Here is a 142,566-nt window from a genome sequence, read left to right on the forward strand (position 1 = left end):
ATCTCTGAGTGTACAATGATGAAGTTACAGAGGTTGAAAATCAGAGGAGCATTTGCTAGGCTTCCCAAGCACTAGTACAGAAGACACTGGAAAGTGGCGAGAGCATTGCATAAACACAGATAACTTACAGGGGGTGGTTAATAGAGGTCTCCTTTACAAAGTCTAGGATGGAGTAAGACCTGGCCTTCTTTTGAACTGGCAAGAATTCCTTTTGGGTCAGAGTATTCAATCTCCTACAGTTAACACAGAATCACCTTGAGCAATCTTTTATCCACTTATCCACAACAACTGCTGGTGACATTCACAAGTTGTTAGACTGTACAAAAACAAAACAATTTGAAAACAAATTGTGACCTTCAATACTAGATGTCTACAAATATAGTATTTTGTAGATTTATTATGTCTAATTTTTAACACCATTTATCTTCCCTTTCCCAGTCCTCACAGACTTTATCTTCTACATATTCCATAACAACACAATCCGACCTCAGTGCTGTTAAACGGGGATCCGTCTCACTCATTTGTCCGTTGTCAAGCCCACCAGGGGCTCTCAGTTCTTTTCTGTACAGGTTGTCCTGTCATAAACACAAAGGTGTTAACCTCTGTTACTGATGTTAGAAAGAACAAAGTATCATCAAATTAGTAAGAACTACACAACTACAAACAGTTGTCTGAGGTGTACACTCATCCTTTTCTCTACAGGTGACAAGCACAATGTGCATAGTCATCAGAAACAGATAAATAATCTTGTGCTGCATTTCACTTCCCAAATTTTTTTGCCTCATTTCTTTTTGTTTTGAGCATACAAAAACATCACAGCTATCTCTCTCTCTCCCTGTCCTGAGCTTTTAAAGGAAAGACTTCATGTCATTCTTTAAAGTCGATGAGCCACATAGCTCATTGGCTGTCAGCCATTTCCAGTATGTGGCCTGGAGAAGAGGTATCCATGCTGGACCGGTCATAAATCAACCCTGGCCAGAGTCACAATCAGCTTGGAAAACCAGTACAGTGCTGGCTGTAGTTAAGCTTAACCAATTGGTTTTTAGTGTGTCCTCACTCAGCCTGCCACACAAAGTGCACTTATCCAGTTTTCATTTAATTCATGTTTGCAGAACCATCAATAGGGTTTCGAGCTGTGTTTCCAGGGAGGCATTGCTATTATTTTTATGGACCAGTGCCAGAGAACCTCGTTCTAATTCCACGAAAGGATGACCAATTTACAGAAGTGTGCATTTTAAAAGGTGCTTTGCCTGTCAAACTGTGTACATTTTAGCATGGGTATTGATTTTCTAACAGTTTCATTGACTGGTGTTCCTAGGACAATTCTGAAGGACTTCTAGAAGCTTCAGTTCCACAACTGCTTTCAACTGTGACCAGTATGCCCTTGGTATTATGAAACTGTCATGCTGTCCTCATGCTTTGCTCTTATTATATTTATGGAAATTGCCCCTGACCACATGTGTTTTGTAAAGGTTTTGATTTTCAGAGATTTTCTAGAGGGACAAAATTTAGGATGATGTCACTATGATGATATCACCTGTTTTCCTCTGCTACACAAATGAGATGAACAAAGACCATATGAATGTGTGAGCATGAGACAGGGTATGTTTGTATGTATTTGTATGTGGATATGACTGTCAGATCCACTTTTTGTGTTTATATCCATATGGCAGAGTTCATGTAAAAATGAAAAATGTGTGTTGTTTTTGTGTGTGTCAATGTTTGCGTGTAAACCTCTGCCCCCATTTAAAAACATATGCAAACATTTGAGACTGTCAAAGTTTGTTTACAAAACAGCTCAAAACTCTGTTGGCTGAATGCTTAACTTCATTCTAACCTAAGGAATCATTTAAATTAGGTAAACTGGTCACAGTTCAACACAAAAATAATCTCTCATTGTGTCTTGAACATATCGTTAATTTTAAACTGTTTTGTTGCTTGATCTTTGCACCCAGACTTCATGAAATTTTCATCAGAAACTGACGCATGTCACCTTTCATGCTTCAGACCAGTTAATCGTGTGTTATATCTCACTTTTAAGTCTGGTGACTCATAATGGGGTTTTTTTCTAAATTACCCTTATAGGAGTTAGTTTTGGGTTATTCATCCCTGTGTAACAATTTGAAATGGCTGGTGTATATTCAATGTTGGGAGATATTGTTTGTGTGTAGAAATAAGTCTCCCTTTACTCATGATAATAAGTGACATAAGTTGCTTCAGGTAGGTCTAAACCTATCTTATATTCTGTCAGTTGAGTACCATTGAAATAAATCATTTTGTTTCAGAATTAATTCGTGATCTGTCTCTGTGCAGTCCTGGGGCTTTGCTGAATATAGGTGTGAATCCTTCTCGGTAACATAATGTCTTTGAAGCCCGAGGTTCTAAAACTACTGAGATAAATAGCTGGATTAAACCAGGATTTCAGGATGGTTTTCATGGCCCAGTCCTTGTCAGGGCCAGTGGCAGTGACAAGTCATCTACTTAGTTGAAAAGCTAATGGCACCTTAATCAGAGTACATCCTACAAGCTCAGACAATGATTCAGCTGTCTGACACTAAAATCTAGACAGAAAAAAAATCCCAAAACACAAGCTTGTATGCACGCAGGGCAATCTCACTGTATTTCGTACATATCTGTCCAGAAATGCAGCTGTAAAATATGCAATATTCACTACACTAAAACACTAAATGAGACAAGCACCTTTCTCTGTAGCGCTCTCTCTCTCTCTCTCTCTCTCTCTCGACCTGTGTTAAGTTGTAATTTTCTTATATATTTCTGTGCCTTCTCTTTTGCACATAAATTACAGAAATTATGGTTGGCTTCTCCTTGTTTCAAATTCCCTTTCATCTCCAGGGTACTCATAGCTCATTAGTTCTTTGGTTCCTGGTTGCTTCCTGATTTTGGGATTCTAAAGGCATAGTTTCATATTCTCAAGATACATTTTGAGAACCTGATGAAAATTTGACAACACTCTGAAAGTTGTAGATGTAGATAAGCGTGTAGATAAGGACACCACCCCCCCCCCTTTTTTAATTTTATTTATTTATTTTTAGAAAAGATGTGCCTATCTCTATCTTTAATTGGCTCAGTTTTTTTGGCCTCCAATCTTTCAGTTGTTCCATTTCACATATTACTGGTCTCAGTGCGACTCAAGGAAAATTGGAATGCATTTATTCTATTCTTCGCTGCTTTCAAAACTGAAATTATCCCGTACTTGTTTAGCCAGGCATTATCAGCATTCTCGGAGCTATTCATACATTGTGTGTGTGTGTGTGTGCGTGCGTGCGTGTGTGTGCGCGTGCGTGTGCGTGTGTGTCCGTGTGTGTGTGTGTGTGTGCAAAAAACAACTGATATTGATACAGTATATAGTGTACACAGCTTATTAACATACATCAATCTTATGATACACATTGACTGCTAGTGCTGACTAACCTGAACTAACTCGAAAGCAAGGAGTAGATTGAGACCATGTGACACAGCATCAATATTTTATATAGCTTAACAGTATGTAAGTTCGTTTGACCTTTGATAACATGGAAGGAAAGAAGAAGCCACTGGGAGGGACAGAACCTCTCTTTTTCTTTGACAAGTGGCAGTGCACAGATGCTGGACCGTGTTACACTGAACAGAAGAGGAGCCGTAAAGGCAATTTGATTTTGTCATTAGCACACGAATGAGCTGAGTGTTGAAGTGTGCCGTCTCAGGAGGGGAAGACACAGAGAGAAAGGAGAGTTAGGGGCCATAAAATTCATTTTCTCATTCTCCTAAGTAACACTGGAAGTGTGCCACGGTGAAAAACAGTTTCCATTACACTTGCGTTTATGACCTCAGAGGCAGAAAATAATTCGCCAAATGTATCCTTGGACCACACACACTGTGCAAACATGATTGTAGTGCCCTTATACATCCTTATTCATTGCACTGAAGTGCGGCAAGTACTTCTTTCAGGTTCTGTTTACTATGTTCTTTGTAAGCCTACTCAGTAGGCTATGATGAGTTACAATGCATAGAAATGTACAGACAGGGGCTCAGGGACTGATTGGGAAATGTCAGAAACAACCGTTGTTTTTCCCTCTCCGTTTGGTTCTTCTTCATCCCAGGAATGTCCAAATCCACACCAGCGTTCAGTTCACACTTCACAAAACCCATAACTCACAGTTATGCAACATACAGCGGAGTGCAGGAGAAAATAGCGTAAACAGTGTAAAAAATTTTTTATATATATATATATATATATATATATATATAGATGTTCAAGTGCTTATTTCCAAGTAACCCTGTTTGCATAATTGCTCTTTGAAAATAATTTACAGATTGGCCAGATTGTAAATTAATAAAAACATGTTTATCCCTCATGAGACCAATGTTTTTTTTAATCGTAGTAACGTGGAATTTCCTAGTTCACTTACTTGGAAAATGTAATGACAACTTCAAAACGTTAAAAAAAAAAAAAAGCCCTCACAGAACGACACCGTCCATCATCTGCACAGTGAGCCGTAGAGGGCGTTTCTACATGTTCTTCTTTGACGGACGCTTAGGATTCTTCAGCCATTGGTCTTTTGCTTAAATATGGGCGTGGTCTGATGTGGTAAGTATCCAACAAAACCGACAGCCCGTACTAGTAGGTGTTTTGCTCTTCTCGGACGGTGATGCGGTAATTGAAACGCATCGTTTTACTATTCTCCAAAACATTTATCCAGCCGCGAGTTTTCATTCCACTCGTTAACACTCGTTTTTGTTAGGGTATAGAAACATTAAGGATCAGGTTCCACGACTTGAGGACGCGGATACTGAAACTTTTTAAGTGAAACGCGCTGTCGGTAGCTGGCCGCAATGAATTTGTTGTGGCCCCTGTACATCGTTGCAAGTGTGTGCGCTTGGCTGTCTTCTGCCGACAGGCACAGCGTCTTCTGGAATAGCACCAACCCCAAGTAAGTGGGACATCGCCATTCTTTGTTGTTTGTTGCCATTCAGTGTATTACAGTGTATTACCTATACCCTGATGTATCCTCGAGACTTTTACCTGTAACTGAAGATCTCGATCTCGAGTTTTTGGGGTTGTAAACTTTTTGAAGGAGCACGTAGTGGAGCTTGAACTCGGAAAAACGACACAATTATAATAAGAACACAAAAGTTCTCAGTGGCACATTGATACCTGTGTCAAGTACAATGAATGAATTAATTGAGCAGCTGAAGTCAGCCTGAACGGAGTTGTAATGTGCACCCCGACTTCTTTCGTTGTAAACAAATAAGCGTTTTAGTACCTATGCAGTGTTTGCGCTTTGTTGCCACAATCATTAGAGGTGACATGACTGACATGGACATGAGCAAGAAATCGGAGTAAAAACTTTTCTTTGCTCGCAACATAACAGACGACGCAGTCAAAACTATCTTATCATATGTGTTTTCTGTTTACGCTGTGTTTAGTTGATGGGACAATACGAGTGGCTATGCTGGTCCGTATTTTAGGGGTCGAGCAGAGCACAGACTAAAATGCCTAAACACATATTTATCAAATAAAAACTCACACATTCTGGAAGATCAAGTCAAATTAAAATTTGTCTGTTTGTTGGGGGAGGGGTAACGAACAGAAAATAAACTGTAGCCAGCTTAAAGGCGGAGTTGTTTAGGATTAATCAATCATGCAAGCGAACGTGAACACACGCGCTCGTACAAAACGCAAACGCAACCATCTTCACCTTCAGTGCTGTGAAAGCCGTTTGCGCGGAATGGTGGACGAAGAGATCATTTACACTGGCTGATGGAAGAGTTATGTAAACATAAGAACGATAATCATTTCTGAAAATAAGTATTGGCATGCGCTATTTTTACTGAACACCAGAGACACCGCCACCCCTAACTCGTTCCAAGTCTCAGCCTTATATCTGCAGAAAATTAAGCCCGAGGAAATATTTTCTTCTCAGTTTAGTTTAATCTGTCCTTGAGATGACATCAACCAGTGGGCTATATGTCCCCAAACTGTTCCTCTCACTTGGCAGGATGGAAGTTAATTGCTTCATCTGGTGACATACACTGTCATTTTGTGGTTTTGGTATATGTGTGTGTGTGTGTGTGTGTTTTGATAAAATTTCCTCCTGCTTGTCTGTCACTCTCAGCCCGTGTGTATCATTGGGTCAGTCTTGGGGCAAGTTGAGTCAGGGGTCAGCTGTGCCCGCGAGCGTAAGTGTGTCCTGTTTCAGCCTGAACATGTAGTCTCTGGCAGCGCTCTCAGTGGTCTTTTACCGCTCACCGCTCACTCGCTCTCTTCTTGTCTTAGCTTGTGAGAGCGTATGTGTTATTACATGCATTGTTTCAATGCAAACCTGAACACTACCAGACATTAGTTGCGTTTGGTGCGCACGCGTGTGTGTGTGTGATAGAATGCCAGGTTAAATGAGTCATATAAGCATACTCACACACACACACACACACACACACACACACAATTCTGAACTTTCTACCTCAATCTTGGTTACACACTATGAGACTATTGAGTGGGTCAAGAGTGTCTTTCTCTCTCTCTTTCTTTTTCTGTCTTCCTATCTCTCTTGATTATCATCCGTTCTCACATTCACTCCACAGCCCCCCATTCCTCAGCCATCTCACTGCTGTCTCAGAGTTTTATTTTATGAGTAAAACATGACGAACCCCCCCCCCCCCCCTCTCTCTCTCTCTGTACCTGGCACTCCCCTCTCACCAACACTACCTGTCTCTGGCAGAGTGTCTTGGCACAAAACTGAATTTTTTTTTTGTTGTTCATTCTTCTTGAACCCTCTTTCCCAATTCTGTCTCTCATATGTTTCAGTCGAACTGTCAAAGCTTCTCCCTGTGCTATTCACCTCTTTTAACCTTTATCTCTCTGCCTGTTTTGTCATCGTTTAGCTCCCAAAGACCTATTTCTATGGCCGCTTTCAGTAATTCAGTCCAGAAAACGCAGGTTTTCTCTGGTTTACTCATATTTTGTTGCTAAATCAGCTCAGTAAGTGGTTTTTGTTCGGCATTCCACCCAAATTAGGAAACCCCTTTCACGCGTTGCCATTAAACAGAGCGCTGCACTGCTGTGACCAATCAGAGGTCAGAGTTCATGGGGAAATGAAGAGCTGTTCACACGGTCTGTCATTCAGTATGTGTGTAAGTTTGAGTGACAGTCTTGTTTCATTTTCAGACTTTTCAGACTTTTTCATTCAAGAGTTTCATCTGCTTTTTCATGTTTGTTGCTGTCTTTACAGCCTCTGTGTGTGTGTGTGAGGATGGAGGCAAAAAGAGGGAGAGAGAGAGAGAGAGAGAGTTGAGATGAAGTGCCATTCACTCTCTCTGTCGCTGTGGTGGTCTGATGTGGTGAATGGGGTGTGGGAGGGTGCCACTCAATCCACCTTTCTTTACACCACCTCGGGTCTACCCTCATTCTTTCTCCCTCTTTTTCCTCCACCCTGTCTCTCTACCTTTTATTCCATCCTTACATGCTACCCCCTCTTCACTCCTTTATTCACTGCTCCTCATTGTAAAAGAAGAAAGAAAAGATTTTTTTTTTTCTCTCTGCGCGATCTTTCATCAGTATTGGCAACTGTAACCATTTGCACTCTCTGTAAGCGCGGTCTGCTCCCTCCGAGCCTTTCAGTCGTTCTGTCTGGTGTTATCGCGGCTGTGGCCATTAAAACATTAGCACATTGTTCCTCCCCCACACTCTCTTTGTGACCCCGTCAGAGCAAGAGACTGTGAAACCCACTTTGGAAGAACTGATTAAAATGTGTGTGTGTGTGTGTGTGTGTGTGTGTGTGTGGATTGGATGCATTAGCAAAAAGATAACATCGCCTACTTTTTGTGTCAATTAACTACCAGCACACTATATGAAATGATTCAGTTATTTTGATGTTTGTGGTTAGGTCATGGCAAACAGAACACTCTAGGCGACTTAATATCGGTACTAATGTATGTTTGATGTTACAGGCCAGTATATTGAACAGACTGGCAACACAATATTAAGAGTCTGTGAGTGGGGCTTAATGTGCAGATGGCCATGGAAAAGTGCAAAAAAAAAAAAAAGAACAAGAAGAAGAAATCAAGTCGCTCCAGCACTCTCACGTCCTAGCAGCAGGTCTGTCACAGTGACTGGAAACCACTGATTGCCTAATGTTATATGCAGTGAGTTTGTTGCTAGGATACAGCCTGCAGCAGCCTCACACTGGCCACATTGTGTTAATGTAATTTTGTTTTTTCCTTGGTTTTTTTTTTTTTTTCTTTTCTTTTTTTGTTCCCCAGTTACTTTCACAGTGAACGAGAATGAGAGAGAGATAGATTAAGATTTCTTCTGGATTGTTCCCTACCCTTACTGCCCCCTAGTGACACAGTGACCCTCCCGCCTCCCCCCCCTGAGCTGTGGGTGGGGTTGGGTGGGGTGGGGTGGCATGGGAGGCTTAGTGCGCTTCTCTCTTCCTCCTTTACTCCATAATCCAAGTGCCTGCTCTCTGCTTGGTGAATTTTGGAAAATTCAACCAATGACAGACTGGTAATATTTAGGTCCAGTGAGCCTAGTGATCTCTGCATGTAAGTATGCATTGCCACGTACATTTACAGTCACTCCTTGGCTAGTGTCTGAACTTTTTTTTTTTTTTGAGAATTCTTCCTGCATGAAACCAGATGGAGGACCTGATTGAGTATGCAGGACACAGACGGACAATGATTTTTTTTTTTTTTTTCACAGTGGCAGTGCTAAGTGTGTGTGTGTGTGTGTGTTCGTGTGTGTGTGTGTGAGAGAGAGAGAGTAAGAGAGAGAGAGACTGAGACTGCCTGTTCCCTACAGAGTGTGAATTTCCTGGTTGAGTCTTTTCCAGGAAACTCACTTCTTCCTGTAGACACAGTGAACAAAACCTTTCTCACACTCATGCACGCTAATGGGCAGGTTTTCTGGCTGCGTACCGACCCACTGCTAATGATGGTTGTTTATTCGGACACAATAGTGTTATTGGTTTTCTCATGAAGTGTTTGTGTTTGTATTTGTGTTCCGAGTAATTTCTGATTCTTTGCTGGAGAATGGGATGGTGGCATACTGATTGTGTCCACAGCAGTGAATCTGTTGGCATTGTTTTTGTTGTCAGAAGCTGACTCCAGTGTAGTTTTGTTTTGTTATCCCTGTTTTTGTTTGTCCTTATGGAGATTAAACCTGCCTTTAAACAGTTCTTAGCACAGACACGTGCATGTTGTTGTAGAGGTCATGACTAATAATGTGTTTGGCTGACTTCCTGTTGAGGCCATGGTCAGAGAACGCTTTGCTTTCTTACTGTCTGTCTCTATCATCCACACACACACACACACGCATGCACACACACACACACACGCATGCACACACACACACACACACATACACACACGCATGCACACACACACACACACAGAGAGAGAGAAAATTCTCAATTAAACTCTGAGTAGTGTTTGGGAAAAAAAACATGAAAAAACAATAGTTAGTCCCGTAAGAAGACCAGCTTACTGACTTGTGCTGAACCCAAATCAAACATTCATTGGTCACAGATTACTGTTGGAGAAGTGCAGTTTCCTGATTTTGGATTTGGATCAGACAAACTGAACATTCTCTCATCTCGGAGAGGAGGTGGGAGAGTTTTCTGAGGAGTTATTTCTGTGGCCCGCAGTCTTAATTTGGACCAAATCAGTTCAGAGAGGGAAAAAAATGTAGAGAGTAATGTCATTTTAGCCTGTTAATGAAAAAGAGATCAGAAGTACCAATTTGTCATCTCAGTACCTCTCAGAAAAGAAAGGGTTAAAATGTTTTGAAAGGGAATCTGACAGAATGAGCAATGAGACAGACACACAAAGGGCACATGAAAAGACAGAGGGGAAAAAAAAGAAGAGATTGATGAGGAAAGTGTACACACAAACACACACACACATACGCACACATACACACGCGCACAGAAGTGAAAGCAAAGATTGCTGTGGAAGATTATGTATGAAGGGAGGCTCACCAAGAGTTGGACCATATTAGTATCCATGGAAACAGCATGGGCAAACGCAGTCTGCAAACACAGGTCACTAACCACATACCTCACATTCCAGTGAGCAGAGGTCTGATTGGCTTAGAGCGGTTTAGGGGCAGTTAAGAGGGGGCAAGATGAATGCAGAATCTCAATCTTTATTGAGTGATTTGGAGAAGAGAATTGACAGAAGTGAAGGATGGATGGGTGGATGGAAGGAAGGATTGAAGAAAAAGATGAAAGTGTTGACCTACAGAGACTAGAGGTGGCTAAAATGTGTGGGGCAGTTATTGTGCTGCATCAAACCTCTCTCTCTCTCTCTCTCTCTCTCTGTCTCTGTCTCTCACTCTTGTTCTTGTTTCCAAATGTATTTCTAAACTGATGGAAGGCAAAGTGTAAAGCATTTTTGATTTGAAGTTCAGGGAGAGCTATGTGTGTGTGTGTTCTCTTACTTTCTTTGTGTTTTCTTTCAAACTCAAACACCTCTGGCTTCTGTTCCTCGATCAGTGTTTGTGAACAATGAGCCCCTGGCCCTGGAGGCCCCCTAGCATCTCTCTCTCTCTCTCTCTCTCTCTCTCTCTCTCTCTCTCTCTCTCTCTCTGGACTGCTGTAAGTCTCAGCATTAGCTAGGGTCTGATGCCGCTGAATGGAGCATGTGCTAATCCCGGACCTGTACCGAGCCCCAATCGGACAGCCCCTCTGCATTCCGGCTCATTCAACTGGAACAGCAGCTCATGTGCTCTCAGAAGAATTAAAACCACACAGAGAAAAAGAGAGAGAGAGAGAGAGAGAGAACTGGAGCAGTGGGGTTAGGACTGATGAAAGTGTTAACACTGAGAGGAATGAATGCGTTTCTGTGTGCACCATGCATTTAATAGCAATTACCTTAACCACAAACATGGGCTTTGAGGACAAAAGTGTGTGTGTGTGTGTGTGTGTGTGTTGGGTTCTTTGGTGCTGACTTGTAAAATTTCCTCATCTAATTGAGCTCCCCCACTCCCTCGACCCCCGGTTCCAGCATTCCAGTGGCTGACAGACTAGAGAGATGAAAGAATGAATGGATGGAATAAGGGATGGCCAGAGGGCAGGGGAAAAAAATCAAAGCCCAAATGTGGAAAAAGTGTGAGATAAGAACTTTTGAAAAGGTGAACACGACCTCATAAGTATTTTAAACAACGCATATAAAACAAAACCGAGGAATTCGTGCATGTGCTTCGTAAAACTAAAACACGCGCGCGCTCTCACACTGACCTCCATCTTTACCTTACGTAACAGCCGTCACAGTTCAACCAGTCACTCGAAAAGCTCAGAACACATTCAGCCTTCAGCTCATAAAGAGAGAGAGAGAGAGAGAGAACCTCCGTAACAAATTAGGAGCAGCAGCCATGTGTCAATCTGTCAGTGTTAAGGAGAGACCTAGTCATGACTGTGTGAGTGTGTGAGTGAGTGAGTGAGAGAGAGAGAGAGAGAGAGAGAGAGAGGCAGGCACACGTAAAGAATAAAAAACAGTGTCTGTATAGTCTGAATCACTGATGTGTCACAGTAACGTCTCCACAATAAGGCCCCTCAGGACCCACTGTGATCCTCAGTGAGGCTCTTCCCCTCCTCCCTCTCACAAGCTCCTGAACCAAGGGGGTCAGGGCGGGGCAGCATAATTACCCCCCTATGGGTTTACTTCCCTCAAATGCCCCTTTTGTGTTTTAACTGAATTCCCACTGACACGCCTTTTGGTGAACATATTGGGTCCATACAACAAACAGCTTTTAATAAGGCTTTAACATGTGGTTTTCCTCCACACTGTAATGACATAAAAAATACAAAAAAATAACTTTTTAAACTGAGTACAACAGTTAAACAAGAATTATATGAGATATTACAGACGGACTTGCTATTGGATATGTATATGAAACTCTCCCTTCAGAGAAAGAGAGAGAGAATGAGAGAGAGAGAGAGAATGAGAGAGAGAGAGAATGAGAGAGAGAGAGAATGAGAGAGAGAGAGACTGAGTGAGAGAGAGACTGAGAGAGAGAGACAGAGAGAGAGAGAGAGACAGAGTGAGAGAGAGAGAGACTGAGAGAGAGACTGAGAGAGAGACTGAGAGAGAGAGAGAGACTGAGAGAGAGAGAGAGAGAGAGAGAGAGGTAGAAGAAAAGATGACATGGGCAGAGGGTTAATCTTATCAAACAATGGCAAAGGATCGTCTGAAAAAATAAATAAGAAAGTAAATGGGGCAGGAGAGATGTGACTGTGTACATTTTAAAAGGACAAAACCAATGGAGGATATGTGGAGAGACACATGGAAGAAAACACAAGACCTGACCGTTTAAAGACCTGACCGTTTAAAGACCTGACCGTTTAAAGACATGACCGTTTGAGGACCTGACCATTCAAAGACTTGACCGTTTGAAGACCTGACCATAAAAATTCTCTTCATTGACCAGTGAATCATCCAGTCACCATCCATCACATACTGGCGTGTTTCTTCATAAAATAAAATTAAAGAAAGAGAAAATGCATGTGAGGGAGGAATAATATGGTTTCAGTAAAAATTCATTAAATATGTTTTATTTAGCAGCACGCACACACACACACACACACACACACATGTTTGTATTCATGTCCTAGTGGGGACTTCCCATTGACTCCCATTATCCTGTAACTGAGGAATACTAATCTATCCCTATCCCTAACCTTAACCAAAGAAATGCTTTGACACTTTTTGTTTTATCAATAACAACAATATAGTCTAGAAGAATGTTGTTCTCCTAGTGGGGACCAGCATTTTGGTCCCCACCAGACGCTTTTGTCACATTAAGCTATCTTACTCGGGACTTTCGGTCCCCAGAAAGATACCAATACATGACACGTGCACACACACACAAACACACACACACACACACACATGTTTACATGTTGGTGTGAGCACTGCCAATGAGGTTGAGGAGGCTGAAAACCAAGGGGAGGAGTGGAGAGAGGGAGGAGAAGCAGACAGTCTGTCTCCATTCCCTACACATACGTGTGTGTGTGTGTGTGTGTGTGTGTATTGAAAAGGGCAATGTAGCCCCGACCAGTGACAGACAGGATGTGTGTGTATCTATAATAAGAAGGAGACTGTGTCAGTAGATGCAAACACAATAGTGATTTGTCTTTTTGTTTGGCATCTATCTGTTTTTTCAGCAGTTATTCTTCAGCATGCCTGTTTATGTGTTTTGTTCTGTGTGTGTGTGTGTGTGTGTGTGTGTGTGTGTGTGTGTGTGTGTGTGTGTGTGTGTGAATGATGGTGCTCGAATGTCATCCGTGTTAATGAGACATTAGCAATGAGATCAATGAAAACACACACACACACACACACACACACACATCCTCCGCATCATATCCTCCACTTTTACTATTTCTCTTTCTCTCCCTCTCTTCTCTCTCTCTGAATCGATGCCATTGTTCATCCATATTCATACTCACGCCTCCACCACTTTTCCTGGGCCCCGGCTTCACATTATCATGATCCCCGAAGAGTCGAACTTTCTCATCAGTCTGGCCATCTCTCTCTCTTTCACTCGTTTTTCTTCATCATTTTCTCTCTTTCTCTGATTTCCCAGCTGATTTTGAGCTCATTCTGTGTGATCAATCCAAAAAGCTGGTGAAAAATGAGATAAGATTGAGACTGCAGACAGGACTCTGCGATTCATGCTAAACAGAAAGAGAGAGAGAGAGAGAGAGAGAAAGAAAGAAAGAAAGAAAAACCTACACATTCTCAATAGCTTCAGAATGACAATGGCCCAATCCTCACAGCCTTGTCATCTCTCACTCACATTTTCTTTCACAATTCACTTTGCTTTATGTCATTGTCAAAATTTTCTATTTGCCTTGTACTCACGCACGTAGCATTTCACTTCGACAAGTGGAATTTAAAACCATTAGACTTGCCTCAACTATCTAGGCCGCGTTTGTGATGAATAAATGTTAATGACTTGTGCTCTCTCTCTCTCTCTCTCTCTCTCTCTCAGGTTTCTGAGGGACAGCTACAGGGTGGAGGTGCGACTGAATGACTACCTGGACATAGTGTGCCCACACTACCCGCTGGGCGAGGTCCAGTCCCAGGATGCCGAGCGTTATGTTCTGTACATGGTGGAAAAGGAGGATTACGAGGCCTGTCGGCCGCAGTCCTACGACCAGATGCGCTGGGAGTGCGGCCACCCCTTTGCACCGCACGCGCCAGAGAAGTTCTCCGAGAAATTTCAGCGTTTCACACCCTTCACACTGGGCAAGGAGTTTCGCCAGGGAGAAAGCTACTATTACATATGTGAGTACAGAGTAAAAAAAAAAAACAGATCATACTCTTTGGTCATCAGTTCTAGATATAATAAGGAACGGTAGGGGTGGTGATACATATAAAATCACAGTTTTATTTCTAAGTTTAGAAAAAAAAATAAAACAACATTTCACTGATGCATGTTCAGTTCGTCCTCCGGAAACCACCATCCCACCCCGTTCCAAAATACAGAGAGAAGTCTTCGCCTTATCGGAGAGAATTTATAGCGCGCAGGAATACACGCACTGAGTATTAACATCCATCAAGCACTAAACAACTCGATTAAACTTAAGTTCTCTCTTTGGCTTATGATGTTAGTTAATTAGTTGAATCGAATAACAGAGTACATGTCGGGTTCACATTGCTGCAGGGCTGCAGTAATTCAATATTTCGATGAAACGCATCAATCCAGTGAAATACATCAGGAACACAGAGCTGTGCTGAGAGCCTGGCCATAACAGGAAAAAGTTCATGTTAATGCGTTTATGTCTGAGATTCGTTGCTCAGGAACATTAAGGCTGAGTGTCGGGTTCATTGCAGTACTAGCTGGAATGAGGCAAACAGGAGTCTTTTGGCTGAATCTGTAATGAACAGGTCCTCTTATGTTTATGCCGATCTGTGCTCTTGGCTCGTAAGTGAAGAGTGACCCGTGTTGACCTGTGGGGGCAGACATTTAGGAAACAACATAAACAGACCAAACAGACCAAATTTTAGTCCATCGGGGAAAACAGAGTTGTCTAGGGACGCAGTGGAAAAAGAGAACCAGGAGAAAATAATACATTTAGTCGCATAATTAAAAGTATCCGCACAGCAGCAATCATAACAAAGGGCCTGAGAAAAATATGAATTGCTACAGAAGCAGAAGCAGAAATATACGTGTGTGTGTGTGTGTGTGTGTGTGTAAAAATTCCCTGTTCAGTTTTGACTGTAGTCCAGCACTGTCACACATCATTAAACAGACTGAGTGTTGCTCACTGGGTCCCTATAGCGCCCACATGTTTAAATTTGTTCCTATAAGCATAGTTTGATTTTTGGTTTTCAGCTCCTCGTAGCGGCGAGCTGAGTAAGTAGAAAAATTGATTGACGTGAAAATCATCATGTTCGGTATCTATGGCCTTAAACCCTGCAGACAGAGTGTCTCTCCAAACAAATAAGACTTACTGCCTGCCGTTTTACTGTAGGAAAAAAAAAACACCCGTAGACGTGAGATCGAAAGGGGGGGGGGGGGGGGGGGGGGGGTCGCAATCAGGACAGTAAGGCGCTTTGACTCGCCGCTGATTGTCCGTACTCGTCTGTTTCATCCCTCTATCCTCCTCCCCCCCACTCCTGTGTGTTGCTATCTGTCCATTCATTCACCCTCTCTGCCCCACAGCCAAACCGCTGCACCATCACGGGCGGGAGTGCCTGCGGCTCAGGGTGGATGTGGTCGCTGCTGACGGTAAGCGCTGCTCTTGTGGTTTTGGGGATGGAGATCTGGTCTCACGGTCGGCAAAAAAAAAACGAAGGTTTTCATGTCGTCTTTTCTGTGTCTCGCTCCCAGGCTCCCAGGAAGCCAGAGTGGCGACCGGAGGAGGTGCACACAACCCCTCCAACAGACTACCTTCAGGTACACACGCTACAGTTCATCACTAAAGTTCACTAAAGTAGCTCTGCCTCACGTAAGTTAGGGCAGGTGATTGCAGCATAGGTCCAGTTAACGTACTGTGGCTTTAGCATCAGAGATGGTTAGTCAGTTCATTAGAGCCGGAAGCAGAGATCACGCTGGTACCCGTAACATGCTTGCAGCAGCGATTCAGGATGACACCTTTGTGTATTACTGACATTATGGAGAACACAGACAGGAAGTGATGTTATCAAAGAATCCATGTTGTCGTGTATGACAGTCTATGTGCAGGCTAGGCTATAGATGAAGATCAGACAAGTCCAGGTCAAACCATTACTGAAGATAAAAAGAGTTGAGCATTATGCGGCATGGACCATAGATTGCAGTTAAGAGGAGGGAGAAACGCCATAGAGTTTGATTATGATTGGTCAGTGTGTTCAAGGTGATGCAGCTCACTTCCACATCTCTACGACTCATAATCATTGGCTACGGCAGCCACATTGGTTCTTTTAGAGACTGTCTGTAACCGGACAAATAGACAGCAGTATTTTATGGATCCGGCAATCGTTTTTGCCAAATAAGATGCACGTGTCGTTAAGAGACGCGGGAGAGATGAAATTTAAATGTATTCGCATTCATAAAATATGACCCTGGGTTTAGTTTCTGTTTTGCCTTCTCCTCCACAGATGACCCAGAGGTCGTCCTGCCCGATATCCAGAAGAGTGTGAGAAAAAACTCAGCAGGGGCTGTAGCAGCTCTGTCAGTCCTCTCCATGCTGCTTCCCCTCTGTACCCTCTTGATCTTATAATGGGAACTCCAGTGGAACTTTCTACACCGGGAACCTCTCCCCAGACATTTTATATGGACAGAGGCCTTTGCTGACTTAATTTTTTTAGAGGGGAACGTGTGTGCCCCCTGAGGAAGGGAGTTAAAGCAGCACTCCAGCACTATGTGAACAAAACAAGATGGTGGACCAGACCTAAGAAGACTTGTCCCCTTGTAAAAAAAAAAAAAAAAACAAAAAACAAAAAAAAAAAACATCAGTATTCTTCCTGAAGGATTACTTTTCGAGAAAGATAAAAAAGATGAGATTCCCCCCTTTTTGCTTCTCAAGCATAACTTGTTTGACAAACCTTTGGAAACTGGAAAAAAAAAATAGAACTGAAATGTTGTCCAAACTCCTCAGAAAGGTGTTATATATAAAAAGAAGGGAGACACGGACAACATCATGAGCCAAAGAATCAACAGTGTCTGTACAAATGTGTACATTTCTGAAACCTGTAGTATTATCTTGTATTATAGAGTCTTAGTCCGACTGTTAAAGACAGTGTTGATCCTTAAATGTAGCATCAGTCAGACAAGGTTCGCCCAGGCCTTTGTCCTGAAAAAACGGACAACGTGCTTAACACAGCACTTGTACAGGGAATTTACACACACACACACACACACACACACACACACACACAATACAAAATACACCAACACAGCCCAGGGGTGGGTGGTATCATGGCGATGAGAGTGAATGCTGGGCATGCTTCATGCCATCTCGCTGATATGATACGATGTGGTTTTCATATGATGAAAACTCTGCTATAACACATTTAGATCTGGTGTCTGGCTGCATATATTTTCATTTTCAACCAAAACATCAAAACCTAGATTAAGCTTAGGTCTAAATATAGTTTTGTTGTTGAGAAATTCAAGATCAAATCCCAGATATGTGTACATGTGTGTGTGTCTGCACGTGTGTGTGTCTGCGCTCCTGTGTGTGTCTGCGTGTGTGTGTGTGTGTGTGTGTGTGTACAGCGCAAGTATTTCAAACAGACGAATACGTATTTTCAAACAGGTACTTCACGAGGTAATCTGCCAGCGTCGATTCCTAATTTATCAGTTCACTTACAGCTGAAGACCCAGATAAGCCTGACGAGTGAAAAATATTTCACATTCATTAAGTGAGGCAACAGTCGAGGCTGGTGAGCAGTGTTGAGTAAACACTCTGGCCAAGGGAGTTTTATTTTACCCCTGTTTTCTCACCTCAATGCCGTAACCTTGATTTCACTGATTTATAGAAAGAAGTGTCCAGTAACAATTTTGCAACAGTGTGCTTTTAGAAGTGAACCCTACCCTGTATGTTTTTTACATCATATGCAATATCAGTATCGTGCAGAATGTGAGAAATAACCATGATATGAATTCTGGGCAGTGTCATCCACCCCTAACACACACACACATACTTGTACTTCTATCTTTGTGAGGACACTCATTGACATAATGCCTTCCCTAGCCCCTTATCCTAACCTCAGCCATCACAACTAAATGCCTAACCCAAACCCTTACACCAAACCCTGACCTAAACATGATTCTAACCTGAACCCTAAAACCAAGTCTTAACCCTCAAATAGCCCTTTGAAGAAGTGAGGACCAGCCAAAATGTCTCACCCCCAAGGTCTAAAACTCAAACCGGTCCTCACAAGGATAGCTGTTCATGTACACATACGCGCACACACTATAATACGTACACTCAATACAACAAATACACACATACACATAAATAGAGATATGTTGCATTGCCTAATGCACATTTAAAAAATAATTTATGATGTTTTTTGCAGTTGACAAAATTACTGTATTAATGTTTACTTTTTGACAAAAACATGAGTTAGGACCACTTTGTGTGTTTCTGCGTGAATGAGAACAACAGTGTGTGTGTGTGTGTGTGTGTTTGTATGAGAGAGACAGAGAAGGTGAAATGAGGAGAATCTAAGCTTTTCTGCCAAATCCACCCTAAGATGGAGGAGTGTGTTATGTGATGTGTGTGTATGTATGTATGTGTGTATATATATATATATATATATATATATATATATAAATATATATATATGTAGTGTGTTAAATGTTGAACAGCAGGTGGGATGGTCATACACAGTGTTTCAAATGATGGATATTTTATACTGCTGGCACAATCAGTCTTACAGAGTCCTTCATGTGTACGTTCATATCTGCTGATTAAGGATCCAGACACTCAACCAAATACAGATGGGTGCTTTGAAAAACCTGCATTTGTTAGTGCACACACACACACACACACACACACTCACACTCACTCACTCCTCTTTGCACTGCAAAAAAAGAAAGAAAGAAAGAAAAACAGCTGAACGAGACAACACAGTGTCTTAATGTATCAGTTGAAGGTCAACTCGAGTTGTCCGTACAACTGACATGACCGTGAGTCTATTACTGAGTTGCACCAAAATATTTTTTCCATGAGTATCGTATTTTTGTATATATATAAATATATATATATATATATATATGTGTGTGTGTGTGTGTGTGTGTTTGAGAAGTTATTTATGTATATATAGAGGGTTATATGACAACAAGAGAGACATGTTTGATAAATGTAATTAATGTATGATTCTAATGTGAAATAAATATTTTTGGAAACGAGATCTTGGCTCTCCATTTTTCGTTTCTTTTTCAACAGAAAATAGAAAATCTGTTTCTTGGATTTTGCTGACAATTTTGCTTCACACATCCAGGGGTGAACTTTCCTGTTAACAAAGTAGACTTCAACACTGTTGTCAAGAGAGCAGTTGTCAAAATGAGCCCATATGTCAAAAAAAGGGGTGAACTTCCTTTGTACTGTAGCAGGAAAGGACAACAATAGTAAGATGTCAGAGGTGTGTCAGAGTGGTGGGTCACCTCCCCTTTATCCTTAACTCTCTGTTTCTTTTCTTCCGTTCGAGCTCTTTGTCCGCCTCTTCCTCGCAAACATATCTTGTGTCCCATCTTCAACTCTTCTGCCTTTTCATTGTGTCTCCCATCTCTCTCTCTTTCTCTCTCTCTCTCTCTCCCTTTCCCTCTCACTGTCCACTGGTTCCCCTCACTAGCCATATCAGAAAGAGCAGCACACTCTCTCTGTCTCTCTCTCTCTATTGCTCTCTGTCACTCTGTTGTCTCACTAACACTTTTCCATATGATAATCCAAAGTAAATAAATAAAATCCCTCATGTCAACACCCCCCCCCCTTCTCCCTTTCTCTCTCACTGTCCATTGTAACTCTCTCATGGCCGATTAGCCGTAATAGAAAGACCAGCTGTCACACTAGACCTGTGCCTCTTCCCCAGTGTGTTTTCAAAGTGCAGTGCGTAAATCAGGCCGACACAGACAGACCCAACTGAACTCACTTGGAGGGTTCACCATAGAGATTAACAGTAGGTCGTCAGCAGAACCTCCAAATGTTCAGTGCAAATGATACTTGAATAAATGATGCTGATCATTTTGATTGGCCCATCTACTCATCTGTCATTTCTGCAGACATGGGTTAAATATACATTTTGACTTAGAGAATGCTGGGCCTAGTTGTAAGAGTCTGAGTAATTCATCCTTTCCTTGTGTCTTGGCTTTCTGGGATTCAGTAAGTGAGAATAACATGGAAGACTGCATTTAATACTCAGGTGAGGTTGCCCAGGTACTCAGGTGCTTTGTCTGTCTGTCATATCTAACATAGTGACAAAGCAAAATCAGGCTGTAACGATATCAGTTAAGTATATCATATCAGAGCCAATAATTCAATTAGGTGAATGATATTTTTTGACCAACAACAACAATTACAGTGTTCTGGTCAAAGTTTAGCAACTCTAGAGACTTTGTCAATTCGGCGGTAATCATGTAACTGGCATTTGCATTTGCCAAAATCGGATTTCAGGACAAGACGATGCCAAACCAGGAGAGGCTGAACTGCACGCCAACAATATTAAAAATAAAGATTCTCTCAGATCCAGAGAGTCACACTGAACCCACCACGAAACATAGCCTCTAGACCCATGGCACAGTCGCGGTCATTGCAGTTTAGCTTGCATTACTGAAGAGAGGAGGAAAGCTGGTTCCCTTATAATGGAACATTACTGTGTTTCATTGTTTTTGCAATCCAACATAAATAAATAAGATCGCTATCGCACACATGAATTTACTGCGTCATCCCACTAGACATTTAGCTCCGAAAATAGAAAAAAAGACAGTAGATGGTATTTTCTTCCCATTTTGTGTTAATAATGTTGTTTATTATCATTGTTTACTAAGCCACGCTAAAAACATATCTGTTGGATAAGATATCTCATACTTTTATGATTTCAAGACTATCAATTTTACGACTAAGCAGTTAACAAACTAGCTAGACCTTGTATGTTCAAAACTTTCCGCAGGCACTGTTTACAATGAAAGACATGTCTAATTACTGAGAACTAAAGTTAAAGACAACACAAATAGCACAGGCACATGAACCCAGACAGAGGAAAGTTGTTGTATAGCTGTATTTTGTTTCACTGAAAAGCCCTCTCATAGCCTAGAGCCAGTCCTGGTCCTGGTGTGTTACGACATCTTTAGATGCATGTCAGTTATCACAACATTTAATGAATCTGATCACTGCCCCGGGAGCAGCTCTGATGTGCCTATGATGAGTAAAACTGTAAGGATGAGTGAAGCCTAATTGTATTTGGAGTGTTCTCAGAAAACACACACACACACACAAAAATACCTCTCTGAAGAATCATCACATACATTACCAAGCCTGGGAAATACAAAGTACTAAATACAAAGAGAGAGAGAGAGAGAGAGAGAGAGAAGTATGGGTATTTTAAATGCATGTTTCATATTGCCTCATGAATCAGAAATAGTACCTACCCTTGTAACAGCCACGTCTCCTGTCTTCATTGGGATGTGATTCTTCATCACTAGATTTTTAACAGATGTGGCTTATTTCAGGTTCCTTTTTCTGAGGTGAGCTGTTCTTCATTTGAGTGTTCGTTCATTTCTCCCTCTTACTGAGACAGTTCTGTTGTTGTCTCTGACAAGGGCTTTTAGTGAAGCCCTGTAAAAATCCCTCGAACGACTAATTTTGTTGACACCAAGTAACCATTGGCTGTCAAGGCTGTCGTTTCAGGAAAACACAATGTTCAGTACCTGTTACTATTTTTAAAAAGAAAAAATTGTAGGTTGGCGTGGCTGTACATCAAGAGGCCACAAAGTATTAGACGAACTTCAGCAGCTTAATTAGAAGAGACAAAAAAAAGGAATCAAAGTTGTCTTGTTCTTTAAAACAAAAACATCCGAAACAGGCTGAATTTTAAGCGAGCTGTTCTATTCATATTAATTAAGTCATAGTGGGTGCGTGTAAATCCTTGAGCAGAAACCTAAACCTGGACTCAACATATTCCTTTGGCTGTCACTGGATGTTCAGATCAGAGGCTTCGATTCATCGCCGTCATATGGATCTGTTACCGAAAGCTGTGCACGCACAGGGGACGAGGTGGCAGAGAAACGCGTGGGACGGACGTGAACCTTGCAGTTACTTCAAAAGGTGAACCCATGGGTACTTATCACTTACCATTCATAGGTGCCCCTCAAACTCTACTCATTAACAGTCACAGTAAAAGATGACCAGGGACAAAGATGGTGGAGAACCCGACTGCTTAAAATCAGACAGAGTGCCACGTACTTGCCAAACATGCCTGCGTGAGCACAGAGCATGAGGTGTTTGGAGAGGATGTTCTGGTCGGGTGGGGCAGGCACACAAGACTGAAGGTGGTAGACACTAATTAAGTACGCTGTACGGGTCTGGTCAGGTACTGAATTCTCAGATGTGCCCGAACCTCCGAATACTCCGCCTTTAAGAATATGGCTTGGGAGGATATGGATGAACCCTGTGCTGTGAACACGCTCCCTTTTTACGAGGGGTGGGCACGTTGAGAGGTTTGGAAAAACAAACGAAGGAGGCTGTGTCAGAGAGGACTAACATTACAATTCCTGTGACACCAAGAGAATGCCAGAGCATTTTATGAAAAAAAAAGACAGTCAGTGAAGCCGCTCTGGGCCCACAAGTCGAACGCTCTGCACGTACCATCAATTTTGCATCACAAAAAGCAATGACAGTCAGCCAGATGTCCCTCCTCATTGTAAAAATCCAAAAGGTGGTTTCTTTGTTCCACTAGAATATAGCAACAGCTGATGTCTTGGAGGTCAAGCAGGAGATGCTACAGATACGAAAGCACACACTCTCATTCTTCATGCCCACAATGTCTGAAACTCAAGAGATGAAATTGTGGAACAATACCCCGAGCTGCATGCCACTATTGAACCAGCACTGATCAAAAAGACTTGCTCCAACTCAGCCTTGAGCTACTGACCTTGGAGTACAGAATCAGGTGCCCTTACAAATGAGCGTGAGCTGACTACACAGCTACCAGGACGTCTCTTAGGCAATGCCGGTGGTTTACTAAGGGCACTGAACTTGACTGGCATACAGACAGAAAAAGCTCAAAGAACATTAAAAGACATTTGTCACTTTGTCTGGCAGAGGAAGTAATTCAGATTCACAAACCCCTGAAAATAGTCACAATGCTACTGAGCACCAAAAAAAAAAAAAAACCCATTAGTTTAAGATGATCCACAAGACTGAGCCACAACCCTGGTCTTTATACTTAATTCAAAATGTGATAACGCAGCTACAATGTTATATACGTACAGTTTTCCAGTTTAAACATTTTTGCTGTTTAATTATGATCGGTGAAAGCACATGGACCTCAGGAGTCAGACAGAGAGAGAGAGAGAGAGAGAGAGAGAGAGAGAGCAAGCAAAGTCACAGACAACTGCATGTTCTCCTCTACAAAAGAAATAGACTATTTGGTGCACTTTTAAATATTCAGGAGAAGAGAGAGTCCTTGTCCCAGGTTATACAACATGACGTAATCTCACTCAGGACTGCACTTTCCTGAATTTCCACCTACTCAATATTCTAGAAAATCAGTAAGTGCAAGTATCATCATGTCGACGTGCAGGCCAAATGCTGCCTTCGTGTACCTGCAGCTCTTCTGGCAACCTCTACTCCAGTGACACATTGTTTTCCACAGCAAGCGTCGTTGTTACTACTAGCATATCTTATCCTCTCTGACAAGAAGGTTAAAAAAACAAACTTATTCTCTGCAAGAAGAACATGGAAAAAAAAAAAAGCGATGCTGTATTTCAAGTTTAAACTGATGTTTCTAACGGTCTGTTTCAAATGGTCCACTAAAGTGAATGTTAAATACGCACGGTGTTGTTTTATGTACGTGTCAGGGTACTTATTTGTCAGGGTATTTATCTTTTGTATTGTAAAAGAACTGGCAGATTCACTTTTTCAGTGTTTAAAGTAAAGCTATAGGAGAACACATGCCAGAGCTTGTAAACTTGTTCAGTTTACATTTCAGTAAATACATAAATGTTTAATTAATGTTGCATTCATGGAGAGAAAGTCTCGAAAAAATATTTTGTTAGCTAAGGTGTTTTAACCTGGAACTGAGAAACAAAAACAAAACCTTGGCAAGAAGGGGTGTCGACCAAAGACTTGGTGCTTGTTGGTGCATTCGGAGTCTTGTCTTTGAGCTGAAAGAAGTGGTCTCAGGCACAGTGCCGAGCAGGTTTATCTATGTATCTGTCTCTTGCAGTCTCGAAATAAACAACAACAATAGTTTGTAATTCTCCTTGTTCTCTGCGAATGTGAGGTGATTTGCTGAAATGCTGGCTCGACGTGCCCACTGCAGTAGGGTTTTGCACGGGGTGGGGTGCGGTGTGTGTGTGTGTGTGTGTGTGTGTGGGGGGGGGGGGGGGGGGGGGGGGGAGGGAGGGGGGGGGGCTTCTGAAGGCCTGGATGAGTTGGAACGGCCTCTCCGGTGTAGGAAGGACATGCTTCATGGCTATGTTGTGCAGGACACAGCAGGTCACATTTATTTTTATCTGTCCTGCAGGGTGCTGCCTGTGTCCCCTTCAGAACCCTGTCTGTGACAGACCGAGTGGCTGCGTGACTGGCATCGTAGTTCGGCCTCCAGGGGAGTCTGCAGGTTTCCAAGAGTCCTCAGCCGGAATGCTCTATTGCCAACTCGAGTGCTTACAATGGTAAGAACAGCGAAGTAACCTGTAACACGAAGCAGGTGTGTTGTAAAGAAGCAAAAGATCATTCCGCTGTTGGGGAGCTAGACTATTCAGAACTTTGTGAGTGTGCCGCAGTAATTTACAGTATAATCATATTGAATTTAAAAGTAGAGTAGCAATGTAGAGAAGAGAGATCAGGACATCCAACGCATCCAATTTTTTTCTTTTGTTCCAGTGAGAACCTCAGTACAGTAGAACGCATTGCATCAGTCCAGTCAGAACTGGACTAATGTAATGCATTCATTAGACATAATTAGGCAAGGCACACACCTGTCTATATAAGGTCTCGCAGTCGATGGTGTATGTCAGAATGAAAACTGAGCCATGAGGTCAAGAGAACTGTCCGCGAGACATCATTGTGTCAAGACACAGCTCTGGGGAAGGATAAAAGAACATTTCTGCAACATTTAAAGTGCCCAAGAGCACAGTAGCCTCCGTCATTCTTAAACGGAAGAGATTTGGAACCACCAACAGTCTTCCTAGACCTGGCCATCCAGACAAACTGAGCAATCAGGGACAAGGGTCCTTGGACAGATAGGTAACCAAGAACCAAATGGTCACTATAGGCGCTTTCGGACCGAACAGTTCCAGGGTCTAATTTGATAGGAACTACCCCCTGGGGAGCTTCCCCTAGAACTACATACATTCTAGGGCTTTTTTCTGTTTGTATTCGCACCGCCATTAGGAACGCTGAAGTGACGTAAGGCAGCCGACGGTACAGCAGCTAAGAGATGTTGTTTACGGCTAACCAGGACAGATGCACATTTTTAAGTACAAATGTAATCACTTTTAAGACCTTTTAAATACCTCCAAAGTGAAACAAATACCATTACTGTGGCAAAAGAAATCGACAAACTAGACTACAGTATACACAATTAATGAGTTTTATTGAATTTGAATAACAGAAATATTGAGTGCACATTAGATAACATATAATTGCCTTCTCATTGACGAAAATAAAACTGTATGGTGACAGACCCAGTCCAATGGGGAAAAAAATGTCCCCCTGCATTTATGCATTTACCAACGCAGTAGCAGTGAATGACTCGATGGGCATTACTTTTCGGGTGCTAGCATAGCGCTTATGCCTGACGCTTGCTCGCAGCATCGTGGGTTTTTTTCTTTTTCCTGGCCGTAGCCCACAAATCATAAGCTGGATAAACACGTTCTTATTCTAGGTTAAAATGCGGAGTACAGCCACACAAGCGGACACACAAGCACCTACCGAAGCGGAGTGTACGCTACCTCTTCAATGTACAAATATACATTGGACGTTGCAAAAATGGTCATTGTTGGGGGATATAAAATACCGGTAAAATAAAACGTAAAACCATGTTTCCCCTCCTACAATTCCAGACAGTTTAAGACATTTTAGACATGAATATCAAAAACTAAACGTAATACGTTCTAAGACTTTATATTTTGCATGGATCTTTAAAAATGGCGGTTGCAATCATCTATGACTGCGTCTGGACCAATGGCTGTACATCTACGTCACAAGGTTCCTATTGCGCTGCGAAAGTACCTACCCTGAAGTAGGAGCTAAAAAAGCCCCTCAAAACGGCGTTCTAAGAACTATAATGAATGAGATCCAGAGTTCCTTTATAGGAGAACCTTACAGAAGGACAACCATCAATGCAGCACTCCACCAATCAGGCCTTTATGGCAAGGTGGCCAGACAGATGCCATTCCTCACTAAAAGGCACATGGTAGCCAGCAAACTCCAGCGGGCTATCATGAGTCTGAAACATAATAAAATGTGGAAAACTTGAAAAGGTCTGAAAACTTTCCGAATGGACTGCATAACTGAGAATCCCAATTACAAATCAGCAGTTATCACTTATTGTACCAGATTTACTTTAAAGCCTTTGAACTACAGGCATTTAAAACAATGCCAGTTGAATCTTGGTACTTATCCTCATATAGATGTTTGTCATGAAAACACTGAATTATTGTATTAAACCAGGCAATTTTCTACTAATTAGTCTGCAGACTGAAAAAAAGATGAGGTTACTAAAAAACGCACATTAGAAAAATAAGATTTTAATCTTCTGTCATGCCAGTGGCATAGGGTAATTCTGGTTAATAGTTCACTGTGAATATTAGAGTTAATAGTAATATCACTTTGCTGTAACCATAGTTTTATTTGAGAAACTGAACCCAGTGAAATTACAGTTACTCTGAAAAACTATATTTATAGCTCAGCACTCTAAACACTGAACCTAGACATTATTCAAAATAAATCTTCATTAACCTTAACATATATTAAATAATAGCATTAAAGTACCAAGTACAATAATACTCTTTGAATTCAATACTACCGGCTTATTCATACTACACAACACACATTAAGTAAACATGATTTTAACTTTCAGACAAAGTTGAGAAAATGTCCGTTACTGCGTTATTTACTCTCATATCTCAAGGTAAAATACAGGTCAGACCTGTCTCTTTTTTATTGTGGCTAACACAAAACAACAATGAAATATGTGCAGAAATGAAGACATGCTGTATGCGGTAAAGTCAGAGAATGAAAATGCCTTTACTGACAAAAGGGCTCGTCATGATAGCCCAGATGCAAAAAAAATAACAGTGTGGAAAAAGTTAAAATAAATAAATATATCTGTTTGTTTTCACAATGCCTTGACCATACCAGACTTTCTGTGGTGCAAAAAAATAGGCAGAGGGAGGTTCTGGCTCATTTCATATCAGCATTCAAAAAAAACTTGTAAAAACCTGCAACAACTGACAATACCAAGCTTTGGGGAAAAGGGTTCCAAACAAAAAAAAAGGCATCTAATATATATATATATATATATATTTTCTTTTGTCCAGAAACCTAAGGAGTAGTTGCTTTGAACCCATAATTAGAACAGCAGTGAGAGTGAGTCTTTGTTTACGCTCTGCAGGAGGTCCAAAAAATGAGCGTCTGTTGGGTCATTTCGAGCCTGGACAGAGAGAGAGAACTGGTTCACAGCACCCAGCCAAAAACATCAGATTAATTCTTAGCTCCATAAATACAGTGCATCGCTGTGCATTTATAAACCGTCGGGTTAGCGTGTTCAGAGCCAGCGCACGGATGTGGCTCAGAATATCAGAATTTCTGTCCTATTCTCATTTAGGTTTTTTTTTTAAGGTTGTAAAGACAATGTTGGTTTCTATGTGTAACTACTGCCTACATGTACCAGATTCAGAGAAATATGTAAGGGGTCATTTATCATATTCTTGGTTTTGAGGGAAAGTATTTTATCCAATCTGAACAGTCTATAACTACAGTAGTATGACAAGTTTATCCATAAGTGAAATCTGTTAGGCTGACACAAGAACAGCCCAAAAGTAGAAATAACAGAAACCATGACAGTTTCTAGTGCGAGACACTAGCTTGTTTAATATTTTAAATGTGTGTAGTCTAACGTTGAAGTTACAATCATCAATGACCAAAAAAAATGACACACAAAGATTTCAAAATAAACACACATTAACATAAAATGAATACAGAATCTGCTCCAAATCATTCTATTAATGGCACCTAGAATTGTCTGATGCCTTTCGATTTTATTTCTGTCTGATATGGTTCTAAACTACGGGCCATAGTCTACGGCTGTAACAAGGATCTATCTCTATTCTAGTGACATTCCTGTGTGTGTGTGTGTGTGTGTGTGTGTGTGTGATAGTAATGTCATAACTCCACAAAACCAAGATCTACTGCATTAGATCCATCACATTAACTTCATACCCACTGAAATGTCAGCACTGATCTGAAAAGACCTGACACAAAACGTCCTTCGGTTAATGAGTCCTCCCTGCATGTGGGTGTATGGAGGCACTGAAACCTTACACCGCAATCCATTTTTTTCTTTCCTTGTTTTTTATTATACAGAAGTTGAAACCTTTCATCCACGCACTATGCACTTTACTGTTCAAAAGGACTGCACCTAATTCAGTCTTAATGTTACTTTCCATTTTCTTTTTTCGTTCATTCTAAAAGCTGCTTTTACACAGATTTTACATGGCTCTCAAAACATGTACTTTATGAGGACCTGCAATGACATACTGAATCCAACAGGTCACAGCTGCAGACCACAGTCCTTAGATCACAGCTTAGACTATCATCTTCTCTATACGGCGGCGGGCCAGACGGAATGGGCGGCTTAATGGTTTCTGTGACAAAAGATGCGAAGGGAAACAGTTTTGTGAGAGGACGGAGCATGTGGTGAGACAAAGGAGGGACGCGCAGGTGTGAGTGTACGTGTGAGTGTTTCTGTCCCTCCCACAGTCTCTGAGAGCTCTTCCGTTACATCTTCAGTCCCTTTCTCTTTAAGTCGTCTTTTGCCTCTTGTATCTGAGCCTGAAGTTCCTTGGCCGCCTCCTCACAGTCATTAAATGTCGCCACTCTGTATCCTACTGTAGCCAGAGAATAACAGCCGAATACCACCAGCAGATACACAGGCATGGGCCAAGCCACTTCCTTATATACATGTGGCAACCGCAGGTCTAGGATGTCAAAGGTCACGATTCCCCAGGCCACGCCAAGTATTGACACACCAAGTAGCCACTGCAGAAGTTTGGTCATGATTGGAAGATTTGGAGGAATAAATACACCTGCAACAGGAATAATGCCAAAAAGTGATTTAAAATTCAAAATAAAAACTAGTCTGTAATCCATTCATTTGTTTAAAAATGGAAATTCCATAAAGTAGCTAACTGTAGAGAAAAAGTGCACTGAGAATGCACGTAAATTATTCCGAATACAAATTATATACATTCCGTAGTTTATACGATTGCCATGATTGCCCCGTGACTCCAAATTCTCGATTCTGATTGGTCAGAGAATGATCATTATTTCTATAAAGATAACAATACCAGGGGTGGACAGTAACGAAGTACATTTACTTGTGTACTGTACTTAAGTACATTTTTCGAGTATCTGTACTTCACTTAAGTGTTATTTTTTTTGGAAACTTATGACTTTTACTCCACTACATTTGAAATACAAATATTGTACTTTTCACTCCACTACATTTCTATGAAGGTTCTCCTTACTCGTTACTTTAACGCATAGCTTTGAAGTCAGCAGACGAATTTTCTTTTCTAAAATGCGACAGGCCATATCGTGTTCATCACAGGGGAAAAACCAATCACAGTAAACTACTCCAATGCTGTCAGTCAAGTGCGTACTGCATTTTTTTTAACAACTGAACTTGACGGTTTTACTGATGGCTACTACAATGGAAGATAAAGATGATAAAGATAAAGGTTCCTCACCAGAGCAGCCATGGCCATATCTTAAGTCCATGTCTGAGATTTTTTAAATCAACTGGTTTCCAAGCTAATTGCTTCCCATATGCGTTCGCGTGATGTGTTCGCCTAACACTTACAATCATTTGCCACAGTAGATATGAGATGTGACTTGAAAATTGCGATTTATATGTTTGTGAATGTGTGACGAATCTGGTGACAGAGGCAGACCACAACTTCTACTGTTGTGAACACGTACGGAAACCAGTTGGCTTGAGAACCATTTGGGGCATGACACCAGGTCCTGTGTGAATCCACTGCTGACGCATACTAATAGTTAGCCAGCGAAAATGCCGAGTTAACGTTACTGACAAAAATCCTTTCAGAAATATATGTTTTAATCTTGTCAGGTAAACACCATAATATTTGTAAGGTCAGCGGATTCACGTCGGACCCGGTCCCAATAAGACAAGGGGGGCGGGAATCAAGCGGTGACGATGGTCATCCAGCTGTTTCACATTTCAGACAATACTATGTAGTAGAAGTAAAATTAACCTTGCCTACAACATTATGACGTGTTTATCCTTTTAAGGCCAATCTAAGGTAACCTAGTGCCAGTTCAACTGAAGCTATACACTGTCTTTTATAGAGGAAGCATTTGGTTCAACTGTGTTTCTATAGGCTTTGTAGCATATTCCACAAGCTTTGTTTATTCTACAGGTTCTACAAGCAAGTCAGTACATTCAGTAGGTTGTTTCAGAGTCATTAGACTCTGTAAATGCATTGTTGTAACAATACAACAATGCGATGACATTTAAAAGAAAATGTACTTTTGAATACTTAAGTATATTTAAAAGCAAGTACTCCAGTACTTTAACTCAAGTAAAAATTGAACTGAACAACTTGTACTGGAGTAATATTTGACCAGGAGTATCTATACTTTGACACAAGTAAAAACTGAACTGAACAACTTGTAGTGGAGTAATGTTTGACCAGGAGTATCTATACTTTGACTCAAGTAAAAACTGAACTGAACAACTTGTACTGGAGTAATGTTTGACCAGGAGTATCTATACTTTGACTCAAGTAAAAACTGAACTGAACAACTTGTACTGGAGTAATGTTTGACCAGGAGTATCTATACTTTGACTCAAGTAAAAACTGAACTGAACAACTTGTACTGGAGTAATGGTTTACCAGGAGTATCTATACTTTGACTCAAGTAATGAAGCTGTTTACTTTGTCCACCCCTGAACAATACACGGTGAAAGTACGTCCGCATCACATTACTACTCACGACATCCAGCCAAGTGATTCATATCAAACTATGTCTGATGATTCAGTCCATGCCACTGAAAATGAAAATATTTATCGAAATAAAGCTTTCTTCAATAACACCAAATTCGCGATCTGTTCGTGTTTGCTACTTGAATAGTGGTGGAAAGACAATCAGTCTAAAAAAAAAAAAAATAAGCATAGAGATTAGCAGTGATGTTACAAAGGTTCCCTAGTACTTCTGTGAGCGAGGCTTCGCAACAACCATAACGGAGCTAACAGTCCGAGACATTTGTAAAAGAACTGTCTGTAGCAAAAGCTAGACATATGTAAGACACATTTATAATATAATATAAAAGACGACTTTCCTAGGCCATTGGCTGATGAGTGGTAATAATTCTGTACACGAGTCACGTGTGAACATAAACCCCGCTATACATTATCCCTTGAATTAGCACTTTGCTACTGATTGACACTTAGGTTAAGAAGCTAGCGTCAGCGCTGCTTGTCAACAGGTGAGCCAGAAAAGGGCTAACGATTTCGGACAGCTCGACTTCCCCTTCAGTGACATCATTAATAAAATATGTAATAACAAGCCATAAAGGATACAAATATGGATCTTTGATTATGTTCACATTAGCCTTGCTACGGGAAGAGTTAAACTTCCTCGAAATCTGCATGCATGTGTTTTGTCGTATTTCGACAAATAAAAATGATCATTTACAAACAGGGCAATAGCTTTATCTGACCCGTTCGAATTTTACTGAATTATTTCTCTCCAACAACTTTTAATGTTTTAGGATGAATAATGCGTAAGTTCCTCACCTGTAGTTTGAGCCAGATCATCAATTCCATAAAGGGCGCTGGTTGATTACGTCATGTTTTAGAATGAACTCTGGGACTTGTAGTATGCATTAGATCATATAAAATATACGGTGTATCACTTTTGTTCAACGTAATCTTATATTTATTTGTAAATACCGTTATTGGAAATTGTAATGCCGTTCAACAGTGTCCGTAGACTACATACACAATACAAGTACTGCATATTTGCGATGATCCAAAATTAACTGAGCTATCACATGCATAGTAGATGTAAACTCTCACTGATATTGGTTAATTATTACTATTGATTAATTAAAGGTGCTTGTGTTTGAATAGAGGGAGAGAGAGAGAGAGGGGTAGTAAGAAAAAGATGACAAGAAGGAGGTTGCTGGAAAGACGGAGAGTTAGGAAGAATGACAAGAGATAAAAATGTGTTCATGTGCAAGTGTACTGAGAGTGTGAGGATCTCAGTGGGAAAAATAGTGTAGGCTGTTCTCAGAGTATCTGCTTGCCATCTCGTTCTTTAACTCAGGAAATCTGAGCCTCAGTGCAGAGTGGTTAACAGACACAACAGCTTGGGACACAGGGGGCCGGGGGAGAGAGAGCCCGGAGCTATGCTGTCTGAGGGCTTTATAGTATGGATTCTCTTTTTGTTTGTTTAGTAAAATTACAAACAAATTAGAAGAGAAAAGCTAAAAACACACAAAGTGTAGAAGAAGAGAAGAGAAGAGAAGAGAAGAGAAGAGAAGAGAAGAGAAGAGAAGAGAAGAGAAGAGAAAAGAGAAGAGGAGGCATTGCTCAAGGTGTAGGCTGAAACAATGTTGACCTTTCTGGTGCATTAAACACAGATGCTCAAACTGCCTGGATCTTGTCAGGAACAAACATCTCTCACTGAGAAACTGTTTCTTATCCTCTACTTTCCCTTCAGTGCTCAGCCCTCCTCTGTCACTCTCTTCTCTTCATATTGTTTTTTTCATAACAGCAGGGAATAAATGCTGAATGATGCTAAATACATTGGTTTCATGGAAAAATAAAAGCTTTTAACATTCAAAATAAGAGACAGTTTCCACCAGACTAAGGTGTGCCCGACATCTGGGATTCATTCTTTGATTCTCAGCAGTGCTACACGTGCATGGCAGCAGGGAGAGTAGAGGGGGAGTCCAGGTAATCTGGCCGCGCTCCCTTGAGTGGTTACGCTGGTCAGATTCGGTGCTCTTCTTGGCACTCAGTGATGCCCATTGACTCTACTATGGTTATTATTTTGCTTGGTTATTCTGTGCAAATGGTAGTGTCAAAAATGGTTTGAGGAAATGTGGCAATATCACCACCAGCCTTAATGAATATGAATAACTGAATAAATAATGAATAATTTCATTTTACAAATTGATGAGGAAAAGCAGTAAAGATTGAAAAAATCTGTGCTGTCCACAACTACCTCCCTTGTTCCCCCGCTGTGTCCTTGTCTCTCTGTGTGAGTGTGTGTGTGTGTTCAGTTACGATACAATAGCACTTGGCACATAAACAGGAACCCTCTGTTTCCTGAACCTCTGGACCACAATACCATGTCTCTTTCCCACGGTGTACGTGTGTGTGTGTGTGTGTGTGTGTGAGAGAGAGAGAGAGAGAGAGAGAGAGAGAGGGGGGGGGAGGCATTAAACATACATGGAATTTGAGCAACATGCATTTACCTACTGAAAACCAGAAGAGGGCAATCAAATTCTAGAAACAAACTAGTGGCCTACTGTTCTAATTCCCCCAGAGCTGGGCAATTCACCAACTAGTTCTCACAGCTGCAGAGCCAGCATTCAGTCAGCATCTGACCCTCACTTCAATACAGCATATGACCATGGTGCACCTGACATCTCCATTATAATCTCTAATAATCTCTAGTACTTCAGGTCTGAAATAATCTCTATTATTTCAGGATTCATCATAAGCGCATTAATCGGTTTGGGTTGAGGGTTTTTGGAGAATGAGAATAGTTATGCTGTAGTTCAGTTTGCTTGTGTTTTTATGATGAGTTACTAATGTTATTACATCTGAATTCAGTTGTGTAGGTTTCGTATTTTAATGTAGTCTAACTCATACATTAGCTGTTGTATTGTTCTGTGATTACAGACTACAGCTACAGTTGTATTGTCGTGGAGCTTCCCCTCAGTGGTTAAGAGTTCCAATTGATCTCAAACAAGACCTGGTGACAGTCTGCATAAAACAATTTTTGTTGTTATTTGTTTGTTCTTTTGTTTGTTTATTTTCCAGTTAACTCTTCCATGAGTGATACCACTTGAATTGTACGTGTTTGATAACATTCTTCATATCAATCCATGGAAAAACTGGCTAGGGGTCCAAAACTACCTTCAATATTTCTTTTTTCATTCTGTCCATGTACTACAGCTGTGCTACCAATAAATTATAAGGTGATAGATGTCTGATTCATAGTCTGGTGTCATACCATTGTAATAATTATGTTTATGATACACAGAGCATGTATGACTCACATCCCCACGTTCAGACTATGTCACCTTTCCACAAAGACAATATCAATGTTATTATCAAACCCAACAGGTGCCGTTACTGTCTCTCTTAGAGACAGTAACTAAAACAGGGCTGTAGCACCACACCATCCCTATCCCTTTTTTTTTTTTTTTCAATTTCTCACTTCTCTGCTCTTTAAATAACCAATTGCCTGTGGTCAGAATCTTACCTGCCAAGCTCCGAACCTGGTGTCTAACGCCCCCTGCCTCAGCTCAGCCTGTTTCATTTGCACTGTTAGTACAACTGTGTATAATGCTGAATCACAGCAATGAGAGGAGAGGAAAGAGACAACATCGCATTTGGCCAAACGATAAAGTGCGAAGACTGAAGAATGGTGAGCAAACACTACAAGTAAAGTGTGTATTAAAGTGTGTGTGTGTGCGTGTGTGTGTGTGTGTGTGTGTGTCTGTGTGTGTGTGTATACATATCTAACCTGTTGTGTGTTAACCTTGCTGCATGAACAAACCAGGATGGATCTGTCTCTTTAAGTAGCACATGAAAAAAAAAAGTCTATTAGCGTCCTAAATCTTCCAACAGGCTCTGCTTCTCAGCCACCTGCTGTCTCATCTTCCCCTGCCACAAATTCTCCAAAACCTTGGCCAGTAAACCACAGAACTGATAGCTCAGCTCTCAAGTCCACACACTGAAAGTACTGTTCACATGCTGCTAAACTGTTCTCACACACACACACACACACACACACACACACATATATACGCTCTATTAAAATAAAAAACCCCGCAAGGTGTTCTAGTGAACACAGAACATTGCAATGCAGATGACAAAGCAAAGATCCTACTGAACAAGATGTCACTAGTGCATCATATGTGAAGCGGGGGGGGGGGGGGGGGGGGGGGGGGGGTGAAACCCACCCTCGACGCCACACCCCTCAGAAGTCTTCTTTTTAATGCACAGACCCTTGATATTAAAACCCATTGTAGTGGCTGAGATGAGTATGACACTTACACTGGTAATTTTTATAGGGAACATTGATGCGAACTCCTTTCTGGTTCAGTTTTCCTGAGTTTTCACTCTCCCAGACACATGAAGCATTTTCCCCCCATGAGAAAACTGAGGAAAGATTGTGCCTTCTGGAGGTCTGCTAGTGTATGAGGACCTTAAATATTCTCAATGCTCAAAAAAAAAAGCTCACTATTTTCACTGTCATTTTGTTGTATGTGACCACTTTTTTGGAAATAAAAGGTATTTTTCTTAGATGTAGCCACATTGGAACTGAGAGGTAGATTTCTTGCAGCAAACACTTTTTTAAATAAAGAACCAATTTTTCAGTGTGTCATTGTCACAGTACACAGTTTTCCACATTTTCTTGGCAAGACAACTTTTGGATTTTAAGTATATAGATTTTTTTGGAATCCCCCATTTTAAGGTAGAAATCTTTGAATGTGCTTAGGCAAAAGGCTGCCTCGATATTGTTTGGGTTAGGATCAAGGGAAAGGTTAGGTTCAGGGCAAGAACTGCAGTTTCATGATTAAGGATACCATATAATGGTGTATGCTGGGTGATATATGATTGTGATGATATTGAATCTCCTTTGTACACAATGTCATTATCTGTGTTATGTAATTCTGCTCTGTGTAGTTCTCATAGGTCTTTGACAGATAGAGGACATGATCAAAGCACAGAGACTTTATTACTATACTGACTTTTTACAATGTTAATGAGAAAGGAATAGAACAAAATGTGTCTGAGAGATACAGAATCTATGTCCTTCTGTACACCCTTCTCCAGTTTGCTTGTGAACTGCATGCTGGGTTAAACTTTAAGCTAGAGCAGTCAACTGAGTTCATACAGGATGTTCTGGTGTTTGTTTGTGTGTTTGTGTTTGTGTGAGTGTGTGTGTGGGGTGGGGGGAGGGGGGGGAGGTTAGGTTTAGGGCGAGAACTGCAGTTTCATGATTAAGGACATCATATAATGGTGTGGCTACAGCTGGGGGATATATGGTTGTGATGACATTGAATTTCCTTTGTACACAGGGTCATTATCGAGTTTATGTAATGTTGCTCTGAGTAGGTCTCATAGGTCTTTTACAGATAGAGGAAAAATTGTAGAAAAGTTTGAATCAGTCATGTTCATGTTTCTTCCAATTATTTGTTTTCCTGTGTTACAATTACATGAGTAAACACTCATTTAACTTAAAGTAGCAAAAGTAGCCTAGTTTAAATATTAACTAAATAAATAGTGTCGTCTACATTCAATGATGGCAAAAAGCTGTTAGTTTCCCCTTTTATTGCAGAGACCTTATTTTGGGGATAATATAAAGCATTGAGATTACTCAATTTCAGTCCAATCGCACTGCTATTAGATATCTATAAGAAGTGCATTCCCTCTCTTAAGTTAGCATGTAACACATATTTTCAATGAAGCATAAATAATTGATGCATGTCAGTTCAGCCATTTGGCTCATGAGTCTTATGTCTCACATATTTTCATAAATCCAGAATAAAAAAAAAAAACATGGATGTAGCTATGAGCTTTAAAATCATAAATCATCTTGCCACAGACATTACTCAAAGAAAATGTGCAGATATTGTCATATATGCTGTTATTGTCACAATGACTGACAATTTTGCACCATTATTTTTGGTCATATCAGCCACCTCTAAGGGTGGCTCTAGAAATATACATGGTCAAGCCTGTGGTTAGGATCAGGAGTCTTGCCATTAGAATCAGGGGTCTTTTGTTTGAATCATGAGTCGGTATTTAAAATTATAGACCTTAGCGGATATTTGATGTTTCAGGGTCATATTTTGGGATATGTCTAAAATCAAGGTTTAGAGTTGTACAGTACACTCAGAAAACTCAACAAAACTCTACTTTGGTTTTATTACCAAAATAGAAATATGTTTGTTTATTATGAATGTATTGTATTTATGTTTGTTACATGATTCGTTCTCGTTTATTTAATGTCAAGCCACAAAAATTCTGATGAACTAGATCAACATATATTGATTTAAGGAGGATGTGTTACTTTAGATCCAATTTTGGTGATCTGATCACAAGTGGACAGCTCTAAAGTACATGTGTAAACGCATCGAATAGGCATGGAGGTCGCATAGAGATCCGATCACTCAGGCCCTATTTATACCTTGCATTAAGATCCAATTTGTGATCCGATCACAAGTGGACAGCTCAAAAGTACAGATGTAAACGCATACAATGCGCATTGAGGTCGCATCGAAATCCGATCACTCAGACCACATTTGGAGGTGGTCTGGACCGCATATGACCACATTCTTATAGCAGTGTACACGCGAATGCGAACTCGACCACATTGAACGACCACCTACTCAACTGACGTCTCTGCTTACGCGGGAGTATGAACTCATTCGCATATGTACACATTCGCTCGGCAACGGCGTCATATTAAATTACGACAACAGGCAACAACAACAGGCAAAATGGACATTGTTTCGATTTCTTCTTCTTCTTCTTTAAATTTCCGATAGACTAGGCACGGGAGGTGCATTGATGCCTCCCGCCGATTAAAAACAACAACTTAACGTGAAAAAGCTTAACGCGGCTTAATGTTCCAAAACAGCGAACAATGATCACCAAATTTCTCTCGGACATCTCTTGTCAGAAACGCCCCCTCCTGTCAAAAAATCAAAATCGAAATCCTAGGAGTATGGTCGTTATCTCATGTTACGCGTTTTCATCTCCATTGACGCCCATTATAAAACAGCTCAACGTGCCTTGATGTCCCAAAACAGCCATCAGTGATCACCAGACAAGTCTGACATCTTACATGTCATGAGTACTATCTCCTATCAAAAATCCGATCGCAGGTGGTCACTGGAGACATATGTGGAGACGGATCCTAAAACCAGGTGTAAACGGACGTAATGACACAAGTATTGCTAGCTTCTGCGCATGCTCCATACTCCCGGTAGATGGGCAGAGCTTCCCAGCATGCCTTGGGGCGATGGACTGTTGTTTCGACCCAGTTTGTTAAATATTGTTTTCCTTTTGTGTCTAGTAGAAGTGTATGTCTATTGTTCATCATTTAGTCTTTGTGTTGTATTAATTAATACTTGTGATAGTAAGTTAAGTGTGTTGCTTTCTGGTTTTCCTTGATGCTAAGTAAAAGACTTGTTGTCAAGGAAAGTGAAGATAACATGATCGTGATAAAAAATAACTCCACTCACTACACTGGAATATATAAAAGAATGGATAAATAAACCAGAAACACAAATGGAACAATAATGAGGTTATGTTATTGTGTTTTTATTATTAATCAATCTTTGGTAATCTATTGGTAAGTTAATTATATATTTACTTGTGCTACCAACAACAATAAATCTAATTGTCACAAGATTTACATTAGCAAAACTTACAAATGTCATATTAATTCATCCAACAACCCTGATACTAGTAAGACAGACAAACAATGTACTAGTCCATTTGACTAGACTTAGGCCTACTAAAGACAAACATTTGGATTCAATGGCAAGGCAAGTAAACTGAACGTAAGTGATAGGATTACATTTCATCAACAAATGTATGTTGTGCTCATAGAACATAATAAAGACAGACTAGTTTCACTTGGTTCGTTTAGATGAAAACATGTGGCATGGTTAAATTGCATTCATTCAACAAATTCTTTTTTTGAGTGTCCAATAAGCGGTCAGATTAAAGTTGAGATCAACAAGTGTCTGATGTGGTCTTGTGATAGGGTGAAATTGTGAACTGTAAGATAGGCTATTTGGTTGAGGAGTCAAGGTGAGGTTTGTACCTTGAGGGCCCGAGGGACAGACTGATGGCTGCGGGTTCAGCATTGCTTCCAAGTCAACTTAATAAAATCAGTGAAAAAAACTCATTTCAGGCTTGGCTTCAATTTACTTTCACTGAATCTTAGCACATATATACATATACCATGCAGTACTTGCATGCATGCATGAGGAATATTTACATACATGATCAAGGCACAGAGACTTTATTACTATACTGGATTTTTACAGTGTTAATGAGAAAGGAATAGAACAAAATGTGTCTGAGAGATACAGAATCTATGTCCTTCTATACACCCTTCTCCAGTTGGCTTGTGAACTTCATGCTGGGTTAAACTTTAAACTAGAGCAGTCAACTGAGTTCATACAGGATGTTCTGGTGTTTGTTTGTGTGTGTGTGTGTGTGTGTGTGTGTGTGTGTGTGTGTGTGTGTGTGTGTGTGTGTTCGGTGGCGTGCCGTCAGAGACGGACTTCTGCTTGCCTAAGTGAAAAATCAACCGTGTGCCACTGGTGTGTGTTTGTGTGTGTGTGTGTGTGTGTGCTTGTTTGTCTGTTTGTGTGTGTGTGTGTGTATGTGTGTGTGTGTGTGTGTGCTTGTTTGTCTGTTTGTGTGTGTGTGTGTGTATATGTGTGTGTGTGTGTGCTTGTTTGTCTGTGTGTGTGTGTGTGTGTGTGTGTGTGTGTGTGTGTGCTTGTTTGTCTGTTTGTGTGTGTGTGTGTGTGTGTGTGTGTATGTGTGTGTGTGTGTGTGTGTGTATATGTGTGTGTGTGTGTGTGCTTGTTTGTCTGTTTGTGTGTGTGTGTGTGTGTGTGTATATGTGTGTGTGTGTGTGTGTGTGTGTGCTTGTTTGTCTGTGTGTGTGTGTGTGTGTGCTCAGCACTCTGGTTATAATTGTATGTGAAACATTCCTCTTCTTCTTCGTTCCACGGGGCAACAGATTCGGGCAAAAGACATCTTGCCATGCAGGTATTTACAGCGATATCAACAGTTCTGGGAAAGAAAATAGACTGTCTCATAATCTAAACAATGGTATTCCCTTTTGCACACATAGCTTGACTTTGGCAGGTGAAAGTTAAACCTGGATGAGTGATGCAAACTGTGTAATGAAGTGATAATGTGTTAAGCTCAGGGTATACTGACTCTGGCCAGGCAGCTTACCAAAAATTGATTCACAATGACATGACAAAAACATTCGTTGAAGTGGGTCGAAAAAATTCTTTGATCTAACAATTCAGTGATGAAAGAAAGAACAACATTTATGGACAGTTAAACATTTTGTCACAATGGGTAACTTTTTTTCATGTTTTCTTGTAATATGAATGAGAAAGGGATAGTAGATATGTGTGTGTGAGAGACAGAGGACCTATGTCTCTCTTAACACCCTTCTCTACTTGGCTTACGAACTAAACATCGGGTGAAGGTTTAAACTGGAGAGGTCAGAGGAGTTCAGACAGGATGTTCTGGTATGTGTGTGTGTGTGCACGTGTGTGTGTACACTAGTAATGGCTTTACATGGAGGCTTCCTATTCTCTATCAGTTTAGATCTGATGAAGCAAATGCATCCTTTTGTGACCCTGCACTTTTAAATTCTGTATGACAATCTGGTACAGACCTCTCTCTCTCTCTCTCTCTCTCTCTCTCTCAGGAACTATTCCTTGCCTATACACCACACAGCTATACACTTAAGATCTATGTAGTTTAAACATTACCATCACAGGAGATTCAGAAATCAATCTGCTGTGAAAAAAGTTTTTTTTTTTCTTACATTCTCTATTTTCGAGTGATGGTTAGCCTATATCAGTATTCAACATCTTAATTGTTTTCCATCAGACCTAAGTCCAGTCCATAATCAATCATTAAACTAAGCAGGTCAACAATATGCAAATGGGGTGTTTCCTTGTCTGTGTGTGTTTGTATATGTGTACATATATAAACACACAGCGGGCTGTCTTCCCCCACTTCTCACACACAATGCTAGGTACACTGGTTCTGCTGTGGCTTGGGATCTTTCTCCTCCTCCTTCTCATCATGATGAGAAGACCCAAAGACTTCCCTCCCGGACCAACACCTCTCCCTCTCTTCGGCAACCTGCTGCAGTTTAACCCGAATGATCCACTAAAGGAGCTGGACAAGGTAAAGCCATCTAGCCATCTTTGTTGTTAGTCTTTAGCTCTCCAATATAGTATCACAGACTACTTGATGCATGGTGTCCCTGAAAAATCATGTGACCTTCACTGGTGTAAAATGATCAGTCAATCATTGACATCACTCACTTCCAAAAATCTGAGAAGAGTCATTAGCCTTCAAAAATCCAACCTGACTATCAAAATGAGGAAAGTGCCCTGCCAGTTGCAAATTTAATGTGTGAATTTGGTAATATGTACTCAGTAGGCGATTTGTTATATTTTTTTTAACAGCAGGATGGCCCAATGGCCAATAGGGGATGGCCCAATGGTCACTGATACTACTCCATAGAGTATATAGGGTGATGGCACGTTGACAAGGGGGATGCATTTTGGTCATCCCCCCTCATCCCCCCTACAAATTGCCTGCTGTATGTACTGAAATATTGCAGCTATGAAGCAAATTCTGAAGAAAATACTGAATGCACAGAATGTTTAAAAGCTATTTTCTAATTTCTTTTTTGTTCTGTTGACAGAAAAGAAAATAAAAATTTTAAGGTGTCATATCTGAATCGTCACTTTGGAAATCTCAAAGTGGAAATTGCTCAGAAAAATTCAGAAATCTGAATAGCTTAATAAACAGCCAAATAGTCAAAATATCACTATATTAGCATTCTCTGTGTCTCCATAAAAATGAATTCCAAAATGAATATACCATTTAAACAGAACTTGAAATCTGTTATCTCACAAGAGAATAACTACCTTTTCTCAGAGTATATACAGGACAAAATATGCAAAGTGATTCATTTGCTGAGATTGTTGTCTAATTTTTCCATTGTTTATGTTATTTAGTTTTATTTGACATTGTTTTTGTTTTATATAATAAATTAGACAGAGAAAGTCATTAGAGTTTTTACAAAATTCCTGTTACCAATATAGAAATGGTAACACATTGGCCTATAAGATAAAGAAAGAAACATTTTAGAAATGCAACACAGAATGTTGCAACAGAGGGCACCAAAATACAATATCACCAATTTCAGGACTGAACAGTATTGCCAACAATGGCTGTAAAGCAAAACAAAACAGTAAACAAAATATTCAAATATACATATACATCACTGTGCAACAGAATACAGACTGTAACTCAGCTTTGTCTAAGATCGCAGTCATCGGTTAATGAGTATAATGAGTATTGCCCCCCCCCCCCCAACTCTGTTGGCATAGCTGTCCCAGCGTTATGGCTCCGTGTTCAGTATTTTTGTCGGTGGACGGCCCTGGGTGATTTTGTCTGGACAGGAGGTGATCAGAGAGGCCCTGGTCACAAGAGCAGCAGAATTCACAGGGCGACCAGATCACCTGATGATCAGTCACATGTTGGAAAACAATGGTAATGCAATATGTACAATACCCAATGAACAAAATGTACAGCACACCACAGAAAGGCCATCACACATCCTTAATCAACAATTGATGGAAAAGAGAAAAAAAACTGCAAAAAAAGAGGAAAATCTGCTGCTCTCTCTGTTTGGTGCAGGCTGCTGAGTCTTTGTTCGGACTGTTTTATTTAGGTGTGATTATGTCAGCTGGTAGTAAGTGGCGTGAACACCGGCGTTTTGCTCTGACCACACTGAGGAACTTTGGCCTTGGGAAACATAGTATGGAGGAGAGAATCCTGGAGGAGGTCAAACACATCTCTGCACATTTAGAGAGATATGCAGGTATTCACATCGCTGTGACTACAGCTCTGGGAAAGAACGGAATGGAACAGAAATTACATGATCAATCCTTTTGCACTCATTGCTTGATTTCAGTCGGTGGATGTGGAATCTTGGTTGTTATGTACGTTGTGTAATGAATAGGTAGTAATTTGACCTTAGATGAGGCTGATTCCAGTAAGGTTGCTTACCAAAAGTGCTGTTTGTCAGTGGCTGTTTATTCCTCTCTGTTTTTCTGTCAGGGACATCAGTGGACCCCCAGAATCTCTTTCACAATGCCGCCTCCAACATCATCTGTTCCATCATTTTTGGCTCTCGCTTCAACTATGAGGACGAATATTTCCAGACACTCATCGACAGATTGAAGGAATTGACTAAGATCTCACTTAGTCCCTGGGCCATGGTACAAACCTATGCACACTGAATCTTTTTTTGGTAGACTCTACACTGATCTTGACTGTAAATCAGTAAAAGATAACTTCAAATTGGAATGTCTTCAAAGTGGCAAATGTCCAAGCTACGGCTTTTGAATTCATTTCAGATGGGGAAGGGGTAACAAATAAGCAGAAAATTTTGTGACTATGTTGCTCGCACAGGCTAGAGATATTTTGAAAGTGAGAAGTGAAAGTTTAACCTAAAATGAACACTCCCCTAAGTCCTTTGCTGGTCAGTGAGCAGTGCCAAAACCATCCAGACAAAATACAAGTGCAGAATGTTCAGTTTTTCACAGGTGTAAAATAGACACAAAGTTAAAACCGTTTTTGACAATGTGTACAGCACTGGTAAACTTCTTTTCGCACGATAAAATCAAAAAGTGCTTTTCTAGAGTTCGGCGTCATGCTGTTGCTCACACCTCAGCCTGCATCTCTCACTCAAACTCCCTGGATATCTGTTAATAGGCCTTTTTATCATGGAAAAGAAAAACTACTCATATGAACAGATCCCCATTCTCCAGTATCTTTGCACCATAATCAGCACAATAAATTGTGCTGATTACTATCAGTTGACTGACTACTGGATGCACATGTTCACCCACAATGCAAACAGGAGGCTAGTGAGCAATAAAAAGTGATCAAAATAAAAAACACAGAGTTGCCTGTAACTGTGGCCAAGCAGTCCATTGTGCTGCACCCAAGCTGGGGGACACTAGGGGCAATTTAGTATCTCCAATTCGCCTGCCTTTGGACTGTGGGAGGTAACCGGAGCCAGATATGGGGAGAACATGCAAACTCCACACAGAAAGGACCCTGGTTGTTCAGCTGGGAATTGAGCCCAGGGCTTTCTTGCCGTGAGGCGACAGCACTTCCCACTACACCATAGTGCCACCCCTGTTTTACAACAATGCTTGTGTATTCCACCTCATTTGCTTCTTGTTTCAGCCTTGTTAGCTCAGTAGTGCGTCTGTCTCGTAAGCTGAAGATTGTGATCCTTACAGGGGGCAGAGTCTTTCATCGTGAACCTTTGGTGGCTGCCCAGTGGCTGGGAAAGCACAATCAAGGTCTCAGTGTTGGTGGTATAGTAGTAAGCGGAGCTGCCTTCCATGGAGTTGACCCTGGAGTGATTCCTGGCCAATACAGTTGTGCTTCATTCCTAGGAAAATTTGAGACTTTGTTTGGCAACCAACACCAGCTTTGACAGCTCAGGCCAAAACTCCTTGATTACGGTTGGATTGGATGCTGTGGCACGTAGCTCTTGTGTGCCAAGCTTGCAATACATACCTTGCAAGCCTTTCGAGATGACATGAAGTGCCATGATGGCGTTTCTTTCTTTTCTTCTGGTTGTTGCTCAAGACTGAAGTTGATCCATTAACGCATTGTGCTCTGTGTTATGTTAAGTTGGATCAGGCGGGAAGGGTGCAAAGACTCTATCAGGAATCGTTCCAACAAAAGACCGCTCTTCCTGGAGGAAGGTGTTGCTGGGCCATACAGGAGTCTCCAAGTCTGCATCCACAGCCTCCCTTGGGGAATCTTCCACCAGGGAAGAACACTCTTCCCTGGGTCTGTGTGTCTGATGTTTGGGGGCCTGGAGATCAGGATGCAGGACCTCCACTGTGCAGCCTCCCCCCAGGGATTAGCACTTTTCCCCAGGTCAGTGTAGACGACTGCCAGGGGTGTGAAAAAGATGTGTGAGATGATATGCACTAACTTTGCTGACCAAACATGTTGGAGGTGCACAGGACTGCCATAACAAGCCACCAAGGGCCTTCTTCCAAAAAGTGCTCAAAGTGTGTCAGAGTTGAAAAGGCTGCCATGGCAGATCCCTAGGGGCCCTAAGAATCAAATCATGACCCAAAAGTTGTCCAGGATGTGTCAGAGGTAGACAGGAGAGCAATTCCACCTGGGGCCCCAGTGGTTCCTACTGGCCAAAAGTGTCCTATGATCCAGTTGACAGCAGGAGATAATGTGGCTGAGCAGTTGATAACACTCCAATCTTTTTAGAGGCATGGATTTGAATTCCACCACTGCCATTTCCTTTCATCATTATTGTCAGAATGGAAAAATGTCAACCATCTTGATCTCACTGTTTGTTCCAAAGTAATGGTTGTGAATGGTCCTCGGCACAACCTCTGTGAAGTCGCATGCCCAAGCAGTCTAAGGTGCTGGATTAAGGCTCCAGTCTCTTCAGATGCATAGGTTCAAATCCTAGCACTGCCAAACATCTCCCATTCTCACTGTCGCTGGACATCAATCTTGCAAACAAACAAGTGGAACAGCCTCTGGAGAAGGCCCATTTCTCAATGCCAACTCTGGTCTAACCAGCGAGAAACTTGGCAAGAAGAAGAGTAGGGTAAGAAGAAATGCATTCTGAAGACATTTTGATCTTACCCTGATTTGTAAGGAAGAAATAATGCTGTTGATTTCCCAAAGTGTTTTTCTGACCTTGTGTAGTATGTAACACAATGCAACCACATACAGCAGTGTAGCTATTCTCAGCTGGCTGCCTGACTGGCAGAAATGTGGTGTGTGAGAGAAAAGGTATGAGATTAAAAGTGAAAATAAATTCAGACAGGAGAAAGGCAAAGCCGATAAAGAAATCGTTGGGCCTTTACGCACATAAAATGAGAGTTGTGACGCTTCTTGCAGCAACATGTCATCCAGCTTGGCAGCATTTTTCATGATAACCTGGGCTTACGAGAAGCTTGGACTCTGCCCCAACACTTCTCAAGGCATTTAGCGAGTCAGGGATATCATGTGGTTGAACTGGGACCATCAGAAATTTTGGTGTATATACCACTCCACTTGTTTCCAGCTTAGTTGGCACAGTAGGTCTCGTGTCAATCTCATAACCTGAAGGTTGTGAGGTCAGTCCTCACATGTGGCAGAGCTTTTTAACATTCAGCCATTTTTGTGGTTACCCAGCACCTTGTTGGCATAAAAATGTTACTCTGACGCCTACCAATTAGCTTCCTGAGGTTCTGGAACCAACGATACTAGCTGTGGAGAGCAACAGTTTCAGCATTGCTGGTATAGTGGTTAGCATGTCTTCCAAGGAGTTGACTTTGGTTTGGTTCCCAGCCATGGCAACCGAGCTTTACTGTCAGTCTCCCTTAAGAATGGTTTGTGGCAGCTCTGGGGTGTTAATCATAATGGGGCTGGGGCTTGCTATGTATGCTCTCGAAATTGCCTCTGCTGTTTCTCTTTTTTCTGGTCGTTGATTGAGACTGAATTTAACCCCTTAATGGACTTGAAAGAAGGGGAAGATATCTTGTGAGTTACAGAGATATACAAAGTTCAGTTTAAGGTAATCTACACAGAATCGCCAACCACTGTCTTTTTAGGAACAGTCACAGTTGGGGCTGCCAAAGGGCGAGTGCTCTCATGAATTATGTCTCTTAAGTATATCAGCCAAAAATGCCTTCATCATTTTAGATATTGTAAGAGGTAGAGGCTGAAACTTCCCTGTTCATCATAAGGTCAATGCATGTTGGATCTTCTGACTCAATCCCAGCCACTTCACTAACTACTCAGCCCTCAGCAACTACCCCTGAGTCTAGTACCATGGCTAAATCATGGCCTCCATGCAGTTGGGCCTAATTTCTGGTGGCAGCCTATAGACACATCAAAGGAGTCTACATTACAAGGACGAATTGACACGTCCATGTCTCACTGTTGCCACTGTTTATGACACTGTGATGCCCCAGTGGTAGGAAGGCCACACATTCTCCAGGAATCTGTCATTTTCCATGGTGGCAACAATTTGCTGACAGACGGCAAAAGCTTGGTACCATGTTCTCTGGGTCTGGAGGTTTTGGTGAGGTAAAGACACTGGCCAACCAGGCCCTGGAAAAACAGTGTAGGTGACATTAGAGAGCTGGCAGTAGTAGAAGCACTACTGCTTAGAGTTATGGGACGCCAGTTCTTAAGGACAACACAATCAAGTATTTGCAGAAGATCATAATTCTTAGAGTCATGGGTCCCAAGGAATCACAAAGACGAGGCAGCTGAGAACCCTCCTTCTGGAAGTTGTGATGGACTACATCAGACTGTCTGAGATCGATGCAGGTTCAGACATTCAATCAACGGAGACAGTGGGACTCGCTTCAGGCGCAAGCTTACACTTGGATGGTGTAGAGATGACGGTGGTGGCAACAACGGTAACAACAACAGTGACAAGCAGCAGTGATCATTTATTTAAGTGTGATGGGGGGTGTTTAATGACCTTCAAAGCTGTCAGTACCTCTGGGTAGTACCCCTTTGGTTAGTTAACTGCTATCTGATGGCCCATCGGGTCATTGTGTTTTGACCATGGGAAGTTATTTTTGAAAGCCTTTGAAGGTTGGTCCAACCTTTGTCTTGGGCCAATGTTTGAAACATCAGTTGAGTCAGGGCGCTGACCTTTTATTCACTGATAAGTTGTTGGGGTCTCGCAAAGTTTCTTGCGCATGGCAAGTGCTGGTATTCTAGATGGGGTAATGCCTTTGTTTGTATGCTACAAGAGCATCCCAAAAAGCAGAGGTTACATTTGTGCCAACAACAAGTGGGGCAGGTAAATTCTTGCTTTTTACCATAACTGCTCCCTGACCTGGTATCTTAATGCCTTCGATCTCAAATGTTGAATGACTCACATGGGTGATGTCTAGACCATTAGCTGTCCTAAGGATCAAAACCACCTTCCCTTAAGCTCAGTAACGGTTGGTTTCCTTGCTGGGGGGGGTGGCGCCTCTGAGACGTGCCCCAGTAGCCTATGATGCAGTTCCTTCAACCTTAGAATAAAAACCCTAACAAATTGATTAGGTTGTTGATTACAGCTAAAAGACTGAGAATGTAACACAGAAAGGGGCTCCTGTTTTAAACCTGAAATATTTTGGTACCCTCATCCAGTTCCCTTGCCTCTAAAACAGTAATTCTCTCTCTGGCCTCTCCTCGTAATGCCCCCATAATAATACTCACTACTTGGGCATCGCTAAAATCCAACATCTAATAAGCCTTCAGTCTTTTTTTTTCCTGTTCTGAATATTCAAGCCTTCTCTCACCCACATCAAACCTGGGGATCAAGGATACACCCTCAGAAATAGGCATTATCATCTCTCTTATGTGCGATAAAATTTCTCTTATATGCCGTAGAATTTTACCACCCAGTCACTGCTTGTCTGAAATTGGCAGGACCACAAGCCCAACTGATTGCAGTGCCAAAAAATTCTGATGGGGAGAGGGTCACAAATAAACAGAATTTTTTTGCGATTTTGTTCCTCGCACCACTTGAATCTTGAAAGAAAGATATCTTGATATCTTGAAAGAAAGAAGTGAGACTTTAGAATAAATTTCACAAAAAGAAATCAAAAGTGAAAACACCATCATGAAAATTAAAATAAATAAATAAATATTTCTCTAGTTTCACAGTGTAGCAGATTCATATAAGTGTTTATTTATGATCCGCATAATTGTGACATCCTGTTAAAATTATGTTCTCCATCTTAGTTATGTGTTTTATAATGTTTGACGTATTAATATCAATTTCTTACAGATCTATGACATCATGCCACTTCTCAGATGCCTCCCTCTGCCGTTTAGAAAAGCTTTTGAACACTATGAAAAACTCAAAGCTCATATTCTGAAAGTTGTTGCAGAGCACAAGAATTCCTGGGTTGCTGGGAAGCCCAGAGACATGATCGACTGTTACCTGGAGGAGATGCAGAAGGTGAGAGAGAAAAAAATAGTTGTCCAGTGTAAGATAAGTAATTTTCCTAAGGGTCAGATAAGATGGAATCGCTTGGGTACAGGTGAAGAGAGTTGATCTTTAAACCAAGTGAGTCATCAGTGAGTTAAATTGAGGCTTCAAGACTAAAATGTTACCTACTGTTGTTAAAATATGCTTTTATCTGTGTAAAAGGGGCCTGATTAGTAGCATGTGGGTTCTTTTTGAATGTTTCACTTGTTCAGGTAACAGTGTCCAACTATGTCTGTTTTTGTTGTGTATGTATTCACGTATAGAGGGCAGGCCAAGGTCTGTCATTTGATGACACTCAGATGGTGGTCCTGCTCTTTGATCTCTTCCTGGCTGGAACTGACACAACATCTAACACACTTCGTACACTCTCTCTCTACCTAATGACCCACGAACAAATACAGGGTGAGAAAGTCAAGAAGCTTTGTACACAACCAGGAACAGCATCACAAAGCTTGTTTGACTTATCTAAACTTGTAATTAATTTGCCTTGTCTGCTTGGAATCATTTCAACATAGCAACATGGAACACATAGATACCCTTTGCTAATATATATGTGTGTGTCTGTGTGTGTGTGTGTGTGTGTGCGCGCGCGCAAAATTGGTGCAAGAGTCAAGATAGTTTTGGCTATGTAGTAATGTAGTATGTATGTGCACATTTGTATCTGCACATATCTGTCATTTAAATATTGTCAGCATATTATTTGGAGATTAAATGGGTTCTAACGCTCAACATCTGAATGTGTATTCCTCCCTGTGTATAATGTACATGTATTTCCCTTACCAGAGTGCTGTCAGCAAGAGATTGACATGGTGCTGGGCTCCCGTGAACATGTTTCATACGAGGACAGACACGCTATGCCGTATGTTCAGGCTGTGATCCATGAAGCTCAACGTGTCAGTGACGTTGTACCTCTAAGTGTATTCCACACAACCACAGCCAACACTCAGATCCGGGGCTACAGCATCCCAAAGGTCAGAATTCCTGTAGCACTTACATTAACATTAAATCCCAAAGCAGTGTTCCTGTAGTATCCCCGGGGATTCACAGTTGTCCGGACTGGAATTAGTACATGCTCACAGGCCTCAAAGAGGAGCTGTTTTACGACAATTGCGCGGTGGTGTATGGTAACAGAGTAGAAATACCTCATTGCTATACATAAGTATGTTTTTGGAATAATTCTACTTTAATCCTATTGCAAGTAATGCAAAAATTGCCAAAATGAAAATGAAAATCAAAATGGTAAAATGAAAGTTCAAACCTCGTTTTGACATCTCTTTTTCAATACCTGTGCGCACATATCCTGTCAAAATGAAATTAGACAACTCGATTTTCTTTTTCATTTTCATTTTCACAACAAACACAAGTCTTTTCTGACAAAAATATAAATAAAATTAAAACATCCTTTTGTCATCTCATTTCATTAGTTAGACTTTTCCTGTCAGCAGATTTTGTGGTACAAATCAGACAAAGTGCAAACAAAAAGACAAAGTTGATAAACCTGTGGCAAAGTCTTGCGATTTAATTTTCGACATCAGCGCGCTGTATCTGACTATATGAAAAGGCAAAGGCAAACGAGCATTGCCTTATCATTTCCCACTTTGGCTTTTTGTTTTCCAGTTATATACATGTAAATACATGTAAATATATGTTCATTTGAAACGGCAGTTACTATGATGGCAGAGGCTAATGGCTAAAGACTACATGTAGTATGAAAACATGTATATGATTAAAAAATGTATGGGCAACCTTATTGTGTACATCAACACGAATTGTTGTTTATATGATAAATGAACTTAGTCGGGGCCAGAGCAGCAGAAAAAACTCTTCTAAATGTCTCTGATTGGGGCAAACTGACCACTGTAGACCCCCATTGAAGCATTCAAACTTTGGAGCTAGGTGACTTGCTTGCTGTTTTCGCCACCATGCCCCTGATCCAAATTTCGTAGGGGGAAATTTGCGAAGTGACTCACTGTTCGGTGTGTTTTTTAGACTTTCGAGCACTTTTGTGATCACGTGACTTCCATTCTTGGCGCCTGTGTTTATGCAACGCCCATTTCTAATTAACATATATTTGCATATATTTACATGTAGGCCAATTCGAAAACAACAAGCCAAAGTGGGAAATGATAAGGCAATGCTCAGGCTTGAGTGTCATTTCCAAGCAGCTCATATTTCATATGAATGTAAAAACAACTGGATCAGTTTTATTATTCATATTGTGTATTTTGTGTGTATTTAATGCTAACTCTAAAATTGACCATAGCAGGCTAACGTATCCTGAGATTTTAAAGGAAATAAGACAAAATTTAGTTTCCACAACAGTCATCAATGTCATTTTCATTCATTCATTCATTCATTCATTTTCAAAGCCACTTATCCTAATTAGGGTCGCGGGACACTCATTTCCACAACAGAAAATGATGATTTCCTCTTAATTTTAAAGTGAAATATATATTATTTAACAAAATCATCACAGCCACTATCAGGATGCGTTACTACAGAATGGAGAAATAAACCATAGCAATGCATTTAAAAAAAAAAAAGATAGATGTTAAATGCTTACATTTTCTTGACCAAAATGGACCATAGTTGAAGGATTACCAAAGTGCTCAAATATGAACTGAGCTTTAGTGAATCATTGAGATTACATTATCGTGCAGACTAGACTGGCGTGCTTGAGGATTCCCATGGTTCAGAGACAACACCAGACCCTATTTGGAGGGGCCCTATTTACCTTAAGCTACCTGTTTTTTTACAATTGATCATAAACTGCAAACCTAGAAAATTTGATGGCATTGAAATGCTTGGACTATTAGAGAGAGAAAAGAGAAAAGAATTAGAAAAAAAATTCATCTTCCTTCACACTGGCGATAAATGGTTATGTCACGCCAGGTATCCAGCGAGTGTTTGACACTAGATGTGGACTTAACGTGGATACCATGACTGAATCTGGATTTAGATAACTCAAAGTAAGATAAAGATATATTTGTATTGATTTCAGTTCCTGTCCAATTTACCACAAGTTTTAGTAACAAGAACAATCTTTTGCAAATGAACATAAGGAAACTGATATTAAGTATGTGACTTGCTCCACCATAATCAGTCGGATGTCGCTTCTCCTAATAATCAGATAAATGGAGTTTTAGACAGGAAATATAGCTAATATATTTGGCAAACTGCTCTTTTTTCACCCATACTTGAGGGACTATAATAGGACACCCAGGTGTTCATGTAAGGTTTCCAAGTATTAAAAAAAAAAAAAAATTGACAACCAGTGTCTGTCCTGCATTTGACACAAAGAAGATGGCTGATTGGATTTTTTTAATTGATAAAACATATAAAATAACAAGGAAAAGTCCAAATGCTTCATTATTTATGTAATTTACTAGTACTTTAGCTTGTACTTTTGATACTTAAGTACATGTAATATCAGATACAGAACTCTGATGAGTAGTTTTCTTATGGATTACTTCCGCTTTTTACTTGAGTCATATTCCAGAGAGGTATCTTTATTCTTACTCAGATACGGTGCTTGATACAACATTGGAATTTAGGCGTTATACATGTCTTGAGGTTGTTTGTGAAAAGTCTCATTTGTGGTCAGTATTATTTTAATCCACACTTCTCTAAACCGTTAAATAATTCCCTCTCCTCTCTCTCATTCTTTCTCTCAGGGTACCTTGATTGTCCCGTATCTGTCGTCTGCACTGAGAGAGAAAGGTCAATGGAAATTCCCTGATGAGTTCAACCCACAAAACTTCCTGAATGATAAGGGGGAGTTTGTGAAGCCAGATGCCTTCATACCCTTCTCTGCAGGTACCATTACATGAACCTCATCAACAGAAACACTGGGCAGCCTGATATTTTCCATCAGCGTGTGACCTTGATTTCACATTATCCAGTGTGAGACTGCTTGTGGGTGGAAATCCTGTGATATTCTGTATGAAATGCGTTTCTTGACCAGCCTTGTTGTGTCTTTGTCCAGGGCCTCGTGTATGTTTGGGTGAGGGGCTGGCTCGCATGGAGCTCTTCCTTATTTTAGTCACCATCCTGCGGAGATTCCGACTGGTATGGCCCGAAGACGGAGGTGTGCCGGACCACAGCCTGATATTTGGAGGGACTCAGTCAGTCAAACCATACCGTCTGGGAGTCCAACTCCGACTTTAGAGCGAAATGGGACTACAAGGACTGCTTGAGATCAAAACTGATGTTCTTTACATGATCAAAATTCATTTACAAGACATACAACACATCTGTATGCACCTTGGAGTGTTTGTGAAAAGTGATAATTGTTAGTCAAAGGCATGATGCTTCCTCCTTTGCTCTGTTGTCCCCCATTGTATGACTTGGAAGAAAAGAGAGAATATTTTTCAGATGGTGTCTCTGCTTGTCAGTGGAATATGCTCTCGTATTCCATTTGTCTCAGCTCATCACAGTCAGAAAGTGTGTGATACAAGTGATGTTCTTGAATAATAAGAGACAGGAAAAGACACACTAGTAGGATTTTATGTATGACAAGATCTGTTCAAAACTGATCAAAAGGCATTTTCTCACACATTACTGTAGCGCCCCACTCCCTTCTGTATTATAGGAAAATAGGGCGTTTGGGTTCGTGGCTTTATCTAGAGTTAAAGTGTTACTTTACTCGGATTTTATGGTTTAATAGAACCAGTCTTTCTTAAACTATTAATAACTCCAACCCGACACTGGGCTAGAATGCGAAATGTATATATTTTTAATTAACAAAATTAATTTGGTTCAGAATAATTTCTAGGCTATGCAATCAGTTCCTGTTTTGGTTACACGCAGTATTTAGGGTGAACATGAAATGAAATACAATGAAAGTACAAAACTGATCCCTGTAAGCAGTAATCAATTAGCTGCTAAAACCTTGGTTAACGCACTATATACAAGTATTCATACTACACATAAACCCATACATGAAATACATACATACATACACAAAATGCATATACACTCAAACGTGGGCCCACACACACACCAAACACACACACACACTGAAAATAACAAATGTTGCAGGCCTGTACGAAGCTGGGGTGCGGTGAGGCAAAACACAATAACTGCCGCTTCACTCGCAGACTCAAAAGCTTGGAGTGTTTGTGAAAAGTGATAATTGTTAGTCAAAGGCATGATGTTTCCTCCTTTGCTCTGTTGTTCTCCATTGTATGACTTGGAAGAAAAGAGAGAATATTTTTTGGATGGTGTCTCTTCTTGTCAGTGGAATACGCTCTCGTATTCCATTTGTCTCAGCTCATCACAGTCAGAAAGTGTGTGATACAAGTGATGTTCTTGAATAATAAGAGACAGGAAAAGACAAACTAGTAGGATTTTATGTATGACAAGATCTGTTCAAAACTGATCAAAAGGCATTTTCTCACACATTACTATATATAAGAAAAAAGGGATTTTTTCATTATCTAACTTGGCAACTCTATATGAGTATTAAAGTCATCTTTATTGTTTTCTGTCAGACCTAAGTCCACTGTATAATCAATTATTAAGCTAAACAGGTCAATGAAATGCAAATGGGATGTTCCCCTGTCTGTGTGTACATATATAAACACACAGAAATCTGTTCCCCCCAACTTCTCACACACAATGCTAGGTACACTGGTTCTGCTGTGGCTTGGGATCTTTCTCTTCCTCCTTTTCATTACGATGAGAAGACCCAAAAACTTCCCTCCCGGACCAACACCTCTCCCTCTCTTCGGCAACCTGCTGCAGTTTAACCCGAATGCTCCGCTAAAGGAGCTGGACAAGGTAAAGACATTAGCCAATGTTGTTGTTAGTCTTTAACTTTCCATTAGAGTGTGACAGACTACTTGATGTCTGGTTGCCCAGAAAGAATACTGTGACTATCACTGGTATAAAATGATCAATCAAACACGGACATCATCTACTACCAATAACAAAAAAAATAATCTGATGAGTCGTCAGTTTAACTCTTAAAAATCCAACTTAACTGTCCAGCTTTAATGTGTGAAACTGATTATATGTACTGAAACACTCCAGCTATGGTGTAAGCTCCGAGAGTAATCGGAATACAGAATGCACAAATTCTTTAAAAGGTGTTTTCTCATTTCTTTTTGCTGATGGAAAAGAAAGTACATTTTTTTGAATTGTCGGAACTTGGGTTCTGATATGTACATCCTTCCCCCGCCATCCCCCAAAATGTCAAAGTGGAAATTGTTCAGAATAATTCATAATATTTTCAGAAATGTAAATGGCTTAACAAATAGCTAAAATAGTCAAAGTGCTGAAAAGTGTCAAATATGAAGAAATGAACAACTTCATTCATCTGGCATTGTCTATTTTTAATATCATGCATTACATTATTAGACAGAGAAAGTGATCGTAGGTTTCACAAAATTTGTGCTATCGATTGAGGAAAAGATGTAATATGTAAGCCTATAAGATACTGAAAGAAACATTTTTTCAAGATAAAAAAAACCAAACACAACACAGAATCTTGCAACAGAGGGCACCAAAGTGCAATCTCACGAATTTCAGGACTGAACAGTATTGCCAACAATGGCAATAAGGCAATACAAAGAGATAATATAAAATATTTAAATATACATATACATCACTGTGCATCAGAATACAAAATGTAACTCAGCTTTGTCTAAGATCACAGTCATCGGTTAATGAGTATAACGTATATTGCCCCCCCCCCTCTCCTTTCTCTGCTGGCGTAGTTGTCCCAGCGTTATGGGTCTGTGTTCAGTATTTTTGTCGGTGGACGGCCCTGGGTGATTTTGTCTGGACAGGAGGTGATCAGAGAGGCCCTGGTCACAAGAGCAGCAGAATTCACAGGGCGACCAGATCAGCTGATGGTCAGTCACATTTTGGACAACAATGGTAATGCAATATATACAATACCCAATGAACAAAATGTACCATATGTCACAGAAAGCCCATCACACATCCTTAATCAACAATTGATGGAAAAGAGAAAAAAAACTACAAAAAAGAGGAGAATCTGCTGCCCTCTCTGTGCAGGCTGCTGAGTCTTTGTTCGGACTGTTTTATTTAGGTGTGATTATGTCAGCTGGTAGTAAGTGGCGTGAACACCGGCGTTTTGCTCTGACCACACTGAGGAACTTTGGCCTTGGGAAACATAGTATGGAGGAGAGAATCCTGGAGGAGGTCAAACACATCTGTGAACGTTTGGAAAGACATGCAGGTATTCACATTGCTATTACTATAGCTCTGGGAAAGAACGGAATGGAACAGAAATTAGATGATCAGTATTTCCTTTTGCACCCATTGATTGATTTGGATGGGTGGACGTGGAACACTGGTAAGTTTTGTAAGTTGTGTAATTAATTGGTGGTGAATTGACCTTAGATGAGGCTGATTCTAGGAAAGACCGTACGCCAAATGTGCTCAACCCTATTTTGGACACTGTGGCTGTACCTTTGGACTGACAATCCTTGAACTTGGCGTTTTGGTACCCAATGTAACTCTCACAGAAATGCTCTGTGCCCAGTGTATGCATAGTGCATAGAGTGTATGTCTTGGCAAAAAAGCTCTCAACGGCTGTTTTCTCCTCGCTGCTTTTCCGTCAGGGATGTCAATGGACCCCCAGAACCTCTTCCACAATGCTGCCTCCAACATCATCTGTTCCATCATTTTTGGCTCACGCTTCAACTATGAGGATGATTATTTCCAGACACTCATCGACAGAATGCAGGAATTTAACAAGATTGTGATTAGTCCCTGGGCCATGGTATAAGCCTATGAACACTGAATCTTTTTGATGAATCTTTTTTTATATATGTTCGGCATAATTGTGACATCCTGTAAAAGTTTGTTCTTCATCTCTGATATGTTGTCTGTTTGCTCTTGATTTAGAGATTTTTGAGGTATTGATGTCAATTTCTTACAGATCTATGACATTATACCTCCTGTGAGATGCCTCCCTCTGCCTTTTAGAAAAGCTTTTGAACACTATGAAAAACTCAGAGCACATATTCTGAAAGTTGTTGCAGAGCACAAGAATTCCTGGGTTGCTGGGAAGCCCAGAGACATGATCGACTATTACCTGGACGAGATGTTGAAGGTGACAGACCAAAAAAAAGAGTTGTCCATAGTAAAGTAACATAACATGGAAAAGTCTGAGAGCAGGTGAAGAGAGTTGGTCTTTCAACTAATTGGGCCATCAGTGAAGGATGTTTTTGAGGGAAGGAGTAAAATTGACACTTTAAGACCCTAAAATTGTACCTGCTATTGCTAAAATCTACTTTTATGTCAGTGTAAAAGGGGCCTGATTAGCAGCATGTGGATTCTGCTCGAGTGTTTCACTTATTAAGGAAACAGTGTCCAACTATGTCTGTTTTTGTTGTGTATGTATTCACGTATAGAGGGCAGGCCAAGGTCTGTCATTTGATGACACTCAGATGGTGGCCCTGCTCTTTGATCTCTTCCTGGCTGGAACTGACACAACATCCAACACACTTCGTACACTGTCTCTCTACCTGATGACCCACGAACAAATACAGGGTGAGAAAGTCAAGAAGTTTGGCAAACAACCAAGGCTGCCTTTCCTTATTCAAATCTCCCTCTTAATTTGCCCTTGTCTGCTTGGAATTATTTTGAAGCATGCACGACATAACTCACACAGACACCCTTAGCTCAAAAACAAATATTTGTGCTGATCTCTGTCTGAAAAACTGGTGCAAGAGGCAAGAGTTTAACTGGGTTTTTGGTCCACAAATCTATCCCTTACCAGAGCGCTGTCAGCAAGAGATTGACATGGTGCTGGGCTCCCGTGAACATGTTTCATACGAGGACAGACACGCTATGCCATATGTTCAGGCTGTGATCCATGAAGCTCAACGTGTCAGTGACGTTGCACCACTCGGTCTATTTCACACAACCACAGCCAACACTCAGATCCGGGGCTACAGCATCCCAAAGGTCAGAATTCCTGTACCACCTACATTAACATTAAATCCTAAATCGCTGTATTCACTGTATCAGTATTCCCAAAGATTTGTAGTTGCCTGGACTGGAATTAGTACATCCCTCACAAGTATCAGAGAGGAGTTGTTTTACTACATATTATTTGTTAAATGCATCTTAAGGTTATTTGTGAAATGTCTCATTTGTGCTCAGTATTGTTTTAAACACTTCTGTAATCTGTTACATATCTCTCTCTCTCCTCACTCTCATTCTTTCTCTCAGGGTACTCTGATTGTCCCCTATCTGTCCTCTGCACTGAGAGAGAAGGGTCAATGGAAATTCCCTGATGAGTTTAACCCACAAAACTTCCTGAATGATAAGGGGGAGTTTGTGAAGCCAGATGCCTTCATGCCCTTCTCTGCAGGTACCATTACATGAACCTCATCAACAGAAACACTGGGCAGCCTGATATTTTCTATCAGCGTGTGACCTTGATTTCATATTATCCAGTGTGAGACTGCTTGTGGGTGGAGATCCTGTGATATGCTGTGTTAAATGTGTTTCTTGACCAGCCTTGTTGTGTCCTTGTCCAGGGCCTCGTGTATGTTTGGGTGAGGGGCTTGCTCGCATGGAGCTCTTCCTTATTTTAGTCACCATCCTGCGGAGATTCCGACTGGTATGGCCCGAAGACGGAGGCGTGCCGGACCACAGCCTGATATTTGGAGGGACTCAGTCAGTCAAACCATACTGTCTGGGAGTCCAACTCCGACTTTAGAGCGAAATGGGACTACAAGGACTGCTTGAGATCAAAACTGATGTTCTTTGCAAAGTCAAAATTCATTTACAAGACATACAACTCATCTGTATGCAGCTTGGAGTGTTTGTGAAAAGTGATATTGTTAGTCAAAGGCATGATGTTTCCTCCTTTGCTCTGTTGTTCTCCATTGTATGACTTGGAAGAAAAGAGAGAATATTTTTCAGATGGTGTCTCTGCTTGTCAGTGGAATATGCTCTCGTATTCCATTTGTCTCAGCTCATCACAGTCAGAAAGTGTGTGATACAAGTGATGTTCTTGAATAATAAGAGACAGGAAAAGACACACTAGTAGGATTTTATGTATGACAAGATCTGTTCAAAACTGATCAAAAGGCATTTTCTCACACAGTACTGTAGCGCCCCACTCCCTTCTGTATTATAGGAAAATAGGGCGTTTGGGTTCGTGGCTTTATCTAGAGTTAAAGTGTTATTTTACTCGGATTTTATGGTTTAATAGAACCAGTCTTTCTTAAACTATTAATAACTCCAACCAGACACTGGGCTAGAATGCGAAATGTATATATTTTTAATTAACAAAATTAATTTGGTTCAGAATAATTTCTAGGCTATGCAATCAGTTCCTGTTTTGGTTACACGCAGTATTTAGGGTGAACATGAAATGAAATACAATGAAAGTACAAAACTGATCCCTATAAGCAGTAATCAATTAGCTGCTAAAACCTTGGTTAACGCACTATATACAAGTATTCATACTACACATAAACCCATACATGAAATACATACATACATACACAAAATGCATATACACTCAAACAGTGGGCCCACACACACACCAGACACACACACACACACTGAAAATAACACATGTTGCAGGCCTGTACGAAGCTGGGGTGCGGTGAGGCAAAACACAATAACTGCCGCTTCACTCGCAGGATCAAAAGCTTGGAGTGTTTGTGAAAAGTGATAATTGTTAGTCAAAGGCATGATGTTTTCTCCTTTGCTCTGTTGTCCTCCATTGTATGACTTGGAAGAAAAGAGAGAATATTTTTCAGATGGTGTCTCTGCTTGTCAGTGGAATATGCTCTCGTATTCCATTTGTCTCAGCTCATCACAGTCAGAAAGTGTGTGATACAAGTGATGTTCTTGAATAATAAGAGACAGGAAAAGACACACTAGTAGGATTTTATGTATGACAAGATCTGTTCAAAACTGATCAAAAGGCATTTTCTCACACAATAAGAAAAAAGGGATTCTTTTCACTATCTACCCTGGCAACTCTATATGTGTATTTAAGTAATCTCTATTGTTTTCTATCAGATCTAAGTCCACTGTATAATCAATTATTAAGCTAAACAGGTCAGCGAAATGCAAGTGGAGTGTTCCCCTATCTGTGTGTGTGCACATATAAACACACAGAAATCTGTTCCCCCCAACTTCTCACACACAATGCTAGGTACACTGGTTCTGCTGTGGCTTGGGATCTTTCTCTTCCTCCTTTTCATTACGATGAGAAGACCCAAAAACTTCCCTCCCGGACCAACACCTCTCCCTCTCTTCGGCAACCTGTTGCAGTTTAACCCGAATGCTCCGCTAAAGGAGCTGGACAAGGTAAAGACATTAGCCAATGTTGTTGTTAGTCTTTAACTTTCCATTAGAGTGTGACAGACTACTTGATGTCTTGTAGCTTCTTTAAAAGGTGTTTTCTCATTTCTTTTTGCTGATGGAAAAGAAAGTACATTTTTTTGAATTGTCGGAACTTGGGTTCTGATATGTACATCCTTCCCCCGCCATCCCCCAAAATGTCAAAGTGGAAATTGTTCAGAATAATTTATAATAATAAGTTTTCAGAAATGTAAATGGCTTAACAAATAGCTAAAATAGTCAAAGTGCTGAAAAGTTTCAAATATGAAGAAATGAACAAATTCATTCATCTGGCATTGTCTATTCTTAATATCATGCATTACATTATTAGACAGAGAAAGTGATCGTAGGTTTCACAAAATTTGTGCTATCGATTGAGGAAAAGATGTAACATGTAAGCCTATAAGATACAGAAAGAGACATTTTTTCAAGATAAAAAGAACCACAACACAAACAGAATGTTGCAACAGAGGGCACCAAAGTACAATGTCACAAATTTTAGGACTAAGCAGTATTGCCAACAATGGCAATAAGGCAATACAAAGAGGTAATATAAAATATTAAAATATACATATACATCACTGTGCATCAGAATACAAAATGTAACTCAGCTTTGTCTAAGATCACAGTCATCGGTTAATGAGTATAACGTATATTGCCCCCCCCCCTTTCTCTGCCGGCGTAGTTGTCCCAGCGTTATGGGTCTGTGTTCAGTATTTTTGTCGGTGGACGGCCCTGGGTGATTTTGTCTGGACAGGAAGTGATCAGAGAGGCCCTGGTCACAAGAGCAGCAGAATTCACAGGGCGACCAGATCAGCTGATGGTCAGTCACATTTTGGACAACAATGGTAATGCAATATATACAATACCCAATGAACAAAATGTACCATATGTCACAGAAAGCCCATCACACATCCTTAATCAACAATTGATGGAAAAGAGAAAAAAAACTACAAAAAAGAGGAGAATCTGCTGCCCTCTCTGTGCAGGCTGCTGAGTCTTTGTTTGGACTGTTTTATTTAGGTGTGATTATGTCAGCTGGTAGTAAGTGGCGTGAACACCGGCGTTTTGCTCTGACCACACTGAGGAACTTTGGCCTTGGGAAACATAGTATGGAGGAGAGAATCCTGGAGGAGGTCAAACACATCTGTGAACATTTGGAAAGACATGCAGGTATTCACATTGCTGTGACTACAGCTCTGGGAAAGAACGGAATGGAATAGAAATTCAGTATTTCCTTTTGCACCCATTGATTGATTTGGATGGGTGGACGTGGAACACTGGTAAGTTTTGTAAGTTGTGTAATTAATTGGTGGTGAATTGACCTTAGATGAGGCTGATTCTAGGAAAGACCGTACGCCAAATGTGCTCAACCCTATTTTGGACACTGTGGCTGTACCTTTGGACTGACAATCCTTGAACTTGGCGTTTTGGTACCCAATGTAACTCTCACAGAAATGCTCTGTGCCCAGTGTATGCATAGTGCATAGAGTGTATGTCTTGGCAAAAAAGCTCTCAACGGCTGTTTTCTCCTCGCTGCTTTTCCGTCAGGGATGTCAATGGACCCCCAGAACCTCTTCCACAATGCTGCCTCCAACATCATCTGTTCCATCATTTTTGGCTCACGCTTCAACTATGAGGATGATTATTTCCAGACACTCATCGACAGAATGCAGGAATTTAACAAGATTGTGATTAGTCCCTGGGCCATGGTATAAGCCTATGAACACTGAATCTTTTTGATGAATCTTTTTTTATATATGTTCGGCATAATTGTGACATCCTGTAAAAGTTTGTTCTTCATCTCTGATATGTTGTCTGTTTGCTCTTGATTTAGAGATTTTTGAGGTATTGATGTCAATTTCTTACAGATCTATGACATTATACCTCCTGTGAGATGCCTCCCTCTGCCTTTTAGAAAAGCTTTTGAACACTATGAAAAACTCAGAGCACATATTCTGAAAGTTGTTGCAGAGCACAAGAATTCCTGGGTTGTTGGGAAGCCCAGAGACATGATCGACTATTACCTGGACGAGATGTTGAAGGTGACAGACCAAAAAAAACTATTTGTCCATAGTAAAGTAACATAACATGGAAAAGTCTGAGAGCAGGTGAAGAGAGTTGGTCTTTCAACTAAGTGGGTCATCAGTGAAGGATGTTTTTGAGGGCAGAAGTAAAATTGACACTTTAAGACCCTAAAATTGTACCTGCTATTGCTAAAATCTACTTTTATGTCAGTATAAAAGGGGCCTGATTAGCAGCATGTGGATTCTGCTCGAGTGTTTCACTTATTAAGGAAACAGTGTCCAACTATGTCTGTTTTTGTTGTGTATGTATTCACGTATAGAGGGCAGGCCAAGGTCTGTCATTTGATGACACTCAGATGGTGGCCCTGCTCTTTGATCTCTTCCTGGCTGGAACTGACACAACATCCAACACACTTCGTACACTGTCTCTCTACCTGATGACCCACGAACAAATACAGGGTGAGAAAGTCAAGAAGTTTGGCAAACAACCAAGGCTGCCTTTCCTTATTCAAATCTCCCTCTTAATTTGCCCTTGTCTGCTTGGAATTATTTTGAAGCATGCACGACATAACTCACACAGACACCCTTAGCTCAAAAACAAATATTTGTGCTGATCTCTGTCTGAAAAACTGGTGCAAGAGGCAAGAGTTTAACTGGGTTTTTGGTCCACAAATCTATCCCTTACCAGAGCGCTGTCAGCAAGAGATTGACATGGTGCTGGGCTCCCGTGAACATGTTTCATACGAGGACAGACACGCTATGCCGTATGTTCAGGCTGTGATCCATGAAGCTCAACGTGTCAGTGACGTTGTACCTCTAAGTGTATTCCACACAACCACAGCCAACACTCAGATCCGGGGCTACAGCATCCCAAAGGTCAGAATTCCTGTACCACCTACATTAACATTAAATCCTAAATCACTGTTACTTCAGTATTCCCAAAGATTTGTAGTTGCCTGGACTGGAATTAGTACATCCTCACAGGTGTCAGAGAGGAGTTGTTTTACTACAGATTATTTGTTAAATGCATCTTAAGGTTATTTGTGAAATGTCTCATTTGTGCTCAGTATTGTTTTAAACCACACTTCTGTAATCTGTTATGTATCTCTCTCTCTCCTCTCTCTCATTCTTTCTCTCAGGGTACTCTGATTGTCCCCTATCTGTCCTCTGCACTGAGAGAGAAGGGTCAATGGAAATTCCCTGATGAGTTTAACCCACAAAACTTCCTGAATGATAAGGGGGAGTTTGTGAAGCCAGATGCCTTCATGCCCTTCTCTGCAGGTACCATTACATGAACCTCATCAACAGAAACACTGGGCATCTGGGAGTGCTTGTGGGAGGAAATCCTGTGATATGCTGTGTTAAATGTGTTTCTTGACCAGCCTTGTTGTGTCCTTGTCCAGGGCCTCGTGTATGTTTGGGTGAGGGGCTTGCTCGCATGGAGCTCTTCCTTATTTTAGTCACCATCTTGCGGAGATTCCGACTGGTATGGCCCGAAGACGGAGGTGTGCCAGACCACAGCCTGATATTTGGAGGGACTCAGTCAGTCAAACCATACTGTCTGGGAGTCCAACTCCGACTTTAGAGCAAAATGGGACTACAAGGACTGCTTGAGATCAAAACTGATGTTCTTTACATAATCAAAATTCATTTACAAGACATAAAACACATCTGTATGAAGCTTGGAGTGTTTGTGAAAAGTGATAATTGTTAGTCAAAGGCATGATGTTTCCTCCTTTGCTCTGTTGTCCTCCATTGTATGACTTGGAAGAAAAGAATATTTCTGAGATAGTGTTTTCTTTGTCAGTGACAGATACCCTTATACTCCATTTGTCTCAGCTCATCACAGTCAGAAAGTGTGTGATAAAAGTGATGTTCTTGAACAATAAATAAGAGGAAACTCACCTTTAGGATTTTGTGACAAGAACCATTCAAAACTCATCAAAATGCATTCTCCCATTTAAGCCATAATGTAGATCAAAACGCATTTTCCCAAATCAGTCATAGTATAGATTCAGCTGTCAGTGATGCATTTCAAAGCTTACCACCCTCATCCAAAGATACAGTGTACGTATGCATGAATGCCATGAACACAGTGTAGGAGAGTTACCCTTCCTTGATCTAGCGCAAGTGATCCTTTTGAATGCCTCCAGTCTAATGTGACTTTTCCTTTAACTCTACACAGCATGGATCAAAATTAACTTCTTGTAGTCAAGTGTCTCAGAAAATTACCACAGCATCAAAAGCTTTATAAAATACACAAACAAAACTATCTTCATGATCAGTGCAAGCCGTTATATTTACATTTAAAGATGATTTGAAATAGAACTTTTATGACTCTCCACATTGACATCATGAGTGACCATCATTGTTGGTTCCAGCCTCTTAAGAAGCTGTGAGATAGGTCAGAGTAAGGCCAACAAGCTACTGCCATTGTGGGTTCCAGCCCCTCGGGAAAGAGGTCTGAGAGCCACAGCCTCACAGCTTGTAAATGCCAACAAACTAGGTTGCCACCCAAATGGGTTAATGCTGAAAAACCCCTGCCCCATGTAAGGCCTGAACTCACAACCTTCAAATTACAAGGCTGATACATTACCGACCCCGCTAACCTGCCTGACATAATAATGCTGCCCAGCAGGAAGCAATCTCACTACAAGAAGCGTCAAAATTCTCAAATGAGAGTCCTGTTTTAAAGCAACCATGTTGAAACCCAAGCAAATGTCCGATGGCCACTATGTACACAGCTTCACGAGGGCACTCAAGGGGGGTATTCCAGAAAGTGGGTTTAGTGGAAACTCTGAGTTAGTTAGAAAAGCCCCATGGTTTCATCCTCCTAGCAAATCAAAGCCATAGGGCTCTTCTATTAGGAGGTTTACCACTTACTCTGAGTTAACTAACTCATAGTTTTCACTAAATCCGCTTTCTGGAATACCCCCCAGGTGTCAAACAGATGAGGAGGAGTTACAAGGAGGTAGACTCGTGCCATGGAAAGTATCCTTTGGCAAGATTGATGCATAGCAATAGAGAAAACACTTGGCAGCGATGGGATTTGAAGAGACTAGAGTCTTAATCCAGCGCCTTAGACCACTTGGCCACACTATCATATTGACGTGTTGCCAAGGGCCACTCAAAACCATTCCTTAATGACATGTGGTGACAACAACAATACAGGACAATGGCAGCGGTGGGATTCGAACCCACGCCCCCGAAGAGACTGGAGCCTAAATCCAGCGCCTTAGACCGCTCGGCCACGCTACCTCTTGCACCAGTCCTTGGACCCACCTCTGACACATTCTGGAAACTTTTTGGGTAAAGATGTGATTCTAAGGGGCCCCCCCAGAGAACTGCCATTGCACTCTTTTCCAGCTCTGACCACATTTTGCACACTTTTTGGAAAAGGTCCCATGGTGGCCTGCTACAGCAGTAAATGCACATCCAACATGTATGGTCAGCAAGGATAGTGCATCACATCTTCCACATGATGTTCACACCCCCAGCAGTCACACATTCCAATTTGAAATTATCTTGATTACTGATTTACAATCAAGATTCAGAGTCAAGACCTTCATCCTGGCTGCCAGCCGCCATCCACACTGACCCAGGGAAGATTACTCCTCCTTGGTGGAAGATTCCCCACAGGAGGCCTTATTGGAAGCATGACTGATAGAGCTTCTACCTTCTCACCTAACACAGTTTGACATGAGGCATAATGCATTGTCCTGCAAAGTGTCTTACAGTTAAATTACAGTTGGTTGATAAATGGTTCACCATGAATATTAGACCAAATACTAATATCACTTAGTCATACCCATAACCTTATTTAAGACTCTGAATCCAGTTGAGTTACAGGTATTCTGAAAAATTCTATTTATAGCTCAGTGCTTGAACACTGAACCTAGAAATCATTCACAATAACTCGTCATTAGCATTAAGGTATATTCAATTATAGCATTAACGTTACTAAGTACAATAACACTCTTTGAATTCAATTCTCCTTGATAACTAAGTTTCTAGATCACCAGATGCGGCAAGATAGGAAAGGAAATGAAGGAAAAAGAAGGAAATGCTTCATCCTGTACTCAGAGTTCAGAAAAACAAATGTCCACATTTATTACAACAATCAAGCACAAGGCCTCAACAAGTAAAGTAAAGAACTCAACTGTGTTGGCCGGGAATCGAACGCAGGTCAACTACTTGGAAAGCAGCTATGCTTTTTTTTTTGTTTCTTTGTTTTTTTGTCTTTATTGAAAAGTAATTTCAATACATCCCTGTGATGGAGCCGTCTTAGACAAGGAGGCAGCAGGAGTCAAGATTGTGATTTGTGGCCAAACACCTGGTGAATTTATTTTTGTGCCAATAATAAACAAGAAAAAAATGAAAGAAAAAAAACAAACAAACCAAAACAAGAACGTATTTTACACTATTTACATAATTTACACCGTTCTTGCCGAAAAACAAACAAGACATCAATTCTGTCAGACTTTTCAATAATTCTTTCTCTCACTAAACACTCCTACAAACTTCCACAACAACCAGCCAACAACATCCCACCCTGTCTAAACAAAATGGAGGGCTTTTATAGTTAAAAACAAGATGTGACGCACGTGGACCTCCTGTGGAGTTCGCGGGACTTTTCTTTTAAAATACCTGAGGCTGTGACGTAAAGGTTTCTTTGACATCACTGCCGCAAAACTCACCTCCGGGAAACATCACACAGGTAAGCGACAGCTCTTACAATTAACAATCAATAAACATTTATACATAGACAACATAACCTAACGTAGCATTTTTAACGGTAATTTGAGGATAGTGGAATGTGCAAATGGATTCGTCGGCCAACTTAATCGGAAATGATACTGAATGCTATAGAATGCTAACGTTAGTCTCTTTCTCTATTATTTACAGATCAATAAATGAAGACGTTGGACATCACACGCACACAACAAAATCACAATAACAACAATCAATAAATATTTAGCTTTAACTCAGTCCATGTTGTGGTGAATGTGTATGTCTGTGAATGTATATGAACAGTTCGTGCCTGCAAACAGTCCATACGTGATGGAGAGTTGATCCATCACAATCCCACATAAATAAATACCGCACTATCATTCAATAAAAATTCCAGCAGACATCCCACAGATTTGTCATTGTAAACATTTCACGTCTATCACATCTGCATGAAGAACTCATTCCACAGACATTGCGAACAACAAATTATTTCATTTGTCTTAAGGTCTTACAACTGCCTTTTTTTAACAGCTTCAATGTTCTTAAATCATTCAGTTTCTTCCAAACATTCGTTCTGATTCAATGTACACAATTAATAAACAATTCATCGATTGATTAAAAACAAATCTATTTCATTTCTATTCATTTTAAAAATAATGAAATGAGAACAACCGTTAGGCAAGGTGACTTTAAACCTATTCTGTGTCAGTTGTATAAAAGGGTTATTTTTCCACAAGAAGTTGCTCAAAGATTTCTTTTTCACGTCACTCATAACAGCAATCATACAGAGCGTCAACGGTTTGTGCGACTCTTAGTTTTAAGTCTCCCCCTCTTTGTTTTACAATCAGCCTTCACATTCACACAGTATGCCTTGCTGCAACTAAAAACGGATTCAGTGCATGTATTTTTAGCTTTTCCGTTGAACCCAAACAAAAATAAGGTTTCCCACTCGGTCTGTAGCACAGTTCTGTCTAATAAAAGCCCATTCCCAATTTCTTTCATTTTCTTAATGAAACACTGTAATTGTTCACATTCAAAGTACATGTACCGTGTTCCCTCTTCATTGTTGCGTACTTCACATTATCCATCAGCGCTCAAACCAATCTTGCATATCTTCTCTCATTAAAAACAGTCATGTCTTAAAAAAAAAAAAAAAAAAAAAAAAAAATCAAAACTTTCTAAAGCAACTGCACATTTAAAATTGTAACGCACAACTGTCACAGATTCATCAGAGAGCTTTGAGTACACACAGTACAAACAGGCAGGGTACACACAGAGCTGGAACAGGCAGGTTTTAAACAGGACTTGAACAGCAAACAGACAGGACACAAACGGCTCAGGACACAGGCCGGTGATAAACAGGTGGGTTGTCAGAATCAAAGCCGTTGCCAGCCAGCCACTAAACATACATAACGGCAAGTGTAGACTTCACAAGGGATGAGTGAATCAGAGGAGAATAAATAGGGGAATGAATGCGCGACAGCAGAGTGAAAACAGGTGAGGGAGATGATGAGTGATCAGACTGATGATTAGTAGACCGGTGACGCTGACCACTTGAATGGCTGAAGTCGGTGTGGGAGGAGACAAGGTTTTTACATGGCCACAGCTGATTAAGATTAAGGTTTAGGTAAATTCTCTCCCAACAGACGTTAACCCTGGGGTTTTAAAAAATGCTTTACTTCTAAAATTAGAATAAAAAAACCTCTAAATGTACAAATGCTGAAAGGAGTATGTTTCTCTTTTGACTTGACATGCACGCCTGGTGCATCCTTCTGATTTTCTTCTTCATTCTTATCAATTCTCTCAAACCAATCATTTGGTACAGTTTTTTCTAGTTTTCTGTGTTGTATTTTAATTGTACTTTTGTTTTTAACTTCTTCTACCTCTTCAGTCAAATCAACGATGGCGTGTGTCTACAGGACCCAGGTCCAACCTCATATAACACACTTTATATTTGCCTCACCCCTGCATCAAACCAACTTCTAAAATATAGGCTAGCTCTTGTTCATGTAAAACAACTCTGGGGTTTAAAAACAATGGCTGCTGCAAAAGCTGTGTTTTACCTTTAGGTACAACATGAACATCTGTTAGAAAATCCCCCCGTGCCCTGAGAACTTGAAAACTTAAACTGGAATTTCCTGTAACATGTTCTCTTTCAGGCACCTAGTCAGGATGTCTCCTGGGCGCCTCCCTGTGGAGGTGTTCTGGGCATGACCAACTGGGAGGAGACCCCGGGGCAGACCCAGGACATGATGGGAGAATTATATATCTCGGCTGGCCTGGGCACGCCTTGGGATAGACAGATGTTCTCTTTCATCCTCATCCACAAGACTGCAGTTCCCATCTTCACTTTTGTACATTTCTTGATAAAAAATACCTCATGACCCAAGGCAAACCCCTGCACATTACTGTTTAGAAATGTTTTCATTGTTTTCACCCTAAGACTTTGTATGCTTATAAAATCATCTAAAAGGCCCAGTTCTTCCTCCTCCACCTTCCCAATTAGTATGTCATAAGCAATCTTTGCTGGTTGGCCATACCACAAAAAATCTAAAACAATTTTTTTAAAAATCCTTTTTAAACCCACATTGGTATGCCAAAGACAAAAGGAGAACTGCGTTGGCCGGGAATCGAACCCGGGTCAACTGCTTGGAAGGCAGCTATGCTCACCACTATACCACCAACGCTGAGACTAGAAGTCTCCAAGGACATTATTGTAGATTCCAGCATCTCAAAAGCCAATTGGTAGGCAAGGTACCCACAACATCATAGACAAGCCACTGGGCAGCCACCCAAATGGATGGTTTACATTAAAAGGTTCTGCCTTGATCCACATGAGGCTCAAACTCAGGTTATGAGACTCACAGACTACCTACTGTGCTAATGAGGCTGAAAATCACAAAGTGACTCATATAGAATATTTATCAAAACCAACAGATGAGTGTCTCAAAAGAGACTAAAAAATCACAGTATTAAAAGCTTAATAGACACCTCTAAATAAAATTACATTCATTTGTAAGATGACTCCAATCTTTTAAATCTAACCAGATGATATTAAAATGTTTCTCTCTCTCTCTCTCTGAAAACTGACAGTAATCAGTAATTGCGTAAGAAATTTTATTGTAATGGAGCGCTACCCACCGATGACCTGGCTCCTCAGTTACCTTATTAATTACAGGAGGGAGGTACACCTGAAACATCCGGCCGAATGTGCGGGTTCCAGACGTCACATATTGTAAATCTATTATGCTAACGCATAGCGTCGTACAAAGAAGTATTCGGTATTTAAAATACAGCTAAAATTAGTTTACCGGCGGCGAGCCATAGAACAGCACGCAACACTCCACAGGCAGACGTAAGTTTTAACACGAACAACAACAATTTATTTACAAATATTTACACGGTTTAACATCGCCCAGTTCAACCCAACAGTATTTACATTAACAAAACAAAACATACAGTCTAATCCAAGAGGAGAATGGGACAACAGAGGAGAGAAAAAAAATTTCGCTCGGTCAGGAATATACATATGTGTGTGTGTGTGTGTGTGTCAGCCACAAATTCACAAGCTGTGTTGGCGCACTTCGTTTGAGCTCAGAGTCAAAAAACTTTGACTGGGTACTCACGCGAAGCCTCTGCACAAAATGGTAGCCTACCTTCTAGGCAACTATCCCAGGAGTTATGGAGATTCCAGCGATGGTTGTGGGGAGGAGTTCCTTCCTCTGCAGTGAAGTCCATCCAACCTCGAACGTGCTCCTCACACACACAAGCTGTCTGCTACCACAGTCCTCAACCAGCATGGTTAGCTCATTGGCTATACTCACAGACTAATTTCCTGATTCGGTCGAAATAAAGGCTTTCGTGGGTCCCAGTCTGCTCAAACGAAAACTTTTACTAAAAGTGAAAGGTAGTTCATACTCATACGACGATTTTCGCGTAAATTCTAAATATTTTTCTCTTTTTTTCTGTTTTGTCGTAGTACCAGCACCCTTCGTTCCGTTACTCGCAAACCATGCATTTCTTTGCCACTTCCCGCCAAACGTCTGTTTTATATGTGCGAAGAACAGTTACAATCGGCATTTTGATTATTTCTACCTGATTACTGGTAAAAAAAAAAACATTCAAATCTTTCAACAACATAAATGCGTTTAGCAAGAACAAAACGGACCAATAGGATGAATCCCCAATTTCGTAAGCCACACTCACGAAAATAGGCTACACATACACCTACATGATATCGCGACTGTTTCGAACATAACTTTCACTGTTTTTCAGAATTGTTGAAATCGTTGTATAATAACACAGACAAAAGAAAGAATGTGTATATTACCTATTTCAAATGTAGGCCTTAATTCATCACCGGTCAATTTTGCTGTGAGTTATAAAATTTAGCAAGACCCAAAAACAATATCTTAATCACGCAGTTTCAATACATTCAGCATGCGCTTTTAAGATGATCAAAGAAGAAACATCGTTGATGGGGTTGTTTTTTTTTCAGTTTAACAAAATTGCACATCTCCTTAGGATCGTCTGACATATGTCCATTAATGTCTCTTTTTTTCTCAGGAGGAGATTTACACATTTCTTCTTTTCAAGCTGCAAAAATATTAACATTTCTTTTCACCTTCTTTTATCCTCTTTATCCTCAATCTCAAAATCTACTTTTGCTTTTCTTCTTTCAGCCTGTCCATTTCTAATTGTAATTTTAACAGTCTACTCATGGTGACTAGCTCTATGACCTTGTCTTTGATTATATTTTGCTCCTGGACTCCAGATGTGCTTATTAAGCTACCAGTTATGTTGTTAATTTTCCTTGTTGCTGTACATTTAGTAATGCCAACTCTGGACATCAACCAAGACCTGATTCTTAACACATGCCAGCAAAACCATATGCATATGTGCATGAAACCATGTGCATAGTTTGTGTGGGTTTCTATATCTCCAGATAGAAAATACATCAATTCAAATTAATGGGATATATAAAACGGACAGCTTTTACTTTTTTTTTTTTTCTTTTTTTTTGGGAAGAAAAAATTGAAATATTTTCCAACCTTACAAAACAAGAAAAAAATAAATAACTAAATAAATAAAAAGAACTTGCAGTCCAGTCATATTTCAGTCCAGACCTCTTCTTTCAAAGTGCACATGTACCAAACTTTTTGCACTTTGCACTGAGGTTACACATACCATCTTTTATCCCTTCAGCAAAGGCTGTAGCCTCAACAGAAAGGCTTTCATTTCCTGCAAGCCTCCTATTCTTCTGACCACAGCTCTTCTTCTGACCATTGAACTTTCTTACCTCAGTATTTGCACCTTTTTGCACTCTGCCATAACAGATCTTCGCTTGAAATCTTACCATCACTGGGTCTTGTTTTGTTTCCGTTTTTTCTGGCTAACTCTGTGAACAACATCAATGTGTCTAAATAAAGTTTCCATGCCTCAAGAAAAACAGTATTTCATATACTCGCTGTTTTTCTATTTTTGCCCTTTTGATCCAGTAGCCCACAGACCATTCAGGTTCTGTCTCCTCTGGTGTCTCTCAGACTCATTCGGTTTGACTTTGTGTTCAGTGAATAATCTTCTACTACGGTCTGTGCTTGTACTTTTGCTGAGTCTTAACAGTGGCCAACATGTAATCAACTTCTTTCAAAAGAGACTATGGTCTTCTCAAAGGCTTTGAAACACACCGGTTTCTGCTTTATTATGTATTTCAGACCATCCAGTAGCTGGCTGACTTTTTTTTTTCAGCCCTTCAGCAGTTTAATGACATTCTCCTACTCCTTTTCAAGAGATGCCCCCTGTCTTCCCATTTCTTTGGGAGGGGGTTGTTAGCAATCAAACCAGACAGTTTCACCAGGTCAGGGATGGACGCAATGCTTGATAGTGTCCTTCAGTTACTACATCCATCTCAGCCCTTGCTAAGATGTGACATCATAATGACTTGATCCCATGACATGTTCGATTGCATGTACCTCTCTCACCCTCATTTTTCAGATATCTGTTTAGATATCCCAGTGTCTATTATCAAACTGGATTATATCAGTTAATGTACCATTCACGGGTAAGAAGTTTTAATTCGACATAAAATGCTGACCATTTAGAGACAATTTTCCACACTCGGAATACAGATATGCTTGACGGAGAGGTTTGTTGAAAAGAAAGTGCTTTAATGTGGTGAAAAACTAAGAGAAGTTTTCAGGCGTTGTACATGATGAATGTGCTGTCTGCCACAAGCATGACTAGATCTAGGTGGGGAGCCCACGTGTGTGTCCCTTCACAGCCCCCTATAAACTCAATAGCCCCAGTGATTGATCGCACTGTTAAATATCGCAGCAGTATTGACAGTACCATGAGCGGCATCTGTTTCACAAAAATACAATCTTAGACATGGTTATGTAGATTTGAACCTGTATAGTGTGTTTAAATATAGAACTCAACACCTAATTATAGCAACCTGTCTCACTCCATCTTATTTCATCAGTGAGACCTCTATCAGTGCTACATTCAATATAGTAAAGTCTCTGCATAGCCCCAATCTCAGACATGAGAGATCTGTTTTACATAGTTTTGGTTAAGTACATTGGCAAAACTGGAGCTATATCAGCATTTTGCTCAAATATTTTATGTTGCATGTTTGCTATGCAGAAATATCAATGAACAAAGAACACATTAAGACAGGACGAGCTTTGTTTATTAGACCATGTACAATAAAACTCTTATCTTAATCCAGCGAGGAGACAACCCAAAATTAATTGCCCAGAAAAGATCAACATTTGCTTCTTGGTACTGGGTCAGACAGTTATTATAGATTGCAGACTGTGAATTTGCTTAGCGTGGACGATTTGAACGAGAACAATCACAACTGCCTATGTTCTCGATCGAATTCCCAGACGGTATGGTCTCGCTGATTGTGTCATCCCAAATATCAGGCTGTGGTCTGGCACACCTCCATCTTCGGGCCATACCAGTCGGAATCTCCGCAGGATGGTGACTAAAATAAGGAAGAGCTCCATGCGAGCAAGCCCCTCACCCAAACATACACGAGGCCCTGGACAAGGACACAACAAGGCTGGTCAAGAAACACATTTCATACAGAATATCACAGGATCTCCACCCACAAGCAGTCTCACACTGGATAATGTGAAATCAAGGTCACATGCTGATAGAAAATATCAGGCTGCCCAGTGTTTCTGTTGATGAGGTTCATGTAATGGTACCTGCAGAGAAGGGTATGAAGGCATCTGGCTTCACAAACTCCCCCTTATCATTCAGGAAGTTTTGTGGGTTAAACTCATCAGGGAATTTCCATTGATCTTTCTCTCTCAGTGCAGAGGACAGATAGGGGACAATCAGAGTACCCTGAGAGAAAGAATGAGAGAGAAGAGAGAGAGAGATATGTAACAGATTACAGAAGTGTGGTTTTACACAGGTAAGGGATGATGAGGGGACCATGAGATAGATAGATAGATAGGTGTACTAATTCCAGTTTGGACAACTGTGAATCTGACTGTGAATTCTGACCTTTGGGATGCTGTAGCCCCGGATCTGAGTGTTGGCTGTGGTTGTGTGGAATACACTTAGAGGTACAACGTCACCGACACGTTGAGCTTCATGGATCACAGCCTGAACATACGGCATAGCGTGTCTGTCCTCGTATGAAACATGTTCACGGGAGCCCAGCACCATGTCAATCTCTTGCTGACAGTGCTCTGGTAAGGGAAATATATGTACATTATACACAGGGAGTGATACACATTCAGATGTTGAGCATTAGAACCCATTTAATCCCCAAATAATGTATTGAGAATATTTAAATGACAGATATGTGCAGATATGAATGTGCATAAACACACACACACACAGAGGATTTGGCTAAAGTAGAGATTATATAGAGAGTATGAAGATCCATGGACCAGAAAGTCAGATATGAGATGTTTAAGGGGATGGGGAACAGTGCTGAAGGATAAATGCGGTGAGAGAATGAATGTTGAAGTGAAGGTCTTTGAGTGTATGAAGGTTGGGAGAATGAGTTTATTCATAAATGAATGTTGATTAATTGTCTCACCCTGAATGTGGGTGTGAGTCATTAGGTACAGAGTTAGTGTTCGGAGTGTGTTTGAAGTTGTGTCGGTTCCAGCAATGAACAGGTCGATCAGTAATATCACCAAATTAGCATCATCAAACGATGAACCTTCGGCTCTCTGCAAAAGATACCCACAGGCACATGCATAACTTACAAAGCCTTTGGGTGCATGCTGAGATAAAACATAAGAATAGCCCGACGATTTCCTTCTCCCATCCAGTTAATCAAATTTCAGTATCATTTCCATAATGTCCGGTCCTGGGAAATCGACTGAGGAATGCTGCTAAGATCTCAGTGGACAACTTTTACGACTCTTTTTTTTTTTCTCTCACCTTCTCCATCTCCTCCAGGTAACTGTCAATCAGGTCTCTGGGCTCCCCAGCAACCTGAGATCTCTTGTGCTCCGCAACGACTTTCCGGATGTGTTCTTTGAGTAGCTCGTAGTGGTGAAAGGAGCTGCGAAAAGGCAGGGGAAGGAACCTCAAAGCTGGGGCAATGTCATAGATCTGAAACACATTAAGAGTCATTGAACCAAGACATACAGTTCACAAAATACGTGTAGTATGTGCTGTAACATCTACGCATTGTTTAAAAATGAAGTAAAATGAACTACAAAGAGTTTGTCAGTTATGTGTCGTGATTTGAAACTGAGGCTTAGTTTCAGAAGATTAAAAGGGTAACGTAATCTACTAAAATCAACAACGTGTTGCTGGTTCTATTTTTAACAGTGATTGATAGAGATGAGTAGTGAGTGTGTTGGAGAAGGGGAGCGGTCAGGTACCATGGCCCAGGGCCCGAGCATGAGCTTGATAAATTCCTCTATTGAGTTAATGAGTGTCTGGAAGTACTTGTCTTCATAATCAAACCGAGAGCCAAAAATAAGGGAACAGATGATGTTAGAGGCAGCGTGATGGAAGAGATGCTGAGGGTTCATGGAGTTCCCTAAATCAGTGAGAGAGAGAGAGAGGGTGGGGGGGAGAGAGAGAGAGAGAGATGGGGAAACTGGTGCTGCTCTGCTGGTACGAAATAACTCGAGCATTACCTGGTAACTCATGAACAAGAACTGAAGGCATGGACAGATACGTAACATCACAGTCTGATTATACTATACTGGCCTACTGTATTTCCCCAAGGTTGGCAGCCAACCTACGGCAAAGCCCTAAAGATCCACTGTCGATTTAAGATCCTTTCCCTGAGCTGCTGTCGCTGTCCTAATACCTGCATGTTGCTCCAGACTCGTGCAGACGTGTTTGGCCTCCTCCAGGATCCTCTCTTCCATGCTTTGTTTTCCCAGGCCAAAGTTCCTCAGCGTGGTCAGAGTAAAGCGCCGATGGTCACGCCATCTGGTGCTATAATCTACCATAATCAAACCTAAATAAAACAAAACACAAAACAAAGATTTAGCATGGTGCACTGCATAGGGAGGAAAGCAGTGCTTTTCTCTCAAATATTGATTCAGGATGTGTGATGGCCTTTCTGTGGTTTACTGTACATTTTGTTCATTGGACGTAATATATACATATCGCATTACCATTGCTGGACAAAAGACTGATCATCAGGTGATTTGGTGATCACATGCAAATATTTATCTTCCAAACCAACCGGAGGCAACGGAACACTCAAACACCTATGTTGACCACTACACAGATAAGTGTTACATTTTCTGCCTGCCAAACAGTGACAGTGTGTTTGTGTGTGTATGTGTGTGTGCGTGTGCGTGTGCGTGTGCGTGTGCGCGTGCACGTTACCTTTTCCTGCAGTTATGTGACTGATCATTGTGTGATTGGCTCGTCCAGCAAATTCAGCTCCATGGGTGACCAGAGCCTCCCTGATGACTTCCTGACCTGTCAAGACAACCACTGGACGTCCACCGAGATACACACTGAACACTGATCCATAACGCCGGGAAAGCTACGTCAACACACAAAGAGAAATACAAGAGCATGAGCAAGACGGAAAACAAAAGTTTTACCATAGTTTTTCCTCGGAGAACAAGGACAGGATTTTGAATCACAAAACTGATGAATTTAGACACGTCTTGCCAGACTAAATCGTGCAAGACCTTGTTCAGTTCAGATTTTCATTATTTTGACTCTGTTAAAATGCAAAAAAATGGTAATCATGCATTATAATGTACATGCAGATGTCATTTTAAACTTTGTGCCATGAGGACAACTGACTATGTAATTCAATTTATGTAATGTATGGTATTCAATTATTTGGCCACTAGGAGCATCCAAACACTTCCATGTATTTGTACGTTTTGATACTTGTATTGAGTTTACTGAAGGAATATTCATTTTTTCTTCTGAGAGCTACTGTGCATGACTCGGCATAAATTTAATCATCCCAAATTCATGATTGTTAAGCCAGATGGAGGCACTTGCAGATTCAACTAGAGCACAGGGCACAGTTAGGATAAAAGTGTTTGCTTTGTCACTGTGACTCAGATATCAAACAAAACAGAAATAATAGCCACCCCTTTGATCCTATAGCCAACTGCAGCATAGCTGTTATCTTAGTGGATGGCTGCAGAGTTTAATTAATAGCTCAATAGCAACTGCAGACCGCAAAACACATTTTGCAATGTTTGTAGTCTCCTGGGTCATCGAGGTTAAACAAGCATAGTACACAACTTAAAGTTGCAGTGTTCTTTAGGTGCTATAAAGGTGCAACAGGCTTCATTACCAAAGCAATCAAAGAATTTACCCACAGACAATTTTTAGCTTCAATGTGTGTATCAACAGCCAACAGAGGTTAATAATTAACTTAACTCTCACTATGTGCATACTCCAATTATGTTTCTTAGCTTGTTTTTTTTTTCTGATCCAGATTCACTGACCATTGAAAACAAGAGCAATACGACATGTCTGATTTTTTTTTATGTTCCATAGATTACATCAGCCCATGATGTCTAATGATAATTTCCACTAGTGCAGTGGCCAGTGGAAGTGTTTGGGGAGGAGGGTTCACTACAGACGGACTTGATATGTTAACAAGCATTGCCAAGGGCCAGACTCTCTGCTGCGTCGTTTATTAATACACATATGTGCTGAAGGCAACTGCTACTCCATTGTTTGCCTTGTGACTAACCATGATTTTTTCAAAATCCTGCTGTAAAACTTTACAATTAAAGGGATGTTCCAGCTACTCAACCAAGCTCTCTGAACAAGCTGACCGATATTTTCATGACTCTCCACAAATGCTACACAGATACAGGAACAGTGGTCCAGACTCCATTCGTAACATTATGTGAACCATTGTGTTACTATCATTGAAAATGTGTACGACAAGTGTTGTGTGGCTGATTTGTACTGTCAGTGTAATAAAATGTGCATGTTACCGATGTCAGATATTTGAGTTGTTTGGTATGAGCTTTGCATCATATTTTACCAGCATTGCTTAAGGTATCAGTAATAAAGAAGATTCGTTTACCCTGTCTAGCTCCTTGAGTGGGTTCTCCGAGTCAAATTGAAGCAGGTTGCCAAAGAGGGGCAGGGGTACTGGTCCAGGAGGGAAGTTTTTGGGTCGCTGCAACTTGACGAGAAAGTACAAGATGAAGATCCCGAGCCACAGTAGAACCAGAGTTCCCAGCATGGTGTGTCAGGTCTTGAAAGATTCCAGCTGTCATGCTGTACACTTATATTGTGAATGGTCTGGTATCTTTTTGGCTACAGGTGTAATACAGTGCTGGTGTAGCTCCGCCCCAAATCTGTGAATTGCCTGAATTCTTAAGGCTATATGGAGATAGATGACGCAACAAGTCTCTGTTCACACACATACACGTTCGTACACACCCATACACACACACAAACACACACACACATACATACACGTGCAAAGAGAGGGAGTGTGTGTGAGAGAGTGAGGGAGGGAGGGAGAGAGAGGGAGAGAGAGAGAGAGAGAGAGAGAGAAAGAGAGAGAGAGAGGGAAAGAAAGAAATTAATATTAATTTGACTGACTGTTTTGCACGTACTCTTACAACCATGACTCTGGGATTTTTTCATTTATGCTGTGTCATGCTTAGCTGACCACAAAAGAGAAATGAATAGTGGTTATTTAGGCTGACAGTCTGTGTTATCAAAATGCTGCATTTGCATGACATTGCATAAAGTTAGTCTAGAATAAAAATAAAACTCTAAATTAGCTTTATATCTAAAATGGAATTTCCCAAAAATTTGGAAAAAATACATTTTACCCATAAAAACTCAGAACATGGTGGTGCACTTGGCATGAAAAATTTGCTTGTATATGTGAAAAGGAATTCTTCACATGACTAGTCTTTCACTCACTTTAATGTCCTTCTCAGATGACTCCAAAATCAAACTATATTGAGGGCACATGTACTTATGTAGAATTAAATAAAAATGATACATTTCAATCACACTAATTAAATCTTACACACATGTCTCTTTGTGAAGAGGTTATCTGCCAAAATTCAGAGTAATTATGTCTCAAATAACCTTGTCAATTGCGAGAGACCAATCCGGAGACAGGAAAACAGTATAGCCCGAGCACTTCTATTGGTTTACTGTTTAACCGGACAGAAGTAAAAATCAATTTATGAGTAGACAACTTTATCTCACCAAAATATGACATAACATACAGGTAACAACAGTGCCTGAGATCAAAGCACAGCTGTATTGGCCAGGAATCAAATCCAGGTCAACTGCTTGGAAGGCAGTTATGCTCACCGCTATACCACCAATCCTACAGACTTGAGGCCACTCTTCTCAGTTCCATCACCTCAGGAAGCCTGAGGGTGGTAGCCTATCACTGTTTCAGCACCAACAAGCTGCTGTCCAGCTGCTCAAAAGGGTTAGTGCTAGAAAGATCCTGCCCCGTGTGAGGATCGAACTCACGACCTTCAGATTATGAGACTGACGCGCTACCTACTGCGCTAACGAGGCTGAGAGCAACAAGTATGCGGCAAACACAAAGACGTTCCCAACAAGACCATATCCAGCACCACGTCTGTGACTGCAGGTTCAGGCTGATGTGGGCTTGAAGCAGCCTTTGATCAAACAAAGGCAAATTATCGTGACAAAAAAAGCTTCACTAGAGGTTCACAGCCAAGAGTTTGGTTCATCTCAATGAGCCTCCCAGGTTTCTGGAGGCCTTGAGAGAGAGACTCTCTAACAGCAGCATGGCTAATGGCCTCACAATTAAGTCTACTGCTTGTAGGTCCACCGCTAAGAATTGGGCTCATCTCAAAGTGCTGCCTGAATGGCTGAAGGTAATGGGGCAAGTTTTTAGTGACCCTAAGAAAGATGCCCACACTGACAGCAGTGTGGCTATAGTGTCAGGATTTTGTCTGAAGCTTGAAGAGGACACCCAAGGCCTCAAGCAGAGGAACATTCAAGAAGGGGTCAAGTCTCGGCAGGTCCCTGTTGTGGGGACCCTTGGATGAAGTCCTGCTCTGGAAACTCCAGAGGTGGGCGGGAATGCTGAATCATGTGACAGTGGGCCCCGATGGCTCCCACAGAACACAACCCGAAAGTGCTCCACATGAAGAGGTAGCAACTTGTGTGTGATTCAAAAGAGAAAAATTAAATCAGAATAGTCCATTTCACATTAAGACTGAGTGTGAGAGGTCAATCTAATCATTATTTTGTTGGTTTGATTTGAGCATCCTTCCTCTGGACACCACACAGTATTGCAGTCAGCTTTCAGTTATCACAAGATGTGGATAACGGGAGGTTGTAACCTCTCCGGTCCTCTTACCTGAACATTGAAGTAGAAACTGAAACCACACTGAAGAGAGAGAACAGAATGCGCACACTCTAGAACACTACACAACTAACAACATTTTTTGTTTTGGACAGAGAAGATGTGTATAATTTAGACAGAATTCTGAGATTTTCTGTTCCTCTATTTTAAGCCTCTATGAAGCTAATATGCATTGGCCAGGAATTGAACCCAGGTCAACGGCTTGGAAGGCAGCGCTGCTCATAATTATACCACAAACGCTTCAGGATTTGAGCTCAAAGACTGATGTTCTCCCATCGTACGAGGAAGCCACAAAGAAAAGCAGATGGCTGAAGCCAAACACTGTTTCAGCACCACCAAAACCACTAGGCAGCTGCTCAAATGGGTTAATGGTAAAATGGCTTGTGCCCCGTGTGAGGATCGAACTCACGACCTTCAGATTATGAGACTGACGCGCTACCTACTGCGCTAACGAGGCTGAAACGAAGATGAATAAACATTCCCATATTCCCTGCGTGTGGTTCATTAGCCACACTGCTGTTTTTGAAGTATCTGTTTCTCAAGGCCTCTACAAACCTGGGGCCTATACAACGAAGTAAGTTCAACATACCCAGGGTATCTTTTCGTTAGCTGGCTTGACAAACCCTAACAACCGCAGTCACACATAAGAGATGTCGCGACGCTGTTACCGACTCATTAACTCAACCCAGGTTTTCCCAATCTAGCTATGAGTGAGTTCACGTAGGAGGGGCAGTGTTGCCACAAGACAACCAATCACTAGCAAGAAGAGGTCTTGAGCCACATATTTCACTTAAAAAGAGTGTGACGTCTACTATGTGCGGTCACATTTGTGATAATGTTTTTAATTTATTTACTTAAGAATTGATTGTAATGTAATCGGTCTCATTGTCTTTTAAGAAGAGGTCGCTATGCATTCGATATGCATGTGTCAGTATCCAGCTGTGAAAATGCACTTACTATACTTACTCCTCTACAGTAGGGGTCAGCAGCGAGATCGTGGGTTGCCTTTGGGTTTATATGCGCAATTAGCAATTTCCTCTCATTATTCCAGAGGATTCCATGCAGTGGACCACGTTTCTCTGTCTGATTATTTATTCACCGTCAGGTTAGTAATGTGCAAAACATCACATAAGTTGTTGTATGTAACTGGCTGACTTTAACTGAGTTTGTGTATTGGAGCAGAAAGGTTATTTTAATGGAATAAGATGTTTTCTTCCAAGTGCGATTAAAATACTGCCTGTCAAGTGTAGCATAATGTGGGTGAACCTCACACATTCTCTTTGTACATTTTATTTTGGGTTTCATCAGCTACTGCTAAAACACCTGTTGATATTGTAATTATCCAAAGAAAACTATTGAGATTGTAGACAGTGTCTGTATTCGTGTATGATGTATTCGTAAAATGTTTGTATGGTAGGGTAGAGACTGTGATTGCGTGGGCATGCGTGGGTGCCTGATTTCCAGAAGGTTCTTCACTTTAATGCATCTAGTCAGTAAGTTAGCTAGCGAACCGTTTATTTAATGTTCATTGCTTTGGGTTTAACAACAGTGCAACGATCCTCATATCTGTTTAGCTGTACTTTTGAATATAGGAAAATAGGATCTAAACAGTAGGAGTTCAACTGGTGACCAGTATCAATGCAACCAAGACTACATGTAAGATCATTTAAAGTAAAAGTGAATTTGCTTTGTGTAACAGAATATAAGTCTAGGTAAATATTATATTAACAATGTAGGAAGCCAAGTGTGAAAATATGACAAGTGATTTGTGTTTTATTTGAGACATTTTTATATTTGTTTGTTAATGGAAATAAGGTGAAATTATATTTTTGATACATGCAAGGAAAGGACATTGAGTATACAGTGAGGCAAAGAGAGACCTAACAGTTGCACTTGTTGAAACTATGTTAAATAAACATTACTCCAGAGGATTCCATGCAGTGATCCATGTCTCCCTGTCTGATCATTTATTCCCTGTATTATCAGGACCCTTATACCTGTTGCGCCAGTCCCACAACGTGGGACCCGTAACAAGAGCAACCCATGAGCCTTAACAAAAATGAGGATTTTAGGTCTATAATACAGGCTAAAAGCAACACAGTTGCTTCAGGCAAAGCCAGCTAGGAAAGCTGGAAAGAAATTGCATGTGTAAGTTAATAGGCTTATCAGTATCAACGCCCCATCATTAAGGCACAACCAGATCTAACTATCATCGCAGTTGTGTATTCCATGAAATTAATGAGTTGCTTAGATGTGTTCTTATGGTGTGTAAGTCAATATTAGCCTCATTCTTTCAGCTGCAACTCTGCTGGTGTTAAATGGTCTTGGGAGCAAGTGACGAATAAATATAGAAGCATAATTCAAACCAGTAAGTACACTTACTTGCAGATCGAATAAGGTCAACAAGTACAAGGCCTTAGTGCTTTAAAAAGTCTCTATATCAGGTTTATATCTCTATACAAAGACCTGAGAAATGAAACAATGAAATGTCTTTGAAATTGATTGCAGCCAACAGGGGAAAAAAATGAATCCAGGAAGACTGGAGGGAGCCCCCCCCCCACAGGACTACACTCCTGCTGAAGAGCTGGCCCTCTCCAATAATCTGGGTCGCCCCTTGATGGACAGAGTGGAAGGGCGAGTAACATCAGACCCTGGTGGACCAGGCAGCTCCCAACAAGAACAATTTGTATAGGGTATATTTTAATGAGTCAGTGTTAAAATACCACGTTGCTATTAAAACATGATAATACAATATAATACATTTTGTGGGAGCAAGTACTAAATTGCATTTACTTTCTCTACAGTTGATGGGGGACCTTGGTGTTGCTGTCACCACCCACTTACACACCTCTGTCCCATACAGTGAAAGCAACCTGTCATACACACTAGCATGTCATATGCGGTTGCTGATTATGGATTAAACAGGCCTCTCAGAGAGAGCTTTGGGATTACACTTTAGTGTTTTGTTAACAATTTCATCCACTTTTCAATTTGTATATCAATTTGAATATCTTAACACAGTTGGTGAGAGTGTGGACACTTGGCTGTAATTGATGCATCTTTAATTACAGGTTGAGTATCCCTTATCCGGAATGCCTGGGACCAGAAATGTTTTGGATTTTGTTTTTTTTGGGGGGGGGGGGGGTGCGTAAATGTTAAAGAAACTGTATAATTTGTTTTGTTTGTTTCAGGTTGGAGCAGACAATGTCAGGGGTCTGTACACTCTACGACTCGACATAGAGTATAAAAAAAAATTTAATCAAAAAAGCTCAGCTGGAGGTGGAGAAATTGGAGTACAAAAAGAAGGTATTTCAGTAACGTAATTTACTGTCAGGCCTGGGTAACAGTTAAACTGAAATGCCTCTTTCTTTGTTCCTTGGAGCGAGGAAAAACAAAATAATTGAAAAATAAAGACTTGCACAGGGGGGGAAATGACCTGTTCTTTGTTTTTTGCTTTAGGCAAAATATTGCTGTTAGACCAACAGCCACGTTGGGAATTGCACTTACCGTGTTCTTGCTTATGTTCTCCGCATCACCCACAGCATACATAAGAGTGCAAGGAAATGCATACAGTCTGCAGGACTGTTAGCTCGCGACTTCGATGTGTTGCACTGGCAACATACGTTTCAAGGAGCCGACAAAGATGAGCAGTTCTCTCCGCAGAGAATCTATATCTTTCATACAGATGCTTGTCAGGGAAAGCCAAAGGGTTTTGTCTGTCTCTCAGCCTTCTCGCTATCCATGCATCAAGGTCCACAGGATCTTCTAGGAATGGTGACGCCATTTTCCAGAGGAACTGATTGGTCAGTAGGCAGTACTTTTCCATATTTTGATCTGTTATCTGGAACGTAACCTGCTCCGGAGCAGGTTAGGTGTGCAGCATGAGTTGCCATGGCTATGTACCCCGGTAAAAAGTGAACCACCGTTGTGACACTGAAAACCCAGGGTTAAACCTGAATTTACCTTGCTACCCCACAAAATCCTGCTTCATAGTACAGGCCCCTGGGCAGCTCATTGAGGTGAGCCAAACTCTTTGCTGTGGAGCGCTGGTGAAGCTTTTTTTGTCACAGTGATTGCCTTTGTTTGCAGCCGCTCAAATGGGTTTATGTTAAAAAAAGCCTGCCCCGTGTGAGGATCGAACTCACGACCTTCAGATTATGAGACTGACGCGCTACCTACTGCGCTAACGAGGCTTAAATCAAAGTGTGTGCACCAAACACAAAAAACATTCCCACGGTCCCAACTCTAGCACCATGTGTTGGACTGCAGGCTCAGGCTGAGTTGGGTTTGCAGCAACATTCAGCCAAACAAAGGTAAATCATTGGGACAAAAGAGTTTTGCTGGAGGTCCACAGCCAAGAATGACTGCAATGACTGAAGAGTGCTGCCTGAGTGACTGAATGCAAGTTTCTTATGGCCTTGACAAACGGACATTCTCCGATGGCGGCGTAGCTAGTGGTCTCAGGATTATGTCTGCAATTTGCAGGGGACACTCGAGGCCTCAAGCAGAAGACCCTTCAGGAAGGTGAACATAAGGTGGCATCAGGTGAAAGCGTCTTTGCCTCTTCTTGGCAAAGAAACTGCCTTTTTTCCCCAGTGGGAAGAAAACTTCCTGGATGGCTGTCCTTTTTGTCTATTAATATGTGGAAAGTGATAGAGTACAAACCTTGGCAGCCATAGGTTTAAACCCACACCCCTGCCAAGACTGGGGCCATAATTCAGCTTCAGCACCAGCTTGGCCTCGCTATCTATAAACTCCAAGAGCTTTTTGGTTGTGGCCTTTCAGAGCCATTCAGTGGCCCTTCAGTGTTCCTGTACACCTCTGGAACATTCTGGATTGTTTCTGGGGCAAAATCATCCAAGCATCAAACCTGCCAGGGACCTGCCAAAGCTACAGCAGTCCTATACACTTCCCACATGTCTGGTCAATAATGCTAGTGCATCTCATGCATGAAAACAGACCTTGTCCAAGATGTCCAGACCTCCTAGAAGCAATCCATATTAACCAAGGAAGACTGCTTCTTCCATGAAGAAACATTCCCCACTGCAGGATATGGAGCCTGACCCGCAGGCCCCTGGAAGACAGATACATTCACCCAGGGAAAAGTGCTCCTCGTTGTGGCAAGAATCCCCACTGCATGCCTTGGATCCTGACTTCCAGGCCCCCAGAAGCCATGCATAATATTTTATACAGTCATTATGGATAAGATGGCGTAAATTGCTTGAGGTAAAGTCCTAAAATATCCTGGTTTAAAGAGTTATAGAACTAGCTAATCAAAACACCAGACTGCTACACTTAGGCTTTTAAAATTTGCAATGAAAGAAATATTTTTAAAAAATTGAGATAAAGTAAGTGCTGCAGATCTTGAAATTTATCCTCTGTATCAGTCCTTAAAATCAGTTACACTCATAAGTCTGAGACATTGCATGTTTATTGAATCCATCACTGAATGCCAATTTAAATCTTACAGTTTGTGACTTTAGAAATAACCTCCACAGATCAATAGAGGAATCTATTTCAGTCCTTGAGCAACAGTATACAGGGGATGCCTACTATTTATCCCTATGCAATACATAATGGGTTATAAGGGTCTAACCACTCAACAGCTCACAGAGTACAAGCTGATTCAGATAATATTAGTGCCTTGGTTACTGAGGAAATGACTCGTAGTAGTGGTTGAAGTGCTAGTAAATCCACAGAGGTATTTAAAACTCACTTGAACTGTGCACATGACTTGCTGGTCATACTTAAACTCCTGCACTACATATGGTGCTGTGGCTACATACCTACTGTCGGCTCAGAGCCAATCTGTTCCAGATTTAGAGTAAAAGTGCTGAGTGAAGGGAAGTAGAGTGAGTAGAAGAAGAAAAATAGGAGGGGCAGAGGTAGGAAGAAATAATTAGAGAGTGAGGCAGAGAGGGACTTAGAGAGAGTACTAAAAAAATCACTGTAGTCCATTTTCTAAAATATCACACACATTCAGTCAAACAATAAATGAAAAAATGACCATTTTTAAATAGTTACATCATTGTAGAAAAAAATACTCTACTATATCATATTTTCTCTTAGGCTCTGTCTGTACCTAGCCAGGCAACATTTTGTCTGTTCCAACCTCACTTTTCATATCAAGACATTTTTAAAGCATTGAGCTAATATGCAAAAAAAAAGCTTAACCTGTGCAACACTGAAATCCTGTCATGTTTTGAAAAGCATTAATCTCAGTAACGAGTAAAATAATTAGCACCCAGATCAGGGTTGCCAGCCGTCACAGACTGTCCATAAGAGAGTACTAAATTTGAGCTTGGTCATAAATCCTTAGAAAAAAAATTAACTGCCCATAAAACATTCCATAATAGCACCAAAGCTGGAAATGATTTCCCATGCAGTGAATACATACACATAAACAGTCTGAATACCAGTGCAGTTTTATTTATAGCCAATGAGCCTGTACACACACACGTACACACACATAGCTAACAAATCTTTTAGTCTATGATTTCGAGACTATGGTGAGTGTAAACATTTATTGCATTACTTTTACATATATGTGCTGTATATTGTGTCATGGGTGTCAATATAAAATCAGTCAGATAATGTCAGTAAAATTCCCAAACTCAGGAAATCCACTCAGTATAAACCAAAATTAATGGTTGGCAGCTGTTGTTAAAAATAAAATGCACCAGTCAGACCTGTGTTTCAGTGCTGAACTAGACTACCTGATTAACAGAAATGCAATGAGATTTTAACATGGGCGCTAAAACAACACAAAATACCAATGTGTACCCCTTCTTTTTTGGATCAAACGCTTTGTTTACGAAAGCTCCAGTTCAGCGTTACCCACGATGTTAAGTAGCGTGTTTGACCTGAACTCCTAAGGCTGTTTTACCACACCACCACATTTACAAAATGTGACTGAAGCTTTCTATATAAAGCAGGCAGACGTGTATCGTGGGATTTTTGGTACCGTTCAGCTGAATGTCAGAATGGGCAAAATGAATCACCAAAGTGACTTGCAAGTGTGGTGTGATCGTTGGTGGCGTTTCCACCACCCTTGACCACAACACCCCAGGGCTTCTTAAGGATGAGATGGAACAGGCTGTCCAGAACACGGCTTTACTGCTGTTCAGTCAGCGGCAACAACCCGCTAGAACATTTCCAACATACTGCAGAATCTGTTCCCCAACTCAGGAAATCTGGCTGTTCTGTAAAGAGATGTCTAAAGATGAGGTCTGTCTAAAGATGAGGTCTTAACACGAGTGGACCTAATAGACCAGACACTTCTGTTCTGTATTGTGCATGGTGTTGTATGTTGAGCAGGAGACTATTCCGTGCTTCTTGAATGTTTCTCCGTTACAGTAAAAACCTAATATAATATTTGTGTGATTCTCACTCTAACTCTGTCACGGTTTACCCATGATGTCATTTGTATTTATGTTGTGCATACATGGTGAGTAAATATTTTTGATAGGAATTTGTTGATGTTGTGTGCATGCTCCCACATTAAATGAACGTTTTGTGCTGATGGACTGCATCACTTTCATGTCAATTCAACATATGTGGAGTGTAACAAGTCAAAGCAATTGCCTGTACACCAAAAAGAGATATATGTATCAAACACATACAGTTAATAAGCACAGTGGCACACCCTACTGGTGACTGGTGGATATTACACATGTGGCACATACACAATTATTGCACAGAGGTATCTTCTGTCTCTCCAGAGAATTCAGTGACCAGAATTCTATTTATTTCATTTTCACAGTCGTCATTTTCACTTTAAAAACATTCTTCCAGCAGGTGAAGTCTACACGAATTTCATTCCATAACTACACATTTCAGAGCCATTCTACAGAAGGAAGCTGAGGGTTTTTTTTTTAACAAAATAAGATCAAGGCAAGATAAACCCATAAAAATTATTAATTAATAAGGTACCAAAGTAAGGACTTCAATCAAGGTGTAAGTGAAGCAAACTGGTAATAAATGTACAGTGCTTAATGAAAGACAAATGCAGGTGTTCTAAACAAAATGAATGAATCTGAGCTGTCATCATACACATTCACACACACACTGACCGAAACATAGGTTGAGTTATGCCCATACCTTAGAATTAATGTAGTCTTTAGACAAAAATGATTTGCATACCATTAATAAAGAAGATGTAACATTTCAGACTCTTTCAGCCACAGGAAAAAAAAAAGTACAGGTGGTAAATGCTGGATTTCTCTCACCTCAACAAACAGCCTGCATATCTATACAAGTGCAATCGTTAACATCAACCTTGTATGATTAGGCTAATTTAAACTCACGTTTATATTTTTTTCTCTCTACAAGGCAAGTGAAAGGAGTAAACCCACTTTGGTTGGCATAGTCATAAAAAGCGATGTTTGGCGAGTCTAGTTTAACAGTCTGAATTTGATGTTCAGCTGTTTGGGGGGTGTGGGGTGGGGTGTGGGGGGGGACTATAAAAAAGAATTCAAACAAAATTTGAGCCATATCTACACGAGTTTTTGCATATATTTAGATACATAATTTCGTTATATAAAACACAAGCTGCTAACAATATGCAACTTAGTTGGTTAGGCGATTAAACAGTACTGAGAAGGAAATTGTAAAGAAAAATCAGAGCACAGCTAATGGATGCTTGAGGTAATACACTACGTCTTATAAATTAAATAGCAAAAACAAACTTCTTGTCTTTGAGAATACAAAGTTACTGAACTAATAACGTCAGTTGTTCAGTTTAGCTGTACGGGGTTGGATGGTCACTCTCCTGACAGGTGTCTGATCTGCTTTGTGATTGGCCACCAACTCCTGTAGTTGTAAAGCCCCTCCCCCAATGAAGCAGAAGGCGGGGCAAACAGGACCAGAGCAGTCCACAGGCCCTTCCCAGAGGGGGCGTAGTGAATGGGCGTCCAAAAACGTGACCCGTCCCTTCTCGAAGTCCAGACACACCCCTAACCTGGGTGGCAGTGGATAGGTGACACCGGTGGGTGAAGAGGGGCAGTTGCCGTTGGAGATGCCTGAGTCGTTACCGTGGTAACTGTGGTGCGAGTTGGCAGAGGGGGGCAGATAGATCTTGCCCATGCCCATGGTGAGGAAGGAGAACGGGGGTGGAGAGTCTGATGAATCTTCCAGTCCACTGTCATGACCGCTGTCTGGATCATAACTACGACAGAAAAGAATGGCAGAGAGGAGGACACTGTGAAATATATTCCCATGGCACTGAACATGTTCAATCATGAGATGTTTCTATTAGTAACATCTGAAATTACTCAAACACCATAATTCCCTGCAAACAAGAATATAAAACATTTCATTTCAGTCCAGGTCAAACCAATAGAGACATTTTCATGATTACATAATGTGTATTTAAATTAGTTAAGTGGCTCTTGAAAAACTGTCTCCATCTCAGAAGATCGTTTTGATTATCTTTTTTAAGACGGTTTTCATCATTGAACTGGCGCAGATTCACTCATCCATCACTACAACCACCACTACAAACACCACTACATCCACCACTACAAACACCACTACAAACACCACTACATCTGTCACTACATCCACCACTGCATCTGTCACTACATCCGTCACTACATCCACCACTACATCCACCACTACATCCACCACTACATCTGTCACTACATCCACCACTACATCCACCACTACATCCACCACTACAACCACCACTACATCCACCACTACAACCACCACTACATCCACCACTACATCCACCACTACATCCACCACTACATCTGTCACTACATCCACCACTGCATCTGTCACTGCATCCGTCACTACATCCACCACTACATCCACCACTACATCTGTCACTACATCCACCACTACAACCACCACTACATCTGTCACTACATCCACCACTGCATCTGTCACTGCATCCGTCACTACATCCACCACTACATCTGTCACTACATCTGTCACTACATCCACCACTGCATCTGTCACTGCATCCGTCACTACATCCACCACTACATCCACCACTACATCCACCACTACAACCACCACTACATCTGTCACTACATCCACCACTACAACCACCACTACATCTGTCACTACATCCACCACTGCATCTGTCACTGCATCCGTCACTACATCCACCACTACATCTGTCACTACATCTGTCACTACATCCACCACTGCATCTGTCACTGCATCCGTCACTACATCCACCACTACATCCACCACTACAACCACCACTACATCCACCACTACATCCACCACTACATCCACCACTACAACCACCACTACATCCACCACTACATCCACCACTACATCTGTCACTACATCCACCACTGCATCTGTCACTGCATCCGTCACTACATCCACCAATACATCCACCACTACATCTGTCACTACATCCACCACTACAACCACCACTACATCTGTCACTACATCCACCACTACATCTGTCACTACATCTGTCACTGCATCCGTCACTACATCCACCACTACATCTGTCACTACATCCACCACTACATCCACCACTACATCCACCACTACATCCGCCACTACATCCACCACTACATCTGTCACTACATCTGTCACTACATCCACCACTACATCCACCACTACATCTGTCACTACATCCACCACTACATCCACCACTACATCAGTCACTACATCCACCACTACATCTGTCACTACATCCGTCACTAGAAACTAAGACAGCTCTGTTTCCCCCACAGGCTCTCTCCTGTTCTGTGCTGTCAGACTGGTCTCTGTCTCACCGTGGACTGGCCATGTCCTGGGGTAGGTGAAACCAGTCCTGCAGTTTGGCCTCCAGACCCACTCCAACCTGTTGAACACAGAGAGAGAGGGGGGGGAGGAGAGAGAGTACAGAGTAGACAAACAGAGAAGAGGAGCAGATATGCTACATTAACCAGAAACACACCATATAAATGCAGAATATACACTTCTATAGACCCCACTGTGACTTACCTTGACCAAGTAGGAGCCAGGCTCCACCGAGCACGCCCAGTAATGTCGCCCTTGAGTGATGGCTACATCACCCACCAGAAGGTCAGCGGTCAGGTGACAGGAAGTGAGGGAGTTGTGAGCGGCCTGGAGCAGAGAAAGGCCAGGCACACTGCGCACACAGCGCTGCTCCTTACTGACCACCAGTCTGTCAGAGTGCACACCCCAACGCGAGTCCAGGTAGAAATTTAACACTGAGGAGAGGGGGGTGAGGACAGGACGAGACAGTGGAGGAGCAATGAGGGGGGGGTGGGGGGGTGGGGGCGGAGAAAAATACAGAGGACAGACGGACAAGATATGAAGGGAGGTCGTATTGGGAGAGGAAACAGGATGAGAGAGGACAAAAAGAGGGGGAACAGAAAAGAATGACAGAATATGAGGAGAGGGTGAAAGGAGAACACGGAGGAAACAGAAGGAGGACAGAAGTGTTGGAAGGGAGAGCGGGAATAAAAATGGGTACGGAGAAATAAAGGATGCAGAGCGTGACGTTCAAAGGACAACAGGAAAAGGAGTAAAAGAAGGGAGAAAAGTAATAAGGAGCAGTGTTAGGAGAAGGCAGGATAGAGAGAGAGAGACAGAGAGACAACAGGAGAGACACAGCCTGGGCCAAACAGGGCTTAGGGAGCCTACAAAACTGTAAAAAAAAAAAAAACCCTTTCTGTAGGGAGCAGAGAGAAAGAGGAGGGACTGTTATTCTCTATGAGAAAAAGGGGACTGAAGGAAGGAAAGAATAAAACACGCAGGAGTATTTACGGCGTAAATCAGAATAAAAGACGCAGGAGTATTTACGGCCTAAATCAGAGACTCACAGTCAGGGGTGGTGACAGGATGACCGACATCGCCTTCATGTTGCAGGAAGCAGAAATGCAACATGAAGGGAACGCAGCGGGTTCGGCCGGTCGTAAAATATTTTGAAACATCCCGGGACGGCGGGAAAACAAAAATGAATCTTTAATGGATCAGGAAATCCATTAAACGACTGAGAACTTAAACAGACTGAGAATAATAGGGTTGGAATAAGGGTGGAATAAGAGCGGAAAACCAAAAAAGAGAGATAAAGTAGATAAATATAAAGAGAGTGGGATGGATTGATAACAGAAGAGAGTAACAGAGTAATGATGGGAAGAATTTAAAACTGGGATGGGAAAGCATGGGAAGAAGCGGTAAGATGAGTAAAAATGAAAAGAAGAGTAAAGGATGAAATGGAAAACAAAGAAAGAGAAAGAGATAGAGAGATGAGAGTACTTAAACGAGGGAAAAACAGAAAAATAGGAGATAAAAAGAGAGAGAAAGAGAAAAGAGAGATGATTAAAAAATTGGAAAAAAAAAAAAAAAGCTTGTCTTTGATGCCTTGTGATTAAAAAAAAAATGGTGGTGTTCTTAGTTTCACTAAAAAATGACTAGGGGCTGTAAACCTGTTTGAATATATTGTGTGTGTGTGTGTGTATTTGTTGTATTAAGTGTATATATTGTAGTGTGTGTGTGTGTGTGTGTGTGTGTGTGTTGCCCTCACCTGGAGCAGGAGGTGTGTGCAGGTACACCTCTTCACTGTAGTCTCCAAACCCTGCCTTGTTGCAGCCTCTCACCCTCAATACATACACGCTGTCCATCTCCAGCCTGTCGATGATGGCACTGGTACCGCTCACCTCCTCCAGACGCTGCCAGCCCCAGCGCGCTGCAGCCAGTCCCCCGTGGACCCCGCCCCTGGCTCCGCCCCCTGGCGCCACACCCCGACGACGGTACTCCACACAGAAATGCCATGCAGGGGTAGAGTCCTGGGGCAGACGCCAACACAGGAAGAGCTGGTCATATGCCAGCGTGCGCTGGGTGTCAATCACAGGGGCCAGAGGCGCTGATGGGAAATGAAGTTTTTGTTTAAGACCACCCATAAACCATGTGGTGTATATTTTCATTACACACCTGCTGGAGTGAAATGACAGCTTTCTCCCCTCTCTCCACTTTGAATTTAGCAAATTGCAAACAACATGTTCATGTCACTCCAATTTTCATCCTGCTGGTGATAAAATTTTGGGTTTTTTTGTTTGTTTCATTTTCTATATGTATTTGGGTTTAAAGTTGTAACCACATCACCACTGCCACACACGTCCAATACTAGTGGATTTTATGAGTCTCATAGCCAAGCCCAAAGGCTAGGAGCAGTGAGTCCTTAATTTAATTTAATTTAATGTAATTTAATGTAATTTAATTTAATTTAATTTTCACTCAGTGAAATGTGGACCCAGTTCAACAACCAACCATTGACCCGTTCTTAGTTGCTACCTGGTAAGAGTGAGTACTGAACATTGGGCAAGAAAGGGTACTACGTGTGGGTTATGATTCTATAATAATGTACTGAATATCAGTTACCACTGAGAGTGAGTACTGAATACTGGTTATTTTTCAGCAAAAATGAATAATGAATGTTGGTTATTTCTTATAACGTAAGCATTACATGCAAGTGTGAACTTTCCTTCCGTTTTTTACGGATAGAGAGAACAAAGTTGCCCCGCGTTTGGGTGCAGCGGGGAAACATGGGAATGATTAGCCTGCAGGATCTTCTCCAAACTTTTCAAAGTTTTCATAAAACATATACCCTTTGCCAAGTTGTTTGGCAAAGTCTAGGAACTCTACATATTCGAAAGACTGACAATTGACTAACATTGGCTGAAGGGCTAATGTTAGCCCTCACGGTGCAGAGTGTGTTCTGTGTCTCACCCTGAATGAAGCTGAGCTCAGTAAGAAGCTTGAGTTCTCTGGACACATCCAGCTGGAAGTGTCGGAACGAGGGATCTGCTGCCAGTGAGAAACACTGCAGAGACTCGATGGACTGGGCAAGCCTGAGACCGAGAAACAGACACAGAGAGACCTTTTCCCCTATCGTTTTATCGAAAAAAGTTTTACAATTCAACAGTTTTTCACAAAGCAACTCCTCTTTTCTGAGGAGACAATACATGTTTGTGTGTTGGTGTGAGTGTGTCTGTGTGTTTGTGTGTGTGTGTGTGTGTGTGTCTAACCGGTTGTGTGTTATCCTTGCAGCATGAACAAAACAGGATGGATCTGTCTCTTTAAGGAGCTCTTGAGAGAAGGCTATCAGTCCTGCGTGTTCCAGCAGGTTCTGTCTCTCTGCCACCTGATTGGCTAACGCCTCATTCCGTCTCTGTCTCGAACTCTCCAGAGCCTGGGCCAACACACCATGGCGCTCTGACAGCACAGCACTCAACTCTCTCACACACTGAGAGATCTGCTCACGCGCTGCCACACCGTTCACCTGCAAACACACACACACACACGTACATGCGCACACACACACACACATACAACCACACATATGAGTAAACACCCAAATACATACATATATGCATCTATTAAAAAGTCCCTCTGTGTCTCTCTCAGTTTCGCGCGCACACGCACACACACACGCATGCACACGGACAAAAACACACACAGGGAACTGTGTATGGACACACATGAGCACTTTTTTTAGCCACACTGAGTTTTAACTATACTACTGAAAGCACCACTAAACATGGCATAGGAGTGGCCAATACTGAACAAGAGGTCAGTACTTCTGTAGTGCTAATAAGAACACAGGGCATCAGTTTCACGTATGGATGTGGGAGGGCCACTGGCTGAGATCTGATTGGTCAGTTACAAACCGTATAAACAGTACCTCAGTCTGAGTGACAGCACTATCCAGTTGGGTGATTTGAGAGAGAACTGTATCCTGATTGGAGAGGATGTAGTTCAGCTCCTTGGTGATCCTGTCCTGTGATATCACACAACAGGAAAATATTAAAAATAACTTAAAAATTTTAAACTCAGTTATTAAAAATAACTTAACATTTCCCAAGCTTACACTGTTTATGCTGTTAGCATTAGAATCTAGAGGTCAAGATCAGGGTCAGCCTTAAGATTAGGGTTTGGGACATCAAAAGATTATGTGTAGAAAAATGAGCTTGGTCTTGTAATTGGAATTAGGAGCCTTGTAATTAGAATTAGCAGTCTTGTAATTAGAATTAGGAGTCTTGTAGTCAGAGTTAGGAGTCTATAAGGCTTGGCTGATAGAAGTCAGAATAAATTATCAAAAAACTAGTTCAAAGGGATTACTCACTCAAAATAAACTTAAAGTAATTTTTCACTCAGCCAAATGAAGGTAGTATGTTGAATGTGTGGTAGCCAATTGTGATTAGGATTATAATTTGCATTACGTGTAAAATCAGGACACAATAAATGTGTCAGATTACATTTGTGAAGAATCTGCTGGGCTGCTGCAGCAGGGAGTAATTGTGAGCTGTGAGATATCTGTTTGAGGAGTGAAGGTGAGGGTTGTACCTTGAGGGTCTGGTAGGCCTGAGTGACAGGGGTGACCTTATGACCTGCATGGATACGGCGTAGCTTACAGAGAGAGCAGAGCAGCTTCTGACACGTTTTACAATAGAACTGAAGTCTCTCCTGGTCATGCTCTGGACACGAGAGAACCTGTGAGGGTGTTTGTGTGTGCGTGTGTGTGTGTGTGTGTGTGTGTGTGAGTGAGAGAGAGAGAGGGGGAGAGGGGGAGAGAGGGAGAGAGAGAGAGAGAGAGAGAGAAGAGAAAAAGACAGGAAAAAAAATAGGAGTGAGTCTACACTAAGACACAAAAGAGACACAAAAGCACCTCTGTGGTGTCGCATATGTCTGACATCACAATTAATAAAACACCTTTTCAATATTTCCATCTTTATAAAACAGCTGAAGATGGTACTGTTTTTATGATTAAATACTTTATTTAAACATTCCAGTTTATTTTTTGAAATATTTCTTAGATGATAACATGGACATGAGGAATATTTAACTAGTAGAGGTGTAATGGTTCTGGAACCGAAACCGCGATACAAACGTCCACGGTCTCGTGTCGGGGTTCGATACCCCCCTATCCCCCACCCGCCAACCCCCTGCCACGCTGGAGGTAACGCCTGTTGAGCTCTCATTACGTAACTAATGTAACAAAATTCATTTTTCATTTCACAGTTAACACTATAACACATGTAAATCACGAAATTAGTATTCTATTTAAAGTTAGTACACAAGCTGTACGTTTTGTGTTATGGGTGTAACGGTACACGTATTTGGTACAGGACGTTCGGTTAGGTGCAAGTGAACATAGTCTAGCTTTACCCACGTATGTAACATGCATAGCTTTTTCATGCTCTGATGGTTTGTCGATCGAAACGTTAGCGAATAAAATGATACTTTACAAGATACAGTGTGCCCTCTCTTCTACATTTCTGTATGCGGAACTAAAATTAAACACTCAGTTTCCTCTCCGATTCCATAATGGAGCCGTAACTTAGCAACTGAATTAGCACATGTTCAATGATGCAGCCTCGTAAGTGTGGGGACCGCAAAGCCAGAGTTTGAGGATCCTCCTGTATCCTTCAGGTCTCCTGTTTGGGAACATTTTGGTTTTCCAGTGAACTAGCAATGGGCAAAGACAAGTGGATAAGAGGAAGGCAGCGTGTCGGCATTGTTCAACTGAAATTGGGTGTGTTGCTGGCAGTACATCAAACATACTCATTTGAGACGGCATCATCCAAATGTAAATAGGACCGGTACAAAATAAAAACCGAGTGGAGTGCAAACGGGAAATTAAAGCCAATTTGCCACTGTTTACAAGTTTGTACAAGTCTATCAGTTTATAGGTAAATCCATTTTAAATGAAAAGACATTTCATGTTTTGCATGCCTTTTTTCACTGTACCAAAACCGTACCGAACCGTGACTTCAAAACCGAGGTACGCACCAACCTGTGACTTTTGCATACCGTTAATCCCCTAATAACTAGATCAATTACAGATGAAGAAACAGTTAATAAAAGGCTAAAATGAATGACTAATTAAATACAAACAAGTACGCAAGGCAGGAAAGGGAGGAAAAATGTGGGAACACATACACATTAAGCTTTGTAAATCACACTTAGTGCTCACATCTTGTTGCATGACATAGCCAGCCACCAGAGGGAGCCATCTCCAGAATGCATTCCTCCAGTCCGAATGGGTACAAAGTGGCTTGGTTTATTATGGCTGGTTCTCTCCATGCAAGAACTGTCTATTTGCTGAATTTTGGTGTGGTTCTATTATTCACTCATTTCACATATCAACCATCTGAATTTAAAAAAATAATATTTTAAGTGGAAATGGGAAGCGTTTAAAACACCGTTTTCAGATTCTCCAGTATCATCTAGTTGCTCAATCAGCTTTCAATACAAACCATTACAGGTGTCGTTTAAAAGAGCTTATGCTACCAGAATAAACTGTAATGTCAAGCGTAAGATGCAAGGTTTATGGGGAGTGGGGCAGATCATTCATTTTTTCCTCATAGGCCCTTCTTGATTTTGCCAGTGGATGCTGGAACCATGACTGAGTCATACCCAGATAGCCTACACTTATTTGGCTTTGACTCAGTGATGACTCAAACACATTTATTCTCGATCGATCCGAGCTGTCTGTCCTGCACAATAAAACGCCCACATTAGTGTAATGATTCACCCTATTCACGGTTCAGTTTGCACGTCGGATTTTGGGCCACGGTTCCTAGCCCTGTGTGGCTCCATTCGATGCCACACAGACCTCGCCTTTTTTTTATACATTTTTTTAGCAGCTAATGTCGAGGTTTTGCGCAATCGTCACTGTTCATTAAATAGTCAAACTGATTTGAGGTCGTTGTCATTCTTTCATTGACCAAGGTGTGCATTATATTTGTATTTGTAATATAGACTGTTACTGGAACGTGACCGGTAAGTCTCAGATTTGTCCGGCAAAACAAATTCTTTCCAGACGCCGGACCGTCAAGAAAAAATCCTAGCGGAAACCCTGATACAAATATGTTTTTATAAAAATATGCTTTCCAAATACGTGCTCACACAAAGGACAAATTTAATACAAACAGCAACAAAGCTCCTCCACAAAGGAGACTGAAACAAAATGAATCTTCAGTACCTTTTATTTTATGGGTCCTCTTTAAGAAAATGAGTGTTAGAAAACTAAACCTGAGCAACAGCTACTTTAAGGCCCTTCTGCATGGCAATGAGTGGAAGGAACTTAAGCATCTGTATCTTTCAAAGTCCTTCATCACAAAAAATGAATAGATTTCTGCTGATAGCAAAACCAAGGTTCTGCCACGTCGGCGATTTGAATGAGGCAGGAAGGTCCTCAGACTGTCGACCAAGCAGGGCATTTCAGGAGAAACATAAAAACAAGCCTGTAAAATGACAACCAACTGCTCTGACCTTTTCCAGATCAGTGTGCCGCTACTTTAAAAAAAAAAAAAGCAAAACAATAGAAACAAGTTTCTGCCTGCAGAAGCCTAGAGATTAGATGCTTTATTCATTTATGTTCATTCATACAATACCAGCATTCAAAAAGTATATTATTTATGGTCTGAGTAATGACACTGTGTTTTTTGTTGTTATTTAAAATGAGTACTCAGTCGACTTTGTCGTTAGAGCTGCTCTAACCGTCTGCTCAGTAATGTGCACCTGATGATTAGCACATTGTGTAGGACGTGAGAAATGAAAAGAAAACATGAGGCCTTTTCTTTATGATTACAGTTAATCCTAATGAACAAAAGCACAAACACTGTGGAATGTTCTCCTTTAGTACGGATATGTGTTCCCTTTGATTTGGCATCACATTTGGGAAAAACAAACAAAAAAAACTCTTCACTTAGAACAGATGAAGCGAAAATTAAAAATTGTTGGTTCTGAACTGAACTGAACCGAGGACTACAGAATCACAGTTTTTGGTTTCGGGACAAAACCAGTACACCCCTGGCCTATACTAAGTTTATATTGCACAGGCATGTTGCTTCTTGTCTTTGCTTATGGCGAAGTTGTGCTACTTTTGGGACATCCACAAAATTTGATCACTTTACCAAGATCGTAATTCAAAAATCTCTGTGGACAGCTTTCCAGGAACTAAACTGGGCCTAAACGCTGACTCAGGACAGTCTTCACATCTCTCACTCAGAAAGCAATATGCAAGACATAGAAAAAAAACAAAAAACCCATCATGAGATCAAACGCGCCGTGTAAACTGTCATACTGGTCCGGGTGTCACTGACCTTGGGTCTGAAGTTTAGGGTGGGTAGCACATGTTCGTGTTGGGCCCGCGGCGTTCCCCATGGGTGGTAGAGTTTGAAGCACTCGTTACAGAAGCTGGCCCTGCAGTCTGCGCAGCCTTTAGTGGCCTCCAGAGGCTGGGGGGGTTTACAGAACTGACACATGACTGCCACACTGCCGAGACTCACTGAGTGTCTGTATCTGCACAGAGAGAGAGACAGAGAAAGAGTCTGTGATTAAAGTAAAAATGCGCTTTGAGATCTATGAACCAAAAACCCAGTAAAACTCTTTATTCTCGCACCAGTATTTTAAACAGACACCAGCACAAAATTTATTTTATTTTTTTTTTTTTTAACAATGGGTGTCCATATGTGCCATGTCATGCACGCTTAAAAATGATTCTAGGCAGACATGGCAATGAAGAGGAAGATTTGGAAAGGAGAGAGAATCATACTGCTACCTGAGCTCACACTGCTTCACTGCAACATAACAAACACTACATTTAAATGATTTAAAAAAAGAGAGAGAGTGAGAGAAAAGAAATTGAGAAGACTGAAGGAATGACAGAGATTTTTTTTAAACGACAGTAAGACAAGGAAGAGGGATCAAAACGATAGAGGGTGAAAGAGTGCTGATGAGTTAATGTGAGAGAAAAAAAAGAGAGGAAAACAAAGGAAAACTCTATTGGGTGAGCGTGGATAGTGCCATTAGAGGAGTGAAAAACTGTCTAACCACAGAACAAAGCCCACAGAGGTCTACAGGTAGCCTTTACCGCGAGTCAGCACAGGAAAAATAGCTAACAAACATCACATGAATACTTCTTTTTGAATCAGGCGCTTTATGTAAATCCTGTGTAAGTCACGTGTAAGTCATATGTTTATGACACAGATTTGAATGTAATAAATCTAGACTTGAGTGAGTGTTTGTTTGCATGTTGCGTGTGCGCTGTGTGTGTGTGTATGTCTGCGTGTGTGAAAGACAGAGAGAGTGTGTGTATGTGAAAGAGAGAAAGGGAGAGAAAGTGGGGGGAGAGCGAGAGAGAAAGAAAGAGAGAGAGAGAGTGAGTGTGCGGTGTGTTACCTCTCCACAATGCGCTCTAGCGTGAGGTTCCTCATGCAGTCAGCGAGTCCTCTCTCCCCCAGCTCCACGTCTCGTCCACAGGGCACACAGGGGAACAGCATGACCTGGGGAGCACCGTCCTTCCGCCTCCGTCCAGGATACGTGCCAAAACCTACACATTCAGTTACGAGTGGAATGAGGTACAGTTATGCACAAAGAAAACAGAAGCCTCTGAAAGAGGTACCATGACACCACTGACAAACTCATGAATTCATTTCACTGATCTATACAACTTACTCCAGTGTGGGAGAACCATCCTTGAATTTTTTCAAAAAGTGATGAGAAAAATTAAAAAAAAAAAAAAAAGAAGAAGAGGAAGAAAGAAAAGAAAAAAGGCTAATCAAACCTCTGACCTAAATTTCTCAAAAAAACAAAAAAAAAACAAATCTATGATACGACTAAAATTCAAAAATAAGACAAAATTCTTTGTGTAAGTTTCCACTGACTTTTAAGCCAGTTACTGGTGAGAGCTTGATTTATGGCAACTGCAGCCGTGGATCATTTTGGATATGGTTCACGTAACTTTGGACAGCAGGACGGTTTCATTTGTTGCCCAGTTTTCTTGCTAGACCAGCTGAGGCTCTTTCTGGTTGACTGGAGGTTGTCTGTGGACAGTAAGCTTATCAGTCTTATCATAGATTTTTTTTCTTTTATTCTGTGTAATTTAGGTCAGAGGTTTGAGTAGCCTTACGGAGGCCAGACTCTCCAAAATGTGAAAAATGTGAAAAGTGTGTGAGGACACTACAAGGTACTGTGAATACATCACAAAATAAGAGAGGAGCAGAAAACAGGGCCATGAAACAGGGCAGGTGGAGGAAGAATACATAAACAAATGAAAGAGTGGTGGAGATGAGCAGAAAGAGGACAAGTAACCAGTCCGGAGGGGGGGGGGGGGGGACAGATCCCACTGGAATGGTTGAGTAATCATATAATGTCATGCCACGTTCTAAAAGAGAGTGACCTTGTTAACTGATTACTTCACTGAAGGATGCTAAGGCACAAACACACACACACACACACACACACACACACAAGGTATAATGGAACCAACTACCAAAGAATTGCTCACATAGGCACATGTAAATGTTTTTGTAAGAAATTCTGGATCTTTTTGTGCCCCATTTAAATCACACACACACACACACACATTACAGGAACAATGGACCTACATACTGGACCTTACAATGGACCTTACACAGACATGGGAGCAGGTTTTTAAATCGCAAACACACACACACACACACACACACACACACACACACACACACACGCGCGCGCGCGCGCGCACACACACACCTTGTTTGAGGGCAGTGCGGTCAATGCGCTCTGTTTTGGGCAGAGGCCTGCGCGCCTGTCGTGGGGAGCGCGTGTTTGGGGTAGAGGCGGGAGAGTAAGGCTCCGGGGGCAGGTCAGGTGGTGGGTAGCCGCTCTGCACCAGGACCTCAGACGCACACAGCAGACAGACACTGTGCAAACAGGGCAGCACCACAGGCTGCTTCACCAGACCCTTACACACGGGACACTGCAGCTCCTGCTCCAAACCCTTCATGCTGGTCTGTAAACAGAACGAGGTAGAAACGTGAAAGACAGAATAAGCTTTTACTGTGTTCACTCCCATGTAACGTCAGACTGTGGAGAAGGAGAAAACGAATATGAGGGGATACTCTAAACCTCACTCACTAATCTTAATTTTCATAATCTCATCTTCAAATCTTTACGTTAGACTGCAGTGGGGGAGCGAATGTAAAGGCAGAGGGTTCCTGATGGAATTCTCTGCTGAAAAAGATGAACTATTCCTACAATCACTGCCTACATGCCTAAACGTAAAACATATCATAGGTAAACTGTGGCTATGGGCCATGAGAATCTTGTAATATAATTTGGCATTTTTTCCATTTTTGTCACAGTTATTCCTATACACAATTATTCTTTTTTTTTGTCAACTGAATTTCATTTTTTCATTTCCACAGATTATCTCTGTGTGAACTTTGATGCAACGTGGCTTTTTTTTATTTTTAGATGATGACTGTGACAGGTGGCATTCTCAATATAGCAACAGACATGACAACAAACCCATGACAAACCATGACAACAAACAATTAGCTACTTTGAAGGGGTCTTGAACATTTTAAAATTTTATGCAATTTTGAAATAACAGTAACTGAAAATAAAACAAGTGAGTTCAAGCAAACACAATATCGGCAACTTTAAAAGCTGAAAGCGTAAGACTGGAACAGAAGTGTGTTTGGGTGACACTAGGTAGTGTTTAGCATTTCCAGACAGCAACAGAAAGACAAGAACAGATCAGGTCAGACAATGAAGACAGCACACATTGAAAACTGCTCTATACATACAAACCTACAGCTAATTAAAGACAACATGCAAGTTAGCTTCCTTAGACTGATGCATCACACTGCGTTTTAATGTGAAGGTAAATTATTCATCATGATTACAGAACCTGTGGCTGATTCACCAGGAGTAACCAATCGGTTTGCTCTATCCTTTTTAGGTCTTTTATACATTGCTATGTAAAAGTTGTGGTGGAGCGTTAAGCATCTAGAGCACTGAAGAACCTGTCTGTCAAATGGCCGGTCAACAAGGGACAGTGTTTTAAAATGTCTCGAAGCAGCAATAATTTTTTTGCAAATCAGTTTTCATAACATTACCAGTCGTAGAATCTAAACTAGGTTACGTTAGTACGTAACAAAAGAAACAAGCGACGGTCGTTTGACTCCTTCAAACGTCGAAAAAACAAGCTCATAAAGGTTAATTGATGTGAAACACCACGCTAACATAGCGCTAACTGTGCCCTTGCTTCGCCGTGTTTATTTAAAATTGTTTTATGCATTTCTTCTTGTGCTGGGTACCAGCGGCGAGTGGTGACAGACTTTCGTTCCTTTCAGCTCGATATTTTCGCATCGTGTATTTAGTCTGTCGATGTAAAAGGAAAGTGAATGTTACGTAGAAACTTCGGGAAAACTTTGAAGTTGTTGAGTGCAATCAGTTCGGATATATCCTTGCCAGTGTCCGGGGAGAGCTAAACGTGAGCGACAAGTATATTGACAAGTGAGGTTCAGGAGGTGGTTCGCAAATGAAAATAATAGAAAGGATTGAATTTTTAGAAGTGAACAGTACAAAGGACATTCTTATAAGTGAATTTTATGGGACGTTGATATATTAAATATGCTACAACTGATAATTTAAAAAAAATCGATATACGTAGCCACTAACAATTAGGATATCATTTTGCTCAAACGCTACATCCTATGTAACTTCCATCAAAATAACCTGAGCTGCTTGATTCTAAAATCGCGTTTTCAAGGGCTCGTGAGGACACGTGCGGCATCCTACCCTATCATTTAATAATACGAAAATCCTGGACGGAGGGAGGAAACACCGCCTGCAGTCCCTTCCACTCTAAGAACGACCTGTGAGAGACACATCTGGTATGAACACAATTTCTGCGCAAAACCGTTTCGCACGTGCTAGGGTTGCATGTCAACCTCCAGTGTGAAACAGGGTTTAACCGACTGCAGTATTTTATTTACACTTGAGTGTCCGAAACAACTGAAAATACAGAGTGACAGAATCTCTACAGGTTAACCGTATAACCGTAAACTATACAACATACAAGTGATTCACTAGTGTGGGCATAGGCATGTGCTTATACGTGTGGTTGGTGGCTGCTGGCAGTGACACAGTGTGCGGAAGGCGTTCGCTAGATGATCACAACAGAGCTACTGTAAGCATTCTTGGGGACGAAAGTCAAGTTAAGTTAAGTATGGATGTAAACTATAACGATGAAACCGGAGCACAGTTACCATTAGGATCTACCGGACAATTTTCAGTCCTGGGAAGGGTGAAGGCCCGAATGTTCGTGGGTAAATTTAGAGAGAAATGTCAAATGCTGTTTAAATAAGGAATTATTCAGGAACATTTTCCCCCTCGTCCTCACATCCGTCCCAAGGTTGTCTCTCCAACTCTTTGACAGTGTCTGTCATTCTCGGACAGTGCCTGTTCCTGCCATAGGTAGTGTCGAGATTTCTTTTCCTTTAGTAATCTTTCACACCACACAAACCGAAATACTCCAATCAGATTACAGGGGATCCAATTTAGCTGATGGGAGCCTATGCACAAGGATAATTGGAACGGAATAAAAGAGAAGCGAAGTGGGAGCAAAGAGATGGTGGGGGTTGGGGGGGTGATGAATGAATGCCCTTGCTCCTTATCCACCTTTAGACGCAATTAGATTTAGACGCTAGTTTGACAGCTGCGGTTCCTTCAGAAGCCTCTGAATTCCTCCGCGATGCCTCGAAGTTCACACAAGGCAAATCAGCTGCAGTAGGCAGCAACTCATTGTTTCTAAACCTATGGACTCACATCTCACCATGATTCAGTAACAAAACGAACACTTACTCAAAAGTACGGATAATTGTTTCAAACCCACGACCCTAAACATTTCTCAGTTATCTGTCATTCACCAATGTCAACTCGGCCTTACGTCGCTCCCTTTTCTTCAGATGCGCGACCTGCAGTAGGCTACAAAGATACCAAGGATAAAATAAACGGTATTGCTCCAAAGAAATTCACAATTTTTTGCCTCTGTAATTATGCATATCGTGTGCACACCCTCACAAACCTGGGTTACTAACCGGCATACACACCGAACAGCACTGCGGTCTTACCTTCACCTGGTATCTGGGCGCCATGATGCTGTCCTCCCAAGAACGCTGCGCGTGCAAGGGGGCGTATACTGACACAATTTTAGCCAGACACCGCGCGCCGAGGCAGTGAATTGCCTTTAGTGCTACATTAAGTTATTTTTGTGTAATATCATTTGGGCAACTATAAAGCTATATGTTGCCATCTGGCACTATTAACTGTGATGTGTTTTGGGGCTTGCCTCGTTTTGAGGTCAGAAACAAGGGTGTTCATTTTTCCTTGTGTACGGATGAAGAGTCAGCAGAAAATGACATAAGGAAACCCCTCTTTGCCGTCATCACACTCTTGAGATGTGATCATGGTATACAATATATTGCTGTGCTGCGTTGCTCTGTTAGCGCGCCAGCGTCGATGGGTCTTTTTATTTCACAGGGCTAGTCATTCGACTACATCTGACTGCATCTCGTTTCTATAGCAACAAGCATCCCTGCACATTTCCGTGAACGCGTGGAAGCTCATGGGTAAAAAAAAAAGAAAGAAAGAAAGAAGCTCATGGGTTAGCTATGTTAAAGAATTTCACCTTCAACAGAACAAATCTAGCATAGGCGATGTGTGATTTAATCAATGATTTTTTAGTCATATAGTTCATATTTATATTCTGATCAATATAAGTCTGCGTAACATAGCCTCAGAGTGACCAGTTACATCGACAAACCCGCGAGACCAAAGCTATCGGTCTTTCTGTTACACCCATGAAGCAAATTATATTTAGTTGGTAAATGTTCCTTAATTAAATAAAAATTTCAGAATAATGCTCTAAAGATATTCTTTCACTAAATCGACGTAGGTTCAAAGAATGTTGACGTTATACTGATATTGTAGAGACTGGATATGACAACAGATGCTTTATATGATTACTCAACCATGAGCTGCCCTAAAAAAGCACGTCAGGAATATTGAATGTTTGTAACATACATAATTGCTAAAAAAAATCTATTGAAAAGAGTAGCCTACATCATCTTTGGAGAAATATAAGCGCTTGCATGTCCCGCGCGTCATCGACGCATTAATATGTAAAAATCAGCCTCAAATGAACACTTTACTGTGAACGTGCACACAGTGATACTCACGTCCAAACAAACCTGGGTGTCCATTATTCAGGATTAGCCTATATCCATCTCGGATTTCTCGTGCTTTAAATCACCATCCCCGCGGTCCTAAAAAAAAAGGGGTACATAAGAGAACATACTCGGCAGGTGAATCCAAGGCTGAAAGAAACCCAATAAAACAGGTCACCGGAATTCAGAGACGAGAGAACGAAGGTTGTCGGATGTTTGTCACAACTGGAGCAATTGTGCCGGGAAAAGATTTGAAGTTTCGGAACCTCTGTAACATCGTAATGCTACTGACATCTACTGGCGAAAGGAATTCAGTGCTATGTATTTTCACCGTGTGACCGGAACTGTTTCACGATTGTACTGATGTTTTTTGTTGTTGTTGTTGTTTGTTTGTTTGTTTCTGCCAGAGATATTTAGTTAGCCGGAAAATACTTGCTACCACATAGATCAAGAAAACCGTAGATAGATATTGAGCTGAAACCTCACTGTTATTTGTTTAGTTTACAAAATAATTACCACACTGACAGTGTATGTAAAACCATGTTGCTGGAATAGGCCCCTATATATTGTATTTCCTGAAGTCACTGGTCCGTGAGTCATACTGGAATACTGGAGTTAATACACCGCCATACTGGAATTACGGATTCAACTGAAAACAACTACAAAGAAAACACACACCCAACGGCTTGATGTTTCAACATGTATGCTAATGTATAAACCAGGTGCTTTAATTTGTATTCTATTCTAGAGTGGGAATTTATGAACTGGATTTAAAGTAATAATATATATATATATATATAATTGCACTTTACCAAACTTTTCAAAGCATACTACTTTTTGGTTTTTCTACTTTTGCTCTTTCTTCCTATTCCTGGGAGATGCCCACGGTCTCTCTCTTGTTGAGTGCATGGTTGTGATGGCAACTACTCTCCCTCTCCAGATGTCTGGTGGGAAGAAAGTCCAAGGCTGAGATTAAACTAGGATAAGGGTTAGCTCTACACTGCATGGTGGTATGTTTCGATTTTGTAAACCACTCAGTCTTCCTGACGCGCTCTTTACATGCCTAGGTGCTGTCCAGAGTCACTCCCAGGTGCACTGGTTATTAGTTTTTGTACTGCTCTATGTAGGGAACTGCGCGGAGACGAAATTCTGTCCCTATGTCTATCCCCATGTTGGACTACTTAACCGATACACCGTGGCGAAACAGTCATAAGGTGACGAGGGAACGAAGTCGATCAATTAAATCGATAAAAATATGACCAATCAATCAGGCAACCAGTTAATCAGTTTATGAATAAATAAATAAATAAAGTTCAATAATCGTTGTTTTATTTTTAGGGTTAGGGTTAGGGTTAGCCCTAACCCTAACTCTAACCGAGAACCATAATAACTGCGAATTAATCATTTACCATTTTTGTTAGCTTTGAAAATTGATGAGACACTCTGGTTCTACTTGAGTATGAGGGGTGGAAGTAACAAAAATTAATTTAAAAAAATGGAGGTGATGCATGTGAATTGAAAAATAGGGCGGTAAAAATGGATGTGAAATGAAAAATTGAGTGATTTGATTAATTTAAAGCCGAGTTGATTAAAACAGTCGTGATATGATGAAAGCAGAGCTATGTTTCATCATTTTCATTCATCATTTGTCATTCACAGCACAAAATTGCCATTTATCATTTAAGGAAAGTCGCCTCAAGGGTGGAAGTAACTAAAATGAATTGATAAAAATGGAGGTGATGAAAATGCATGTGACTTGAAAAATAGAGGGGTAAAAATGTATGTGAACTGAAGTGATAAATTGTCAATTGATTTGATAAACTTGATGGACATTTTATTTGAAACAGTGTTGCTCTGATAATCAACTCGACTGACATTTATCGTTTACAGCAAGCAATTTCTTTTTTGGTTACTTCCACTTATCGTTTACAGCAAGCAATTTTCGTTACTTCCGCCCAAAACGTCAATCAAAAACCACGCCCACTGACGAACTGATCGAGTTTTTTGCTCTCTACTTGCAGGGAGCTGAGGACGTTGTGTTTTAGCCTATCACAAGCCGCGGACATGTGACAGAGGGGATGAGATCTGCGAGGAGGGAAGAACTTGCCGCCCTAATTTCAGCTTCCCCCCCCCCCCCCCCCCCTAAGCTCCCTCTTTTCCAACGCTCTCCAACTCTTTTCCTACGGCTGAGCTAATTTAATAGATAAAAATATATTAAACATATTTTAAAATATTCATTTCATACACGAATAGCACATTATTTCATAACAAACATAAACTTACATAAATTCACTGTCAGTGACTCTACTGATATTAACAAATCGAAGCAGAAGAGAGTGACCGCCCCCGTGGGCGTTGCATAAAACGGTAACTGATGAAATACCAGATGTAATCGTAAAGAGTGCATTCATTACAGTTACTCACTCTTTCACTCACTCGTTATCTAAGCCGCTTGTCCTAGTTAGGATCGCGGAGGGTCCTGGAGCCTATCCTAGCGCTCATAGGGCAAAAGGCGGGGAAACACCCTGGACAGGTCGCCAGTCCATCGCAGGGCTCATTACAGGTACCGTGCTGTTAATATATACCACAATGTTGACATAAAACATAAAGTCAGAGTCTCCTCCATCACTGCTGCAATATTTCACTTTTGTCCCTATACTGTCACATTTCCGCGGAATACCGCCGTATTACCGCTAACCCATTTCCGCGCAGCTCTCTAATGTGGGTCAGTAAGGGACAAGGAAAGGAGGCAACTGTGGGGTTTCACTTTTGTACTCACAAGCACTATAGCAACCATTCTGACAACAATGAATTTACATTCATCTGAGATATCATTCATCTGAACGTCACGCTGAGCAAGTAGTTCCTGCTCTCGAAATCACATGCAGGGCATCTCCACTCCCATTCTGTTTTGGACTGGTTTGGCCAGGTCTACATGTTCTCTTGCATTTCCCTGTTAAGGCCAGTTGTTCATTTAGTGTATCTGTGGTAAAATACACACAGTGCATCTGATAATCTGCAGTCTGACCTTTTTCCTGAGCTGCCTCAGTTTTACCAGGCTCACTTAATATGATATGGCTTGCGTTAACACATTCAGCCAAAGGAGCAGCTCAAAGAGCATTTCTTTCATTCTGCTAATTACCTTTCTTGGTATTCTTGCGTGGAGCCTTCTGAGAAGACACTCGGAGAACAGACAGTATTTGGAAACAGTTTCTTTACTGCTGGATGATCAGGAGGAATTACAGGTTTGTTCAGCTATCATCCAGGGCGATGTGGACGGTATTAAGAGGAAAGATTTCAACAAGCTCTTGGCATCAAAAGAAAAAAAAATTCTTCTGTCAGAATCTTTTTACCTGAATGCCACCAAAGATTGTGACACTTACATCCGAGGCAGAGGGTTCCTGACTGCTCCCCTCAGCAAAGAGGAGAGAGATTTCCCCATTGCGTACTCCATGGTGATTCATGAGAAAATTGAGATGTTTGAGAGACTCCTGCGTGCCATTTACACTCCTCAGAATGTGTATTGCATTCATGTGGATAAAAAGTCCTCTGAGGCATTCATGGCAGCTGTGAGAGCTATCGCATCATGTCTGCCCAATGTATTTGTGGCCAGTAAATTGGAGAGTGTGGTCTATGCTTCGTGGTCTCGGGTTCAAGCTGACTTAAACTGCATGGAGGATCTAATTAAATCGCCTGTCCAATGGAGATATCTTCTCAACACCTGTGGAACTGACTTCCCCATTAAAACCAATGCAGAGATTGTGAATTCCCTGAAACTGCTGAATGGAAAGAACAGTTTGGAGTCTGACAGCATAGCTACCTACAAAAATATACGCTGGCAATACCATCACAACGTCAAAGATACCGTGATAAGGACAAAAATTAAGAAGAGCCCTCCACCGATCCGCTCACCCATGTTCAACGGCAATGCTTACTTTGTGGTCTCGAGGAAGTTTGTGGAGCATCTGTTTACAAGTCCGGAGGCTCAAGCGTTTATCGAGTGGGAGAAGGACACGTACAGTCCAGACGAGCACATGTGGGCCACGCTCCAAAGGATGCCATCGGTTCCTGGGTCCAACCCTTTCAACCAAAAATTCGACACGTCAGACATGATGGCTATCGCCCGTCTGGTGAAGTGGTCCTATTCAGAAGGAGAGCTGAAACACGGGTCTCCCTATCCGCCTTGCGCTGGCTCTTACCGCCGAGCCGTGTGTGTCTATGGGGCAGGGGACCTGAGATGGATGCTGCAACAACAACACCTTTTTGCCAATAAGTTTGACCCAGAAGTGGATGAAGTTGCGATAAAATGTCTGGAAGTATTTTTAAGACACAAAGCTATTTACGGTCAGAATTTGCTGTAGCATTATCTGAATTTATTGAAATCACACCATAATCTCGCTATTTATTGAAGATCTCACTGCAGTGGTTCAAAATATGAATCACTGTATGTTTCGATATGTGTTTCCCGTATTGTAAATCATGTGTCTAGACAACAAATCAGTCTGAGAGGAAGATTAAGCACCACTATTAGTTGTAGTAGTGTTAATATTATCAATATACAGAAAAAAAATATGAATAATGAATAATTACATTAATTATCAACAACCATACTTTTTTTTTAATTTAAAAAAATGGGAGATTGTGCATGCATTTTTCTCATTAAATAAAAAAGTAAGATTCTTGCAAACCTAGATCATTCCTTTTACTGATTATGCGCTTGGTGTACCTAAACAATACAGTGCGAAAGATTTGAAGTTTCAGCACCTGTGTAACATTATAACGTTTTGATGTCACTGGTGTACAAAATTCACTGATATTTATTATTACTATGTGACTAAACTGTTGAAGTGTCGCCTCTGGGACACACTGTATTTTTTCAAGCAGCCTGATTTAATTCACTGGTTCGTAAGTCAAGTTTCTATACCAATACAGCCGTAGTGGAATTAGGCACAGAACAGTCAAGTTCATTCATGGGTTTGAGTGTAAAACAGCTGCATAGAAAACACATAGCCTGTAACATCCAACGGCTGTGTGTTTCAACATGTACAAAGATGTATAAAGCATTTAATGACACCATGTGATGCTGAGGCTGCTTTTTGCGTCCCAGTTTTGCCTGTGAACCTGATTTACCTGTGTCATAACACGTTTTGGTTCAAGTGCTGTGGACAGGGTCACAGCAATTCAACCGGAATATGTTGCTTTTGCAGTCACTGATAGGAAAACAGTGGGAAACCTACATTTGCTCTGACACTTAGTCTGGTTTTGTGTCGATGCTGATTAGAGTTAGCGTTTTTAGCATCAGAACACTGCCCTGGGGTAGGCTATTTTTCTATATCCTCCAGTGACACGAGGGAATAAGGGAATAGTAATTTGTCTGCTTTGAAGAAAAGCTCTGGACACGTGATTCTATTGATGAATCTAATTATTGCTCACATGTAAACAGACCAAACCATCTCAAGCTCACTTGAGGTACAGACACATTCTTGGCTGAGATATCCATCCATCAGTAAAAATCTACATAGTTAAGGCACACAGGAGAATAAACTAAGAATTCTATTTCCCTAACTTTAACTTCCTTACTGACTTAAAGGAACTGTAAATTCCATACATCTCTTTCCCTTACTGTAGTTTTACTGTTGTGAAATATTTCTGTTCTTTTTCCGTATTTTCTACAGACACACACACACACACAAAACGGCACAATGTAAATTGGGATTACCAGGGGGTGGTTGAAGAAAGACAGCCAGTGCAATATTGAAAACAGTGATAACCATCTCAGGTGCTTTACTCTAAACTGATGTTATAAGAATAACAAATCTTATGTATGTATTCTTTAAAAAAGAGAGAGAGAGAGAGAGATAAGAAATAAGAAATGCTGCCTTTTTACATAACAAATGATTCTAACAATGCATCGTATTAACATCTGTTAGGGACATTTAATCCGTTTACAAAGTACATTTAATACATGGAAGACATTAAAACCAAAAACTACCAATGTGGCCCAGACATTGATCAACAAGCGTAACTGATATTCTTTTAATGACAAAAGTACAATGTTGCACATATGTATCATCTACCTTCATGACTAATTTGCCCTGTAGGACTCTGCATTGTGTGCATACCACTCTGTGGCAGAGACAATGACTTTCCAGGCGCAATATCATCATTTTCCTCTCTCTGAAACAGGGCTGCCATGCCAGAATAATACATTGTCTCTGAGAGGTGGTTGCTTGTGTCTGGCAGAAACATGAAGACTGTGTTTAGAATCAGGTGGGACAGGGACCCCAAATTATGTGAGGGGGAAATGACAATTGTACGTCTATGACAGACAATCAAGAGCACGAAATGATCCAGGCTGTGGTTTCTTGTTTTCGTTTGTATGCCTTGTATGCTTTGAATGGATCCCAACCAGTGAAACCAGGAAGACGAGAAGAAAACTTACAGTGATTAATCACAACAGTATTTGATCTTGACAAGTTCGACTACTTTTCAGCCACACATTCATGCTCTTGTCTTTGACTTTTTGCTGTGTACTTTGCCACATCTTGTTCTTTATTTTGAATGGTATTTGCAGACAAAATAAAGGGTTTAGAAACAGACATATGCCATTTACCAGTAACCTCGCATGAACCCTGCACCAGTAAAATGGGTTGAGTACAAGCGCGTCTGCTGATACAAGCTGAGTCAGTTTGCTGCTCCTTTTCACCTGTCCGTTTACAAGCGTTTCCACGGAAACGTATGCGCTCTCAGATCGAAGAGAATATGACCGCCATAAATGATTATTAATTAAAATGAAATTCACTGGTTCCATTCACTGACGAGAGATTTTTAAACACGATATAAGCGATCTAAAAAATGCACCTTTATTCAAATGTACAGTTAAATACACTTAATACCGGAAAATAATACGTTACAACAGTACAACTAAACTTTGCGCAAGTTCTTCACATTGAACACATCCAGGAGACACTGCGTATAATTAAGACGATGTTTTTATGTAAAACCATAAAGCTACCCATTTCGGCCAGTGATAAAAAAAGCGTCAGTTTTTCCCTTGGCCTCGTTTTCATACGCCGCGAGTGCACATTTGCTTACCGCGAGTTAACCACTCAACATTCTGACTTCTCTCGCATTTATGGCTTCATTTCGTGCAGTTATGACATATAAGTTCGAAATTACGGCTTCTAATACCCTAGGAATTCGGATTTAATATCACAGAATAATCACAAATACATAGGTCATTTCTAGAGTATAGGCTTAACAGCCTGTCTCAGAATCATGACCTACCATTTTAGTATTATGATTTAATATTTCACAGTTACCTCGTAGTATATGGCGTTATCACTTAGTATATTATATATAATGTAATGAAGCCAAGTAATGATTTTCATCCTGGTGAGCTGTTTATGGAAGATAGGTAACCCAACATAGGACATGTAAATGTATACCGTATAGGTGGGTATTCAGAGGAACTTGAGACAATGGCGAAATTACGACAAGTTATTTTATCAACGAGAGCACAGGTGCCTCATTGGGAACCGAGTCACGCTACAATGGGCGGTGTTCTTCATAGATCATAAAACCAGAGTCTATAGCAAGAAAAGGCTCGAGGGTCAAGGCATGTACCACTCTGGAACTAAGCGTTGTGACTACAAAGAGTGATTAAAGAGGTGGATAACTATAGGGTCTACACGGATAACCCGTTAACTTTTGCTGTTTCACGCTGTAAGATTCTTGAATAAGACATCTTGTGTGCATTGTAAATTTCTATATCTTGTTGATTTGATTTGGTGTGATTACATTTATAGTAGTTTTACTGCTAGTCAGAGGGACTCACAGTGAGTCTTATGTAATGCACTTCTGAAATATATTTCCCTGCTATCACTCTCTCAGTTTAGAGTCACCATGTGTCAGGTATCATCCCCAGTGCTGTTTTGGATATCTGGTTTTATTCCTTTTAAATGTTTTCCAAGTGCCCACAGGGCTCAAATGATTGCTTTGAAACTGTTGTTTTAATTTTCAAACTCAGTCTTAACAGTGGCATGGCCAGGTTAATAAATAACTAGATGTCTGAAATAGACCTTTGCATGCTTTAAAAATAATCCTGCTCTGTCACTGAACACCCATTTGCATGTAATTCCACACTGAGGAGACCAATCCATATTGAAGCCAAGGCTATCGCCCACTCTCACAGTCTACCATTTAATCAAAAGTCTTCCATTTCCTGCATCTGATTGGCCGCAGCTTCTGTCAGTTTGTGATTTGCTCCTCCTGATAGGCCGAGGTAGATATAGAACCGTAGGGATCCACCACTGTTTGGGCACAGCGCACCACAGTAACAAATAAGAAGAGGCAGAGGATGAAGAGGAAGAACAGGGCGAAGCCCAAATCGACATCGATCTCCAGTCTGGAAACAAAGGGTGCTGGGTTGTCCATCAGCTCCTTTTGGGTTCAGTGAGATCCGGTCGAGTGGAGGTTAACAGTACGACTGTAACTCTTAGTTGTCCTGACAGTCCTTTGGCTCGACTGGTAAAATCAGACAACGCTAAGCAACGAGGTTCTTTACGACACATTGTTAGCCATGTAAATTCATTCTTATATTACATAATGAGCTTTACAGTGAGCAGGGCGATGTCGCTCCCTGACACCACATTTTGATGCCGAAAAGCTACGTCTCCTCCGAGGCTCTGATCTGTGGCGTCAGAGGAAAGTGCTGAGTTTCAGGTCAGTAGTTTCAGCTTCAGTACAGATGTGTTCGTTCAGGATCATCCAGGAACAGTGAAAGCTTCTCACACATTTCCTGTTTAAAAGGAAAAAAATAAACAAAAAAAAAACCAATGCATCGAGGCCCATGTGTCTAACAATGCACTTAAGTCTGTCTTTTTTTTTTAGTTTGTTTGTTTTGTTATTAAGACCATTTCACTGAAAGCTTTTCAATGGAACATTCTTGACTCTTGTAGCATATCATCAAGCAGCTATTCCAGTTATTCAGGTAAAGGTCTCTAAATCACTGCTGTCAGTATGAGCATGAAAAAGCAACAATGCAGTGACAAGTCACACCTTTTCTGGAGAACTATTACATCATTGCTTCATGAGGTGATGTTGAAAATAAAAATAGACTCTCCAAAGTGTCATGGTTATTTGGTTGCTGTTAAGTTTAGGACTTTTGTAATTGATCTGACCTGCTTTCATAATGTTGTCTTTTCTTAAAAATGATCCATACTTTGTCATGCCAGTGCCCTGAAGCCCTGGGATTACTGCATCACTGAGTGGCAGCTGGACAGTCAGCGTGATGTCAAAAAAAAAAAAAAAAAAAAATCAGCAAAACAAAGACTTACCACTCTTTTCTGCTCTCCTCCTCTCTGCTTTCGTTCTTTTTCTCCACTTTTATCAGTCTATACAGTCACTCTTTCCCTCTTCCTTCTCTCCCTGCACACTCTCTCTCTCTCTCTTTCATTCACTCAGACCAAGGCCCTTGTTTTTCTAGTCTGGTGTGTTACTTTTTCTCTGGCTCCCCACCTTAGAGTTTATGAATAGTTTAACAGGAGTTGGATGACAATATGCACAGTGCAAAAGAGATTGTTCTTTTGTTTGTCTGTCAGAGAGGCTTACAGTCTGTCACTTGAGGCAGGCAAAAGCTCAGTTACTTTGCGAGGGTCTAATTGCCAAAACAGCATTTCTGTCACTATCTCACGCAGAATTGTCAGGTGCAGTTTAATGGAATGAGATTAAAGTAAATTCAAAAGGAGAGGAAGAGAAACACAAACAAACAAACAAACAAACAAAAAAAAACTGAAGGCAGAAGTGAGTGAAAGAGAGAGAGAGAGAGAGAGAGAGAGAGAGACAAAGAAAGATGATCCTTAATGGCAATTAATCTGCATAGGCGGGGGCTGTTCAGGAGGAAACCGACCCTGCCAGATTAAAATGCAAATTGTCTCAGTTTAGACAGCAACATAGGAGACAAAGAGAGTAAAATGATATGACAACCGAGTTGAGTCACGATCGAGAGACAGAGCACTCGAGTAGACAGAGGTTAAAAAAACAAAACAGAAACTTAGTTCTACACTACTACGTGAGACAGCTTTAAGTCTGGGGGGAAAAGCTTAAATGCACAAAATATGCGCATGTTAAATATTAATTAACATCAGCGTCCTCACACACACTAAAACGTAGATTAATACTACACATCAAAATGAGCTTGATTTCTCAATAACAGGCTCAACCTGCTGACTGGCTTTACAGTGGCCTATACCCTGGTTTACTTCACCGGCCCTATTCCTTTAAATCAATGATTACAGCAAGACCCACTGAAAGGGCCCGGGTTTCATTCCCCTGAAAAGCGGACAGAGAAGAAAAAAAAAATTAGGAGAGATTTAAAACCCTTTTTCCTTTCAATTCCCCACATTGTTAAAAGTCTCCGCCATAGCGTAACCCTCGAATTATGAGGATGACGGCTGAGGACTTGTACGTACTAAACCGCAGTCTTTCATATAGATTAAACTGCACCTGTACAGGTTCTCCGGGGATACTCTGTCCACCTGACCCTCCCAGAGCAAGGCCAGCGTTCTTATTTGCGACACCCGGGACAAATGGGTAGTAACTCTGAGATTAAAACTCAGCAAATTGCATACAGATTCATTTACAACGTGAGAACCACCTTCAGACATTTTAAACAAGGCACATGTATGATCCCGAAACTGAAAGCGATTATATCGTGAAACACAGTATTTCGCATTGTCGTTCCATGATAAACTGCCGCGTGCCATGCACAGACGGTGATTTCATTTATTTCTCCACGCATTAACTTGTGTTTAATGGAGGTGATGGATCAGAAATGTAGGATGTACACAAAGCACTTCTTTTTATTAGGCACAGAATTAAAGTGAGAGCAGACTGCTGAATCTGAGCGGTGTGTGAAGGACGAGGTGTCGTCACGTAGCAGGTCGGAGGTCAGAAAGAGAGAGGAACAGGGGCGGCAAGGTTAACTTCCTCCTTCTCTTTCTCTCAGGGGACACGGAGGAGACGGCTTTTAATGGGAATGCCGTGTTCACCTATGGTGAACTTTCAGTCAATTAACAGTGCAGTGGAAGGAGAGAAGTGATAGGATCACATTAACGAGGGGGTCCATTACATGCCAAGCATGTGTCGATTACACCGTTACCCCTTAACCGCTGTTCTCGGATCAGATTACGTGAGCGCTCAGTTGAACTAATGCTAATAGTTAGATGAAGACTGGTAACTGATCCTGGGCATTAAATCAGTGGTTTAAGGCGATCCTGGGGAAGAGTTTATTACACAAGAGACTGGGTGAGGTGGCCCAGACCAGGGCAATGGACACACAACTGCTTTGCCTTTCAAGAAAGTGTTGAGCATAGCTGTTGGCCGTTTCTCAAAAAGTTAACAGCAATGAGATTATAAATAAACAGTTATCGATTTAGTTTATTTAAGCATACACTGTTATCTAGAGTGACTCCCAGTAAGTGCATTCATGTTGAGCAAAAGAGATCTGACAATATGTGCCCATCCAGATTAAGGGGTGAGGTAATAATTTGTGAAGATTGTTTTTTAAAGGACTATAGCAGTTAGGGGTACCCCAAACTGAGGAAGGATCTGAAAAGCTCTGAATTTTTTCAGCTGCCAGTGAGGGACTCAACCATCCTTACATCCATAGGAAAAAACATTCCAAAGGAGCAGTATGCAGAAACACACAGTTCCGGACAGTCAAAAGCATTTTGATTTATGCGTGAATATATATTGTAAGTATTGTATTATATGTCTTGTTATACGCTTCTTAGTTTCAAGGTACAGCAATTCCTGTGTCTCAGACTCTAAGATCAGGAGATGGAGAAAAACAAATCTCCGAAACAGTAAGCACATAGCTACACTTACCCCGTAAAAACCAGGTCTGCCATCCACGTGCTAAAGGTCAACCGACCGATTCTGAGGCATGATATTTCAGGTTTGTATTGTTCTTTTTCTGTTACAATGCTTGCACCGTCATGGTCCGTCGATTGGGCGCGAGTTTATGCATCACATCCATATGTCAAAAACTGTTAGGCCAAAGAATAATCATTCAACATAACCGCTGAATTATAGGTCAGGCGCACATTGAAAACGAAAGAAAGACATGAGGTGTGACCCCAATAAAACCCTCCCCTCCATGTTGTTCCCAGTTGTCTGTTTCACTGAATAATTCGGAGAGTCTCACCATAACTTAGACCTTAGGAGGTGTAACAGCCTGCAGTGCACAGAAAAAGCCGTCAGTGTAAGAGCAGTGCTTTGCCTTAATTCTATGTCCCAGTCTATAGAAAAATGTGTTTGTTTGAAGTGTGGCCGCTACACTTGCCACAAACAAAGACTCCCTACTTAGCATTACTTTTATGAAGTCTGTGAGACGGGAGGAACAATTTTCACTGGGCGTCTGTCTGAAAAGGGTAAAAAAATAAATAAATAAATAAAATTTCTGCAAGTCACTGCTCTAGGTGGATCAAGACATCCAGTTATTTTCACACACCCATTATTTTTTATGCAATCATAACTTGTCACACACCCATTAGTTTTCAAGTAATCATGACTTGTCATTCATAACAATATTGTGTCCAATGACCTCTGGAGGGATTTGGTTTATACAGTGGAATGGAAATAAGATCTGGTGTGAGTGATCTTTACTCTTTACAGTCTTTATCCTATGAATCTCACATGGTGACAACACAGAGCACAACAGAACAGTGAAACACAACAACAGCACAACAACGAAAAAACAAAACAAAAAAACAACAACAAAAAAAAAAACCAGGACATTAAACTTCAGTAGTACTGCAGGAACAACAGAGAAATAACAGGACAAGGCTGGTCTTGCAGGAGTTACATGGCAGGAACCACAAAGACAGCAAAGTGGTGGAGACAGAGTGTTTGCATTACAGATGTAGGAATGAAAAAGACAGAGTTACAGGACTGACATGCACCAGCTGAGGGTCAATGGAGGGAAGAGAGAAGAATGGGGAATCAGTTACACAACTCGTACTTCGCGAAAATGTGGCATGAGGAAAAAACAGTCATGGCAACATTCTGTCTCTCATTCCATCCCCACTGACAAATCAAGCACGTATTGAACTGGCTGGTGACTGGTTTGAGTCATGACTGACACTGGTGGCATGTCACGAGATCCACGGTCTCAGACCAATAAAATCCTCACAACACGGACTCCTACACCAGCTCAACAGCAACATCTACGGACCAATCCCCGTTTATATAATGATTTTTCCAGTATTGCTAAACTTCGCTAAACAGGTTTAACGCTGGTCTAGCAGGGTTGAGAGCAAGGTTCCCAGCGCGTTAGAAAGAATTAAGGATTAAGAATCGAGGTTAAGGAAATTAAAGAATTCATTTCCCGACCCTGCGTGGCTGGCAGTGATGTCTTCAACCCAGCTGAAACAAACTGAGCAGAACCAAAAAAAAAAAAAAAACGTAAAACATTTTAAAATAAATTTAAAAAAAAGGAAAGAAAAACGCTCACTGACTGACAAAAACACATACCTGAGGAACCACATTCTCAAATGTCACAATCTTTTACTGGAGTTGTATTACATGTTGTTTTTTTTGTTTTTTTTAAACTAAAGACAAACTCTAAACACCGACCGTTTTTGCTACAGACGGATTGCTGGAGAACAGTGAAGTTCACTTACTGTGAGACTGAACTATGCAATTCATTAACACGGGCGTTGAAGGAAAGAAGCAGTATTGGTTGAGACATGTGAAAAGTTCTTGTTTCTCCAGGATCTGCATTAATTGTTTAATCAAATAATGCTGTATTTTCTCAAAGAATAAGGATCTAAATATAAACTTAAAACGAGACATTTAAGAAATACATACATATAAAAATAAAGACTAGAGTAGACAAAAATAAATCCAATCTGAATGACTGGCAAAAATAATAATTTTTTTTTTTTTTTTTTTACATACAGCCAAAACAATTAAGACTCCTCTTTCGTTTTTCACAAAGAAAAAAGAAAAATTCAGTGAAAACAGGTAACCTCTTGGCCCACGTGCATTTTCACTACAGTAGTCAGAACGACAGCTTCTCGCGAGGCTAGACAGCCTCCTGGCTGTTGTGAGCAGGGTAACAGGGCAGTCAGGGAGAGATTTAAGGGTTTAAGTTCTCATCATGCCGGGTTAGACTCTCAACAGTGTGAGAGAGTGATTTGGGCTGGGCAGAATAGGACTCTCTGAGTGTGTGTGTGTGTGGGGGGGGTTGTTTGTGTGTGTGTGGAGGGGGTTGTTTGTGTGTCTGTTTGTGTGTGTGTGTGTGTGGGGGAGGTTGTTTGTGTGTGTGTGTGGAGGGGGTTGTTTGTGTGTCTGTGTGTGTGTGTGTGTGTGTGGGGGGGGGGGGGGTTGTTTGTGTGTGTGTGGAGGGGGTTGTTTGTGTGTCTGTGTGTGTGTGGAGGGGGGGGTTGTTTGTGTGTGTGTGGAGGGGGTTGTTTGTGTGTGTGTGTGTGTGTGTGTGTGTGTGTTTAGGGAGACAGTAGGGGGGGGGGGACTGAGTGAGTGTGTGTTTTGTCTGTTTGCAGATTAGATCTTACATGTTCCAGTCCAACAGAGTCATGCAGGGTAATGTTTTGTAAAATAATACCTAATGGAGTGCATGAGAGTGTGAGTGTGTAGGTGTGTCACTGTCTGAATGAATACCTCCTTCCAACACCATACACATCCTCAGTCCTTCCGTCGTTTTACTGGTCTTTCACGTGATGTAAAGTATAATATAACAATGTCCAGTTCCCATCCACAACACACCTCTTTCCCAGTGCTCCCATCACTCCAGTTTGCGGTGGTGGTTGTTGTTGAGGGGGCCACACCCATTCGGCACTGCCCCATTCTTCATTTTAGCCGCTCTCTCTTCCTCCTCCTCCTCATCCTCTTCGTCCTGTTCCTCCGACTCGTCGGTTTCTTCTCGATCGCTCCTCTCGTCCTCCACGATGTCCTGATGAGGAAAGAAGAAAAAAAGGTGTTAGGAAACACGTCTGATGAAACACAGCCAACGCATAAGGAAATGAGAAGGATAAAACAGAGTCAAAACATTAAGAAATATTTATGATGAAACAGAGTCAAGGAAATAGGAAATAAGTATGATGAGTCAAAGTGTGGGAAATTAGCATATAGCATCTGATTGTACAGTAGGTTTTTGTCTGTCGGCATATTTAAATTTTTAGTTTTTTACATCTGCAAACTGTTGAAAGGTTTGTGGGACGTGAAACATTAAGTCACTGACTGAGTTAATGTCCAGGGGAGGTGAAGGAGGGGTGGGTATTATGCAAAATGTGAGAAAAACAGACCAATGAGGCCCAAGGGTGTATTACACCTGCTCTGATGTCACTCAGGTCCACTCACATTGCCGGGCAGAAACTTGACTGCCATGCGCAGAATCAGAATGGCCCAGAAAATATGCAGAAACTGTAGCAAAAATAGCAGCCCGTTAAAGAAGTAGTATCCAAAGAACGGGGGATATATAGTCACTGGGTATATCCACGTACAGTGTATGATCCTGTAAGAGAGAGAGAGAGAGAGAGAGAGAGAGAGAAACAGACAGAGAGAGAGAGAGACAGACAGACAGAGAGAGACAGAAACAGAAACAGAGACAGACAGAGAGAGAGAGAGAGAGAGAGAGAGAGAGAGATTGTTTTTGAGGATGGCATTGACGCATTTACACTGAATAAGTCCATAGTCTTATTCTTGATCAGCTAAAACAGAGGGATCAAAACCGGGAGTCAGTTGAAAAGTAAAGAGCAGAAATCAGAAACTTGTACAAAGCTGCCCCCTAGTGTGCTAACAGTGCGCCATGTGTGACAGTGCAGTAAGTTTGCCTGTAAGTCCAGTAATGCCGCCTTGAGGTGTGATATGATCAAACCACTAACCAGAAAGGGAAGATAACCAGTCGAGTGATGATGAAGACCACAGCAAACAGAATGAAGATGTAGTTACATGTTTTCTTCCAGCCTGCGTAGTTAAACATCTTGGCAGACTGTGGGAGAGAGTGAACAAAAAAAAAAAAAAAAATCACTGTAATTCCAGAAGAGTCCAGTAGGGGTCCAGTGGCGATTCTCATACAGCAGTGATCATGACATTGTAAACAGGACTGAAAATGCAATCAGAACAGAACAGCTTCTCATTTCGGCCAATGCTAATAAAAACAGACTATTTTTCTGTCTTCCACTACAGTAAAGTAAACTACATGCTTCAAAAAACACTGTCAAGGTAGACAGGAGGACAGTTTACAATCTGTTTTCCTAATCTTTCATTTAACTCATCTTATAATGTTATCACTGAAAAGTAAGGCTCAAAAGTTTGCTTGCTGTCAGTGTAGGCGCTGGTACCTCGAGTAAGTAGTCAGACGCATCATGGACCAACATGATAAGGGTCCCAGCTCTGATGTAGTTCACACACCATGAGAAGCTGATCAGCAGGATGGTGGCAACGTGATGGATAATCTGTTCCTTAAAATCCTGAAAGGCGCAAAGACAGGGTTTTGAACACATACGATTAAAACACACACACACACATACATATATATATATATATATATATATATATATATATACATACACACACACACACACACACATATATACACACACTTCTGTGTTACTGTGCTACACGTGAGCTCAAAACGTACATTGGAAACCTGTATGTGTTTATCAGTTATTAGATCACAAAAGGTGGTTAGGTTAACCTCTCATCCCATCTTGTGAGAAATTAATACAAGCACTCACACTAACACAACTGACTCCTCTGGGGTCTGTTCAACAAACACAATCACATTACTAGAAGGCTCCAAACTGCCCCCAAACCTGGAGGCTCATCATCTCTTACAGTTCTTACAGTTTGATCTAACATTAAGCCAGCCTAACAGCAGTAGCAGTGATTTAGGTCTAGTACGGTCCTCCATCAGTGACGGTCAGTCCTTAAGACGGGTAACATCCTCCCTGCATCCCAACCAAGGAACACGACTCAAACTACACTAGTGTTCCAGCAGTTACAGGTCATTTTACAGGTCTGAGGTAGGGAGCTGTATTTCACCAAGCCTGAAGGACAGATAAACACACTTGACTGAGAAAACGAACAGCCTGATAACAGGCCAGAGCAGAATCAGCTGTGTTCGCCTCAGACTACACCGTAACCCTGCAGACAATGAAGGAAACAGGGTTGAGTGATACTCTCACTGGCGAAAGAGAAGCCAGTCCTCCGTGGTGACAGGCCCTGCAGAGAGACGTGTCTACACACGCAGTGCACGTCAGAGTCAAACAGCACAGCACAGTCAACACACCGCAGTCCCAACACAGAAAGAACTAAGCACCGGGGCAGCGGTGGGGACAGAGGGGTCGGAGTCTGGGCAGGAAACATTTTGTCAGCTCTAAAGTCACTCATTAACCCCCAGTTAAACCAGTTCTGGAATGCACATGCAAACACAGACACACACACACACACACACACACACACAGACAGAGACATACAGAGACACTCACAGGAACAAAAAAAACTAGTACCAGACGAGTTCCTCTGTGCACAGACAGGAGTCTCACTCTGCATCATTTGCGTTGGCATTTCTGAACACTCTCTTAATCTCTCCGGCATTTTCTGCTAAGGGTCGAGAGCGACGGTGGCTTTGTGTCCCTAAAATATCAATTCTATTACTGCCCATTTCTGTTACCACCTTTTAAGACTTATAATGACCATCCTAACACAGCGTGGAAGAAACCAGGGTACACCCCTACACAAACCGCTTCTCAAATATGTAGTGGTTCCTTTAAAACCATTCGTAGGACAGTGGAAAAGAACTGTAACACCAACAGGAAAAAGTACCCACACACGCCTGTGTTCAATAACATCCAACATACTTCCTCTCATTACTTCTATTGTCTGTTAAATGTACTAGCACAGCTGGACTGCCTGTGTCCCTAGTCCTTCAGGCTTGTTCCTGTCTGTTCAGATTGTCACTTTTCTTGCTTCTACAAAGCAGGTATGTGGCACCGAGCTCTATCCACACATAATCTTCCCAAAATATTCCATTACAGCTTCCCTCTGTCTCTCAGACGAACCTGCAAACTTTGTCTCTACAGACAAAGACTTGTAACTACAGGTAAACTGTGGAATTCATGAAGCGTTTGGTCAAATATGCAGTGAGCAGTGAGGAATCCTCATCAAAGCTGTCTCCTCTTCAACGTGTGTCCTTCTCCTACTGCACATGGAAAATTACAGCAGATTAGAGGAGCGCTCTCTGAGAGCTCTGTCCGGCTCCTTTCTCCTTCATTCTTTGTTTTTAAGAATTCCCTTATCTCTTACCGCCCCAAATCATAACAATGAAGGAAAATGAAAAAAGAAAAAGGAAAAAAAAAAAAAAAAAGGGAAAAATGAATCAGAGGGAAATGTATCCCAGTGAAGTTTGGTGGTAACGACTAAAGGCTCTGGTGACTGAGCACCTCCAGTGACCTGTAAATGACTGTTAAACCAGGGGAGAGAAAAAAAAGGAATGAGTGAAGAAGTGAAAAGCTGGGACACCCAACTCATAACACTGCAGAGTCCTTGACGCAGGCACAGGGAAAGTGTTTTTTGGGGAATGATGTAGGTTGGGTGGTGTATGAAAGTTGCGTTTCAGTTTGTTTCGACACTAAAACGAGATCAGCAAAACAAGCACGCATGTCAGTATTTTGGTTCATCTCACTCACTTTACGTTTGACATCTGATGCTACACTGAAGAGTAGAGAGATGTAGAAACCCAGTTCAATCATGTAGTACCAGTACTGAGACGGGAGCAGTGTCTGAGAGAGAGAGAGAGACACAGAGACAGAGGGAGAGACAGAGGGAGAGAGAGGGAGGGAGGGGGGGGGGGAGAGAGAGAGAGAGAGAGAGAGAGAGAGAGACTTAGTCATCAAGCAAAAGGAGCCAGTCTTCCCAATCCCAGACATATTGAGGCAAAAACAAACATACTGTGAAAAACACTACCATACTGTGGGGGTGAAAACCTTGAATGTACTGTGAGAAAATCTTGGCACATTTCAGCTCCCACGTCTGTCTGGTTTTTATTTAGTTTAAAATGTTGGATGTGACTCTGTGAGTAACAGTGATGTAACACTGGCATTTCAGAACATGCATGCATGCAGGAGCACACACACACACACACAGTCACACACACAGACACACACACAGACACACACACAGACACACACACAGACAGGATGATGCCACAGAGACTGTGTATTTTGAGGGGGAGTAATTTGGATATCTGAGTACAGTTCTTAACCAGCTCTAATAGGAGTGAATGCCAAAAGTGATGTGTAGTTTTTCTAACTGCCATTCAGATTTATTTATTTATTTATTTATCGAGATTTAACGGTTTAAGATTTTTTTTTTTTTTTTTTTTAAGATTTAATGGTTTTTAAAGTATAGCAAAAAGTGCATGAATAATTTCCCCCATTTTCTTATTTGACAATATTAACTCCCACAGAGTTCTCATCACATGGCAAAGGTCAGATGCCTGTGGCAATGTGTTAAGGGCTCAGGCGTGCGTGGTAACTAGGTGTGTGTGTGTGTGTGTGTGTGTGTGTGTGGTCAGCAGACACACGGTGAACAATACCTGCGTCAAGCATTGATCTTATCAAGGAGGTCAATTTAGCAGATTTGATATCATGCACTGTTTTACTAACTGAACTTAAGCATTACTTTACTCAAGAGGAAGATATGTAATATTGGATGATGACGTTACCAGCTGTCTCTACAGAATTAGTTTTATATTAGCCTGTGCCTTTGTGCTGAGTCTTTTTGGCTGCATTTCTAATCAATGTTATTTGATTCTAATCTAGGTTGTTGATTTTGCTCAGGTCATTTTTGATATTAGCAGTTTTTGATTTAATTGCATGGTCATCTGGGTGTCTTGTTGATTTGTCGGTGTGGTGAAAGGTTCCTGGATAAGGTCCATCCTCTGTCAATCAGCCAAGACCAAATGAGTGTTTCTGTAGTTCAAATAACTTAATTGGTCCATTGGAATACACAGAACAGTGTGTACCATTCCATCTATTAGCAGTTCTACATCACTGAAGCTGAACACCACCAGCAAACTCACCAGTACGGGAAAACCTCTCCACACCTCTTCCAAATTGTAGAACCATGGCTTCTAAACACACACACGCACACACACACGCACACACACACGCACACACACACGCACACACAATATAACAGTATTTATATGCATTCATATTTTCTGAATATGAGTAGGGGTTAATATGATTTCCATTATAACAACATGCAAACAGAGAGAGAGACACAGAAAGAGAGAGAGAGAGAAAGAGAGAGAGAAAGAGAGAGAGAGAAAGAAAGAAAGAAAAAGAAAGAGAGAAAGAGAGAAAGGGAAAGAGAGAGAAATGGGAAGTACTCACATCAATTAGTACAGCTAGGCCAGCAATGAAAGCAAGAAGGTAAAAGGTAAATCTCCAACTGTAAGAGAATGCACAGCAATCTCAGCAACAACTTTTCACTGTAACAACTCACACAAGCAACAAGAAACATCACCACTGTTCAAATACTCCACCTCATTCAATCTCAGTAACAACTTTTCACTGAAACAACTCACACAAGCAACAAGAAACATCACCACTGTTCAAATACTCCACCTCATTCAATCTCAGCAACAGCTTTTCACTTAAACAACTCACACAAGCAACAAGAAACATCACCACTGTTCAAATACTCCACCTCATTCAATCTCAGCAACAGCTTTTCACTTAAACAACTCACACAAGCAACAAGGAACATCACCACTGTTCAAATACTCCACCTCATTCAATCTCAGCAACAGCTTTTCACTTAAACAACTCACACAAGCAACAAGAAACATCACCACTGATCAAATACTCCACCTCATTCAATCTCAGCAACAACTTTTCACTTAAACAACTCACACAAGCAACAAGAAACATCACCACTGTTCAAATACTCCACCTCATTCAATCTCAGCAACAGCTTTTCACTTAAACAACTCACACAAGCAACAAGGAACATCACCACTGATCAAATACTCCACCTCATTCAATCTCAGCAACAACTTTTCACTTAAACAACTCACACAAGCAACAAGGAACATCACCACTGATCAAATACTCCACCTCATCCGAATAAACCAAACAACTCAACAGAGGTGGGTAGAACAGCCAGAACTGTTTCAAGCAAAAGATTATTACAGTAAATGTCTAACGTAGATGTAAAAGTAGCATTACTTGAGTAAGAGTAAGAGAGTATCTAGTAAAAAACACTACTCCAGCATTGTGCTACCTTATATCTAAATGTATGAATTTAATATTCAGAATAAACAGTGCACTGGCTACAGCACTGCACAATCACAGCCCGCTGGGGACCAAGAACTACATGAATAAAATGTCCACATGTCCAAAACATAAAATTTAAAAATTCGCTTCCAATAAAACAATAATAAAATGAATAAAAGATAAGACAGCCGTGTGAAAAGTAAAATTTGGTGTAGATCATATGCCATTATAATAAAACAACAGACAGTTATAAACCAAATCCTTACAGAACAACATAAATAAGCCAATTTCTACCACAAGAAACACCGCTACAACAAGCCCATCCTCCACACGTGCTCTTCGACAGTCTCCGAGCCCTTACACTTTGGATTTACATACAAACTGAATGAAAAAAAAATCCCCTTCACTTTCTGTCTCACCACATAACGCTTTTGAAGCAAATACTTTGTTAATAATCCTTTGTGTGAACTCTCCAGTGTTTTTTTAATGTTCTTCTTTCTACTGCTTTTTATTTTCTGTTTTCTACACTGACAGGTTGAAAAAAATCAGTCAGTGTGGGACTACGTGTGTGTGTGTGTACAGGTGAGAGCCTGAATGTGTGATTTGCTAGATGAAAGTGTGTGTGCATGTGTGTGTGCGTGCGTGTGTTGGTGAATGTTCATGTCCTAAAGAATCACTTTGACTGTTGAGTATTCAGCTCTGAGGATTTCTGCAGAGAAGTTGAGATCTTTAGACAGTGAACAGGAGCCTAAAGGACCACAGCTTAAACTAAACTAGTTTTTAACATTAACAAAATGCATGACACTCTTTGCTTGCTTACTACTGTGGCTAACATTAGTTTCTTAAATTGGTTTAGCTAGCTAAGGTAAAATGTCAACTTTATCACACATCACAGCTGCACCCACAACTTAACACAACAAGCCTTCTCAAGTGGGATGCTGAAATGGACCAAGATCAAGGAGGCAGCGTGTGATGTAACTGGCCTTTTATTCAAGCTGCGTTCTCTAAACAGTCAACCAAAAACAACAGAGGTATCCTGCCCTCAGCAAATCACCCGCCGTTACAGCCACTGCGGTCGTCCTGTTATGGAGTTGGAATATTTTTGATCTGATGTGTCATCAGTAGTTCACTGTATAGGTGTCACTGTTCAGATGTGGCTGTGATTGGTGAAAGGGAGTCACGTGAGATGTGACCTCATCATGACCTCACAAAGTCATGAAAACAATGGAGAACAAAAGAGACAGAAGAATTTCTGGGAGACCTCAGTAAACAGAACGTGTGCTGAATAAAAAAGAAGGAGAAAAATAAGTGGCATGAAGAATGTAGCCGGATGCATAGGGGTAAAAGTACATTTCTGTCTCTACAAATATTTCTGAGAAAGAGTGAAACGTATCCTCCATTGAAAGAAATCTTAGAAGTACTACTGTTTATTCAAAAGTAAATGTAAATGTAGCATGTTACTACCTTCATCTGCAACTCAGTCACTCCATCCCATTCTAATACACCAACCAACAAACTAACTCAATCCCATTCTAATACACCAACCAACAAACTAACTCAATCTCACACACGAAACAACCACCTCAATCCCATTCTAATACACCAAACAACAAACTCCATCCCACTCTAATACACCAACCAAACAACTACCTCCATCCCATTCTAATACACCAACCAACAAACTAACTCAATCCCACTCTAATACACCAACCAACAAACTAACTCCATCTCACTCTAATACACCAACCAACAAACTAACTCCATCCCACTCTAATACACCAACCAACAAACTAACTCCATCCCACTCTAATACACCAACCAACAAACTAACTCAATCCCACTCTAATACACCAACCAACAAACTAACTCCATCCCACTCTAATACACCAAACAACTAACTCCATCCCATTCTAATACACCAACCAACAAACTCCATCTCACTCTAATACATCAAACAACTACCTCCATCCCACTCTAATACACCAACCAACAAACTCCATCTCACTCTAATACATCAAACAACTACCTCCATCCCACTCTAATACACCAACCAAACAACTAACTCCATCCCACTCTAAAACACCAACCAACAAACTAACTCCATCCCACTCTAAAACACCAAACAACTAACTCCATCCCACTCTAAAACACCAAACAACTAACTCCATCCCACTCTAATACACCAAACAACTAACTCCATCCCACTCTAAAACACCAAACAACTAATTCAATCCCACTCTAATACACCAAACAACTAGGGCTGCAACAATAACCGCATCACTGCCATGTTGTGTACCACGGTGTTGAGCCCGTCACCGCCATTACCGTCTTAACAGCTTTTTTTCCCCCTTATCTGAAAGTGCTGCCATCCTCACGTACCTTTTGGCTTGAACTGTGGTCTTGTCTACACATATCCGGATATTCTCGAAAAACTCACTTCTTTCTATCTGTTAGGAAAACGATCACGTCCACAGTACACATGTTTTTTTATTTGTTTGTTTGTTTAAATCTCTCCACACGAGAACGAGAAAACGATTCTAAAACACCCTGACCTCTGCACTGAGCATATGCATAGATCAATCGAGAGCACTAACACTGAGGAGAGGTGGTTTGTGAGTCTTGCGTTGAAAACTAGTGAGCAATTGCAGCCGTCAACAAATAATGTTATGGAGGAAAACATTCAGTGTATGATAACCCCTGTCTATACCCATGTTTATTAATTATATGTAAATACAGCATGCAAATATATATGAATAAGTGGCCGTGTCGCTAGTGATTGCAACAAATCCTTACAACTGAACATCATAGCAACATTAATGGACAAGACAGACATGCCATGCAGAAATAGTCTTTTTAATTCTGTTTATTTTTAACTCGTTTCAGCTCAACAATTTCAACATATTAGGCTTCCACACAGCGAAACACCTCGTGAATTTTGCCCTTTCGCCCAAAAGTTCGAGTGCTTAAATGAAGAGTTTTTTTTCCCCAGCTCTGGCCCCGACTACATTCACGTAACGTGTAAACATCAATCCGTGTTGATGTAGACACAAATGGTTGCCCATACATCTTTTAGCCATATACTTGTTTTCATGCTACATGTAGCCTTTAGCCTCCACCATCGTGGTCAGACTTTTTTTGTTACTGCCGACTCTCTAGAGAACATCATGTACCAAACACATCACACGCTGAACTGATTGGTTCTAGCATGGCTTTTATTTGCATGAAGTTAGGGATCCGCCATCTCAGTTTCGCTTGCTTTGCCGGATTCACTCCGTTTTCACCCAATCAGCACAAATTTCACCCCCATACAACCTGAATGAGAGTGAAGCAAAATTCACTGCAATGGAATGCGGGACCAGTAAAGTCAAATGCATGAATTTGGTTGGTTGCAGTATTACCACAAACCGTAAAAGGTGGCATTCTTCGAATACTGCAGTAAGGAAATTTGTATACCAGAACAGTCCTACAAACAACTAACTCAATCCCGCTCTAATAGACCAAACAACTAACTCAATCCCACTCTAATATACCAAATAACTAACTCAATCCCATTCTAATACACCAAACAACTAACTCAATCCCACTCTAATACACCAAACAACTAACTCAATCCCACTCTAAAACGCCAAACAACTCAGTCACTCCATCCCACTCTAACAGAGCAGCAGAAAACTGCTGATGGCTGACTAATCTAACCGTACACACAGAGACCACCACAGAGCACAGTCCTCAGAGAACAGTAAAAGCTCAGCACTACAACACTATCTTCTGAGGGGCCCATGATAATCAGCTGTCGAGGAGAATCAGGGGAGTTAGTGGACACAAATAACAGAACAGAGACGGACTGACATGCAGTGAGCGGACAGAGTTGGGTCTGAAAATGAAAGAACAGCTGTGTTAATTATGTGTGTCTGAAGTACTGACTCTTCCCTGTGGTTTAGCAGTAGTACAGTGTCTCATTCCAGACCCTGTAACAAAGACAGAGATCTGTATAAAACACAATGGAGTAGAAAACATGGACCATTGGGTTTCACTTAGTTTATGGAAGTGAACACAGCACAAAACCAGCAGCTCTAAAACTGAGGCTACAACAAAGAGCAAGCAGAAACAGACCACGACCAAAAATATAACACAAGGGAATGCAGATAAACACCTTGTCACAGATCATGAGAAATACTAATAGTGAAGCCATCTCTGAGCCCTGCTGAGAATATCAGTTTACAGGTTTCAACCTCACTTATTCAAATATCTCAGCAGCAAAGACATGACAGACACAAGGTAACTGGCCTGTCTGGGCCTGTAACCATTATTTCATAATTGTCTAACCGCGATTTTTTTGATGTGATAGTGGTTTCTTTGTTGAACTGTGCTTAAAGCTTTTTTTTTCCTTTGACCTACGCCGAGGAGGTTATGTTTTTGGTGCAGTTTGTTGGTTGGTTTGTTTGTTGGTTGGTTGGTTGGTCTGTTTCTCAGCAGAGCTACTGGGCCGAAATTCATGAAACGTGGTGGAAGGGTGTGGTGTGGGCCAAAGAAGAACCCATTCAATTTTGGAGCTGATCTGAATCACGGGGTTGAATCACGTATTATTTTCCACTTTCCCGCGCTTGCACAGAAGTCAACTAACACCAACCCTACCCCTAACCGTCACCGCGTGCATGTGCAGGCGGATCGCGCGCTGACAAGGGCAAAAACTAACTGAATTTGTTGCGTATGCGCAAACCGTCGTAATTACAGTGAATGGTGTGCTGTGACTACACATACAACAAAACATAACAGCCACCTCAAACATCACTGTAGAAACAAATACAGCAGGCATGTAAGAAATACGCAAATGTCTGAAAGATCCTTACTGTCATTTCCTAGTCGACATGGCCAAAGTTTAAAGGTTATTGTGGGCTAGCATAACAAGCGCATAATCGCTAATCGTTTCTTACAATAAACTAGCTTTCACAATCATACATTCTGACTTTTTTGTTCTAACAGTTTTGGAAACATATCCAGACATAGTGGTTGCGGTTGTGGATTTGAATATCATAGAGCAGTGGACTATTAGCCTTGGCGGAGGTCTGTGCTCTCTGAGTGCCCTTGTAGTTTTTTTAATGAGATGGGTCAAAGCATGGTCACACTTTTGTTTGCATCCGTCAAACACGTTTCCAATGCCCGCGTGCACCCTGTAGCGCGACAGAATGGTGGGTATCTGCCCCGCCCACAGCTGCGAAGTCAAGTACGCTTTCAAACGTTAAAAATCCAAACAGAACTGGGCAGTTTAGTGAGAAGCAGTGTTGTACCTTTGAGAAATGCCCCTAACATTAAATTGATTCATGCTTGGTTTTCACTGGAGTTTTCATTTAGTGTTGGTAAAAAAAAAAAGAAAAAGAAAAAATGAAATCACTTGACACTGTCCCGCTGATCCTGTCAAAATGTGGGGAGTCTGCAAGCCCAACTGAATTCAGCTATTCATAGGCTGTGTACTTGTTATGACATTACCTGGGCCACATAACAGCGGAATAACTAAAAGCTGTATCCTGGCATTCATTCAAAAATTTAATTTGTTTGAAAAATAATAAATATTTTTTAAACTTGATCGAAAGAGACGATTATACTGTTCATCGCATATTTCTGAGACAATTAATGGCATAGCGACATCTGGAATTGTTACAGCTCTAAGCCTGTCTGAGATGAACCAAGTTCGTCCCTTCACTAGACGCTGCTGCTTTCAAAAACAGGACTCGGGTGAGAAAACGTCATGTTCCGTTTCCAAAGGCAGCGCCGGTCACATGCACATCTCAGCAAGGTCTTGCCTAATAACCAAAACACACCAAGCCCAGCCTTAAACTCTCCCAGTCAGGCCGACTAGCCTGGACGAGATGTGGCCACATGTCACGTCATGTTACACACACACAAACTACTGAGAGGAGGAATAACATTCTCTGTGTGCATTTTAAATGACTCTCTCTTGCTCACTGCCGTATCTCTCCACACAGTGCCGACCTGCTTAACATTTATGTGTCTCGTTGATGCATCTGTTTTCCACCACCACTGAGCACGTCAAAATACACAAATTATTTCACAATAGAAAAAATAAAAACGCCATGTCTGTGTGTGAACTGTCCATGAGCTTGATTTAAAAAAAAAATCACTGATAAACATCCACTGAAACTGAAATTATCTATGATTTCAACTAAAAATTTCACAAATTTATGTTCTCAGATGCTGCCTTAATTACCATTAACAGTTTCAGAAATGTACAGATTATCTGTGCTGTTCTATTCTGAAACCTGTGTCATAACAAATATACAAATATACTGTGTGTGTACATACATACATATATATATATATAGAGAGAGAGAGAGATAGAGAGAGAGAGAGAGAGAGAGAGAGAGAGAGAGAGAGAGAGAGAGAGAGAGAGAGAGAGAGAGAGTGTGTGAGTGTGAGTGTGTACCTGGCTTCTCTGAATTTCTTGAGCTGACTGGGTCGCTCCTGGTTCCGCCGCCTCCTGAACCACCTATGGATCTGTCTCTCAGAGACACTTGTTTCTCTGCTTAAACTCTCTACAGCTTTCTGAGGGGAATGAGGGTGAAACATAGAAACAATGAAAGACGTGGTTGAGTGAAAAATGATGAGGGTATAGTAAAATAACAAAGCTCTTCTCTGAGCTGAGCTGATACAGAAAGCCTCTGTGAGATACCTCCATGCCTTAAGTGGATCATTTCGGTGTTGAGCGAGAGTTTTGTAGCGTGTTGCAAGGCAGTGTCTGTCTGTGTAAAATGTGTTGTGTTAGAAATGTGTTGTCATACTGTACAGTACTGTGACGAGTTGAGTAGTGCCTTTGCAGACTGCTCTAACCCTAACCGTAACCGTAACCCCAACCGTAACAGGTGCAGGGAGTCAACCTCAGTGAGGTGTGTTGTGTAAAAAGTGTTAAGCTGTGTAATACCTGTGTTTGACTGGAAAAGAAACAGTGTTGTGGTCTGTGTATTATTTTGCAGGCTGCTAAGTCCCTGTGCCTGTGTAACAGAGTTGTGTTGAGTCCTGTCTGAGGCCTGTGTTACAGAGTTGTGTTGAGCCCTGTCTGTAGTGTGTGTTACAGAGTTGTGTTGAGCCCTGTCTGTGGTGTGTGTTACAGAGTTGTGTTGAGCCCTGTCTGTAGTGTGTGTTACAGAGTTGTGTTGAGCCCTGTCTGTGGTGTGTGTCACAGAGTTGTGTTGAGTCCTGTCTGAGGCCTGTGTTACAGAGTTGTGTTGAGCCCTGTCTGAGGCCTGTGTTACAGAGTTGTGTTGAGCCCTGTCTGAGGCCTGTGTTACAGAGTTGTGTTGAGCCCTGTCTGTAGTGTGTGTTACAGAGTTGTGTTGAGCCCTGTCTGAGGCCTGTGTTACAGAGTTGTGTTGAGCCCTGTCTGTAGTGTGTGTTACAGAGTTGTGTTGAGCCCTGTCTGTGGTGTGTGTTACAGAGTTGTGTTGAGCCCTGTCTGTGGTGTGTTCATAGCACCTGCCTGTGAGAAGTAGTTTAGCTAGCAAGCTAAATTTAGGTCCTGATCATATGTTTGGCTAGAAAACACACTGGAGCGAAGACTTAATAAAAACGAGAACAGTAACAGCGGAGACTGGCTACAGCCGCCTAATTACACGTGGATTAGGATGACATTCGCTTACTGAACAAATATTGAACAACCAATCACGTTTTAACAGAGAACTTTGGATCTCAGTTTACAATAGTGATACCACCATTTATCATGTAAACCCTTACAGTCACAGTCCAAAATTACCAGGGAACTTTAAATATGAATACTCGATGAATGTCTTGCCTCATGTTTACCTTCAGAATGTTTAAATTTAGCCTCTTATTCAAAAACTTTTTTTTTCTTCATAACTTGACTTTCAGACAAAGCAAAAATGTCACAGTTTTACATCTAAGAAAAGGAGATGTGTTAAATGGATTAAGAAAGCTTATTTTTACTTTCCCAGTCTCAGTGGTCAGTTATCCCTTCTTCAGTGCATGGTTCTACCTGGAGATTTCATTTTTTAAACCTCTCTGATGTGGAGTAGATTACCTGAGTGGGGTATTTAGTTGTCGTACAGAAATAGGACTCCAGTATGGGGTTGTGTGTTGCTTTTACACGCATTCTCTCTTTTACTCCTAATGCTGTAGCCAGTGGAATAGCCACCTTTCTACAGAACGAAGGATAGAAAACACCTCAGGATTAATGCCAAGTTTGTTAAGAAAAAAAAAACACAAAAAAAAAAACAGCACTGCACAAAATGCCCTGTAGTAGGAACTCTGAGGTGTTCTGAAATATGACAGCAACCTCTCAAAGACCTGTCGTCCAATGAGAAAACCGAGCGCCACGGGCAGGGTCACCCAGAGGTCTGCGGCTTTGGCATAGACGCGTCCGTCCTTATCCTGTAGGTCTGACCATCCAAGCCCCTCTGGAAACCAGAGCCTCTCCTGCCAGAACCACTCGCTCAACCCAGACAACATCCTGAGGGGGGGGGGGGGGAGAGAGAGAGAGAGAGTGCGAGAGAGTATTATGCAACTTTAGCATGCATAAAAATTGTTTTACAATGAGATTCAAACAGTGAGGCACAGTGACAACCACATCCTCTCCATCACTTTTAACTGGTTAAACTAGAACGGCAAAATAGCTTCCACAGCTTACGAACTGAATAAACATACCTAAATTTAATCTTATCCAAACAGAACACAATGAGTGCACTGCTCCATTGAGTTTTTAGCTTACACTCAATTCAATGTCATACAGTTCTCCTCTGTGAGAAGTGAGATTTCCTGTTTGTTCAAAGACCATTTTAATTAATTCTCTGTACTCTCTGATTTTTAAAATACTTTTTGTATTTAAAGTCTTGTGAGCTTAGCCTGCTTTGCCTGACAAACTAAAATCCAAGGATGTTATGTAGTTCCGATCACTGCCTTCAAAGTGTTTAAAACTGTTACATCCATGTCATTATGTTAAAGCTAGAAGAGCTAATGTCTGGTTTAAATTGAATGAAAGCTTACGTGGAAATATAGCTTAACAATACCGTTAGCAAAATTCTATAGGATTCTGAGGATTAATGAACCATACAAATTGAGGCTTCTTACAGATTCAAAGCATATTACATCATGGCTGCCTGCATTTAATATGCTGAATATTTAGCTAAAATGCGTGACAATTTACTGAACCGTTCCCGCGTATTACCTAGGCAACCATTAAGTACCGCAGTTTGTTTCTCTGCAAAGCTGATTTGTACTGAATATAACCACATAATTTGAAGTACAATGAACTTCAGTTTCAATCGAAGGATGCTTGTATTTTCGTTTTCAGCGGTTTGTTAGACAATTTATTTGGTAGAATTTGCTATGTTTATTATACATTTTACATATGTATAACATTTATCTATGGCTACAAGATTAAAAGTAACAAGCCAGCCACAAGTGGTTTACAGACGACATAGAAATAACGGACATGCAAACGGAAGTGCGGCAGAGCACTGGGGTGAGCAAGAAAGCCACAGTGAAATAACGCGTGAATGAAATAACGATGTTTAATCTGTACCTACTATTAAGTCTACTTCAGTCGTTTTATGAAGCCTACAGAGGAAGTGAAAAAACGCAGCCCAGAGATGTTAATTCAAGACCATAAATTGTCATCTCATGGGAAAGACTGGCTGGGCACGTGAAACTAAACTGTTGGCCATGACTTCTTAACACATTAACACGAGATTCTCTCCCTGTGTTCAACGAATTAGTCTTGGAAAGAAAACCCTTCGCCAGAAGCTGCAACTTGTTTGTGGTTTCAGATCACGACATTGGCAAGGAAATCTCTATCAGCCTACACAGAAGCGGACAGGCTATCCACTGGCGAACCGTAGATAGCCAGAGTGCAGAACTGGCAGTACCAGTTCGCCCATGTGTATGTTGTCACCACTGGGCTCCAGTGACATGATCACAGGCGCAACATTATGTGAGAACGCAGCTAGGGTTGTGTCAATATGCGTCCGCAGTTCTGTACTTCGGTATGTTTACTTTTCCACTTTACAATCATCCGAGTTAACATTATAACGCTAGAGGTCATTCAAACTAACGCTTCACCCTTCGATATTGTCGTATTCTTAAGCTAACAGTTAAAAGAGAAAGTCCCCGGCATGCTCTGATATGCTTTTATCGTAAATTAAGTAGGTTAATTTAATTTTAACGCAAATTTTAATCGTTATCATCTCACCGATTTTGCTTAGGCTACATACTTGGTACTGCAACCTCTCTCTCTCTCACTCTCTCTGTTACGTAATAATCATCTGAATTTTCGTAATAATGATCTGAATAAACGCGTATGCGACATGTGGTAACATATAAACTATGGAGAGAAATCAGACACCTAAATTTTAGAATTTAAGGAGGCTCTTCCTAGCTCAGCCTGAAAAAAGTACAACATCAAAGTGTTTTGTCCCCAAGAAATTCCATCTAAATATTCAAACATGAATTTAGGGTGTTGACGTAAGTTAAACAAAGGTGTTGTAGGCGAATGTCTCTTGAATGTGTTTTCGGCAACTACTTAAAAAACTGTACTTACAGTCTCTATTTTTATTTTAAGGACTACTATCAAAACAATTTTGCTCCCCTTGCTAAAATTCCTATTGCTGACTTTTTGTTGTGTATGAACGCAATCTCCGTTGATACAGGTAGGCCCGGTAGGCGCTACTGGCGTCGAAAATATCGGGTCCTTTACCTTGGCATTTTCACATCAAACACTGGCTACATTTTGTCACATGACGTACATTGTCATATCCCTCTCATAAAATATCTGACAAGTACAATGACCCAATACTTTAAAGGAGGATACATACGATACGGAAACTACGAACTACCCATTCATACGCCTCACATAACGGTACTTACTTCCGACAACTGCTCCACGCAGGTACCGGGCGAAGAAGGGTGTATACTCTGAAGGAAATGTAGTTGATTTTGTGAGTGCAACTCCTGCTTCCAGGGACACACTACTTCAAAAGTCCCATGAAACAATTTTTTTTGCCTTTTTGCTCGTCGTCAAGTAAGCTTCAGGATAGTTCTGGGCTACTTGGTCCGCTCTTTGCAATCCAGTGATTTACCCGCATTCTTCGTGAAATCGAGGAAAATCAGGACATCTGTCTGAGTGAACTACAACTCCTTACCTCTACACCTTATTAGAGAGGAGCTGTTTCACGTAGGTGTTTGCCTGCCTTTTAGGATAGCCCAAGCCGCAGCGTCAACGTGTTTATGCCGAACGAGTGAATGAGTAACTTATTTTTTCTGCATTTGACTGAACACGCAGTTTTAGTACACCGACAACGATGCAAGACAGCGGCCTGTTGGGAATTCGATCGCGCTAACAGCAACTTTGGACGAAAGTGAGATCATAGCCGGAGGCTGCGTAAACCAAATAAGGGGTTGGGGGTGTGCTATTTAATATGACGTGTTCCAGCAAGCGAAGGAAAAGCCTGGGCGTGTTGAAATCCATTAGGAGCGCACAGCTGCCATTTACGACAATGCAACGTAGAGAGCCAAACTCTAGTCAACTGCATATGGAAAGCCAACCGGGTCAAACGCGTGTTGGGAAATTCGTATAAGCACGTCAGTTTTTACGTGTCTACACTGATAAAATGTTGAGGGTTAGTGCATATAAATTCGATTCGACCATTTTTTCCCTTCACATTTATAGTTTGTGTCATGTAGACTTCTACAGGATGTTATAATATGTGAGGGGTGCTTTCAATTACACTACACTAACTTATAAATCAGGTAATGCAAATTTGCTTGGGGAGGCACCGCAGTTGATTGTTTCGACTCAAACATAATGAGGAAAAAACAGTCACTGACATTTCATAAACGGGTAACATTATCTGGAATACTGAGACACTGTTGGATTTCTGCTCCACTGTGGTTTGTCCAGGCAGTGAGTCAGTTTCCCCGACTGCAAACAGGACAATAAATTATTACTGATGTTAGTTTGGGAAGTTTTTGTTGCCCATTTTCCTTCTTTTTCCTTTGCCGCTGCATGCGTAAAGAAAAAAAAAAGAAGAAGAATGTGGAATACAGTTTAAGTGGCAGATTGCCTTTCATACACACACACACACACACACACAATACACAAAATACAGATCCAAAATTTATTATTACTATTGTTACTGAAACAACAGAAGCTGAATAAAATAAATAGAGGATTATGATGATTGTTCATTGATTCTATAAATAAAAACTCTAAAATACATGGATTCATGGATTTGCAGACCGTCAAACCCCTATTTTCTTAAGTTACAAAAAAGAAAAAAAAAATCAGCCAACCTCTTTGAGAAATCAATAATTTAGCTGTAAAAAAGAAAAAAAAAAGAATAATAAATATAAAGCTGGGTTATCTCCAACAAAATGCAGTAATTATAATCATCCACACCAAAAATGGTGATATTCAGAGAAATACTTTTTAGAAATGTTTTGAATTCTTTTGTTTTTCACATGACGGTCCTCCCCATCAGTAGTCACAGACCATTTGTACCGGACGATCCCCTGAAACCCAGTTTCCCTGACTCAACCTCTACAGCAACACACAAGGCCAGCAACATCTGGAAAGGGTGAGTGGTTGTTGTGTAGGTTCCCTACTGGTCAGACTTGCCTCTGCTCATAAATTACGATGCCCTGGTACTTCCCTTCAAGTCCTCTCTGCAGTCTGGTCACCAGGCCACACTGATATGTCATCCTCAGCTCTCCCTCTGAATGTCTATAGCGTCATACAGAGCCACAGCAAGTCTCTGAACTATCACATGACTGTCCTGGGGTTTTTGTTGTTGTTGTTGTTGTTGTTGTTGTTGCTGTTGTTTTCTGAGTGCAATGTGTAACAGTTAAGAGTTAATGAGAACAGAAAGGAGAGATATAATGGGGCTAGTGTACAGTAATTGCAGTGATAGGGCCTGAGAGGTTTTGTAGGCAGCGTTGCCAGTCAGTGAAGACTCTGGGTCAGAATCTGGGTGTTCCTGTCCAGTATAGTTAAGAGTACAGCTGGGGACTGCGTGGGGAATATTTGGGATGAACCCAGGTGCTAAACACAGTCTGTGTTGTTAATCTTCACACTTGACACAGTTCTTCAAAAGATTTTGTTGGTACCACTTTTTTTTTTTTTTCCTTCTTTTTTTCTGTTTTTTTTTGTGTTAAACAGAAGAATAAAATGTTTTTTTTTTTACTCAAATAAATTTCTTCTGTTTCCTCTTGTTTGTCCTGTGAGAGATAAAGAGAGAGAGAGAGAGACAGAGAGAGAGAGAGAGAGAGAGAGAGAGAGTGAATAGGGAGAAGAGGAGGGGGAAGAATGATTTAGACTGTAGGAACTGTTTAATCAGCAGCGTAGGTGAAAGACTGATTGAATGAGTTGTGTTTTACATTATTGTGCATGACAGTCTGTTCCTTACCATAGTGCCATGCAGTGAATAAAGAGAAAGAATTTGTGAAAGACAGAGAATTTGTCCGTGTGTGTGTGAGAGTGTGTGTTTCAGACAGGAGTATGGGAACATACTGTTGGCAGGCACAAAAGTTCCAACATGCACTATAGGAATGCTGGGTTACAGCGGATGTAAAACAACTGTGATGTAACAGACCACACAGATCAGCTGTGTACACAATATCCTTCAATGGCATAAAATTCCATTTTCATAAAGAAAAAATATTTGTCGTGTGATAAGCATTATGTCTTTTCCGTACGTGTTTGTCAGACCTGTGTTTGAAACAAAACCCAGAATTCCTACAGAGGAAAACTGCGCTGACAGGAGAATGCTGTTCTTTTTTTTTTTTTTTTTTTTTTTTTTTCGTCAGCACAATGTGTCGTTTGTGTAACCATAACAACCA

At 41.2% G+C, this 142,566-nt stretch overlaps 9 protein-coding genes and 5 non-coding genes across 20 annotated transcripts; 5 read left to right on the forward strand and 9 right to left on the reverse strand.

Moving 5' to 3' along the window:
* The first annotated feature begins 4,833 nt into the window (after positions 1-4,833).
* efna1a (ephrin-A1a) lies at positions 4,834-16,706 on the forward strand. The gene is made up of 5 exons (XM_030789130.1): positions 4,834-4,931; positions 13,991-14,286; positions 15,668-15,733; positions 15,836-15,901; positions 16,585-16,706. Exons 1-5 carry the CDS (start codon positions 4,834-4,836, stop codon positions 16,704-16,706), a joined length of 648 nt encoding a protein of 215 aa, XP_030644990.1.
* An 11,588-nt stretch (positions 16,707-28,294) lies between these two features.
* On the reverse strand, positions 28,295-32,217 carry dpm3 (dolichyl-phosphate mannosyltransferase subunit 3, regulatory). The gene is made up of 2 exons (XM_030789105.1): positions 32,201-32,217; positions 28,295-29,464 (listed from the first exon to the last, which is right to left on the reverse strand). Exon 2 carries the CDS (start codon positions 29,433-29,435, stop codon positions 29,157-29,159), a length of 279 nt encoding a protein of 92 aa, XP_030644965.1. The 5' UTR covers positions 29,436-29,464; positions 32,201-32,217; the 3' UTR covers positions 28,295-29,156.
* A 9,205-nt stretch (positions 32,218-41,422) lies between these two features.
* LOC115824928 (cytochrome P450 2F2) lies at positions 41,423-53,868 on the forward strand. Of its 2 annotated transcripts, none has more exons than XM_030788649.1 (9): positions 41,423-41,617; positions 42,835-42,997; positions 43,179-43,328; positions 43,568-43,728; positions 49,290-49,491; positions 49,770-49,895; positions 50,277-50,464; positions 53,168-53,309; positions 53,479-53,868. In XM_030788649.1, exons 1-9 carry the CDS (start codon positions 41,456-41,458, stop codon positions 53,658-53,660), a joined length of 1,476 nt encoding a protein of 491 aa, XP_030644509.1. In that variant the 5' UTR covers positions 41,423-41,455; the 3' UTR covers positions 53,661-53,868. The 2 variants fall into 2 exon arrangements, with proteins under 2 accessions (XP_030644509.1, XP_030644508.1); XM_030788648.1 differs by having other exon boundaries at positions 49,290-49,463; positions 49,757-49,895.
* A 1,203-nt stretch (positions 53,869-55,071) lies between these two features.
* Positions 55,072-59,401, forward strand: LOC115824926 (cytochrome P450 2F2). 2 transcript variants are annotated; one of them, XM_030788643.1, is made up of 9 exons: positions 55,072-55,274; positions 56,213-56,375; positions 56,551-56,700; positions 57,074-57,246; positions 57,406-57,579; positions 57,881-58,019; positions 58,249-58,436; positions 58,704-58,845; positions 59,015-59,401. In XM_030788643.1, exons 1-9 carry the CDS (start codon positions 55,113-55,115, stop codon positions 59,194-59,196), a joined length of 1,473 nt encoding a protein of 490 aa, XP_030644503.1. In that variant the 5' UTR covers positions 55,072-55,112; the 3' UTR covers positions 59,197-59,401. The 2 variants fall into 2 exon arrangements, with proteins under 2 accessions (XP_030644503.1, XP_030644504.1); XM_030788644.1 differs by having other exon boundaries at positions 55,073-55,274; positions 57,086-57,246.
* A 99-nt stretch (positions 59,402-59,500) lies between these two features.
* LOC115824927 (cytochrome P450 2F2) lies at positions 59,501-64,776 on the forward strand. 2 transcript variants are annotated; one of them, XM_030788647.1, is made up of 9 exons: positions 59,501-60,806; positions 61,525-61,687; positions 61,863-62,012; positions 62,391-62,551; positions 62,711-62,920; positions 63,223-63,325; positions 63,555-63,742; positions 64,006-64,147; positions 64,270-64,776. In XM_030788647.1, the coding sequence occupies exons 1-9, from the start codon at positions 60,564-60,566 to the stop codon at positions 64,449-64,451; spliced, it is 1,542 nt and encodes a 513-aa protein (XP_030644507.1). In that variant the 5' UTR covers positions 59,501-60,563; the 3' UTR covers positions 64,452-64,776. The 2 variants fall into 2 exon arrangements, with proteins under 2 accessions (XP_030644507.1, XP_030644505.1); XM_030788645.1 differs by having other exon boundaries at positions 62,711-62,884; positions 63,187-63,325.
* A 1,266-nt stretch (positions 64,777-66,042) lies between these two features.
* trnal-uag (transfer RNA leucine (anticodon UAG)) lies at positions 66,043-66,124 on the reverse strand. The gene has a single exon. It is a non-coding gene; the product is annotated as a tRNA-Leu (tRNA).
* Positions 66,125-70,212: 4,088 nt separating this feature from the next.
* trnag-ucc (transfer RNA glycine (anticodon UCC)) lies at positions 70,213-70,284 on the reverse strand. Its single transcript has one exon. It is a non-coding gene; the product is annotated as a tRNA-Gly (tRNA).
* Positions 70,285-74,266: 3,982 nt separating this feature from the next.
* Positions 74,267-79,322, reverse strand: LOC115824929 (cytochrome P450 2F2). 2 transcript variants are annotated; one of them, XM_030788650.1, is made up of 9 exons: positions 79,116-79,322; positions 77,429-77,591; positions 76,899-77,051; positions 76,462-76,622; positions 76,013-76,186; positions 75,663-75,798; positions 75,119-75,306; positions 74,815-74,956; positions 74,267-74,645 (listed from the first exon to the last, which is right to left on the reverse strand). In XM_030788650.1, exons 1-9 carry the CDS (start codon positions 79,275-79,277, stop codon positions 74,464-74,466), a joined length of 1,461 nt encoding a protein of 486 aa, XP_030644510.1. In that variant the 5' UTR covers positions 79,278-79,322; the 3' UTR covers positions 74,267-74,463. The 2 variants fall into 2 exon arrangements, with proteins under 2 accessions (XP_030644510.1, XP_030644511.1); XM_030788651.1 differs by having other exon boundaries at positions 75,663-75,796; positions 75,993-76,186.
* A 1,195-nt stretch (positions 79,323-80,517) lies between these two features.
* On the reverse strand, positions 80,518-80,590 carry trnam-cau (transfer RNA methionine (anticodon CAU)). The gene has a single exon. It is a non-coding gene; the product is annotated as a tRNA-Met (tRNA).
* Positions 80,591-81,794: 1,204 nt separating this feature from the next.
* Positions 81,795-81,867, reverse strand: trnam-cau (transfer RNA methionine (anticodon CAU)). The gene has a single exon. It is a non-coding gene; the product is annotated as a tRNA-Met (tRNA).
* Positions 81,868-85,530: 3,663 nt separating this feature from the next.
* trnam-cau (transfer RNA methionine (anticodon CAU)) lies at positions 85,531-85,603 on the reverse strand. The gene has a single exon. It is a non-coding gene; the product is annotated as a tRNA-Met (tRNA).
* Positions 85,604-90,137: 4,534 nt separating this feature from the next.
* trim46b (tripartite motif containing 46b) lies at positions 90,138-110,098 on the reverse strand. Of its 3 annotated transcripts, none has more exons than XM_030789294.1 (12): positions 110,090-110,098; positions 102,912-103,170; positions 101,577-101,727; positions 100,499-100,697; positions 96,735-96,881; positions 96,073-96,168; positions 95,417-95,670; positions 95,118-95,239; positions 93,916-94,254; positions 92,367-92,596; positions 92,156-92,223; positions 90,138-90,576 (listed from the first exon to the last, which is right to left on the reverse strand). In XM_030789294.1, exons 2-12 carry the CDS (start codon positions 103,162-103,164, stop codon positions 90,138-90,140), a joined length of 2,298 nt encoding a protein of 765 aa, XP_030645154.1. In that variant the 5' UTR covers positions 103,165-103,170; positions 110,090-110,098. The 3 variants fall into 3 exon arrangements, with proteins under 3 accessions (XP_030645154.1, XP_030645153.1, XP_030645155.1); XM_030789293.1 differs by lacking the exon at positions 110,090-110,098 and adding an exon at positions 106,301-106,324; XM_030789295.1 differs by lacking the exon at positions 110,090-110,098 and having other exon boundaries at positions 102,906-103,164.
* A 371-nt stretch (positions 110,099-110,469) lies between these two features.
* On the forward strand, positions 110,470-111,756 carry LOC115824816 (beta-1,3-galactosyl-O-glycosyl-glycoprotein beta-1,6-N-acetylglucosaminyltransferase 3-like). The gene has a single exon (XM_030788568.1). It carries the CDS (start codon positions 110,470-110,472, stop codon positions 111,754-111,756), a length of 1,287 nt encoding a protein of 428 aa, XP_030644428.1.
* Positions 111,757-121,928: 10,172 nt separating this feature from the next.
* Positions 121,929-140,021, reverse strand: cers2a (ceramide synthase 2a). The gene is made up of 11 exons (XM_030788420.1): positions 139,597-140,021; positions 137,012-137,185; positions 136,757-136,874; positions 135,149-135,267; positions 127,822-127,879; positions 127,506-127,556; positions 126,112-126,204; positions 123,763-123,891; positions 123,304-123,410; positions 122,780-122,933; positions 121,929-122,372 (listed from the first exon to the last, which is right to left on the reverse strand). The coding sequence occupies exons 2-11, from the start codon at positions 137,182-137,184 to the stop codon at positions 122,205-122,207; spliced, it is 1,170 nt and encodes a 389-aa protein (XP_030644280.1). The 5' UTR covers position 137,185; positions 139,597-140,021; the 3' UTR covers positions 121,929-122,204.
* Between the last annotated feature and the right edge of the window lie 2,545 nt (positions 140,022-142,566).

Source organism: Chanos chanos, chromosome 12 (genome assembly GCF_902362185.1).
Source record: "Chanos chanos chromosome 12, fChaCha1.1, whole genome shotgun sequence".
Lineage (NCBI taxonomy): Eukaryota > Metazoa > Chordata > Actinopteri > Gonorynchiformes > Chanidae > Chanos > Chanos chanos.

Excerpts from the sequence above, each read along its gene's own strand:
- cers2a (XM_030788420.1), bottom strand. The coding sequence starts at position 137,184 with ATGTTGTCTGGGTTGAGCGAGTGGTTCTGGCAGGAGAGGCTCTGGTTT. Across the intron at positions 123,411-123,762 it reads CGTCTGACTACTTACTCGAG|TCTGCCAAGATGTTTAACTA; the intron begins GTACCAGCGCCT and ends TCTCTCCCACAG. Across the intron at positions 122,373-122,779 it reads TCAAGTTTCTGCCCGGCAAT|GACATCGTGGAGGACGAGAG; the intron begins GTGAGTGGACCT and ends TTTCCTCATCAG.
- LOC115824929 (XM_030788651.1), bottom strand. The coding sequence starts at position 79,277 with ATGCTGGGAACTCTGGTTCTACTGTGGCTCGGGATCTTCATCTTGTAC. Across the intron at positions 77,052-77,428 it reads TCACATAACTGCAGGAAAAG|GTTTGATTATGGTAGATTAT; the intron begins GTAACGTGCACG and ends TGTTTTATTTAG. Across the intron at positions 74,646-74,814 it reads CTTCATACCCTTCTCTGCAG|GGCCTCGTGTATGTTTGGGT; the intron begins GTACCATTACAT and ends GTCCTTGTCCAG.
- dpm3 (XM_030789105.1), bottom strand. The coding sequence starts at position 29,435 with ATGACCAAACTTCTGCAGTGGCTACTTGGTGTGTCAATACTTGGCGTG.
- efna1a (XM_030789130.1), top strand. The coding sequence starts at position 4,834 with ATGAATTTGTTGTGGCCCCTGTACATCGTTGCAAGTGTGTGCGCTTGG. Across the intron at positions 15,734-15,835 it reads GGATGTGGTCGCTGCTGACG|GCTCCCAGGAAGCCAGAGTG; the intron begins GTAAGCGCTGCT and ends TCTCGCTCCCAG. Across the intron at positions 15,902-16,584 it reads CTCCAACAGACTACCTTCAG|ATGACCCAGAGGTCGTCCTG; the intron begins GTACACACGCTA and ends TCTCCTCCACAG.
- LOC115824928 (XM_030788649.1), top strand. The coding sequence starts at position 41,456 with ATGCTAGGTACACTGGTTCTGCTGTGGCTTGGGATCTTTCTCCTCCTC. Across the intron at positions 42,998-43,178 it reads TCACATGTTGGAAAACAATG|GTGTGATTATGTCAGCTGGT; the intron begins GTAATGCAATAT and ends TGTTTTATTTAG. Across the intron at positions 49,492-49,769 it reads GAAAAAAATAGTTGTCCAGT|GTCTGTCATTTGATGACACT; the intron begins GTAAGATAAGTA and ends GGGCAGGCCAAG.
- trim46b (XM_030789293.1), bottom strand. The coding sequence starts at position 106,324 with ATGGCGCCCAGATACCAGGTGAAG. Across the intron at positions 100,698-101,576 it reads CTAGAGCGCATTGTGGAGAG|ATACAGACACTCAGTGAGTC; the intron begins GTAACACACCGC and ends CTCTCTGTGCAG. Across the intron at positions 96,169-96,734 it reads AGGCCTACCAGACCCTCAAG|GACAGGATCACCAAGGAGCT; the intron begins GTACAACCCTCA and ends GTGATATCACAG.
- LOC115824816 (XM_030788568.1), top strand. The coding sequence starts at position 110,470 with ATGGCTTGCGTTAACACATTCAGCCAAAGGAGCAGCTCAAAGAGCATT.
- LOC115824926 (XM_030788643.1), top strand. The coding sequence starts at position 55,113 with ATGCTAGGTACACTGGTTCTGCTGTGGCTTGGGATCTTTCTCTTCCTC. Across the intron at positions 56,376-56,550 it reads TCACATTTTGGACAACAATG|GTGTGATTATGTCAGCTGGT; the intron begins GTAATGCAATAT and ends TGTTTTATTTAG. Across the intron at positions 57,247-57,405 it reads TGATTAGTCCCTGGGCCATG|ATCTATGACATTATACCTCC; the intron begins GTATAAGCCTAT and ends AATTTCTTACAG.
- LOC115824927 (XM_030788647.1), top strand. The coding sequence starts at position 60,564 with ATGCAAGTGGAGTGTTCCCCTATCTGTGTGTGTGCACATATAAACACA. Across the intron at positions 63,326-63,554 it reads GACCCACGAACAAATACAGG|AGCGCTGTCAGCAAGAGATT; the intron begins GTGAGAAAGTCA and ends ATCCCTTACCAG. Across the intron at positions 63,743-64,005 it reads GGGGCTACAGCATCCCAAAG|GGTACTCTGATTGTCCCCTA; the intron begins GTCAGAATTCCT and ends TCTTTCTCTCAG.